The 144179-nt window shown below is 42.6% G+C and overlaps 1 pseudogene; it reads left to right on the top strand.

Moving 5' to 3' along the window:
- The first annotated feature begins 31474 nt into the window (after positions 1–31474).
- On the top strand, positions 31475–106296 carry LOC133769739 (ferritin light chain-like; annotated as a pseudogene).
- The last annotated feature ends 37883 nt before the right edge of the window (positions 106297–144179 follow it).

Below are 144179 nucleotides of genomic sequence, written 5' to 3'. Positions count from 1 at the left end.
CTGCCCCCTCAGTTTGTTATCTGCAAAATGCAAATGATAAAAATCCTACTTCACAGGCTCATGATGTGACTTCGATTGAGCTGTCTATGTAAAAATCAGTGCTCAATAAACATTGGCCATTTTTATCAACTATTACCATTGGAAATAGGGGGCTCTGAAATACCAACCCACAACACCATAACCTCTCAAAGGAGGTTTCTCTTATTGCCTTGTTCAGAGGAAGAAGGCATCTGAACCACTAAGAAACATGTTTCCAACTGTCCATAGGAAGGGGCCTATAGTAGTGCGTAGGCTGAATCCTTTGAGGGGTGATGTTTGTGGTCCAAGGGGCAGTTGTTCAAAGCTAGGCTCCTGACTTACTGTTTTTAAACTACAGTTTTCTGCCTTCCTCTGAAGCCAGATGTTGCTGTGAGTATACAGAATGAGGGAGGATAGTAGGAGGCAGATCACACAGGATCTTGCAGGCCATCTGGCAATTACTTATCTCTATCTCAAGAGCAAAAGTACACCACTGAAAGCTTTGAAGCTGAAGAGTGATGTGATGAAATTTGTGTTTTCATCATTTTGATTCCAATATGAAAAACATATTGCAGGAGACAAGCCTGGATGCCAGGTCCCTTGGACTACGGTAGTGACAATGGATGTGGAGACACATGCGTGGATGCCAGAGATACTTAGGAACTGAAATCAACAGCACTGGGTTATGGTTTGAAATGAGAAAGTGAGAGAGAAGGAGTTGTCAAGGATGACTTCCAGCTATTTGGGTTGAGTAACAAACTGGAAGGGTTATGGTGTGTCATACACTGTAGGGGAGAAACTTTTGTTTAGCTTTGTCTTGTATGGAGATGGATTGCAAGCTATGTTCTGAATGTGTTGAATTTTAGATGTCTTTAGACATGCCCAGGTGAAGATGGAATGCAGGAAGTTAGTCATAATCAGCCTGAAACAATAGACATTGGCAGAGATAATGTAAAATTTCTCATGTGGACCATGGATTGGTGGTTATCTCACAGTATCCATTCTCCTCTTATTCTACTGTGTGCAGATCACAAGAAAAGGCCACAGATTCTGACCTTCCCATCCAGAGGGTTTGCCACTGCTTTGGATTGAATGTGTCCCTGAGGAGTTCACATATTGGAAACTTAAATCCTAACTTCTTATCTTAATAGTATTTGGAGATGGAACTTTTGCAGGTAATTAGAAATAAATGAGGTCATGAGAGCAGGGTCCCCGTGAGGGTATTGGTGGTTCCATAAGAAGAGGAAGAGAGAGACTCGAGCTACCATATTTTCTGTCTTGCCGTGTGATCCCTCTGCCACGTTCTAATGCAGATGCTCTTGGACAGACCAGCCTCCAGAACCTAGACACACAAAGTTTGAATGCACCATGGTCCTTTGTCTTTGCTTGAGCCCTGGTTTTCTATTTTGTTCTTGTGGTTACAAGCCTGGCAATAAATTGTTAGCTTCTCTGGTCTGGAAATTCCTGTTTCATCCAAATCATAGCAGTTGTGGGGATTACTGGAAAGGTCTAGAGTTGGTCAAAACAAGCTCTGGGCTTATGGTTGAATTGCACATCCCTCTGCTGACAGCAGCTTGGTCTAAACACATATCCTGCCCTGGAGTACCCACTACATTTTTTAGTTTCAAGCCAGTTGTACTCACTTCTTCTCATTCTTTTTGCATTGACCTACTAATTTTAATATATGGAGGCACTGCAAAAGAATTGTGGAAAGTGGAATTAAAAGAAAAGCTTATGTAGTGCAAAATGTTTGACTTTTGATAGGTAAAGTAGTAAGCAGTGAAAACACAGTCCCCACTTGCCCTTCCCTCTCTTCTATTGCTGAAACTGCCATGGCTGTTGGCACCGTCAGTGACCACCACCATGGCAGAGGGTGCCTGTGAGTGGAGCCAGCCCAGAGGCAATACAGCTGAGGGACAGTCAGAGCAAGTATGAGCCCTGATGCTGTCATTCCAGCTCCCACATCCAGCCCTGCCTGAGGCCCACTGATCCCTGGAATCTTGGATATGTTAACCAAACTTTCCTTCCTTATATCCCACAGGGCAAACAACAGAGAAAGCAGTGTTGTGAAATGAAGCATAGGAAAAAGCAGCGGTAGTTCCAGCAAGAGGAAGATTTTTACATCAGATAGTTAGAGGGGGCTTCATGGAGAAGTTAGTTAATTTAATGCTCACAACAACCTTAAGGGTTGGCACTAGACCATCTTTACCACGCACATGACCAGCACAAGCTAAGTAGCCCACCATTCTGCTGCAGAGACAGCTGGCGTGCAGGTGTCATGTAAATGAGCAGACTGACACATATGAATTCTTTTTTGAAATTTTTACTTATTCATTCTCATTTTGTTTGAAAGAGAGAGCAAAATCTTTCCAAGCCGGTTCACTTGCTATATGCCTGCAACAGCCAGGAGTTAGAACTCCATCTGGGTTCTCCCACATAGGTAGCAGGGACACAACTGCTTGAGCCACCACTTGCTGCCTCCCAGCATGCAGATTGGCAGAAAGCTAGATCAGGAATGGAGTGAGGACTCAGACCCACGCACTCAGATATGGGATGTGGGCATCCCAGGCAACATCTTAACCTCCGCACTCAATGATGTGTATGACTCTTGTAACATAAAGGCTCATGGAACAGATAATACAGCAGTTTGATTTTTTTTTAGGGGTTTGACAAGATATTTGGGTGTTGCTGTTGGCAGTAGTTGTTGCAAACTGAAGCTATCCTCGCAGCTTCTCCTCATAGCACATCTAACCAGGCTTCTCCTCTGTGCTCACATCCCCTTCCTCTTTCTTGTCTGGAGGTCATTACCCTTCTGACTTGATGTTTCAACACAGGAATATTCCACCATCTTCAAAACCCCTTGTGTTAGTAACCAATTGGGTTCCAAAATCTATAAGGCAAGAAAGTTTCACTGCTTTATTTTCTAGTCTTGTGAAATACAGTTCACTCCCTCGTAGCTAGCATCAATCAAAACAGAAGTCACAGCCTTTTGTGATCTCAGAATGACTGCCTATTACTTGTACTAGGTGATAGTTGTTAGAAGCAAACCAGTAGGTCCAACCACATTCAAGGATAAGAGATTAGACAAAGGTGTGAATTGCAGTAGGTGGGAATCATTGTGAGCCTACCACACTGTGGAAAGCATCTAGCTATGTTCATGACTCATAGTAGGCACTCAGCGAATGGCAACAGCAATTACTGTTGCTTTTATTGCTGCTGTTATCATTTGACAATGATGATGATGACGACGACAAAAAGAAAGATGGCCAAACACATTCCAAGCCAGTAGATCTTTTTGAACCCAGGCAGATTATCTGGTTTGGACAAGTTACACAACCTCTCTCTCTTAGTTCTTCATTGCTTAAATAGAGATAACAAGGAGCTTTATCTGCTAGGGTTTTTGTGCAGAATAAATGACATGAGACAAATACTTTAGCTCAGAAGCTATGTGGTGGTAAATATGCAGTATACATTAGTGAACACTGAGGTCATTATTATTATAACTCCTCTGCCTTGCCTTGGGCTACTCAATTGGTCAACTACTGCCACAACCATCCGGCAAAATGAATACCTACAAAATCTGAGTGGCAGAAAACAATTACCATTTATTTCTTGCTCATGAGATTGGGTCAGCAAAGAGTTCTGCTCCATTTGTTTCTCCTCTTCCTATTGGAAACTGTGGTTGGCAAGAGCATATTTGTTGTTGCTTCCTGTTTGCTTCCCATGGCAATGGAGGAAGCCTTAGAGGGCAAGTCCTACCAGGAAGTCTCACTGCAGGTCCACTTTTGTGTAGTATCTGTGAATATCCCAAAACCAACTCACATGGCCAAAGCCAAAACCAGTGGGAAAAGAGTACACCTAACTTTTGCTTGGAGAATCAGAAAAATTGCATGAATGTAGGAAGTACAATAATAGATGAGAGAGATAAAAAAAAATTTGGGTCATTCAATCTTCTGTAGCTGCCCATCTCACTTTTAAAAAAGAAAATTTATTTATTTAAAAGACAAAGCAACAGACCCAGAGGAAGATCCCATTCACTACCCAAATGTCTACCACATCCACAGCTATGCCTGGCCAAAGCCAGGAGCCTGAAGCTCCAGCCAGATCTCCCAGATCAGTGGCATGGACCTAAGTACTTGAGCCATCACTTGCAGCTTCTCAGGGTGTATATTAGCAGGAAGCTGGACAGGAAGCAGAATGGGGACTAGAAACTGGTAACTCCAACATGGGATGTGGGTATCCCAAATACACCTCAATCACTGTGTCAAATATCTGTTCCACCTAAGCCCTGCTTGTGTATTTGGAAAAGAATGAGTGAAATAATAACAATATCTAAATCATAGAAGCAGAAAATACAGAGATGAGCCAAAGAAAATGAACATATACCAAGCATCTATTATGCTAAACATTAATTTTAACATCATAACCTTGGTCATTTTGTAATTTGGGAATCTGAGATACAGAGTTTTGCTCTTGGATTGCCTGAATCCAGATGGCTTCTCTCCATACCACCCAGTGCTGGATGATGCTTGCTCTTGTGTGAACTACAGGAAAGAAGACTTGAGGCTAGAACTGGACTAGATTCCCGCTCCATCGGGAAGGTCTTTCTTTCTAGATGGCCACAGTTGGAAGAATTGGAAGAAAGAATAAAGATTATTACAGGCCATTCCTCTCATCAGATAAGAAAACTGAATTTCAGGGAAGGCACCAAACCAGTGGGTGGTAAAGCCAGCCTTGGAAAGTTAACTCTGGAGCCTCAGGGCTTTTTCCAGCTCCTCCAACTATTCCTTGGCTTACTTTGATCCTTTCTAAATGCAAGTTTTTCTAGGAAGAGAACTTGCATGAGACCTTTATACTTAATGGGATTGATGGTGGGAAGCAGAGTCTGTAAGTTCTAAGTGCCTGAGGAATGAAAAAAAAAAAAAAATGGCCATAGGAAGGAAACTGCTGTTCCCCCCAGGGTCTGCTGAACCTGGCTGCTCTCGATGGTGCACCCTTCCTCAGAGTTCAGGGACAGATGTGACCACATCTGTGGTCTGAATGGACTGTGGAAGGGAGACTCTAGAGCTGTGTTGTAAACCCTCTCCTCACGGACAAAGTTTAAAGGCTTGTCCAGGTCACATCACTAATTAAGGGCAAAGGAAAGATTAGAACCACTCTCTCTGATCTTGAGGGGCTATGCCATGTCTCTATACCCATTCAGCCAGTATTCAGACCACACCCTCTCAAGTGCCCACGAGGGTCAGTCTCTTGTTCGTTGATCGTGTAGACCATGTTTATCTCCCACTGAGCCTTACAAAGAGCCACATGTGTTCCTAACTAGGAAACAGGCTAAAGGAACCTACCCAAGACTCAACCCTGCGTTTCATTTATTTCTGTCTCAGTTTAATTCCACTGCAGGAAATATTTGGCTGAGACACGACTACTCTGATAGCTACATTATTAACAGGATCAGGGAGAGTTTCGCTCCATTCTTCCTTTTGATTCTACTTTGACTTCTAGAACAATATCATTTTTCCTGTCTCATTTGTAATGTGATAGCAAAACAAGTGATAAGCTTTAATTGTCTCTGGAAGAAAAGCTTTTAAAAAATGTATTCTGTAATATGCAACATATTTAGAGCTTCCGATAAGCAATTTCTCTGAGGAGGAAGTTTTTCAATGAAAAAAAGTGACTCTAAAAGTAATTTCAGCAGCAAAGTAGATTAAATATCCACCATATTAGTCACAGAGCATTAGATGGAATTGAATTGACTGAGCAGAGGTCAAAGAGTGGCTGAAGTTTTCAGCCCACCAAAGGAGCAATAAAATCCAACCATACTTAAAATCATTAACTTTAAACCCTTTGATATGAGATCCAAAACCTCGCTGCTCATACCAGGAACTTCCAAACACCACGCCTGGTAAAAGAATAAATCCCTTCAAGAGATCTACATTTCATGAAATACTTTGAAGCAAAATAGAAAGCAATGGAAATAAACTAGAGTTTCCAGTTCCTCCAGTGTAGAAACCTTGTTTCTACAAGGTTTGCTAGGCAAACAAACTGCTCCTCCACTCCAGAAAATTCTTGCAGCCAAATGTGATGTGTTCAATACTTAGAGTTAATTTCTATAAACCTCTTGATTGTGAACTTTCTCCTTTGCCTTCACTCAAGCTCAGCCACAGCCCCAATCCTCATTGTCACTGCCCAGGAGGCACTGAGTTCCTACCTGAGGGGCACTGGCTTCAGGATGCCATTGTTTTGTTTTATCACTTTTTTTTAACATCATGCTGAGCTACATATCACCTGGAAAGACAACATAAGAGAGAGAAATCTAGGAGAGACAGAGCTCTTGCAGTGAGGGCAGAAGCCTTGGGGAGACAGTCCCTGAATTTAGAAGTGGACCTGCAGAGACGACTCACAGATTGAAGCAATGAGTGGCACAAGCAAGTGAAACTGGAAAAAGGGTCTCACGTGATAGGGCTGATTTCGAAATAAGTGGTGGTAAGGGACAAATGATACAGGCACTTTTCACAACAATGAACTAACGTTACCTATTCTTCCTCCACGTGAACTAGTTTGCTCAACACCGCTGTATCTAGTGTATTCTATATCTGTCCGTTAACAAAATCAATGTTTGAATGTCCGTTAAAGGCTGCAATCAGTGTATCTGTAAATGAGATGTTCTCTTTAACGGTGCTCAGGAAAAAGAATGAAATAACAATTTTAATTATAGTTGTATTATGACTCAACTATGTATGTGTGTTTCTTAGAAAACAAAATACTCTATGGAATTTCCTATGTGCTCAGGCTAATAGATATTTGGAAGAATAACAGAAAATGTTACATTCCATGAAAACAATGGAGTGCAAAACCTATGAGGCGAGACTGTAGCATTGGGAAGGATCCTCCGCACCTTGAGTTGCTGAGCAGGCAGTAAAAGCTCAGCTTTTGCCAGCATGAGGACACGTGGAGTCTAAGCATGAAGGAGATGGATCGGGGACAGATACAAACCTGTGTGGGTTCAGCGGCTCTAGGATAGACTGCTGCCAGCAGGCCCACAGGTCGGGCAGAGGTACATACAACTGCGAAGCTGCTCTGGATTTAGGAGGTCCTAATACTGTAATGAAAAGCATTTGCAGTGGGAAAGGGTTAACTCCATCAAGGTCAAGAACCTGAACAAGGCTGTGTATGTGCATTTACTCATGCATGCTAGATGTACAGGGACACTTCAAAAATGTTATAAAAAGATGGAATTAAAAGATGTTTATCTTAATGCAAAAACTTGAAATCCATGCATGGTTTTTTCATAATACACATTTTCCATGAACTTTTTAAAATACCCTTCAAATGCATGGACTTCAAATATTTTGCACCAAAGTAAATTTCTATCAATACAATTTACCACAAACTTTTGAGTCCCCCCCCCCCCACTGTCTCCCTGTCTGTCTCTCTCTCTCTCTCTCACACACACACACACACACACGGAGAGACAGAGAATCTCCAAAGTTACCTCTAAAACATTAGACATCTTGGGAAGGCGCACAGAGTTAATAAACCCCTCATTCTCTGTGTGAGCTTAGAAAATCAGCTGAAGGGTAATTGTTGTGGCACAGCAGTGTAAGCCATCACCTGTGACATCAGCATCCCATATGGGCGCCAGTGTGAGTCTTGGCGGCTCCACTTGCTATCCAGCTCCCGCTGGTGCAGTTGGGAAAGCAGAAGAGGATTGCACAAGTCTCTGGGTCCCTGTACACACGTGGGAGACCCAGATGGAGTTCCGGGCTCCTGGCTTCCATCCGGACCAGCCCTGGCCATTGCAGCCCTCCGGAAAATGAACCAACCATTAGAAGATTCTCTCTCTTTCTCTCCCTCCCTCCCACTCCCTCTCTCTCTCTCTCCCCTTCTCTCTGTGTGTGTGTGTGTGTCCCTCTCTCTCTGTAACTCTGCCTTATTTATTCAAATAAATAAATAAATCTTTAAAAGGGGGGGAGGAAGAGAGGCTTAACTTATCCTGCCTTGCTTTACACGTCTGCTAGATGGGAGTCGTATTAGCAACTCTAATCTTGTGGGGTCATTTTTTTTAACTTTTATTTAATGAATAAAAATTTCCAAAGTACAGCTTATGGATTACAATGGCTTCCCCCTCCCATAACTTCCCTCTCACCCACAACCCTCCCCTTTCCCACTCCCTCTCCCCTTCCATTCACATCAAGATTCATTTTCAATTCTCTTTATATACAGAAGATCAGTTTAGCATATATTAAGTAAAGATTTCAACAATTTGCACCCACATAGCAACACAAAGTGTAAAATACTGTTTGAGTACTAGTTATAGCATTAAATCACAATGTACAGCACATTAAGGACAGAGATCCTACATGAGGAGTGAGTGCACAGTGACTCCTGTTGTTGACTTAACAAATTGACACTCTTGTTTATGGCATCAGTAATCACACTAGGCTCTTGTCATGAGTTGCCAAGGCTATGGAAGCCTTTTGAGTTCACCGACTCTGATCATATTTAGACAAGATCGTAGTCAAAAGTGGAAGTTCTTTCCTCCCTTCAGAGAAAGGTACCTCCTTCTTTGATGATCCATTCTTTCCACTGGGATCTCACTTGCAGAGATCTTTCATTTAGGTCATTTTTTTTTTGACAGAGTGTCTTGGCTTTCCATGCCTGAAATACTCTCATGGGCTTTTCAGCAGGATCCACATGCCTTAAGAGCTGATTCTGAGGCCAGAGTGCTGTTTAGGAGATCTGCCATTCTATGAGTCTGCTGTGTATCTCGCTTCCCATGTTGGATGGTTCTCTCCCTTTTTTATTCTATCCGTTAGTATTTGCAGCCACCAGTCTTGTTTATGTGATCCCTTTGGCTCTTAGTCCTATCATTATGATCAATTGTGAACAGAAATTGATCACTTGGACTAGTGAGATGGCATTGGTACATGCCACCTTGATGGAATTGAATTGGAATCCCCTGGTATGTTTCTAACTCTACCGTTTGGGGCAGGTCAGCTTGAGCATGTCCCAAATTGTACATCTCTTCTTATGGGGTCATTTTAAAGATTTCCTGAATTAATACATGTAGGCATGAGGACAATAGTAGCATATACTGAGTACTTAAGTATTTGTATGTGTCTATCCAAACTTTTGATGACATAAATTATATCTTATGTAAATTATCCACAATGGCAAATACTCAAATGTTCTATCAATAATATCAATACTTCTAAGGTTCTTCTTTGATGAAGCATGTAAAAGTGTTTTTTTAAGTATTTTATATTTTTAGAACTAGAAAGTCTTTCATTGCCCAAGGTGTTATACATGTAGTTTTCTAAAGAACAAAAGATTTTTTGTGAGCAAAAGTCATGGAAATAGATATAATAACACTTTCATGAGAGCTAAGGTTTAACTGATGGATAACAAAGGAAAACTGAGTTACCCACCCCAATTTAGAAATTCTCTCTCAAGGGATAGGCTTTTGGCCCAGTGGTTCGGATGCGAATTGAGACGCCAAGTCCTGGGAGCGGGGTTGTGATGTAGCAGATTAGGCTGCAACCTGTGACAGCGGCAGCCCATATGAGACCCAGGTCAGGTTCCAGCTCTTGGCTGAGGCTTTGCTGAGTCCTGGCCTTTTGGAGAGTAAACCAGCAGATGGGAGATTCTCTCTCTCTCTCTCTCTCTCTCTTCCTCCCTCCCTCTGCGTGTGTGTCTGTCTGTCTCTGTCTCTGTGTATGTGTGTATCTGTCTGTCTGTCTGTCCCTGTCTCTCTCGCTCTCTCTGTCTCACTCTCACAGTAACTCTGCTTTTCAAACAGATAAATAATTCTTTAAAAAATAAAAAAGACGCCAGGCCCTACAACAGGGTATCTGGGTTTGATGTTTGACTCCGGCTTCTGATTCCAGCATTCAGCTGCTACACATCCTGGGAGGCAGCAGGGATGGCTCAAGTTGTTGGGGCTCTTCCAGCCTTGTGGGAGGCCAAGACTGAGTCCCCGAACCCCAGGCTCCCCTCAGGATGCAGTCACTCGGAAGTCAGTCAATGATAGGCAAGGATCTTTAAAGCACCCATTTCACAGCTTTACACAGAAGATGATGGACAACTAGGAACAACCGTCAATGTAAGAAACTGGTTTTTGGCACGAACATCACAAAATACAAATAGCATTGCTCTGTCTAAAATAGATGCTTTTATTAAAATCAACTTTGTTTTTATACAACATAAATTCTAATCTTGTGAAAGGGAAAACACACATGATGAAAACACACCCACAGCATTCCTTGGGGGATTTAGAACAATGTTTAATAAATATTATGTGTGGCTGCTGTAACAAGACAGCAGCAGCATTTGGTTTCATACAACACAGAGTTTCCCACAAAGCCGTTTGTACCCCATAAACACAACACCAGAGTTAAAAGTTGACATGGCTTCAAATAAAATTACCTCTGCTACAAATTCCAAACCGTGTCCACGGAGTGACTCATGACTTCCCTGCTTGTTTGGCTGGTATCACTGGAGAACATCTCACTTGATGTTGTATGTGCTTTTACATGTTTCTCCAATTTGATATTATCTGTGACAGTCAGCTCCTCGCAAGCAACTTCCCAAATATTTTATAACAAGTCCAGGCTGGTCTTTAATGACTCTCTTACCAGGGCTGGGGCCAAACAGGTTTTTGTGAGCCCCTGTCTGCTTTTTGCGTCATAGGGTGGTCAAAAGCTGTGGGGAGGAGAGATTCCACGTGCTTGCGGGTTGGTTCACCCATGAGTGGAGCTGGTCGTTTTGGTGGGACAGTGGCTGGAAAGAGCTGAGAGTACTCCAGAGAGATCTTTTGGGGTTGACTTGGTGGCTGCCGAAGGCTCTCAACTGGTTTCATCCTGAAACTTGGGTAGACGAATCTGCTCCCTAACACCAGCATGAACATGGGCATAGGACTCCTCTCCTGACCCTGGTGTCATCCTGCATCTTGAAGAACAGATTCTAAACCTGCAAATACTACTGGATGTGGTAGACTGGATTACAGCCAGGGTGACAGCGATAACTCCCAGGAACTAAGCACGGACCAACCAACAATTTGATCCCACCTCTCTCCTTTACTGTGACCTTAAGCAAGTTTCTTACTAAATTTGCTTGTGCTTCACTTTTCCCATCAGTAAAATGGGCATGGTAATAATTTCTCCCTCAGTTGCTTTGAGGATGAAATGTTTCATGTAAATTGCTTGCTTTCTCCAAGTTTCTTACTATCTGTGATGGTTCCCAGTACATAGTGAGGAGTTCCTAGGGGTAGCAGACATTCGCATCTTTCTCACTCCCCAGCAGAGAGCCAGGTAAGAAGTGAGGATCCAAATGCACACCCATACTGTAGTCATTCCAAAAGACTGAATACAAAAGTTATCCACTATTATTTTTTCATAAACAAAATAGAAACCATGAGAACTATCTCATATGGTTTGTCGATTATACATCAGAGCCTTCTGCACCTCTGTCTTTTTATGTATGATCCATTTTATGCCCAATATGAGAATGCTATACTTTAATGGAAGAATTTTTTAATCATGCTCCTGTTTTACATGTGAGTATGTATGTGACAGACCACTTCATCCATGAAAACATTGAAGCTAAGACAAGTTAAGGGTGCCCCCTACTTGGAAAGGCTGTCCTCTGGCCTATTTGGGTAATGACCTTATCTTACCTTATTTTGTTTAAGTTGAAAACAACAGCAAAAATATGCACACACCTCAGGCAGGACACGTTTTATTCAGTTGACCATGGCACCACCAGGAGTTATCATGTTCCTCTGACACTTGCCAGCCATGGAGGCACTGGGGTCTCAGATTGACCGGGTAGAGATTAACGTGACAAAGCTTTCCAACTTCCTGACCCCCTGTGTGTAACTCCATCTTCACTCCAGCTCACTGACTTGGTTTTGTGTGGATCTGGAGTAGTCTGTTTTTCTTCTCCAGGAAAATCGGGACTGGTAAGCTTTATTTGAAAGAGGAATGAGCTTCACAAACAAAATAGCTCAAAACTAGTGTTTGTCTTCAATGGATCTTCTGGTAGACTCCAGTGACTAAGTGCTTGACTCTAGTTTTCTCTTCAAATGTGCTTTTCTTGTCTCCTGTCTTGCTTTCTTCATTCGTTTTCTTCCCTGAGGGACAAAAAAAGGCATGCTTCATTTTTTAGATCTTTATTTAAACTGAATCAGTGAGATGGAGTGAGGATGGAGTTACATAAAGGGAGTTAGGATATCAGAAAGCATTGTCACATCAATCTCTACACCCTGAAGTTGAAAGAATATGATCATCTAGTGAAGTCTCAGCAACTATGCTCTTGTTCATAGTTAACAACCACTAGAACTCAGATGAGCTTCAAATGCAATTCGTGTTGTTTTCTCATGCCTGAACTTCTCACCATTAAGCTGATTACAGTTTTATAGTAAATTATAGTTTGTTACAAAACAAGAACTTTTTCTATCATGCAGAAAGAGTACGATTTCATATTTTCTGCATTTAAGATACATCACCTCCATTTTTTAGGAGAAATTGTGTTCCTCTGTCTCCCCCACCTACAAGAGGAGACCTGGCCAACTCACAGGGCAGATTCGCCGCCGAGAGTGACCTCCTGAGCGAGAAGAGAAATCCATTTCCATGCTCATTCCTGCCTTCAGCCTGTCTGCCGAGAAAGCCTGCAAGGAGGAAAACATGCTAATGACATAAGTGATTTAATTTTGATAATATAATAGCTGACTATTAGATATCAGCCCAGATTCAGGCAGAATTTTCTCTGCTTTGTGATGTCTGAATTGTTCACCAGTGGGCTGCTCTGTGCAGACTTTTTTTAAAACTTGTGAAAGTATTTATAAATACTGCCAAAGATAAAATATAATTAAGAAATCTTAAAAGTGGAAAGTACACAAAAATGTGTATGATTTGGGTTGTGAGAGACCAACGACTTGATTTCTTTTTCTTCTGACACACATTCATCTTACAAATGTTTTCTGCCAATCACTTAGAGATGGGTTTGGAGTGCCTTGTAGACAAATGATCCCAGCTACTGTGATACAGCTGGGGAGAGATATTTCAAATGTTGGCATGATTCATTAGAAAAAATACCAAATATTGCCATCATGTGTAGTGCTCTTCTTGCTACAAAAGTTAGCATCTTTAAGATAAGTGAAATCTTGCATCAAATATATATTGGTGTTTTCTACTGTAGAAGCCTCCTAAACACAGCAATCTTTCAGGACAAAGACAAAAAGATCTGCTGCCTCAATTGCCAATACATGAACCTCAAATCTGTGCACTGGAATTCCTTCTCATGAGTTTTATGAAAATGTAGAAATATTCAAAAGTTACCAATACACACTAATCAGTTTGCCATCATGAACAGAAATCCACAGAAGCAAGGCATGTTATCCTCTAATTAAGACACAGAATTCTGTGTGGTTTAATTTTTGGTGACATCAATCACCGAAGTACAACTATGAAATTGATTCATACCCATTCTCATTTTGGCTTCCAATTCTCATCCCTACAATTCACTTCTGGGGAAAAATCATGGTCATTTCTAATTGTACCCACAGTTACTTAATTACTAGAGTAATTGGTCACTTGTGTGCTCACAATAAGAGGCAAATGCTTGATTTCCACTGCCAACTGCAGGTGTTAATATTTTTTAGCAGAATTCCCACCTGAAATCAGAAATGGGCATGAAAATTACAGGTGTATAAACCAAGTAGCCTAAATTTGGGCTGCATCAGTTTCTCATTCTAATAAAAGTAACTATTAATTAAGAGAAAACAAGTAATGAGTATTGTGTCCGTGACCTTAAGAAAGCCCTAAGAGGGAAATGAAAGGCAATTTCACTGGGACTGTAGGGACAGCAGAGAAAAGAAGAAAGGAGGCTAAGGAAAGAGGAAAGGAAAGAGAGATGGGGAGGGGAGGGGAAAAACGACAGTACTGGAGAAAAATAACACCACCTTATCAAAATGTTCATGCTACTTATCAGAGCAAGCCCCACTTCTATCATTTGAATCAGAAAGGCAAGAGTGAGGCTCAAGAGAGCAATTTCTTTTCCCAGATAACAGACAAGGGAGAATGCTTAACACCCCAGCACATGTTTGTCCTTAAAAATCACTACCTCCCTGCCTGAAGCTTCTCCCCCCTAAAGATGTCATGGGGCCCAGGGAACCACTTACTGCTCGGTGCCATGCTTGCCCAAGAAGCACAAAGTGTTGGTGAAGTATAAACACAGAGCGCTTTTTCTTTGACCCACTCTGCAGTGTGATGGGGTAGTGTTGTTAGTTTATGGGAGGGAAAATAGCACAGGCTTTCTGAAAAAAAGTGGAATTGGATTAAGGCCTTTGTGCGCGCCTCAATGCTGAGGGGAATTAGCAAGAGTTGTAGGCACTTAAAGAGGCCTCATGCTGAAGCTTATCCCAGATTTTGCACAATAAACATTTGAATATCAACAGTGTTTTGCAACTTGCAGCACTAATGTATAAACTTCTCTCTTTTGAAACCCCCAAATCCTTCCAAATGTCTGCAACACCCTCTACATAAACATATAGGAGCTGGAACAGAGAACACCTAGGCAATGATAGAAGTCTGCCTAAAAAAGATCTTTCTCCTTTTCTATCTTCAGGCTCTAGAATGTTGTATAATGGCTAACGGGTTTAGGGACTTTAGATGCACTATTTAATTTTAATCATTCAACTTTCTTTCAGGCTTTGCATTCTGATATGGGGGAGGGGGAGAAATCCCAGGAGTGGACAAGGACATGTGGTTGAGTTTAGAACTGTTTTGACCAAGATTTTTGTTGCTGTTTTTTTTTTTTTTAAAACACCAGCATCTTAAAACAATTTTTATTTTGGAAAGAATACTTATGAAGATATCCAAAAGAAATCCACCTTTGGGAGAAAGAAACTATTTTGTGTATTGAAGCCTGTTGACTACCTAATTGGGAATCCTTATAGGCAAGCCAGTTCCCACCCCGAAAACTAATCTGATACCCAATCATCCCAACTGAAGACACTGGGCTCATTTTGCAGCAAGAATGTCTGACATTAAAGTTATTTGATGTTCCTGACAGTAAGAAAGTTCTATTTTTTTCTTTAAGAATCCCAAACTACCCAAAGTGATCCCAAGTATTGTAGAACATTGTGAGGAAAAAAAAAAACAAAACATGAATTCTTCTCTTCCAAAACGGATCATGCAACAAATATGATATTTTATTTTCTGAGAACCATATCTACTTTTGGTTGCTGGCAGAGCAGAATTCTTCCTTTTAGTCCTTTGTGTAATCTCGCAATGGTGTTGCCTCACAAAGGTCCAATACTCTTAATTTTATAGTAAAGCAAACACTTGGGATGCAAGCACATTTTTCATCAAAATCTGCATTTGCAATATATGGAACTTAATGAATAAATGGATCCCTTCTTCCTTTCTAGCATGTATTATCTAGAGGGGATTCTGAACAAGTCTGCCCGGCAGTAATCTATTCCAGCCAATTGAAGAGTTTGCAGAAAAATATATCTGCGGTGACCCAACAGAGTAGTAAAACACGTGTTCAAAATTATTTTTTGTAACTGTGCTTATTTCGTGCCTGAAAAGACGGTGGTAAAAAATCTCATTGCATTGGGGCTGGCTGGGCTGGGGGTGGGGATGAAGACATAAGTGTTCTGTCCAGCGCTGAAGCATGCTGAAGCAGTTTGCCTATTGAATTTGATACAATGATGTGTAGATGAATAAAGTTATCTCCAGTTCTGAATAGGATGGTGTCAGTGGGAGGGTAAGAAGGGGGGAACTTGGAATCTGAAAAGAATTCTTTTTTTTCTTTTTCTTAAAAAAAAGAGAGAGAGAGAGAGAAAACTTGAAGGTCAGGGTCCAGCTGCCCGGCAAGAGTAGAACACAACAAAAATGCTGGACAGGCCTAAATAAAGCCCACTATGGATACCCAGACATACATATTGCAAAAGTTGCTTGCTTCAAGTAACTGAAGTATTAACATATATTTCTATAGGCAAGGAGCTATTTTTTTTTCCCTTTAGGCTGCCCTAGACTCTGATGAAAACATAGGAACCTCAAGAGCATCTGTAAAAATTACAGCTTTAATGAAACAGATGAAACAGGCCATCAAAGGTAGGAGAAAAGAAGAAATTCTAATGATTATGGCTTAATTCTAATAGATTATAATTATTATGATTGGTATGAACCAGTTTCTGACTGACATTCCATTTTCCCCCATTTAAGCTTTCATTTATAAAAGGGGGGGGGGGTGGGCAGGGAAAAAAACTAACAGCCACTAATTATTCTGCAGGATTTGCTTCTTGACTCAATACAAGGCCTTTAATCAAATAGAGTAAAGAGATAAAACCTTTCCATGCAAATCATCATCATCACACAGACACACACTCTTCCTCATCCCTTCTTTCTACATGGATTTGGAAACTTAACGTGATTTCTCATCACTCTGGGTCTGTGATATACAGAGATGATCTGAAGAATTTGCGGGTGGTCAGAGGGATTATGACTACAAGGTTGGGAAGTTTATGACGAATCAACTTGATCTCATAAATGTGCTATTCAGTGTCACTGCTCTCGGTTGCTTTTACTTTTTCATTCAAATATGCTGTTATTTTCCCTGAGCAATAATGGCTGTTAAACCCTTATTTTGGTCAGATGATGCTCTCTGTACTCTGGTAAGTTTTTTGGAAGAAAGAAAGAATGAGAGAAAGAGAGATGGGAGTAGGATAAGGGAGGTACAGCCTACAGGATCTGAAATTAATGGCCCTTCCTGTCATAGCACAGCTGTCCCTCCCCTCCCGCAGGAAGATTTGCCTACAGAAAACAATCTCAAAAATCAAAATTTTAGATGGTTCACAGCTATGCATATGCCTTCATTTTGACTTTCATTTTAAGGTATTTTAGAAAGATTTTCTCTCTTATCAGATTGCCACTAAGGCCATTCCATGCTCTGTGAGAGTTTAGCACTGTAGTGAATCAGTCTTCAATGATGACGCTAAATTACAAGAAGCAAAATGAATAAAAATCTTATTTCTGTCTGTATTTTGCCCCCACGATTTTAAAAAAGCAAAGGAGAAATAAGAATTTATGACTAAATATAAGCATATATTTTGAGAAGTTATTTTCATGGAAATTAAATTTCATTCAATAGCTACAAAATGGTCAAATGTTTCTTACTACCTGAAAAGTGTTTAACTTAGAGAAACCATAAAAACACTGATATCAGTAGGTGATAGCCTGAACTGCCTCACTAGCTTACACAGCAACATTGCACACTTCCACATTTTATCAACGTCTCTTATCCTACAGGCTTTCTCTCATCCTGCAATGAAAAAGGCCAGGAATGTCCGATAGATTTGACTGGGATAAGTTCTAAGGGGGCACAGCTTTTTAATCGACAGTTACTCTGTACTTCCTCCAAAAAGAATTGGGTGCGCTTCTGCATCAAGCATGTTACCATTAGGCTGTTGACACCCTATTGTGTGGTCGAGAGAGGTAGAGTAACCCAGGAGATTATTCAGAATGTGAGATTGAAAACGTTTCTGAAAGATGTCTTTACAGAAATTATAGCTTCTCTCGTGTGGTCTATGCAAGCCGCAGTGCTCGGCGCTGGCATCGCCGTTGTTAAGGCAGGATTGGTGACATGCTGTGTTTAATGCGACTCTTACCAACAACTTGCAGAGATTAGGAGCCCGGCAGGATGATGTCAATGGAGCTTTAAGGGCTCTGCTTTCTGAAGTTGTTCGGAGTTAATAATTAATGGATATCTTTCTTTGATGGCTCTTTTATATTTGGATGCAGCTGCCTGAAACTCAACCACAAAGGAAACTTGATTTTGTTGTCATTAATTTTGACTTTGCTTAACAAATGTTTTTGTGTGCCTTAGCGTCATCAGCTTCCTAATTTGGCCTCGGTTTAATGTGGAGATGAAATCCTTGATTAGCAAAACTGTTTTACTTCTCAGGGGTCGGTGACAGCATTTTTCATGGAGTTAGTACATTCTAAGCAGCTTTCGGATCTTTTAGATGGGCTGACTCCAAGTAACAGTTCCGTGTGACGCTGATTTTGAGAAAACGTGTCACAGAGGACTTCCTAGCCTCGTGTTGCATAATTTATTCTGAGTTCCTTTAGCACATGACTATTTATTCTCATACTTTCTTCTATGCTATAGTTTTTTAAGGCTAGAGGAAGAATTATGTAATTGCCTAATAACAAATGGTAAATGGCTTCTCTGTACATTAATCCTGCCATATAATAAGCAACAATTTGACCAATTGGAATAGGAAAGATATTGGGAAGAAACTAAACTTTGAGGAGTCTGCAGCCTTGACGGTATTCACACAAACTGTTGCCATAGGATACATGTAGTTTACCAAGGTTTTTATTTGTAGTATGGTCGTAGAAATAAAATAACAAACAATGTTTGCATTTTCTGTGTTTGATATATTTTGGTAGAACCATATCTAAAGTCATTCCAAATGTCTTTTTATGCCAAAACAATTCCTGTTGACTCATTTCCAACTTCTAATTATATGAATAATCATTTCTGAATCCCGTAGTTCTCCTCAATAGCATCTATTTTAATAACTGCAATTGATCCTTCCATCAGTTAATACACTGTCTTGCTTCAGCAAATAACTCAACATCTGCCAGTTGCATTTGCTGTCACTGAGTAAATGGTTTTATTTAGAAGAAATCATGTAAATTAGAGAGAAGGACAGACTACACCATCTTCCTTTTTGCATTGTCAGAAGAGTCTCTTTCCCTTAAGAACTGTTTTTATACCTGAAGAAAATTGTCATTTGCCTTACTAGTATTCTCTAATAAGTTTAGGGAATAAGATTTGATTCTAGAAAAATAATGCAAGAATAAATTCTATTTGTCTCAGGATATTTTTTTAATATTCCAACTATTGATATCTAATTAAGTAACTGGGATATGTGAGATCTTTAACACTTCCTAGGACTGGTGCTTAATTTTGCGATAGTATATTATATCACACGCTGATACCTAAGAAATTAGTAGAAGCTTTCTGTCCTGAAATCTGTTTGCTAAGAAAAGGGGCCTGTGTGTTTTCAACACTATTTCTCTTAGCATGTTGTGGGTTTTTTTTTTTTCTTTTTCTGTAAGTATTTCTAAATCTTATAGCCTTATCCTCAGCTTTTTCTAATAGCTACAGATGGCATCCTTTAAAAAAAATAAAAAAGAACTTTCCACATCATTCTAGCTTCTCAGTGTTATCAGTGAACTCCTGTAATTGATCAGAGCATCTCTCACTTGTTTCTATCTGACAGATGTCAGACGCAAAAGCTCCAGACCTGGGAGGGCTTAAAACACATGCTCGTGTCCTTACCTGTTTCCACTGGACAGGTCGGGAAAAGAAAACTACTACCTCTTCCTGGCTAAGTGATCAGTACTTGGGTCGGGCTCCACAATGCCTTAGAATGATGTTTTAAAAAGATCGAGGGACCATTTACATTAAAACTTCCAAACCAAAATGCTAAAAGGTAGCAAGGTAATGAGCTCAAACAGGACAGATAAAAGTCTGGAATTCCTTTAATCTAGGCAGTCAATATTATTTTTTTAAAACAAGAAAAAACCTCTTCCATTTTTAAAAAAGAAAGAAGTTATAGATGTGTTTTATGAAGAATGTTGTTTCTCCCAATTCCACAATTATAAATCAGCGTTAACTTGGTCAATATGGAAATGACAAAGAGTGACACTTGTTGCAAACATTTTCTTTTGACAACATCTCACAATTACACGTTAAAATAAACTTTTGCCCTCATAGAAGAAATTATGAGATTAATACTGCAGAAGTGATCATGACCCTGTTTATGATTGATTTCATGTTTCCAATATTCAACACTTTAGCGCTCTGTTTATTTAAAACAAAAAGGAACAACAACACTGGTGCACAAGGAGTGATTTTTATCGTCCCTCACTCAATTCTGTTGAGGTTCTTTTAACTAAAAATGGAAATGTCTTCTCTCTGCTTTTGTGAAGATACCTAATTTACTTCATTGTCAGTTCCCAAATGGTCGTACATTTTTGAAGGCCAGAGGAAAAATTACTTAAAATAAATGTTTGCATTCAGGATTATCCGGGAAAGAAGGTTTAAATTTAACAACGTATACATCTTCTAAAAGAGATCCTGCAGCTCTTTGAGAAACAGAAAGCTAGTGCACTATGTGAGAGTTATGTTTTTTAATCTTGAGGAAGCTTACCACGACATTGAAAACCGTTCTTTCTTTGGGTTAACTTCACCGAAAATAGACGAGCATCTTTAAAACATATTACCTCTCTATTGACCAGATCAAAATTCAAATCTGTACCTCATTATCTTTAATCATAAATACACTTTCAATGGCACAGCACCTACACTGAGAATATGTACCTCACAGAAAAAGAAAGGCTGGGGCATATTCACTCCATTAGCTTTAAAGTATGACAAGATTAAATATTGTTTTTCTTAAGTTGATTTTATGTGTTCCTGCTGTTTTAATGGAGTCCTTCACTTTCTGCTTTGGTTATATTACCTTCTGGTCAAAAGATGGCCATTGGCTAGAATATTAGAAAATGGGGAAAAACTGCATTATTGTTCCTGAGTAATAGATATTGTTTTTAGAATGTTTGTCCTTGAGTTTAAAATAAAAGATATGCTAATAAGTGCCCTGTTCAAGACTTTCCTCTTCTACACTAAGAAGCTTGTTTTCATTTGACGAAAACTACTAATGCTAAAACAAAAATTGTTTTGAAGTCATTTATGAGGGATACGCACCTACCTCTTGAGTTAAAATCAGTGACCCATTAAGGCTTCCTAGCTTTTTTCCAATCTGTGAGCACACTGGGTATTTAAGTGTGAATAAGAGTGAAGGTGGGGGGTAGGTTTAGCTAAATAAAAGATTGCTTGATATCTGGGGTTCTTTGAAGAGTTTTATAGGCTTAGAGTTCACAGTTTGAATGAAGGACATTTTTTTAACTTTTATATATGGATATTTGTTAACCTGCATTTCAACTATTGAATAATTAATTAATTATACTAATTACCTTGGTGGAAAAAAATTTATACAGTGAGCAAGCTAAACTTCAGTCATAAATTGGAGCTTACAGACTTGATCTTGAAATAATTAAAGTTGTCTTGGGGTATCAAGAATTCTTATTTTTCAAGATAGAATGTTCACTTCAGGTGGAAAATATTAAGATATTCTGGAATATTATGTTGGTCTTTATTAAGCAAGGTATGCACTTGTTAAACCATCAAAATATTATATGGAAAAAAAATCTAGCTATTTACCTGTTATAAATAAAGTTCTGCTTCAAGCATTTATAAATATCAAAGGAAATTAAAAAGTATGTGTACATTAAATAATTTCTTCTGAGGAATACTAATTTTGTATGTCAAGAAATTAAAATTAAGAAACAAGGAAAATGATGGCAAAAATGCAAATTTATCTTTAGAAATTTTGCCTTTTAAACAAGTGTTTTAACATGATCATGAACCAAAGGTTCTGTAAATGGAAGAAAGAAAATTCATCTTTCTTTGTTGGATGTTTGCTATCTATTTTTTATTTACCTGAAAATGCTTAAGTCTTCCAAAGCACCAACAAATAAACTGAATTGAATCTTGCAGACTTCCACGAACACATTTACTAACGAAAATAAATAGAGGCAAACAGAGTACACATGTGCCAATATTGACACAAACCCATGAGACAGAAAATTCACCCTCATTCTGCTCAGAATTTTTCCCCTCTTAGCAAAAACTCTCTGCTATAGTGTTATTTTTAAAGAATAAACAAGATTAAGATCCCAAACTCTTCTCTGGTATATTTGTGAACCATGATATTCACTTAGAATTTTAACAAAACTATGCCTTTGAAAAGTGTCTTTAAATCTTTATTCAATGATCTGGAGAACAGAAGTAAGTCTGATGGACAAAACTGACTAAATCAGTGAGTTCTTGCTCAAAATGTTGGTTTAATTTGAATTCAGTAGACCCAGATATTCTCAAATGATGTTGCTAGATTTTGTCATTTATTACGGAATACAGAAACCGGAAGAGTAATATTTCATTATATTTTTTCAAGAACAAATTTTAAAATTGTAAATGATTTAAAAACAAAAATTGAAAAATGAAAATCAAATCTACAATCACTGTTTTCTTTGTACTTCTTGATGTTGCCCTGTAAAATGACTGTTATATTAAATATATCAAAGCGAAACCCTTTCTTATATATTACAAATTATGTTTCCAAAATGTAAAATGTTTCCCTCCCGTTCTTACTGTACTTGGAATATATATGGCAGTTGAATTTTATTATGTAGAACTACAATTTTGAAGGATCCTTTTTCTATAAATTATAATCAGTGAAAAAATATACTATTGTTTTTAAAATCTCCAATTTCAATAGTCCTTGCCAAACTTTTGACCTCTGCCTGAGCTTGCCTTTGTTGTATCATGGTCCACAATCACAGAAAAATATTCAGATGTTCCTGGGATTAATATTCTCTAAACATTATAATATACTCTTTTAAAATAAATGTAAAGAGAAAGTAAAGTTCTAGTACATTAAAATAAATAAGTAATGTTATTGTTAAGCTCTAATAATAATAATTTCTTTTAATATTATTAAAAGAGATCTTAAATGTCTAAGCATTGCTTTGATACAAATAATTTTGGTAAAATTTAAGTGATTCCAAGAACTTAGGCTTCTTAAAATAAAAAGCACAATATTACAAATTCTATTTCACTTAAGTACACATCTTAAAGAGAGAGTATTGCTTAGACATAAATAAATATTAGTGTGAAATTTATCAGTAGCTGATATTATGAGAAATCATTGAAAAATGGAAATGACAGGGGACAAAGACAAAATCTCTTTCTCTTCCTGAATTTAGAGTTACCGTTCATATTGAAATATTAAAATAGTACAGCAGTCATTTCAATTTTAGTTAAAAACCTTTTTAAATGCCATTTTAACTGTTTTCAAAAATGAAGCTTCTTCAGCCTCAAACTGTGAAAAATGTTTGCTTGTTCCCTGTGTTCAAACACAGATGGAGATGGGCTGCTTCGTGTTTGAAGACCGAAGGCACAGACATAATGTAATTTATGGAAGTACATGTATATTCAGTCTTATTACTTATTTGAGAAGATCAATCATTAAAGAAATGTAACTTGATATTTAAATCAGAATCTACTATGTTAAAATTTAACACTATTTTCCCTTTTTTGATGGTCTGTGCTACATGGTTACTCACTTATAAATCTTCCAAAATCTTAACTAACTGTAATCAACACCTATGATAAGTGAAAATATTGATTAAGATTTTATTTGTAGTGACTGAAATAAAAGGGGGAAAATTATTTTATTTTATTTAATTTTTTCCTATATATAAATATAGCACACAAAAGATCGAAATCATTATATGATCCTTTAACCAAACCCAACATTTGAAGAAGAGCTGTCAGAGATATGAATTCATCCATGAATTTTCCATATTTGTCAAAAAATAGCATAATAAATTTAAATGATAAATTAATATCTTATTTAGCTTTTCAGAGTCCAGTTAATTAAAATTTTAACACCAATTGTCTTCATTTTAAATTTTTCTCATGTTGCGAAGTCTTCATTCTTGAATATAATACAGAATTAGAGCCTTCTAGAAATACAAAAAGAAATTAAATCTAAAGGGAGCCTTCTGAGACAACAAAGGACAAACATTTCTTAGGTTGTAATGTAGTTATTTTTTAAAAAATTTACTAACATGTTTTTAAATCTCATGATATTAGGGCTGCGTGTATATGTGTGTTGGCAACAGGAACAGTTAAAATCTTCAGCTTTTAAGCAGTGAAAATGGTTTTCTTGTCAACAAAGTAAGGAAGCCCAGATGGAGCAACAGTTTCTAGACGTTTTGCTGATGTGGAGTTAAATGACCTTAGTGTTGTTATGCACCTTCCTCGGGAGCACGTGGTGAATAGATTCACAAAGTAAAACTTTGAATGGAAAACAGATCATTACTTGAGCTGAAGACTTTTCTGATTAATTTAGTTTACTGCCTATTAAAGAGCAGAAATGTTGGCAGCTTCCAAAGTAGTGAATTGAGGAGTATCATTATTGTGATGAGAACACCCTACCATGATAGGACAATGGAATCATCATGTTGAATGAAGTCATGCTTAAGTCTGAAAATAATAAGCTAAAGCCATCAGTAAATATTCTTAATAGGAATCTTAAAAACATTTCATTATTACCTAATTTAATGAAAAGATCTTCAACAGCTAGCTATAGGCCCACATTCATAGTCAAGAATAACTTCTCAGAAAAACCATAAGAAATAGTGTACAAGGTCTTGATTTCAACCATGGCTGTTTTTATTTCCCAAATGAAAAAGTCTTCTTACTAACTTCACAAACACTGGTTTCATGTACAGTTCTATAACTGCACAGCATCATTGGCTGTATATTACTGGTATGACGTTGCTTAAACCAACACGTTAATTCAGTACTAATTTGTAAATATTTATAGTGGCTTTATGCTATATTAAGTTCAGTTTTATAGGTCCTTCAGATATAAGGACTCTCTCTATGGAACTCTCAACATGTGTGCCCCAGGAGCAGTGCATAACATTGGGGAGAATTTTTACAGGCAAACATAGTTCCCCATCTTGTCCACCTATGTGCAGTGTCATTTTGCTGGGGGATAATAGACCCTACCCCACAAGGTGTTTTCAGAACCAGAGGTAATGCAATCAAGTGCCCAGCACAAAGCCAGGCACACAGGAAGCAGTGCAGAGATGAAGGGAGTGTTCAGCACTAGTACTAAATAAAAAGTCTCTCTCTAATAGCTCTACTGTATCACTACAGCTCAAAGGAAGTTCACTCCCTGATGTCCATCTTCAAAGGGACTTCGCCTATCATCCACACATGTTATCAGTACAATATGCATTACCATCTAGGATTATACACGGCATTAGTTAGAAAGTGATGCAGGGTAAATGGATTTCAGATGAAATACATGAAAAAGCCATGGAAGATGACTCTGTAGTCGAAAATGCATAGAAGCACCAACCAAAGCCTGTGTCTCAACACAACCTAAGGCTGAATTTACACATATTGGCTTCAAGAAGGAATTACACAAATTGACTGAATCACACAAAGTCACACTTGAAATTTTCCCTAAACAGGAGAACTAAACAGTTTCTTTATTTGTTTAATGTAACCTCGATTTGCTCCTTCTTGCTCTCTCGAATGAAATGGGAAAAAGGTCTCTGCTGGACACAAAGGGAAATGGCGTTGAGCCCCACAACCCGCTCGGTGCCCTTTCTGATGCATTTCTCTGAGTGGCCGTGCAGGGAGAAGGGATGGAGCTATGTGTATGATCTCATGAGCTTGGTGCAACTGGGGGCAGCTCCTCCAGGCAGCTAAATTAAAAACCTCCCTGCAATTTGGATCTTAATCACCCCTTCCCAGGCTGTAATTGGTGATGGTCACTTAACTCTTTCTGTCCTTCTAGATTCAAATGTGCAGGGCCCCTTTACATACATGTGTTTATTTGATCCCGCCAAGAGAACTCAAATAGCACTGGTGACAAAGCCTTCTCTGGCTGTGCATCAGGACTGGGAAATTTCCCCTGCATCAGCCTGGTGTGACCTCATTCCTTCCCTTTTTGAATGAGAGAAGAGCAGGGACACATCTAGAATTAAAGTGTCATCAATTATTGTCCATTTTAAATGTTATAATAAGACCTCTATTGGTAAAATAGCAATGGATTATATTGTCTGTATTGAACCTATAACTGGTTGAGTTTACAAGATGTTTTGAAAAGGGAAGGTCTCTATAAAAAATTTTAGAAATGACGCCAAGTTAGAGAAACATCTAATGTTTTAAAAAATCTCTACATGTTGGCCGGCGCCACAACTCAATAGGCTAATCCTCCACCTTGCGGCGCCGGCACACCGGGTTCTAGTCCCGGTAGGGACGCCGGATTCTGTCCCGGTTACCCCTCTTCCAGGCCAGCTCTCTGCTGTGGCCAGGGAGTGCAGTGGAGGACGGCCCAAGTGCTTGGACCCTGCACCCACATGCGAGACCAGGAGAAGCACCTGGCTCCTGCCTTCGGACCAGTGCGGTGCACTGGCCGCAGTGCACCAGCCGCAGCGGCCATTGGAGGTTGAACCAATGGAAAAAGGAAGACCTTTCTCTCTGTCTCTCTCTCTCACTGTCCACTCTGCCTGTCAAAAAACTAAATAAATAAATAAATAAATAATCTCTACATGTTGGTTTATCGGAGGTCACTTTAAACATATCCAGGCAGGTCTATTTATATAACTAGGAGTGTTTGTGGCATCCTGTTTTCTTTTTCGTATTTCTTTTTCATGGAAGGATAAGTTATTAGGAGTTACAGAAGAACTAAGGTGGTTATAGAAGACACTCAAATCTGGTAGTCTGGAAGATCCTTGTAGGGGCAGCATGGAGGATTAACTCTATTTAATGAACACCTACTGAGCTGTGGCAAGCCCAGGAGAGGCCTGGTGGGTGTGGCTCCTTCCCTGCTGTAGGAATGCAGGAGCTCACTGCTCCATGGCAAAGATATGAGACAAAGGGGCATGTCACTCAAATGCCAAATGAAGCATACAGTGACAAAACCAGGTACACGTGGTACAGATTAGAGATGCAGCAAGAGCCAGGAGGAAGGCCAAGTGCACATTCCACACAGTGAGACTGTAGGAGGAGGCAGCCTCTCACATAGCTGTACTGTAGCTCATGCAAGCGAGGTTTACAGTATCATCTCCACAAGGCCTCCCACAACGTCCAGAGTGAATCATGGGGGCGTGTTGGTGGCAATTTGAAGGCTTATCTCTTTCTTGAACCCGATACCAGTGAGAAATCATCTGGATGTGAAGGAGGAGGAACTGTACGTGCTGATGGAATGCAGAACCCATTTCTCCACCCAGGGAGAACAATTCTCTGCCAGTTCAGGCCCATGTGCACTCAACAAGTTGAACGTCCAGCCCTGGCACTCTGCTTCTTGCAGAGAGGAATGAGAAAGCAATTTCCCAATTCATCCTAAAGACATTCCTCAATGGCGCTCAAGAGACAAGCCAAGCCACCTGGAGGGGCAGCTCTGAGCCGGCACCCAGCCCTGTACTGTGGATTGGCAGCCACTGCGGTCCGGATGGCTAGGAGCTAACGACCATGATTATCTTGAACAATGACTGACTTTGTACAACAACACTGAGACACTCTGCCTGTCTGTTGGGTCTGCTGTGTAAATTTAATTCATGACACTCTTCACTTCTTTCCCTGGCTTTACAGACAGAACTGTGAAAGCCTGACATTCGCAAATTCACGTCAGGTCCTAAAGAAAACCAGGCTGTGAGGTCCCTTAATTTACTGACTATTTGAGCTGAACAAAACATAAGGGACCCTTATGTTTCTCATTTCCTCAGGAGAAAGAACTGAGGCATCAGGAAAAGTGACTTGCCCAAATTAGCACCTTGTGACTGGCCACAGTGGGACCAGAACCCACACAGCTGGCCTCCAAGCTAGGGGCTCTTTGCACAACACGAAGAGAACTTGTTGCCACCAGGACTATTGCTAAGAATCCGCTCATTTAGCCCACTCAGAACCAGACACTCTCAAGAGATATGAGAGTAAACCTGTTATAATTCCATCCTCAAACAATGTATAACCTGGTAGAGTGACAGAAATAACTGGAAGTGACAGTGGAGTGTCTAGTCGCATGTAGCACTGGCTGGGATCTCAATAGGCAAAGATAAGGACTGTGTCTAGTATTATTTCTCATTTCCCAGTTTGGGTTCCTTCCCACGCCAGAGACTATGCCAGGAGATCTTCAATTGTTCCATGCCAGGCACCAGGACTTCCCCAGAGAGGCAGCCCATGGTGAACATGCATTCGCAGCATCTTCCTGGAGACACAGACCCAATCACAGACACAACCTGTCCTTCCTTCCAGGAAGAGAGCACAGCCTTGAATCCACACGGAGATCACTGCTTCTAAAAAATGGAGAAACGCTGCAGCCTCGTGTGTGGTGTTCCACCACGAAGCAAGCTGTGAAGACTGCCAAGAGCAAAGGGTGCAGTGGTATGCTCCATGCAGCAGCTTCTCCACCTGGGTCTCTACTCTGCAGAGCTGTAGAAAATGGGAGACAGTAGCTGCACAGAAGACACGATGCACACAGACAGCAAGAGCCTGGAACCCAAAGGCTCCCTGCTCTCCATCCCACTGGGTAACACACACTCGAGATTATTGACGCCAAGTACTCTCCTTCAGGAATTTTAAATGTCTTCCCACTGTGCAGCAAATCATATACCATCCAGAGTCCTGATGCGAGCAGCATGAGTTTCCCCAGGCTTTGCAGGAGACATATGGAAATGGTATTACTTCCTTCACAAGATGCCAGCCCAAACGGATGGACCATTTCTTCCTTAGAAGGGTAGGTGCTCCTTATCTGAAAGGTTTGTTTTATGACAATGCTCTGTCAGGATCTGTTTTATGACAATGCTCTGTCAGGATCAGGGGGCAAGTCAATAACTTGGTTACATAGCTCCCCGGTGAGGAAGGTGACGTGGGCATTAGCCTGGAAACTGCCCAGATGGCAAACTTCACGTCCAGATTGGCACACACCAGGACGCATACATCCTGGGACAGACCAGGGTCAAGGATCCATGCGGTCTACAATGAAAGACTTTGTTCCTCACAGGTGGGATGTACTGGAGGTGAAGAGGGGGAAGAGGTGGGGCCGTAGGGATGTCGGCAAGGGGACAGTCAGAAGCAAAGAAGGGACTCTAGCGTGCCGGAACAAACATGTTAGAAGTCGATGCTCAGTGCCAGAGTTGGGAGATGGAAATGGTCTTTCAGTGGGTGAGCCGGAAGTGTATCCCAAGGGAACCCTGGAGGCTGAGGCAGCTGTCGGCAGCCACACACCTGTGGCTTGGCACCTGAGTGATGTTGCCATCTGGTTTTTCGAGAACATGGAGAAGGCTTGGCAGGAGTTACCGTGTGACTGTAGCACCTTAGGGTGCAGTCTTGAGGAGGGTAGAGATGGTCACCATCTTGTTCATTGCTACTGCCCCAGAAAGTACAGCTTCCAGGCACTCAGCAAACATCTGACAAATGTCAGTGAATTGGCCCTTCCAACGCCTTCCTCCACCCAGGAGACGTCGAGCCCAGGATCAGGGCATCTTTTTCACTCTTCACATCCTGGATGCCAACCACACTTCCCTCACTCCCATATGGAGACAGGAAATGGAAAACGAGATAATAATTGGATATGGTTACATGAAACTTTCTGGATTGAACATCTTCATTCACTTATTTACTTAAGCACTATGAGGTAGGTACTGTTATTTCCATTTTACAGAGGAGGAAACTAAGTCAAAATGGAGCTAATGTGCTTCCAAGAACCAACAGTGAAAAGCTAACAGATTCAGGAGTAGAAACCCAGTGGTCAGCTACAGGAAACCTGTACATTCTTTTCTTAAATCCAAATGGGTTTTCAGCACAGGAGAAACTCAAGCCCTCTAGAGAAACCTTCCGCCAGGAATTCAGTGACCATTATGTTTTCCCTAAACTGGTGGACAATAAACAACAGTTCACAGCTGACACCGTGGCTCAATAGGCTAATCCTCCGCTTGCGGCGCCGACACACCGGGTTCTAGTCCCGGTCGGGGCTCCGGATTCTGTCCCGGTTGCTCTTCTTCTAGTCCAGCTCCCTGCTGTGGCCCGGGAGTGCAGTGGAGGATGGCCCAAGTGCTTGGGCCCTGCACCCACATGCGAGACCAGGAGGAAGAACCTGGCTCTTGGCTTCGGATCAGCACGGTGCACCGATCGCAGCACACTGGCCACAGCGGCCATTGTGGGGTAAACCAACCTTTTCTCTGTCTCTCTCTCTCACTGTCCACTCTGCCTGTCAAAAAAAAAAAAAAAGTTCACTCAGACTCCTTTACAGCACACTTTCAATTTCTTCAAAGTTGGTGTTGTGGCGTAGCAGGTTAAACCACCATCTGCTATGCCAGCATCCCATATAGGCAAAGGTTCAAGTTCCAGCAGCTCCACTGTGAATCCAGCTCTCTGCTGACACACCTGGAAATGCAGTAGAGGAAGGCCCAAGTTCTTGTTTCCCTACACCCACATGGGAGACCCGGAAGAAGCTTTTGGCTTCAGACTGGTCTAGCTCTGGCCATTGCAGTCATTTGGGGAGATAACCAGCAGATGGAAGACCTCTCTCTCTCTCTCTCTCTCTCTCTCTCTCTGTCCCATTCTTTCTATAACTCTTTCTTTCCAATAAATAAAATAAATTTTTAAAGAAAAAGTTATCAAAAGGTCAACAAGAACAGGACAAACTGAAGGTGATATCCCAGCAGCAATATTCCCAAGGCTGGAAGACAAGATTGAAAGGTGATGGATGGAAACCAAATCCCAGTGAGAACAAAGAGCACAGTACTAGCAGGAATTTGGGCTATCACCCAAGTCTGGAAACGTTAGTGCAAGAGAGGTGCTAAAACAAGTAGAAATGAATGAAAAGAAATCAGATTCCCAAACCCCTCCCTTTTCTGCTCACCAGGTTGAACTGCTCCTCCTCCTCCCTGGACCAAAGATGAGGGCTTCAACATTTGAAGAGGGGACACATCATAGGGTTCAGATACTTCACTGCTGTGGAACCCTCAACACCCACCCCACCCATCCCTTGTGTCTCCAGAACTCCGTCACGTGAACCTACCAGAAAGAGATTAAACACATTTTCCCATAGGAAATATTTCTTCCTTCTTACAAAACGAAAGATTAAAATGTCCTGAGATTTTGAATCCATCAACAAACTGGCCTGATCACTTCAAGTGACATGCAATATTCAATTCCAGGCCCCAGCCAGCTCTGAGGATCCCTTGCTCTTAACACAGAGCAACGTGGCACTGGGAAAGACTTTAGCATGACAGAGATGAGAGCACAACACCAGAAAAGGCAACTTAGAAAGACAAAAACTTCCAATAAACTGTCCTTCACACCTCTCAGGAATGAGAAAGCAATTCAGCAATGTTCAAAGAGAGGATATTACACTTTAAAGGAATTTATAAAGCAAACTAAAAACCAAAACAAAAATCTATTAGAAATTAAAAAGTAAAACAGTAGGTTGAAAAGTCTTCAGTATAAGCATTAGAATTTAAACAAACGTTCTTAAAGATTTAAAGCAAAGACAAACTAGAAAAAGATCATGAATGTATAAAAATAATGTACGATCTTCACTATCAGAAAACGAAGAGTTTCAGGATGAGCAAATAGAAATTAGAAGGGAAGAAATCAATGAAATAACTCAAGGGGTTTTTACAACTGAAGATAATGCAGTCCAGATAGGAAGGGCTCATTAATAGACAAGTGCAAGGAATGAAAGCAGAGGCATCCTCAGTCAGGGTCTTGAAGTTTCAGAATGACGATGACAGAGGTAAGATCCTGCCATCTACAGACGGCACATGATGGGTTACACACTAGGAATCACGTCTGGAAGTCTGGATCTAATAAAATAATTCCTTCAATATTGGAGAGGGGTCCAGCATTATGGTGCAGTGACTTAAGCCACAGCTTGCAGCCCCAGCATTCTATATTGGACTGTCAATTCAAGTCCCAGCTGTTCAAGTTCCAAACCAACTTCCTACTAATGTGCCTGGGAAGGCAGCCTAAACTGGCCCAAGTACATAGGTTCTTGCCTCCTACATGGGAGACCAGGATGGAGTTCCTGACTCCTGGATTCAGCTTGGCCCTGCCCTGACTGCTTTGTGGTCATTTGAGTGTAAACCAGTAGGTCAAAGATTGTGTGTGTGTGTGTATGTGTTTGTGGGTCTGTGTGTGCCTTCCTCTCTGTTTGTGTCACTTTGCCTTTCAAATAAATAAATCTTTAGAAAATTTCTGAAGACCATGAATATTAAGGATCTTCAAAATGTTCACAAAAATGTGGATTATGAATTATGCACTTCACCATCTTTTGCACCAAAATAAATTTAATCTTTTAATTGTAATTTTCCATAAACTTTTTGAAGTCCTTTTGTAAATGTAAGAATGAATATAGAGGCCAGTGTTGTGTCTGGGTAAAGCTGTCACCCGCGTTGCCAGCATCCTATGTGGATGCAGATTCATGTCTCAGCTGCTCCTCTTCTGATCCACCACCCTGCTAATGACCTGGGAAAAGTTGTGTAAGATGATCAAAGTGCTTGAGTCCCTGCTATCCACATGGGAGACCTGGAGAAAGCTACAGGCTCCCGGCTTCAGCCTGGCTCAGCCTTGGTCGTTGTGGCCATCTGGGGAGTGAACCAATAGATGGAAGATTCTCCCTCTCTCTTTCTCTTTCTCTTTCTCTCTTTCTCTCTTCCTCTCTGCAGCTCTGACTTTCAAATAAATAAAAAAAAGAAATCTTTTTAAAAAAAAAAAAAAAGGAATGTAAACATTGTCAGATTTGCCAGGTCTCAGGATTGCCCCTGCTCCATCAAAAGGAGGAGGTAAGGCAAGAAAGAGGAAGATGTAGGAAAAAGAAAACAAGATCCTAGATGGGAGAGAAGCAGAGAGGCTCTCAAGCTACAATACAGGGAGATTTCAGGATGGCAGTTGAGCCTCTAATAGAGATAGAGTTAGACCAGATGAAGGCAGATCCAGGAGCAAAGACACAACAGTGAAATAACAGGCACAACTGATCATCTGCATTGCCTCGGTGATCTAAATGCAAAATATTGACCTAACCAAGACTTTAAAATAACTGGATTGAATGAAGATTAGCAAAAAATTGAAAAAAATCAAGAAGTAGATATACTAAACATGCCACTTAGGATATGGAGAGATTATCACAAGTAAATGAAGAGCTAGGAAAGTGGCTTCTCTAATGATGTGGTTGAGGGGAAGGGGAGCAAGTATCTACAACATGTTTACAATGATTTGACTCTTAACCAGTGTGCATATAAAACTTGGACTTTTTTTGAATGGCCTTGTTTTACCCAAATCAATTGCTTCATACAGTGATACTAACAAATCATCTGCACTGTTAAATGAAAACACACAATGTTGGAATTGGTAGACAATAGGATCAGAAAGGGAGCAATAAAGTTGGGTTTGAATGATCACAGAACAAATTCCCATTAGACCTAAGGAAGGATTCCCTAATCATGGAAATGATGCATGGCAATGAAAAATGAATGGAAAATTTCCAGAAAGTGGAAGGAAGTTCACCAATCTCAGCTGGCTTGTCCACATCAAATCATCTCATGTGCTTTTCATGTTCTTAATCTATTCCAACAGGTGGTACTTAGCCTGTAAGAAGATTTCATAACTAAAATAATCCCTTGAACACCAAGGAAGCTCAAAGGATAGTAAACAAAACAAGATTCCCAAAACAAGTGTTTTCTTCATTAGGGACATCTTAAAATACGTTGAACCAAGTGCAAAAGATCTCTTCTTTTGTACATAAATTAGTACTTCTGTTATAGCACAGTCTTCTAGCATCTTTCCAGATAACTCAGGGTTAACTTCCCCAGCAAGTAACATGCAACCCTGCCACACTGCACAGCATGTCTTATGGCATGGCCTTCCACACTCCACACCTTGAGAAAGAATCTGCATTTCCTATCCAGCAATTCACACCAATGACATTTCCTTAGGCTCTGCCTGTTTCTTGTCACCACCCAAAGTATGTGGGGAATTATGAAATTAGAAATAAATTAGAAACTGCTGGTTAGTGTAGTTCCCTCTGCACTTGCTATACTCATACCTCATTCCTCTACTGAAAAGCAATGTCATTAAACTAGGATAATGAGGGAGATATCATCATAGAACAACCAATGTATTACTAACAAATTACTAGCGACACAGACCTCTGTACACTGAGGCCACACAGGTCAGTTCCTCTACTATGATGTCACACAGAAGTCAAATGCTGGAAAGCACCCCTTCAATACATTCAATGCATTTTACTCTTTTAATAGGTGAAGATGTCTTGACAAGTCTTACTGCCAACTGTTCTTGGTAGAGAGGAAGAATTTTCTAGAACCAGGTTGATTCCCCCAATTTGGTTGATTTCCTTTTTATCCTTCCTTTTTATACCTTCAAGTTGCATTTTTCATGTGTCCAGTATTTCTGATTTTATTCTTTTTCTTCTAGCCATTTTGCTCTTAGTGGCTCCATCTAAGCATAGAATAGACTGAAGACCCTACTTCACTTCTGAGAGTTCCACTGCTTGTTGACCTCTGCCTCCTGCTTTTATGCATTGATTAACTATTCATGTTTATGTAAACGCCCAGTTTCACATGTTTCCTTATAGAATGTGGTCTCGGAAGACACAGCTCACCATCTGAGCCTGTTGTCATCACTTTCTGTCTTAAATTTCTGAACTTTGGGTCATACATTTCTATAGCTCCACATATGTCCTCAGTGATTAAAAAGAAAATGGACATTTTGGCCAAGGACAGAGACAGTGTCCAGACATTGAAGACTTCTATTCGAGCAGCACCTAGATGCATTAATCAGCTCTTTTGTTTTAAGAACGTACTCCATTAACATTCTAGCCAACCAGGAAAACCATGTAAATTTGAGATGACAAAGGGGTAGGTCACCTAATTGGTTCCCAAGCCAATGCTCTATCCAACTGTGCTCCTCTCTTCCTTGAACATCCTATCTCTGAGAGGCCCCTTTTCCTGTTTCATTTTCTCAGATTGTTGCATTTCGTGACTAATCTTTTGGCTCTTTTCCCTCTTGTTCTATTGTCAGACTATAACAAAGCATTCTCTTTCCTAACATGAGACCACTTTGGATTTTTATCCTAACAACTCATTTCTCATGATGTGACACTCGAATGCCCTGAACTTGAGCTATCCTGAGGTCTGGCATTGCCCGGGCTTAAATTGCTCAGTCTTGACCATATGTCTAACATGGGCAGATCAACATAGGGCAGCAAGCACAGCCTGAAGTTGAAAACTAGCTGCACCATTTCTGGGTTTTATGAACCTGGCAACTTTTTTATTCCTTCTGTGCTTTAGGCACATTATTGGAGTCTTACTCCCAGCAAGTTCATCATCATCATCTCTGGCATTTTCGAGGTATCTGATCTTTTTCAAGTAATGGCAACAGTGGCACCAAAGGGAGTTTGGAAAGCTTCTCTAACCTTTACCTTGAAACCAATTGTTTTCTCAATTCCATTCAAGAAAATGCTCAGAATTCATAAAATCTATAGGCTTACTAAGCAAACGTGTTACTAAGTCAAGTTCTTCCTTGCCAATCATATTCTGCTCCAAAATCCCTCTTTTAAAGGGACCACCATTGGCAATAAATAAGAAGAACTTTGAAATCAGAGCTCTGGATTTAAATCATGTCTCTGCACTCTGATCTTCATATTTTGTGGTCAAACTACTCATTACAAATGAGACAGAGAATGAATGATCTGGGATTCACATAGAATTTTTTTAACATTTTTGTTTTATTTTTTATTTGTATGTATCTCATAAATATAATATTAAGAACATAGTAATTCTTCCCACTGTACCCACCCTCCCACCCACTCTCTCCCCTTATCTTTCTCCTCTCCCTCCTGCGTAGTCTGAGAAAAATAGAAAGGAAGGAAAGACAGAAAGAAAGGAGAAAGAAAATAAAAGAAAAGAAAGAAAAAAGATAAAATTGTTCCTCAATAGTCTAGAACAAGGTCTGTTCTATTTTATTGCTTCTTGGAAGTGAAGTGATTTCACTCCTCCCCCTTCCCCTTTTCCCTTCCTTCCTCCGCCTTTTTTTTTTTTTAGAAACTTGTTTTTAAAGAAGAACTCAAGGCTAATACATCTTTTGCAAGCTCTTAGGCATAACTATAATTCATGAGACATAATGATATCCGCCATTTAATACACTAGAAGGAAGTGATTCTTGAGAACAAGCTTTACTATTAAGTTCATGATACAACTCTTCGGGGACAGAGGTCCTGCTTGGGTCCATACACTCATGTATGACATCAGTGATCACCCAAGGCTCTTGACATGAGCTGCCTCAGCTATGGAAGCCTTTTGGATCCACTAGCTCGACAAGGCCATAAGCAAAGTGAAAGTTCTCTCCTCCCTTCAGAAAAAAGTGCCTTCTTCTTTGGTGGCTGCTTCTTTCCACTAGGGTCTCACCCACAGGGGTCTTTTATGTAGGACATTTTTTGCTAGAGTGTCTTGGCTCTCCATGCCTGAAATGCTCCCCCTGGGCTTTTTAGTCAGGCCAGAATGCCTTAAGGGCTGATTCTGAGGTCAGAGTGTTACTTAAAGCAATTGTCATTCTATGAGTCTGCTGTAGGGACTGCTTCCCACGTTGGTGCCTTCACTCCTTTTTAATTCTGTCTATTATTGTGTCCAAACAGTCCTATTTATATGATAACTTTAACACTTGATCCTATCTATATGGTCATTTTACCACTTAATCCTATCCATTTGATCTTTATGACACTTAACCTGCTATTTTTACCTGCCAACTTAAGGGAATTTTGGGACCTATGGCAAGTTGTTAAGCTATACCTTAGAAGTAAGTCTGTAGGAATGTTCACATACAGTTTTAAGTGAAGTAACAAGGTACATTTTGTTGTCCAAGGCAAGAAAATCACTAGAAAATTTTAACTGTTCATATTAAAATCATGAGATATTTCTGCCCTAATGGGCAGGGCAGATAAATGCTAGGAAGTTATTAGATTAGGGTCCAGAATAGAGTTCCAGTGCTTAGGAAAATAGACAATAATTCAGAGTTCTGACACCAGAATCAGGAAAGCAATGTTCTTTTGGGACCATTGAGTTTTTGAGGGAACCAATAGCAGTGTATATAAAATAAAAGAAGTTGTTATCCTTATGATGTCAAACAGCTGTTTGTCATTTCCCCTAAAAAACTGCAAGGGTTTGAGTTAAACATAAGGAAAGAATTCCTGACAGCAAGGTCTGTTAAACAATGGAAGAAGTTAGCAACAACAATTGTGGAATAGATTTCCCAGGGCTCTTCGGACATTGTGTTCCATTTGTCTAGGAGGTTTTGATATAACCTTGCCTATTGGAGACCTCCTGGAGTCTTTTCCAGTTCTCTGGGTCTTAATTAGTTCAGCATGATTTTGCGTTAATAGCATTACAATCCTGGTCACAACTGATTAAAAGACAAAATCAATTTCCCACTCAAATCCCCCAAACAAGAAGGTGTTTTTGCTCCTCTGTGCACAAGAAATGAGATGTTCTGCACATTTCCATTCATATGTTTTTAATTTCTTTGGAGTAGTTTTAAAACTGAGATTACCATAAACCAAAGTTTAGCCCAGAAATACATTGAATTATAAACTGGTGGAAACACTGAATAGAGATATATAATGGAAACATTAACAGAGCTTCAGCAGTGATGGCAATAGTATGTCACCACAATGCAAGGAAAATCATGTTAAAGTAACTGCTATTGCAGATAAGGGGGTTCTGCTCTTAATAATGGATTTTTCATGCATTACTTCTATGCTTTTAACATTTTTCCTATCATGAACAGTGACCTTGGAATAATGCTAAGAACCATATTTTATATTTAACCTAAATACCAATTTAAAGACTTAAAGAGATAATACAAAGGGCTTGATTCCATGCTGCTGAAGATTGCACAAGGTCATAGAATGCTTCCACAAACTTATACCTAATGGGAGTAAATCTTTCTTTTGGAAAAATTTTTTTATGGGAGTAAATCTTTCTTTATTGAAAATATGCAACACATAACTACTTTTTTCCAACAAAGTCAGGAATACTTTATGGAAATAGAATAAAATTGGAACAGTATTAATAGGCAGATAAGATGGAGGTCCCAAAGGGGAGTGGGAGGAGAATTAGCCTCCCCCAGTAACCCCCATGGTCCCCCAAATCACCCTCGAAAGGTTTAAAGCAAGAATCTGTGTTTGCAATCATAGCCTCCAGTGATTTCTCAGTGTCCCTCTTCCTCTAGATTGGCTGTCCCAAGGCTCTCCATTGGAATTCTAAAATTCACATGTGTGTCACAGAACAGAAACATAAGATCGATGGATATCTATCTTGGCCTTGGGGGAAACAGGAAGAAAATGAATTTTAGGTTTGTTGTCCTGTACCACTTGCCAAAAAAGACTTGCCTGCTCTTCTACCTGGCTCTGCTCCATCCCGAGGACCAGCATGCTTGCTTCTCCTCCAGTTCCTTGGTCTGTCCTGCCTTGATCTGCTTACATCACTGCAAGACTCTGTCTTCTCTCAGAATCAGGATGGCAAAAAGTTGGCCTGATAAGTGCACTGACCTATGGTTTACAGAAAAGAGCTAAGCAAGTGAAGACCACGAGCTATGAACAAGGTTGCCTAGTGCCAAATGCTGCCAGAGCCATCTCCTCCCTTGGAGGGCTTCAGGGTGTATTTAATTGCTCTGTGTCTCCATTTACTACAAAACCAATCTACAAAATGGAGACAGTAGCAATATCTACTTCATAGGGTTACTGGAGGGTTAAATGTGCTAATAGGCATAAAATGTAGACTGAGACTGGCACATAGTAAACACATGGTAAGAGTTAGCTGATTATCTAACATTGAGAGGGTGACCTTGGTTTCTCCATGACCGGGGACTACTTTGTCAGAATTTCAGCCCAGGGCATGTTTGAGACAATGGGTCCTAGAGTGAAGTGACCCATTTCTCTTGCCCATGAAAAGTGCCTGGAGATGTGTATATAATGTATAATTACACGTGTACACCAGTCAGAGTTGAGAAGAGACATTTTACTCAACAAGATCCTCCAGCCAAACAATTCCTTAAGAGTAAGTTGAGAGGCCGGCGCCGTGGCTCAATAGGCTAATGCTCCGCCTGTGGCACCGGTACCCCGGGTTCTAGTCCCGGTCGGGGCGCCAGATTCTGTTCCGGTTGCTCCTCTTCTAGTCCAGCTCTATGCTGTGGCCCTGGAGTGAAGTGGAGGATGGCCCAGGTTCTTGGGCCCTGCACCCGCTTGGGAGACCAGGAGAAGCACCTGGCTTCTGGCTTCAGATCAGCGTGGTGCGCCAGCCGCAGTGGCCATTGGGGAGTGAACCAACGGAAGAGGAAGACCTTTCTCTCTGTCTCTCTTTCTCTCACTGTCCACTCTGCCTGTAAAAAAAAAAAAAAAGAGTAAGTTGAGTTCCAGCCTCCATCGGTTGTCTGACGGCATTGCTTTGGGCAAGCCAGCTGAGCCCAAAACAAACCTTGTTTTCCTTTTTTTTTTTTTACAATAGAAACACTACTGATCTCACAGGGCTTCAAGAGGCTCAAAGGAGAGGTTATCCATGGCAAAGTGTATGTTAGAAGAAATCACAAAGAATGGTATCATTCATACATATCACTCTTTTTTTTTTTCTTTTATAGCCAGTTCCTCATTTCTCTAATTTGTGTTTCAAAACAAACTGTACTTTACAAAAACTTAGTCTTCCTTTCCTGGTCCATTCATCTTTAAATTTACCTCTAGGAAATCCATCTCCTGTTTCAAAAGCTGCACTTGGAAAGCTCCCTCTTGTCTGCTCTGCAACCAGTGATTGCTGACCCCCCTTTACTCTCCCAGGTGAGATCAAATCTCCATGCTGCATTATTGATTTTTCTTCCCTGAAAACACCATATCTGAAGAAATCAGTAGAGGCTGGCATTCTGGCACAATGGGCAAAATCATCACTTGTGATGCCAGCATCCCTTAGAGTCCCGGCTGCTCTACTTTTTTTTTTTGGACAGGCAGAGTTAGACAGAGAGAGAGACAGAGAGAAAGGTCTTCCTTTTCCATTGGTTCACCTCCAATGACCACTGCAACGGGCTCACTGCGCTGATCCAAAGCCAGGAGCCAGGTGCTTCTCCTGGTCTCCCATGTGGGTGCAGGGCCCATCCTCCATTGCCTTCCCGGGCCACAGCAGAGAGCTGGACTGGAAGAGGAGTGACTGGGACAGAATCCGGCGCCCCAACTGGAACTATAACCCCGGGTGCCGGTGCCACAGGCAGAGGATTAGCCTATTGAGCCGCAGCGCCGGCCTTCAGCTTTCTATTTTCTAACAAGAAACTAGTTTCTCCACCTAAGTGATAAAAGGAAAACATCTTAAAAATTTCCAAAATCTAAAAGTCTAGGTTTTCTTTGCTTTTAAAAAAAAAAAAAAGATTTTTTTTTTTTTACTTCTTTGAAAAGCAGAGTTACAAAGCGGCAAAGGCAGAGAGAGAGAGAGAGAAAGTCTTCCATCCACTGGTTCACTCTCCAGTTGGCTGCAACAGCCAGAGCTACACCATCTCTGCTGATCGAAAGCCAGGAGCCAGGAACTTCTTCCAGGTCTCCCACATGGGTGCAGGGGCTCAAGCACTTGGGCCATCTTCTACTGCTTTCCCAGGCCGTAGCTGAGAGCTGGATCAGAAGTGGAGTAGCTGGGACTCCAACTGGCACCTATATGGGATGCTGGCACTGCAGGCAGCGGCTTTACCCACTGTGCCACAGCACCAGCCCTGTAGGTTTTGTTTTCTTGAGTTTGCTTTGGTCCCTTCTTTTCTCTGGTTAGATTGTAATACAGAAAGAATACCAGGAGCACATCCCACATTGGAGGATGCTCAGTTCTGTTCTGGCTCTGGCTCCTCACTCCAGCTTCCTGCCAATGCAGACCCCAGGAGGCAGCAGGAATAGGTGCCTGCTACCCACATTCCTCACTCCAGCTTCCTGCCAATGCAGACCCCAGGAGGCAGCAGGAATAGGTGCCTGCTACCCACACTGGCAACCTGGATTTCATTCCCATTCCTGGCTCTGGTCCCTGCCCAGCACTGGCCATTGCAGACAGCTGGAGAGTGAACCAAAACATAGACTCTTTCTCTCTTTCTCCTTCTCTCTCTCTCTCTCTCTTTCTCTCCTCCCTCCCTCCCTCTTAAGTAAAATGCTAAAACAGAAAAAGAGAATCTTGTGAACAAGTGAGGGGGGCCCCAAGGAAAAGAGACCCATAGCCATCTTGATATGACCCAGTACCCAGGAAGACTCTAAACTCATCATTCCCTCCAGATGCCCTGGACTGTGACCATCCATGATCAAACGGGATAACCTAATTTGCCCTGTAAGTTGGGGTCAAGATATCCCAAGGGCACTATATCAGGTACTTGGGTAACACAAGGGAGAAAGGATCAGGAAATGAATATGGGGAGGAAGGTGACCACGTGAAAAGGAAGAAGAGGAAAAAGACAAATGCACAACTCAGCAGTTACGTTAATTGAGCAGTTACTGTGGGCTAGACATATTCTCATTTAAGCCTCCCAATGATCCAGGCAGCCAAAGCTTGTTATCCCACTTGCAGGTGGAAGATGGAGGCCCCAGAGCCATGCTGCACACCTTGCTCTCAGCATGTCCTGCCCCTTCTGCACAGCCATCACATTCTCACCTCCAGTGCTGCCTCCTGTTGGGGCTCCCAGGCTCTCCCAAACTGGACTGCTGGCTGTTCCCAAACTTCCCTACTCAGTTTCACAGAAAAGACCTTGAAAAAGTCTTACAGATGGCTCATGATGTCTGTCGTGCATACATTTTAACAGTTTAAACTTTAAAAACAACCTTATTTCCCTTTAAGTTCCTGGCAGAGTGTGTGGTAAAGAAAACATCTCATTTGACCCTTTGTACTTACAACACAGAAATTCAATAAAACTCTATTACTCTGGTTCACAATGTTGAGATTATATTTGTATTCTCCATGCATGGCCCACGCTTTCCCAACTTGGAGTTTTCTCAGCCTCCTCTCCTTCCTCACAATCGGCTGATGCTTCCGGGCTCCAACACCTGCCCCTCTACAAAGCAGCTCTCCCTTGGACACCACACGTCTAGCCTCCAGGCCTAGCTGGGACCCTCTGTGCCTAACCAGGATGCATCAACACAGTCAGGTGCTGCCTATCTGCTGAGCTGGCATCAGAAAGCTGGCGCCTGATCCTCCCGTCTTTATCCCTGTCCTTTCCCTCCATTCTCCCACCCCTTAGCTCCTCTACCCCGCATCAATCCTTTTATTTTTGTTTCCAAGACTTAGACCACTGTGCCCATTTCTCATTTTCCTTGTCATTTCCAATATCCTAGGATACACTAGCACATACTGAACTATAGAAGACTGTAGGGTGGTTAATTCCACCCACATCATCCTTTCTCTCCAGTTCTCTCTTTACTTCCTCAATTTCTTTCCTTTGGACAATATTGACATTTTGCTTACAGCAAACAAACTCAGGGTATCCCAGAACTCTACACCAACATAGATTCACATAAAAACCAAACACAATGTAAATGGAAAAAAGAAGTGCTTACAGTTCTCATTACTTCTGCTGTCTGATCGTATTTCTATTCTAGACGTGTGTTCTCCCTGTCATTCTCCTGGCTCAATTAGGTCACTGCAATTACAAGGTGAAGATTATGGATATGAAGTCTAGTGCCCAGGAGCTCAAATGAGATGAGGATGCTGAACAGTGGGTTCCAATATGTGCAGGAATAACAGGGTGGTTAGATCAGATGTAGATATGGTTCCAGTAATTTCTCTTCTTACTTGTTGCCTAGTACTTGTATATCACACAGTTCAGAAACCACTTTGGTGGTTAATCAACCAACAAAGCCATCAGACCTAGGTATTACTTTTTACATAATTGCTTCCCTCTTTTTCGTCCTGTGCTCCTCAGCATCAGAGTGTGCTTTGACTACAAGGAAGGGGTCAAGGGGTGAAGAGACTGCAGTGTTAATGTAGGTGTCATATAAATGCATTAGCTCTGTGGACCAAATAAGGGAAAATATTTTGATGAGAAAATGGCATTTAGAAGCGTTAGTGCATTTAAAACATTTTCCCAGTGTGGTTACATTAGCAGCCCTAAACAATCAAGGGCCAGGAGGCGTTGCTGCAGGGATTGTGAGCTTCAAAAGTTACCCTGTTCTGACACCTATTAATAACCACCTTTGGAGAAGTACAAAGCACAGTGAATTGAGGACTGGTCGACTTTGCATCTGCAAATATTCCATAACTGTGATTCACACCCCAAAAATCTATATGGTATGATCCATGTTTAACTCTCTGCTGAACAAGAGGCTTTTGGCATTAAGAAATCTATTGCTAATTCTAGGTGCTGATGCCACTTGGGATCTTCCTGACATTTCTTCCTCAAACAGCAGATTGATTGCAGGCACACAATCATCCATCAGCGAAAGAATTCAGTACGTTCAAGTTTGCTCCAGGTTTGAAAGAATTTTTGCTCCCTGGACTAAAGAAAACTCCAGTATATGGGGGAAAGAAACTTACTCATCTCTCCACACTTCTGACTCAACTGCCTCCCAGAGCGGGCTCTGAAAGTGCCTCTTGGAGGCTGTCCTGCTGGCTGCTTAGATTGTGCATTTGTTGGGGAGGAGGAGGAAGACCCCTGCAGGGTAGAGAACTGGAGGGTGTACTGATACGGGGGACTGTGCCACCACATGTCAAATGTGGCCTTGTGGCGGCGCCGTGGCTCACTAGGCTAATCCTCCGCCTGTGGAGCCGGCACCCCGGGTTCTAGTCCCGGTTGGGGCCCCAGATTCTGTCTCTATTGCTCCTCTTCCAGTCCAGCTCTCTGCTGTGGCCCGGGAAGGCAGTGGAGGATGGCCCGAGTGCTTGGGCCCTGCACCCCATGGGAGACCAGGAGGAAGCACCTGGCTCCTGGCTTCAGATCGGCGCAGTGCGCTGGCTGTAGCGGCCATTTGGGGGGTGAACCAACAGAAGGAAGACCTTTCTCTCTCTGTCTCTCTCTCTCTCACTGTCTAACTCTGCCTGCCAAAAAAAAAAAAAAAAATGCAGCCTTGTTTGACAGAGTGAAACGTCCAGTGTTCTGCTATGTGGTGAGAAGCATCAGTAATCACTCCTCTTGTTCCCACTGGTTCTCACCAATCAGGGCCCCCTTGAAATCTGCCCCTGATGCCAAACCTCAACAACGGGAAAACATCTTTCTTTGTCCTGAAGACAGAGAAGTCCACAAGATGAGCACCACAAAAAAAAAAAAAAAAAAAAAAAAAAAAAAAAAAAAAACCACTAAACATTTTCTGTGATCCTTGCTTCAGTCAGTTCCTAAAAAGTCAACCTTGAGCTCTCCTAGCTCCAAGCGTCTTCCTTCAATGCACAGGGCTTCTGATTCTAACAAGGGGCTCTTGTGCTCACCTCCCTCCGGACTGCTGCTGTAAAATTCAGACCCAAAGTGAGACCCCTCTGGCCAACCAGTAGGGGACCTGATAAGCGCATTGGTATTTTAAGTCTTTTGGAAAGATGTAAGCAGATCATGGGGAAAGAAAAGTCTGAAGATAAGCTCATCTCTGGAGTCAACATCCACCCTCAGACACAAGCTCAGTTTGGCAAACCGAAGCCAGTTGTTGAGGGACTCTCACAGCAGGATGCTGATCCTGGGATGGGTGTGTATCAGCAGGACCCAGGCAATGCTGGGGTTATTATGATTTTTCAGAGCTTGACAAGAGTTCCTTCTCTTTACATATAAGCAAACTGAGGTATAAAATCGTGAAAGCATGGAAGTTCAGGATGGAAAGGATTTTAGAACCGGTGTTGAGCAATCCTCTGCCTCTTCAGACGTCGGATCCCCACTGCTACGTCAGCTACAGAAGCAGACTCTCCAGCATCACAGCCACTACCAGAGCATTAATGAGCTCATAGCCACTGTGCTCAGCCCTCCTCAAATGTCCTTCCTCTTTATCTTCCCTGCAACTCTGTGGCTTGGGTATTTTAGCCCATTTTAGACGTGAAGGAACTGAGAAATAAAATAAAATGAGATATGAAATCAAGAGGAGCTGGTATTTGTTGAATTTTGGGTTCTTAGTCACAGTATTCTTTTATTTCCACAATTGCTCACTTACTAGCCACTTGAATACCATTAATGGTGGGGAGCTCAGCACCACCCAACAATTTTTTTCTGTTTTAATACAGTTTCCTTATTGCCTCCATAAAAGAAGATGAAATTTTGCCCTTTGATGAACATTCTGCCTGGGATTGTTACTCAGCTCCAACTTCCTGGAGACACAAACCCTGGGAAATAACAAATAATTGGGTTCCTGTCACCCACACAGAAGACCTGGATTGAGTTCTGTCCTGTCTTCAACCCCAGGCTGGGGCCATTTGGAGAGTAAACCAGCAAATGGAATCTCTCTCTCTCTCTCTCTCTCTCTCTCTCTCTCTCTCTCTCTCTCATCTATATTTCTCTCTATCTTGCTACTTTCTCAAATACATAGATATATTTTTGAAAAGTCCTTTCTGCTACGATCCTGCAGAACAGGTCTAATCTTTCATATGGAAACCTGAAACCATCTACAGACAGTAATTGTGTCTCTTTTTCTAAGTTTTTCCTTTAAGCCATGCCCCATTTTTTTTCTTTTGTCCTTAGTAATTTTTGTGAGTGTTGATATGAGATTCTATGCTGTACCAGAGCAGGAACCATTTCTAACTAAGCTCATAACCTCAGGACCTAGCATTATGACTGGCACAAAGTTTTCTATAAATGCTAAAGGGTATAGCACATGGTGAACAAATTTCCCCTAGTAGGTATGCAACAAACATTAAACATCTTGAGACTTTATGTTTTAAATTTTGGCATCTTCTCGCAGTCCTCCACAGAGTGTGAAGTAAAAATGAAGTGCAATCGCCCAAATGAAATGCAATCTCCATGTGTGATTCAGCTTTCAAGTTGAGCAAGATTAGCACATTCTACCTGGGAAGTGCTTTATTACTCTTCATGCCATGTAGGATGGCATCGGGATTTTTGATAGCCTGCTCACCTTGCAGACTCATGCCAAGATTATAGAGAACACACCTCCCAGTCCTTTCTTTATGAGCTGCTAATGACCACATCTGCCAGAGTAGTAGTTTTCAGACCAGGGAACGGGATTGCACCCACAGGAAAGCTCATGCTAAGCCCAAATCTGCCCTGCTGGGAAGCTTTGGGATCCTGGGATCTCTCGTGGAAAGGTGTCATTATGCTTTCTGGCTATGTATTATTCCTGAATTTGGGAAGCCAGACACCTATGAGCTTAGCTCCACCAGAGCAGAAAGGCTTTCAGGATGAGTGTCCTCCTCTAGATTCCCATCAGCAGATGCTCCACATCCCCACACTAGCACCAGTCACAACTCTTGGAAACAGACTTTGAGGAGTTTCACACCCAGGAGCTGATTTCCATTTCTTCAAGTTTTAATCATTTGGCCTTCTGACTTGTTCCTTGGCTCGGGTCCCTGGGATGGCCATTTCTGTAGTACATGGGTTCCATGAGGGTCATACTAGGTCAAATGAGCAAGGATATGCTGCAAGAACAAACCAACCCCTGAAGTCAGAAAGTAACACATGCAGGTTTATTTCACCCACATGCAAACATCTAGCATTCACTTGCAGACTGATTTCATCTTACAGTGCTACCGATTCAACATGTGACTAGCACAGTCAACAAGACAGGGCAAGGGAGAGGGCAGAGGGAATACACATTTGCTCTTCAGTGCTTCCTCCCAGGAGTTACGTGTGTCCCTTCCCAAAGCACTGGTGCTCAGAACTTAGAAAAGGGCTTCCGCCGAGCATTGTACTTCTTATGTCTCTTGGACAAGGAAATAGACACAGGACTTCATAAGCACAGAGTACTGTCTTTGCTGATTTGTTGTCTTGCAGTTCCTCTTTCTTCTTTCTCTCTGTGGCTAAATTCCTCCCCAGAACAAGCACAATGATGAAGACTCTATTTTCCTGGTGTTTCACGCCTGCTACAGTTTTAGCTTCAACTCTTCTGGAATTTCTCACTGACAAGCTGAGAAGATCCCATATATAAACCAGGACTCCTCTTACAAATAACAGAAAATGCACCAAGATTAAAGCAGGAAAAGGAATTTACTACCTTGTAGAACAAGGAAGTTCAGATACACACCTCAGGTAGGTGTTAAGGGTACCAGAGTCCCTTTATCATAGCATAAAAGCATTTACCAGGGCAGGGGGAATAGTGACTCAAATTCCTATATAGCACAATTCAAAGTACTAAATACATCTCATTGTTTCTGATTAACTTGCCCAGTTGGGTCTGTGTTCCAATTATTATCTCTAGAAAGATCTAGTACTCTGACTGGACAGAATTGGTTACGAATGTATTTCCTGAAGCTCAGTGTGGAAGAACATGAATGCCAACTAGAGACAAGGCAGATCCTCAAATGAAAACCTGAGTTGTTCCAGAAAGTAAGGTAAGTGGGTGCTAGGAGACCACAGATCCAAACTGCCTATGAACTCTACTTATTTTTGTGTCAAGCAGCCCCAATAGCAGAGTTTCATCCCTGCCTGGCCTGAATTTCACTTGCCATAGCCTTTGCAGCTAACTTCTTTCTCCTCCAGACCCTAGAAGTGGATCTGCTGACCAGGACATACCCTTATCCCTTCAGATCAACAGACCAGCCTGTTCTTGCCATTCCCATCAACAGGAACTGGATGAGGCCTGATCTATATCCTCTCTATGATGATGAACTGGAAAGAACTTTGGGTCCTGCCACTGGAGACCACCTTAAAGAAGAGCCACACTCTTCTACACAACACTCTTTACAAGACAATCCATCCTTGAGCCCCAGATTTCATGACCATGTAATTTGCATTTCTCCATCATATTTCACAAGGCTCTTGTGAGAGGTGGTGTTGATTGTCTTTCTGAAGTCCATACACACTTCATCTCCCTGTATCCTAAAGGGAAATTAAGTTATTAATCTGGAGAGATGTATTCTCACTGAATCCATCCTGGCCTCGAAAACTACCACTTCCTTTTGTCAAGGGCTCACAGCCCAACCTCTTAACAATGCATTTTAGAATTTCACTCACGGTTGACATCAAGCCCCCAGGTCTGTAGTTTGCAAAATCCCCTTTCCCCCTTTTCAAAAGCTGGGGCTGTGCGTGTCAGCCTCCTGTCTCTCAGCACCTCCTCCTCTTCATGAGAGGCAGTTAATGGAGGATTTGCCTAATGTCTGTTAATGAGACAGTTCAGAGTCAGGATTAGAAGTCAGCAGACCGTGAGGGTTCAGCCTTTTGCATCTCCTTTTCTGCCATGGCGATTTCCCTACCAACTTCTTTTTCCCTAAGATGAGTTCTCTACCAGGAAAGATTCCTGACTGAAATGGGCCACCTTCTCCACTCACCCATTATGGAACTGGAACAGATGGGAAGGGGAGCTGGGCTCTGGGACTTCTGGGCAGGTGCAACACAAGGCCAGCACTCCTGGCAAGGGCAGTCCATGCCATCTTTGCTATCTGGGATCAGTCCCCCCAGTCTGTTTCGGAATTAGTGTGATGAAGCAGTTTTACTCCGAGGTCCTCTGAACCCTCATCCAGAAGAATCATAGGCTTAGGGTCACTTGTGTGCAAATGACACATTGGAAATTCTCTGTGATCCTCAGTCCAAGCACCCACATTTGTCTGAAACCCAGCCCCCTCTGCGCTGCTTTAATTGAGCCTTCCTCTAGACTGTCTTTTCTTTTTCTCATATGAATATCTTCTTCATCTTTAAGTATCAGTTCAATCCCCCTTCACATTTTAAAATCCCAACTAAGTTAGCATAAGCTAATTAGAAAATCCACATGATAGCACGTTTAAGAGTTCAATTACACAAAAATCAGAGTAATGTTGGGCAAAGTAGATTTCCAAATTGGTGTAAAGTGTACTTAATGTTGATAGCTCCATAATTTCCAGAAGAGTTCAGTGACGTTATTGGGCTTTGTTTGAAGTCTTCTCTTAGATTTAAAAGGAAAGAGAGAGTTAAAATCAATATATTACATAGCTCTGAAGTAGGAGTAAGTGAATCACCGTCAGCCTTAATTTATTCCATGAACAGAAGAGGATAATATTCACCTCTTTGGGTGATATTTTATATCAGGAGTAGACGCTGTGCTAATTTTTGAAGGCTAAGTTCAATATTTCAACAAAGCAGAAAGCTTGTTTTTCACTCCTGGCTCACAAAATAATTTAATACAGAAGTGACACATAACAGATGCAGGGGCCCTTTTATCTCAACCTGTAGAGTTAGTGTTGCCTTCATTGTGTGCCAAAGTGTGTGTCTTATGAGAAAACAAATACTTTAATAACCAACCACAACAACAAAGAAAGATAACAGACCACATTTATGCTCCTCTTTTAAAAAAAATGATTTATTTCATTGAAAGGCAGAACAACGGAGCGAGAGAGGGATAGAGAAAAAAAGACCTTCCATCCTCTGGTTCACTGCTCAAATGACCACAAAAGCTGGGGCCAGGCTAGGCAGAAGCCAGGAGCCAGAAACCCCATCTGGGTCTCCCAGGTGCGTGGCAGAGGCCCATGTACTTGGCCCATTCTCTGCAGCCTTCAAAAGCATATTAACAGGGAGCTGGGTTGAAAGCAGGGTTGTAGGACCTCTACCTGGCATTCCAACATGGGAGGCTGGCATCTCAAGCAGAGACCTGGCCCACTGTGCCATAACACCCATCTCTGCCCCTTTTAAGGTGAAAGGGGCCAGCAAGTACAGTTTGTTGAGAGAAGAGGACCCAAGATTAGATGGTGACAAACCACCCTGAGCCACCTCCCAATGCTGTACTCAGGAAGCTCACCAACCTCTCTCAGTCTGTCTTCCTTCTGTGGGGTCATAGCACTCACTGACATAACACTCACTGTGCCTGCAGTTGTGTTCTGTCACAAGGCACCTTAAACCTCAGGGGCTCGTGCACGGTGATTTACTTCACACTCATGGTGTAGAGGGACTGTGGTTCAGCTGAGCTCAGATGGCCTTGGCTGGGCTCAGCTGGACTGTGGTGGCCTTGGCTGGGCTCAGTTGGACAGGGTGGAGGTTTTCTCCCCATGTTCATTCCAGGACGCAGGTGGCAGTAGTGACTGCTACCTGGGGCACAGCCTTTCTGTGAATGAAATCAGGAACTCAACTGGGATGAGCCACTGTATCTCAGGGACACAATGACACTTCCACCCACACTGCTTTGATAAAGCCAGAGACTTGACCATGCCTAGCCTCAACAGAATGGAAAAGTTTGCTATATGTAGAGTGAGCATGAAGAGCATGGTAGGGGGCAATTGTGAGCTAGTGGCTCATTCCACCACACTCCACATGTCTATAATAAGGAGGATCAAAGAACTTAAGCACCAACCACCCCACAGGCACCCAAAATGATGCTAGTTATTATTGGCCATCTAATTATGGGATTAAGGGATCTTAAAATTACCAACATTGCTCAACCCTGATCTGCTGAGCCCTCAGGGACCGGCACTGTAATCACCAGATCCTCAGTCAAAAAGGGGGTGATTCCTTGCCAAAGAAGTGTTTTGGCCACTGAAGCCACACATCTCAGTACTCTGGATCTGGCTGAGATACAGGCTGAGGAAGGTGCCTGGAATTGCCATAGCTTGGTTGTAATTGGAATCACCTTACTTCTCCTTTCCCCCTCTTACAGGGATACAAACAGGCAGTTGCCCTTTCCGTGGTCAGCTGACAAAACTGTTATAAGTTTATGTTGCTAAACAAGGCTGATTGTTGGGATATTCAAAGTGTCTGGCAGAGAGCTTCTACCAAGGGAGACTTCTCAACTTTTAGAATTTGCTTTTGTATGTGTGTGAGCTGCTGCTTTTCAGTTCGTTTTCTAAATCTCTATACAGTTTCCTGCTTGGGAACAAAGGATCAGTTTTGCAAATAGATCTTCAAGATTAAAAAATAAACATATAAATATTCTGAGCAGTCAAAAGCAAACCTGAGACCTTGTACAATTCTGATTCATTTCTCCCCCAAGTACACTTCTTAATTTCTGTGCCTTTCCCTCCTCAACTGTGAAGAGAGCTGATGTAGAAAATCTTTGCAATCTCATCAAGATAAAAAAAATTCTATGACCCTAACCTAATTCCTACTCAAATTAGAAAAAGCTCCAGGAGGGATTCAGTCCAGATGTTGAGGTGATGTCAGTCACCAGGACTCTCTTGGTTTAAAGGGACACCCACGGGCACCATCATGGCAATGACTCCATCCCAAAGGTTTTCCTTAGCCATCCTTGCTTTTTCCTCTTGCCTACCATTTGATCTTTACCTCCAGCACACTCCTCAAACCTGCCCAAGTCTCCCCATCCCCAATGTCATCAGCTGGGAGAGCTCCTCACTGGCCTCCCTGATTCCACGCCCAGTCATATCTGTTCTGCACTCAGTGGACAGAAGGCTGTCTGTGAGATAAATATCGCTTTTGCGCCTCAGAGTGTTCGTCCTTTCCCAGAACATGGTCCCAAACCCAGCCATGGTCTACCAGGCCAACAGTGCCTGACCTCTCAGCCCTGCCCCACTCACTTCACTGTTCTCCAGCTGTAGAAATATCCTCTGGGTCCCTGGCCAAGCTGCATTCATTCCCCTCAGGTGCTTTATTTCTCCATTCTCTCTACCAGGACATCCCCCCAAGTTGCCGTTTGTCAGCTCCCATGTCACCTCCTGCGAGAATCCCACCCCTACACCCAGTCTCAACAACATTCCATTTTTAGAGCTCTTATCACTGCAAAATAGCCTTGTTCATTTATTTGCTTTTTACTGCATTAGTTCCATCTAGTCCCTGCTGTGTCCTCAGTAACTAGAATTACACCTGGAAGATGATCAGTGCCCAACAAACCATGGATTAGTAAATGATGACATAGGCAGAGTGAGTTGGCATATACCAGACCTCCCCAGCTCCAAGACAGAGTGAGTTCATAACCCTGTAGCTCTTCGAGTGGCCAGGACCATGTTCTCCCTGTAAAAACTGGTGACAGCAGGTATCTCAACCTCCAACCTCCTGAGGTGACTGAAGACACCAGAAAATTCTGAAAGAGGTCCAGGTGGACTTCAAAAACCATTTGATGCTGGAATGACTTTCTCAGTCCAAGAAAGGGAAGGACCTTGACACCCACAGGATACAAGCAGAGAGCATGGAGAGAAACCATGAGGAACGTATGGGCACTAACCAGCTTAGCCTTCAGCCACTGGGCTGTCTCTCAGCCTTGGGTTATCTGTGACATGGGACTGATAATAATGAGTGTCAACTGGTGGGCATGGGGAAAGAAGAAAAGCAAATGCGTGTGCTCGGGAAACACCCGTCTTCTTATTTCCTTTCATGGAACCACATTAAGATTCTTTGTGCATCAGAAAAACTCCTAATTAAAATGGGTTAAATAACAGGAGCTTGCTTTTCTCCCATGACATGAGATCAGAGCAGATGGTCCTAGGGCTCAGCAGCCCCAAGTGCTCATATGAGAGATGCTTTCTGCCTTTTCCATGTAGGGACAAAATCAGCCAATGGCTTCAGGCTGCAGCTCTGCCACCATGAGTGGGGAAGGAGGAAGGAAAGGGACTTCTGTACTCTGCCCCCTACCCTGCTCTCTCTCAAGATTGTGGACATTTTATTTTTTAATTAATTAATTTATTTGAGAGACAGAGGGGGCTGGCACCATGGCTCACTTGGCTAATCCTCCGCCTGCGGCGCCAACATCCCATATGAGCACCAGGTTCTAGTCCCAGTTGCTCCTCTTCCATTCTAGCTCTCTGCTGTGGCCCCAGAGGGCAATGGAGGATGGCCCAAGAGCTTGGGCGCCTGCACCCGCATGAGAGATCTGGAGGAATCACCTGGCTCTTGGCTTCGGATCTGCACAGCTCCAGCCATGGTGGCCATTTGGGGAGTGAACCAACAGAAGGAAGACCTCTCTCTGTCTCTCTCTCTCACTGTCTATAACTCTACCTGTCAAATAAATAATTTAAAGAGAGAGAGAGAGAGAGAGAGAGAGAGAGAGAGAGAGAGAAACACAGTTACAGAAAGAGGCAGAGACAGAGAGAGAGGTCTTCTATCCACTGGTTCACTTCCCCAGTGGCCACAATGGCCAGAGCAGGGCTGATCTGAAGCCAGGAGTCTGGAGCTTTTTCTGGGTCTCTCAGGCAGGTGTAGAGGCCCAAGGACATGGACCATCTTCTATTGATTTACAGATGCAACAGCAAGGAGCTAGATTGGAAGTGGAGTGACCAGGACCCAAATCGGCGTCTATAAGGGATGCCAATGCCACAGGCAGGGTCTTAGCCTTCTATCCATAGCACAGGTTCCAACATTTTCTTCTCCTCCTTCAATATCCACCTTCCACACTCTCCCATATCTCTGCGCCTTGGACACCTTGGACCAAGGCCAACTCCCTGAGCCTCTGATTTCTGCTTGCACTTGGCTCCCCTCCCTGCTGGGTCACCTGCAGTGGGAAAGGTCGTGGCTCCTGTGCTGCCAGGTGGCCTCTCCCATAGCTAGAGAGAGTCTCTCTGGCTTCCAACATCAGTAGCCATTCCCCGCTCACCCTTTCAGCCCCAGAGTGGTAACAACCCCTGCAGATCCCAGCCCAACAGTGGATTCCCTTAACCATCTCTTGTAGGCTTTTCTTCACCCTATTCAGACCTTTGTAAATAGTCACTTTATTAAATTCTCCTTAATTACCCTGCCTGAGTGAGCCATCTGTTTCCTGCTGGGACCCTAGCTGATACCAGAAGCAAAATCTTTCTCAGCAGCTCCACCATCCCTCCTCCTGCCTACTGCTCCATTGCAGAGAAAAAGAAAGAAAAAAGAAGAGCAGTTTTTCCTCCAGCTCTCACTCTCTAGCATTGGCACATGTAAGGGAGGGATATTGGTTGGCAGCCAACAGGCTGTGCCTCAGTGGTCCTACCAATCTCAATCCAAAGAATCCATGGTGTCTATAGGCATTGTTGGGGAAGAAGGCCAGGCAAGGGATGCCACTTCTGGTTTTCTGGCAGCAAACACATGGTTCCAGGTTTGCAGCAGTTGCTGTGGTTATTGGGCTATAGCAGCAGTGAGTGGTCAAAGCCTGCTCCAGAGGGGTCCAAGGATGACAACAAGAGGTTGCCAGCTACCTGCAGGCTCTTGGAAACCCACTCACAGTGCAGGCAATAACAAGAGGAGCCTTTAGCTGAGACATTCAGATATCCATTATCAAGCCCTTCTTTTCAAACTGACTCTCAAAAGGGAACTATGTAGTTCCTGTTGTCCTTTTGCCTAGGATCTTTCCTTTAGTTCCCATGCAAAGAGCATGAAATTCTTTGGCCAGTAGTGACAGATGTATTGCTTGCCTTTCCATAAATAACATATGATTAACTCTTACCAGCAACAGCCAACAAAGACATCTGAGATTCTGAAGACCTGGGAGGGACATTGGTTGGCAGGATGTGGTCATGATGCCTTTTTGCTTTGCGTCACCCACAGTGTGACAACCCTTTCAAATGGCCAGCATTGCAAGTCGCCCTGTCATCTGCCTTAACAAGTTGTTGGATTGTTATTTGGTTTGGTTTTTGTTTTGGGGAGAAATATTCCTGACTATCAGCCATAAGGGAATGAAGGGAGGAAACTCTTTATACAAAGTGAGACTGTATTTTGCCACTGAACATACATATTCTATCCAGCCACTTTGTATGTATATTTGATTTTCTTGGTTTGCTTCTCTTTGTTCACACACATCTTGTAACAACAATCAAGGTCACTAAATATACACAATATATTATAAATATTTATCTTATTTCTTGAATGTATCTCCTTTTCGCAGGCAGGCACAGGTACTTTTCATTGGCATAAAACAATCGCCTATATTTAAGGGGCACAATGTGATGTTTTAATACATGTATACATTGCTCAATGATCAAATCAGGGTAATTAGCCCATGCCTCACCTCAAACACTTATCATCTGTTTGTGTTAAAAATGTTTGAAATCCAGGCCAGCACTGCAGCTCACTAGACTAATCCTCTGCCTGCGGTGCCAGCACTCCAGGTTCTAGTCCCGGTTGGGGTGCCAGTTCTGTCCCAGTTGCTCCTCTTCCAATCCAGCTCTATACTATGGCCTGGGAAGGCAGTGGAGGATAGCCCAAGTGCTTGGGCCCTGCACCTTCATTGGAGACCAGGAGGAAGTACCTGGCTCCTGGCTTCAGATCGGTGCAGCGTTCTGGCCGTGGAGGCCATTTGGGGGTTTAACCAATGGGAGGAAGACCTTTCACCTCTCTGTCTCTTTCTCTCTCACTGTCTAACTCTGCTTGTCAAAAAAAAAAAAGTTTCAAATCCACTCCTACCTATTTTGAAATAGATGAGAATACCCTCAAAAGCTGGTAAGAAAATAGAATTAAAATGTTTACTTCAGTACAAAATATTAAAATGCATGCATAGTTTTTGCATAATATGTATTTTTATGAGCATTTTTAAGACCCCTTGTGTGCATGGATCTCAAGTCCTTGGAGCAAAGTAAACTTATCTTCTAATTCCATTTTCCACAGATTTTTGCAGCACCCGCAGACAGTAGGCTATGTTAACTCGAGCCACTCTCCTGGAGCACGGGTGTTTCCTGCTGTACCTCCAATACCTAGAGTGGTATCTGGCAGGTGGTAGATGCTCAATGAAAATTTGTTGAGTATAGGATTGGATGGGTGAATGAATGAATGGCTAAAGATAACCTCAGACACTGACTGCTGTGTATTGGTCAGATAATAGCTGGCTCATCTTCCCTCTCCACCCTTTGCCAAAAAATACTCCAGTGAGTAAGTCAAGGGTCAGTCTTTGGGGTATCCTCTGCAGACTCACACTGAGGTCCCTTGATTCCCAAGGTGAAGACACCTTGCCTGCTTCTTCTCAGTTTTATCAATTCCCCGATAGCTGACACATGAGCCAGGGGAATACACAACCAAGACAGGCCAAGGCAGATCTCAGGATGATCTCGGTGTGTCATCCTGGGTTGGCACTGGGTGTTGTTGCTATTGGCCAGTTTCTCTGAGCATCATTGCCATATCTGAGAAATCTCCAAGGCAGGAAAGTGATCCTATTTTCTCCAGAGTGGAAGAAATGTGTCAAACAGTAAGACAAACAGTTAAAGCAGTAAGAGTTGCCCAGCAGGAGTGCGGAGAGCTGCCACAATGAGGGAAAGCCTCTGTCTCTTCCAGCACTGCTCCCAGGCAGCCATGGAGGGATTCACAGAGCACCTGCAGCCTCAGATTTGCCTGCTGGGCTCTCAAACGCAGACCACCACTTTGGTGGACACACCACATGGCATCATCCTCAGTTCAAAGGGGTCATAGCAAAATGTTCTCCTTGGAAGCATCCCTCATGTGTACAACCCCATTTACCCTTCCTGGCCAGCTCCATAGTCAAGGAGGCCAGCACTCCTTGGATTCTTGACTCCTTTACACTATTAAAAAATATTAAAACATCTAAAGTAGTTTGCTAATACAACATTATCTGTCAGTATTTACAGTATCAGAAATTAAAATTCAGGGTCTGGCACTGTGGCGCAGTAGGTTAATGCCCTGGCCTTGACGCACCAGCATCCCATGTGGATGCCAGTTCTAGTCTCGGCTGCTCCACTTCCGATCCAGCTCTCTGCTACGGCATGGGAAAGCAGTAGAAGATGACTCAAGTCCTTGGGCCCCTGCATCAGTGGGAGACACAGAAGAAGCTCCTGGCTCCAGGCTTCGGATTGGCACAGCTCCAGCGGTTGCGGCCAGTTGGGGTGTGAACCATTGGATGGAAGACTTCTCTCTCTCTTTCTCTCTCTCTCTCTCTCTCTCTCTCTCTCTCTCTCTCTCTCTGCCTCTGCCTCTTGTAACTGTGCCTTTCAAATAAATAAATAAATTTTTAAAAAATTCTGAATTTAAAATTCAGAAGTGCTTAAAATATCTATTTATTTTAAAATAACAAAATGTATGTGTTAACATAAATAACATCATTTTAAAGGAAAATAATATTGTCCAAGAAAAAATGTGAAAAAGAGAATTATTTTGCATTTTTACAAATTCATTTTAAGTTTGACTTAATACAAAACAACCGTTTCCTCACATTAGCTTCTGAATTTTCTCTGATGTGATATTACACAGCTTAGACTCTCTGGACAGTTCTGTTGTACACTCACAAGAAAATGAGAATGAAGGGGTTGGCGCTGTGGTGCAGCAGATGAACCTGCCTTCTGTAGTGCCGCATCGCACATGGGCCCCTGTTGGAGTCCCAGCTGCTCCACTTCTGATATAGCTCCATGCTAATGTGCTGGAGAAAGCAACAGAAGATGGTCCAAGTCCCTGAGCCCCTGCATAGGGACCAGCACAGCACCATTTGAAAGCTGATGAGCCAAGCCACTGGACATTACTCTTGGTCCCCTTAACCTATGGCTCAGGCCAATCCTCATATCCGTGGCCCAGTGCCAATGTCACCCATTCTATGCACACAAATCCAAACTCATTTCCATGACAACTAAGGAATGTGGAAAAGTAGTCCAGGATACAAAAAAAGTGAACAATTATGAGATCTCATTTTACACTTATCAAATTACCCCTTTTAAAAATTTATTTCTTGGGGCTGGTACTGGGGCTCACTTAGTTAATCCTCCGCCTGTGGCGCCAGCATCCCATGTGGGCGCCGGGTTCTAGTCCCGGTTGCTCCTCTTCTGGTCCAGCTCTCTGCTGTGGCCTGGGAGGGCAGTGGAGGATGGCCCAAGTGTTTGGGATCCTGCACCTGCATGGGAGACCAGGAGGAAGCACCTGGCTCCTTGCTTCAGATCAGTGCAGCGTCCGTCGCAGCAGCCATTTGGGGAGTTAACCAACGGAAGGAAGACCTTACGTTCTGTCTCTCTCTCTCACTGTCTATAACTCTACCTGTCAAAAATAAATAAATAAATAAATAAATTTATTTCAATAAAATGAAATAGTGTCTCCATCCTCAGAAAAGGAAAGAAAGTACACAGACAAAAAGACTGGGTCAAGCTTGCGTTAACTTTAAACAAGCAAATGGGGGTCAAATCCTGAGTACAGGCCCGGAATATGGAGGATTTTTCACCAAACACAGTGGTTATTACAACCCTGCAGCTGTTACTGAGATACTATGTGCATTTTTTTCAGTGTGGGAAAATTAAAAAAAAAAAAAACATCAAAATTGTGAAGCACAAATAATCACTACAAAATTGCATGTGCTGTGTGGGTCTGTTTTGTTTCCAGTATGTTAAATTGGTTATGTTTGGAGAATAGTAGCTTTATGGTTTTTATTTGATGAATGTGTTACTACATTTTCTAGAATCAAAGCCCATTGATTTTTAAGGAGGAAAAACGCTCTATAGATAAATCACTGGACTCCGCAAAGTGTCTGAAGCCATCCTTCCTCGCAGGCTCCCTCCCCATAAATCCCTAACAGCAATGTCCCCTGGAGCTTTGCAGCAGCCTTACCAGCTAGGGCAGAAGTGAGGAAAGAGCTGGTCAGACTTGACGACCCCACCCACGGGGTAGACTCGGAAGTCACTATGTTGACTTTTGACAAAAACCCTTCTCCTCTCCGCTGGAGTGTCAGTTACGATGGCAGAGGCAGAAGGAAGCAGCAGCTAAGTGGAAAACCCAGAAGAAACTCAGGCGCCCTGCAAATCCTCCACACTGCATGGCCATGGGCTGTGATTTGGGGTGGTTTGGTAAAATTCTTGGGAAAAATCTTTGGAGTTTCTACTAAAGCTAAATACATATCCATATATTAGATGTTAAGATTTTAGGTACCAGTCCCTGAGAAATGTGTACATACACTCACCAAAATACATCACCTAGAATGTTCTGCCAGCAGTATTAGTCGTAGCCAAACCTGACACTTCCACAAACACACTCAAAGGAACACTGTAATAGAGTGATAATAAGTGGTCTCCAACAACATGAAAAAAATCATAAATGAGGCCAGACAGGAAAGTGCGCACAGTGCAATAGTCCATTTAAATGGAAACAAAAACACGCAAAATACAATCTGCCCAAGCATAATTATGTGATTAATAGTTGACAGAGTGTAACACTGGAAGAGAAATAAGAAAACTACACTGCTCACAATGTTCTGTTCTTTTTTTAAGATTTATTTATTTATTTGAAAGTCAAAATTACTAAGAAAGAGAGAGAGAGCGATCTTCCATCTGCTGGTTCACTCCCCAGATGCCAGGTCTGGGCCAGGCCAACGCCAGTAGCCAGGAGCTTCATCCAGTTCTCCTACATGTGTAGCAGGAGCCCAAGCACTTGGATCATCCTCTGCTGCTTTCCCAAGCCATTAGCAGGAAACTGGATCAGAAGTGAGGCAGCTGGACATTCATACGGGATGCTGGCATTGCAGGTGATAGTTTGACCAGCTATGCCACAATGCCGGCCCCAATGTTCTGATTCTTTATGCAGGTGTTACTCATATATGCTCAATTTGTGAAAATCCACTAAGCAGAAAACTCACAGGCACTTTTCCACACACGTTATATATCAATAAGAAGCTGTTGTGTTGTATCATTGACAAGGCTTTCATTTCTACTCAAGATGGAGCAATGGGAATCGTATTTTTCTGCTTACCTTAAACAATTTTAAAAAACGGAACTGAGGGGCTGACCCTGTGGTATAGCTGGTAAAACCATTGTCTGAAGTGCCGGCATCCCGTATGGGTACCAGTTTGAGTCCCAGCTGCTCCACTTCTGATCCAGCTCCTCGCTAATGCACCTGGGAATGCAGCAGAAGATGGCCCAAGTACTTAAGGCTCTGCACCTGTGTGGGAAACCAGGAAGAATCTCCTGGCTCCAGATAGACATTTGGGGAGTGAACTAGCAGAAAAAAAGGAGAGAAAGAAGGAAAGAAGGGAGGGAGAGAGGGAGAGAGGGAGGGAGGGAGGGAGGAAGGAAGACAGAACTGAAAATATGAAGCAGGGGTGTCAAACATCAAACAACAGCCAGCACAGGAATGCCCTGCCGTGAGAGAAGTGTGATCCCTGCCACGGCTCCAGCTTTACTTCCTGGAGGCATCCTCCAGGCTGCAGGACAAGGAAGGGGGACCAGACACAGTGCACGGGCCTCACCAAGCCAAGGAGACATCAGCCTACAGAAAGGCCCTGGAGAAAACCGACACAGTGCTACAGAGGTTCCCAGCTCCCGACTTTTGTCCCTCTTTCTCCCTCTCCCTGTCACTCTGCCTTTAAAATAAATTTAAGAACTAGGAAACAAATTCCCTCAACGAAACATTTGTTTAAAAAAGAATAAATTACAAACAAAACTAGAAGACATTCAATGTAATCAAGATGAAATAAAAATAAATCAGAATTTGTATGATGCCAGTAAAGTAAGACCTGTAGCTTTAGATACTAATATTAGAAAAGAAAGTAAATCATTTATCTATGTCTCAATTTTAAGAAACAAGAAAAGAAATATCAACTTCAATTCAAAAGAATGGAGAGATGAAATAATGAAAATAAGGCCAGACAACCTCAAGGCCAGATAGAAACAGAAAAGCAGTTGTTTGATAAGTCCATTTGCTTGAATAAAGCAGCTCTAACCATACCAGACAGGAAAAAACAGAGAAGACGCAAATTGCTCCTCAGCAATGAAGGACTGGAGCGCACAGATCCCACAGATGCTGAGAGGTTAGCAGAGAACTTTACAAACAACGTCATGCCAGAATTTCCCACAATTCAGATGACATGGGCAAATTCCTCAAAAGACTCCAACTGCCAAAACTCACTGAGAAGAGTTAAATAGTGGCAATGGCCCTATATCTATTTTTTTAAAGGTTCACTTATTAATTTGAAAGTCAGAGTTACAAAGAGAGGAAGAGACAGAGAGAATAATCTTCCATTCACCAGTCCGTTCCCCAAATGGCTGCAACAGCCAGCACTGGGCAAGTCTGAAGCCAGGAGCCAGGAGCTAGGAGTTTCCTCCAGTTCTCCCACGTAGGTGCAGGGGCCCAACGGCTTGGGCCTTCCTTCTGCTGCTGCTTTCCCCAGACCATTAGCAGGGAGTTAGATTGGAAGTGGAGCAGCTGGGACTTGAACCAACACCCATATGGCATACCAGACTTCAGATGGCTCCTTTATCTGCAAAGCCACAACACTGGCCCCTATATCTATTTTTAAGATTAAGTTTGTGGCTGCTGATCCTCCCCACAATGAAAGCCCAGGATCAGACAGCGTCACTGGGGAAATCTGCCAAGCATGTGAGGAATAAATGAAAATGTTGTTACTTGCATGTCCTGGGGAACACACAGCATGCCTGGAAACCACCCCCACAGAGGTGAGGGAGCTAAGGACAGAGAGGTTAGGCATCCCAGACATTTGCTTCCTTGAGGTCCAGGGTAGGGAACATATGCCTCAAAGGAGGAAAGAAAAGGAGTACAAAGAGAATTTAAAAGTAAACAGGCAAGAGATTGGAAACAAACCAAAGCAGAACCCTTTCCCACAAGGAGATGTCTTGGAATCCTCCAGTCAAATGTGTGGTTTCAACCAGAGGATATCTAAGCAAGACAGCCAAACAGAAATGGATGCTGAGGAAGCATTTATTTTTACTTTTTAATTTAATTTATTTATTTTATTTATTTGAAATGCATACAGATCGAGAAAGAGAGAGAGAGACAGAGACTTTTCAACTATTGGTCCACTCTCCAAATGTTCACAATGGCCAAGGCTGGGCCAGGACAAAACTAGGAGCAGGGAATCAATCCACATGTGGTAGTGACCCAACCTGCTGTCTCCCAGGATTTGCATTATTATTGTCTACTGGAAATTTTCTAAGAAAGTAGATTTTAAGTGCTCATAGCAAAATAAATGTTTTAAGTCCAAGAAAGAAAGGTAATCATGTGAAACGATGAATCTGTTTATTGGCTCGACTATAGTAATTATTTAACTATATGTGTACCAAAGCATGGGTTAAATATATACAATGAGAGGAAAAGGAAGATGGTGGAATAGAGAGGAATCTTACTGCTCTAGTTTAGAGGAAGATAGTTTTTAAAAAGTGGAAAGAGTGCAGTCTTGGGGAAGAGTTAGAGAGAAAATGACAGAGGAAACACCATGCAAACTAGAGGGACACTGTGGACCTATGTGGAGGGTGTAGATGCACATAACTCAGGACCCCAACAGCTGAGAACCTCAGCACCAGCTTTGGAGTGAGGTGAGACCAAACTGTAGCAGCCCAAGCCACTGGTGGTATAGCTGCAGGAAGAGCCTGGTGTGAGTCTGGCTTGGAGACAGTGTACCTGTCAGGGACAGTGTACTTGCCAACCTAGAGGGGGATAAAAAGGGAGAGGCACGTTTCTCACTCCCTGACCACCTGGCACTGGCATCCTACAACTGAGAGGATGGGTGCCATTTTGAATATAAGTAACAGCTGTACCAGCTCGTGTCCATATGACCAGCAACCAGGAAAGAGGAGACACCCGAGTCTGGCTGGGAGAATTGACAGAGGGCTGCATGCTTGTGACTGTGAGCCTTGTGTGCTGGGACTGTGAAAACACTGGCTGTGAGGGAGGGTGTGAGGTGCTGCTGGGACCTTGGGCAATCACTGTGGGCAGCTCCAGATATTTGGGGCTGCCTGATTCCCAGTTGAGGATCACTTCTGCATGACCCGAGCTCACTCCGAGGACTGCATAGATCCTTTTGTGGTTCTTGTGAGAGCTCAGATGAATATTGTACCCACTAGGGCTATTGCCTAGCCATTGGTCTCCTCTGAGGAGAGGAGTAAGTGTGAGAATATGCCAACAGAGAAAACAAACCTCCCCTCTGATTTAAAAGAAAAAGAGAGAGGAGATTTACCACACCCAATTTGGGTGTCACCTTGAGCATTCCCTCATCCTGGAACACTGAACAGAGCTTCCTGACCAAAACCAGCACATGTCTCTGGGTATTCACTGAAAGAACAGATACTCCAACAAGCCACAGAGGTATAGTTCAAAGAAAAAAGCCATCACAGGGGAAAATTTTTTTTAAAAGTATTACCACAAATGCCTACTAATAAATGCAGCAATTCAAGAAATAAGAATAAGGAAGACAATATGACACCCCCAAAAGAACACAACACTTCAATATTAGATAAGGAGATTAATGAACTGCCAGAAATGCAATTCAAAAAATTGATCCTAGGATTACTTAAAAGTAATCAGAAGCAAATTCACAGACTAAAGAAATCCATACATGACATGAATAAAAATTTTTCCCACAAAATTGAGATTTTAAAGAGAAATCAAAACAAAAAATTGGAAATGAAGATTCAATAGAACAAATTAAAAATACTGTGGAAAGCTTTAAAAACAGACTTGGTGAGGATGAAGAAAGAATGTCAAAGTTAGAAGACAGATTTCTGTTAATTTTACAATCAGACCAAAAAAAAAAAAAAGAAGAAGCCGAAATTAGAAAACTAAAAACCAGTACTGTAGATTCATGGAGCCATGAAAACATAGAAAATCTAAACAAGCCAATAACCAAGGAGGAAACTGAATCAGTAATATAAGACCCTCCCAGCAAAGAAAAGCCCAGGGCCAGATTGCTTCACCACTGAATTCTACCAGAATATTTAAAAAAGAACTAACTGCAATTCTTCTCAAGCTATTCAAATGATTGAAAGGAAGAGAATCCTCCCAAACTCCTTCTATGAAGCCAGCATCACCTTCATTCCTAAACTTGAAAAAGAAACAACAGAGAAAGAGAAGACCAATTTCTCTGATGAACATGGATGGAAAAATCCTCAACAAAATACTAGCCAATCGAATGCAACAAAACATCAGAAAGATCATTGACATGGACCAAATGGGATTTATCCCACGTATGCAGGGATGGTTCCACATTCACAAATCAATTTGATACACCACATTAACAAATTGAAAAATAAAAACCATATGATTATCTCAATATATGCAAAGAAAGCATTTGATAAAATACAACACGCTTTCATGATGAAAACTTTAAGCACATTGGGCATACACGAACCATCCTGAACACAGTCAAGGCAATTTATGATAAACATAAATGTTGAAAAGTTGGAAGCATTCCCTCTGAGATCTGGAACCACACAATGATGCCCACTCTCACTATTGCTAGTCAATGTAGTCCTGGAAGTTTTAGCCAGAGCCATTAGGCAAGAAAAAGAAACTAAAGTGATAAAATTTTGAAAGAAGGAAGTCAAACTATCCCTATTTGCAGATGATATGAATATATATATTTCAAAAGACTTCACTAAGAGACTATTGGAACTCATAGAAGAGTTTGGTAAAGTGACAGGATATAAAATCAACACTCAAAAATCAATAGCCTTTGTATACACATACAATGCCATGGCTGAGAAAGAACTTCTAAGATCAATTCCATTCATAATAGCCACAAAGTAATCAAATACCTTTGAATAAATTTAACCAAGGTTTTCAAAGATCTCTATGATGAAAATTATAAAACATTAAAGAAAGAAATAGAAGACACAAAAATGGAAAAAGCTTCCATGTTCATGGATTGAAAAAATCAATATCATCAAAATGTCCAGATTACCAAAAATAATTTACAGATTCAATTTGACACTGATCAAAACACCAAGGAAATTCTTCTCAGATATAGAAAAAATGATGCTGAAATTTATATAAAAAGACAGGAGACCCCAAATAGCTAACACAATCTTATACAAAAAAACAAAGCCAGATCACCACAATACCACATTTCAAGACATTTTACAGAGCAGTTATAATCAAAACATCCTGGTACTGATCCAAACAGAGATGAGTAGACCAATGGAACAGAATAGAAATGCCAAAAATCAACCCACACATCTACAACCAACTTATCTTTGAGAAGGGAGCTAAAATAAATCACTGGAGTAAGGACAGTCTCTTCAACAAGTGGTGCTGGGAAAATTGTATCACCACATGCAGAAGTATGAAATAAGATTTCTACCTTACACCTTACACAAAAATCCACTCAAGATGGATCAAAGACCTCAGTCCATGACATGATACCATTGAATTACCAGAGAACAAGACGCTGGCAGAGGCAAAGAGTTCTTGGAAAAGACTCCAGAGGCACAGGCAATCAGAGCCAAAATTGACAAATGGGATTACATCAAATTGAGAAGCTTCTGCACTGCTAAAGAAGCACTCATCAAAGTGAAGAGGCAACCAACAGAATGGAAGAAATTATTTGCAAACTATGCAACTGATTAAAAGATTAATAACCAGAATATATAAAGAGATCAAGAAACGCAACAAAACAAACAACCCAGTTAATAAATGGGCAAAAAACTTAAACAGGCACTTTTCAAAAGAGGAAATCTAAATGGTCAACAGATATATGAAAAATGCTAAGAATCACTAGCCATCATGGAAATGCAAATCAAAACCACAATGAAATTTCACCTCACCCCTGTTAGAATGGCTTTCATACAGAATCCAACAAATAACAAATGCTGGTGATGATGTGGGGGAAAAGGTACCCTAATCCACTGTTGGTGGGAATGTAAACTGGGCCAGCCACTGTAGAAGAGAGCACAAAGATAACTCATAAATCTGCATATAGACCTACCATATAGCCCAGCCATCTCAATCCTGGGAATTTATCCAAGGGAAATGAAATTGGTATATGAAAGAATGATCTATACCCCCATGTTTATTGCAGCTCAATTCACAACAGCTAAGATATGAAATCAACCCAAATGTCCATCAACTGAAGACTGAATAAAGAAATTATGGGATATATACACCATGGAATACTACATGGCAGTAAAAAGAAAATGAAATCCTGTCATTTGCAACAAAATGGATGAAATTGGAAAACATCATACTTAGTGAAATAAGGCAGTTCTAAAAGGACAAATACCATATGTTCTCCCTGATCTGTGATAACTAATAGAGCACCTAAAAGACAATCTATAGAAGTGAAATTGACACTTTGAGATGCAATAAGTTTGAACAGCTCTTGCCTCCACTGTTGAGCAACAGATTTTTTTTCATACAATTTGTTGAACTCTTTACTTAGTATAGAGTTAATCATATGTGTATAAAGTTCATTGAAAATAGATCTTATTATAAATAAGAATGGGAAGGGAGGGAAGAAGGAAAGGAAAGGAAAGGAAAGGAAAGGAAAGGAAAGGAAAGGAAAGGAAAGGAAAGGAAGAAAGAGAGAGAGAGAGAGAAAGAAAGAAAGACTATAACCATATAATCTCTGTGTATAATGAAAATAGTGTAAATGTGAGTTGTAAGAAAATTAGTTTTGTAACGTAATATGTGATATGCTGTAAAACTTCATTCAGGCTAAGTTGAATATTGAGCCATACAGTAAATAATAAATAAAATTTATTCATTATCTAAAAAAAATAAGAATGGGAATAAGAGAGGAAGGAGGAAGAAGGGTGGGAATGTGGATGAGAGGACAGGTACAGTCGGTAGAATCACTATATTCCTAAAGGCTTATTTATGAAATGCATGAAGTTTGTGTTCCTTAAATAAAAGGTTTTGGGGCGGGGGGTGGAAGAAGGCCATTCTCCACTCCAGTAACTGCCCAATCTTTAAATAAATGTGTGTATATATATATATGTATATATGTAATGAAATATACTTGTAAACACAATGAAAATGCGTATTATATATATTTTAAAGATTTATTTATTTATTTGAAAGTCAGAACTACACAGAGAGAGAAGGAGATGCAGAGAAAGAGAGAGAGAGAGAGTCTTCCATCCACTGGTTCACTCCCCAGTTGGCTACAATGGCTGGAGCTGCACCAATCCAGTGCCAGGAGCCAGGAGTTTCCTCCAAGAGTGCAGGGGTCCAAGGACTTGGGCCATCTTCTACTTCTTTCCCAGGCCATAGCAGAGAGCTGGATTGGAAATAGAGCAGCCAGGACTCGAACCGGTGCCCATATGGGATGTCAGCACTGCAGGCAGAGGCTTGACCCACTAAGCCATAGTGCCAGCCCCCATATTATATTTTTAAAAATGGTTGTTACAGGTCATAAGGTTTTACAGGTCATAAGGAGAGATTAGTTACTGAACATGAGGGAAATTTTTGGTAAGATGGAAATATTCTAAATTATGATAGCCATGGCTATTGCATGATTGCATGCATTGACCAAAGCCCATCAAACTGTCTCAAAATTGGTGATTTTATTATGTGTAAATTATATTTTGGCAAAATTAATTTAAAAGTCTTCAAAGAGCAAATTTACTTGAGGAGGTCCTCAAAAAGTTCATGGAAGATGTGTGCTGTGTAAAAGCTATGCAAATTTCAATATTTTGCACCCAAATAAGCTCATTTTTAATTTCATATCCCATGAACTTTTTGAAGTCCCTGTCAGGTAGCTGATATACACATAAACTCCACCCATGCCTATATACAGATTGCTTGAATTAAGCTTCTACATACATGGCAAAATAAAGTGTCATATTCGAAAAAGATACCAGCAATTCTAATGGGTGTTGATGCTTTGGGTCTCAGTGAAGCAGAAGCAGGAGGAGAAGCAGCAGCAGTGAGAGAAATAAAAACAATGATGAGTTTTTGAGAAAATTTTAACCTGCTTGTCTGCTTCCTCCTTCAGTACAGTATAACACAGAACGATTTTGCACACAGAAGAATATGATACCTAGTACACATCTTCCTGTATACCAAGCATGCGTGAAATGAGTTTCTCTGACACGCCACCCCAAAGCCCTTATTAACTGTAACTCCTGATGTAAACCATAGTGGAAAAATGTTCCATTTCTTAAAGGACAGAATGAGATGATGGTTGAGAAAATGCTAACTCCCTGCACACATTCAAGTGTATTTTATCAGATGGGTTGCATTTAACAATGTTTGATAAGAGATTTTCCATCTGTTTGTATAACTGTCTCCTAGAGAAAACGCAAAGCCTTGGAGACTGCAGCATCATCGTGTTGTGGCATGTATTTGCTATTTTTCTTACAAACAGGACAGGATTCAAGGTGAAGGATACAATACCAAAGATTTGCTCCATGAGCAGTTTTAATGACAAAAGAACCTTGACTTTAGCTGATTATATTACTTCAACTAAAACTGACCTTCACAATATGAAAATTTCATTTTCACAAATAAATGGCTGGACTGATGTCTTTTATTAGACTCACAAACAGTGATTAGCATAGATGCTTTCAAGGCCACAATCTGTCTTTTAATTCAACTACAGATAAGAGAACGGAAGTCATGGGAGGCACTAAAAGCTTAAGTAATCTTTGTTTCTTAAGAACGCAGAACTATTTACTTAGGGATCACATTCTGCCACTTTCCAGCATTATCAACAGTTATCATATTTATCCTGTTAACAGGATGGATTTATTGTTTGTGTATAATAATTCGGGCCCCGGCTGCACTGATGTGTTTTATGGCATGTAGTCAACGCCGATATATTGCTGCTCTATAGCCGCTCCATAAACTGCAGATGCCATCATTGAAATGAATGAGCCCAAGTATCTGCTGAGCTGTTTTTAATTATATGTTTATCTTTCCTCATTCCTTTGACTCACATTTTATTTATACCACATGTGGTTACATGTGGTGTAGAAGCAATTTTAGGAGGTTTTGGAAAACCCTAAGCAATCATCTTATTTGACTCCACAAAGCCACATCACTTACATTGACAGCAATTATGTCTCTATATATCACAACATTCATGCAATTTCTGGTCCTCTCCAACCACACCATTCCCCCGGGAAATACTCCTACAGACAGAGGACTTTGAAAGAAAGCTTATTCGTTGGACTTGAAATTTTTAATTATTCTCATAATTGTATTTGTAGTGATAACCGTGACATGTGTAAACCCAATTATTTCATTATTGCATGTCATCCTACACTAAAAAGAAAATCACAAATATTTACCAAAACTTGTAAATCATCATAGGAGATAGTTACCTGCAGATCCAATTCAAACAGCTGTTTTGATTAATAGGCTGGATCTGTTCATGCATTACCTTTGCTGTGTCTTGAAAGGGCTTTGCCAGCTAGTGCAGACAGGAATTCGCCCACTCCTCAAAGCCAAGGGTACTCGTGAGCCAGATGTGGTCACCTGTGTGGACATGGCCTCCTGCTCACACTTTCCAGCCCCACCGCTTGCTGGCTCTAGCGAGCTGTGACCAATTGCTGTCCTTTGTTTCCTGGACTTGCCCTTCAGCTACCCCTGAAATGACATCCTCACCCTCAGCACCCTCCTGCCAACTGGGGCTCTCCCTCTTATCCGGGTTTTCCTCTCCTCTACTCTGAAAGCCAGGGTTCTAGGTAGAGACTGCCACCCATTCCCCTCCCTGTCCACAAAAACAAGGCTCAGCTATGCCTTGTGCTGCAACTGCAGCCTCTTGCACAATGAGACCTCCATACCCACCCTGAATTTGAAGCCACCCTTTAGACATTTTGATTGCTATGCCCATACCCTATATGTATAGTTTCTAAGTTTCCTGCTTCTCTCCAAGTGCCTTGCTCCCAGGCCCACCCAATTACAACCATGGTTTTATGATATCAAACTGATCTGAATTTTCATTTCTGTATATAAATGAGCAGATTTCTGCATATAAATGAGTACTGTTTATGTATGCTTTTCCCACTACTTGTTATGCTGGTCAGTATCATGAATAAAATATCACTCGGATGACTTCCTTAAAGGAAGGAGGCCTGTGCCCTAGCTCTGTAACTCAGCTTTATCTGTCCAGTCGGAGTATCTGATAAAGAGAGAGAAGTTTGGGTCTGGGCATTTTATCACCAGGATAGGGCTCTTGAAAACATACACCAAGTTGTCTAGAGATAGCACAGTTTAGAAAAGAGTATTGAGACGTTCCTAATAATTACCATTACAAACCCACTTACACACTTGCCACTTTGGACAAGTGAAGGGTCAAGGGCTTACCAAACAATTGTACACAGTTCATCTAGGCAGCTGGGTGCAGGCAGGCTCATGTGCATACTTTAGTCTCCATCAGATTGGCTGTTAGTTATACTCAAGCGTTGGCTCAAGACCTTTCTGCTATAGATAACTTGCTACAAACCGGACACACACACCCAGCATAACAGGTGGGGAGGTGGACTTCTCCTTGGATGTAGTCCATCACCAAACAGAAGCCACACATGCCTCTGATAAACATGTCTTGACCCTTAAAAAAGCATTCTCAAAAGTCCAATACTTTGTTTCAAAGGCCCACAGAATGCATTCATTTTGCTTTGTTTTCTTTTTCAAGAATTCAATTTGTGAGGCTGGCGCTGTGGCGCAGCGGGTTAAGTTGCTGCCTGCAGTGCCAGAATCCCATATGGGTGCCTATTTGAGTCCCAGCTGCTCCACTTATGATCCAGCTCCCTGCTAATGTGCCTGGGAATGCAGTGTAAGATAGCCCAAGTACATGGTCCCCTCAACCAAGTGAAAGACCTGGCTCGTGGCTTCTTCCTGGCCCAGCCCTAGCCGTCACAATCATCTGGGGAACGAACCAGCAGATGAAAGATTTCTCTCTTTGCCTATATGCACCCATTTCCTCTCTTTAATTCTCTGTCTTTCAAAAAAATAACTCTTCAAAAAGAATTCAATTTGTGCCTCAATCCGAATTTATCTTTCTGGTGGGGAAGTTCTCTCATTCTCATGTACACGTAGCTGTCTTTTGCTGTCAAAAGCATTTCTAAGAGCTTATTTTGATCTCAGAAAAGGTTGAAACATTTAAGCTTTGAGGTTCACTCGTTCATTCATTTGTTCATTGAATGATTGTTTCTGCACACACTTTGCCAGGTGCTGTGCCATGTACTGGAGAGATTGCAGAGGAAAAAGCAGATAAAATATCGTCTTCGTGGAGTTTATATCCTGGTGTTTTGACTGGCAATAAAACAACAAAAAAAGTTAATACTAACAAATGCCAAGCTATAAAAAGCTACCATAAAGAAATACAAAGAGGGAACTGGCTAGAGACAGAATTATAGCTAGGACAGTCAGGGAGGGACTGTTGGGGAGCTAGTAATTGGACAGAGATCTACAGACCTGAGAATAGAGGCTCATATAAATATTGAGGACAAGCATCTTCTAACAAAGGAAGTACATAGGAGGTCCAAAGGCCCTGGGGCAGAGGGGAACAGCCTTGATCTGTTCAATGAGCAGCAAGAGGCCAGAGTACTGGGAGCTGAGGAAGCAAGGGAGACACAGGTTCACAGTCTCCAACATGGTAATTTCCTATCATATTAAATATTTTCCCCATAGCGTGCTGAGTAAATGCTGCTTTAAATCAAGACTTCTTTTTTTTATTCTGACCCCCAACCTGACTCAGAAATCACCTTTGTTTGAATTAATTATTTAATCACTTTCATCACACATGACTTCAAGAACTGCCTCGTGTTTAATTCAAGACAGTTGGCTTTCTCTTTGAAGACAGATTAAAAACGGAGTGGCAAAATAGAGAGGTGGTGTCTTAAGTTTAGAGCCGCTTCAGAGAGGAGCAGGGAGGGGTGTGCCCAGGCTTTCCTTTGATGCACAAGAGCTGCCTCGATGCTGGCGGTGACAAGCTCCAAATTCACCAGAGTGACAACGTTCACTTCACAGAACCCGGAGTCTGAGCCAGCAGAACAAACAAGCAAGCCCGGGTGTGCGAGCCACACCTGCACAACTCCCGTCATAATGAGACTTGGGTTCTGCAGACAAGAGAACAGGCAGGCAGGGGTCAAGCTGACTTAGAAAGAGGGCAAAACCCCATCACGCAGTCCGAGGGATGAACTCCTGCCTGCTACACTGTCGCTTTATCTGATTTTTTTTATTAGACAGCTGTGATCTCCCTTCAAACCCCGTCACCGCTGTTCACAGCAATGCGACTGATATGATTAGGGAACATGGCATCTTGTGTAATCAGGCCCAATCACCATGTGAGGGTTAGGGAACATGACACACGCTGGGTCGAGAGATGCTGAGGGCAGGCACACAGGCTGGCTCCTTGCTCTGCCCAGCTGAGCCCCTGGAACCTCCCTGCTCCTACTCAACCCTGTGAGCTTCAGGAAAGGACCTGTGCTCGGCAAAGCATTCCTCTCATAAGACGTTGTGAGTTTGTGAAAGCTTCCTCTTGTTGATTAGATGGAAAATTTGCACGCTCTTTGACAGAGGCATTCTGGGTAAGCAATTGTTACAAATAATTGAAGAATTTATCTTGAAGTTTTCAAATAATTCATCCTTGGAATTGTTTTAAAAAAATGTAAAACAGGTTTTACTTGACTTTCAAAAATTATATCACAAACCTCCATTTTTTAAAAGAAGTATAGCATTACTTAAGCGTATCTTGAGGTCAAGGGAACCTCATTGCTTATTGGATGGAATGACTTCATGACGTCCTCAGGATGTTTTAAGCTTTAGATCTGGACTCTCCTTACATGATGGCCTGTGCAGGAAAAACCTGGCGTAGGACCCTGGCTCTACCGCTCTCTGGCCCTCTGATCTTGGGCAAGTGGCTTAACCTCTGAATTTCTGTTTCTTCATTTGTAAGAATGCGCTGAGTTAAATAAGACACTGGGAGGCATCGCAAGCATTTGTTCCAGACAAGATTTTTGATGGTAAATAAGAGAAAGATATTGGCTGATTGACATGGAAAGTGAACATTCAGGAAAATATCAGGGAATATTTTTAAATATCAGGGATTGAGGAAAACATGGAAAGTTGGGCAAAGAACCCCAGCCTGTAAATGGCCAGTTAGTCCCGCTAGAAGATCTCACTTGCCACACCAGCCTCAGACCGTTGACCCCAACGTGTAGCACAACTATGACATCAACCCTAACAATCTGCACTTGTGAGTCTGCCTTCACATGACTCCCTATGCACTGGACAGACCCCTGGCTGACAGAGAAAGGGGAAGGGGACTGGATCCTTTCAGAGTTCCTAGTGGAAACCAGGGCCAAACTGACACCACGAGACATCCCCAAAGAAGGGTGAGGTCAGATGCAGGGCAGACAGCTCATCAGGTACAGGATCAGATGAAGGGATGTGCGCTGGACATCCTTCAAAGAGCCTGGCATGCAGCAGGTGCTCAGGAAGGCTCTCCCGGCCAGCCCCCAGCCTTTATCTTGGCCTGCTGATTACCAGGGAGTCCTAGCTCTGCCATCCACTCTGCTACTGTGATGTTGTACTTACTGAGCAAGTACACCTGAGGACCAAACGCAGAAGAGCTGTGTGTACACCAGCACTATCAGTGTCCCTGAACACCTGGGTGAGGGGACCTGCAAAGGAAGCCCTCTCTTCATGTTAGTCTATCTTGTATTCTGCCCACCTGGAGGCAACTGACACGATATCCATTGCCAAGTTATTCAGGTGATTCTCAGCTCGGTTCTCTCCGTTCTCAGCCCTACTTGAGGCATGGTGATTCTTATTCAAACCTCTCCTTATCTTTACCGGTCTCGGCCACTCTTTTGGCTGCCAGGATTTTACATGGTGGGCATGCCTTCTCTCTCACTCACCTATGAAGCCACCAAGCACTCTGTCATGTACCTCCTGATTAAACCTACCCATCAATACCATCTACTACCTCTATTGCCATACTCCAGAGTTTCCCTTTGGCTTCATTTCCTCCAGCTTGAATCCACGTATAGAGACCCTAATATTCCTACATTACTCATCTTAATTTTTATTTATTTATTTGAGAAGAAGAAAAACACACACATGCACACAAAGAGAGAGAGAGAGAGAAAGAAAGAGAGAGGAGAGAGAGAGAACATATACTGATTCACCTCTTAAATGCCTATAATGGCCAGGACTGGGCTAGGCCAAAGCCAGGGGCCAGAAACTCCATCCAGGTCTCCATGTGGAAAGTAAGGATCCAGTTTTTTTTTTTTTTTCATTTTATTTTTAATTAGCTTTTAGCAGATTCAATATAATACATAGATATAATTCTCAGAATATAATGATATTGCCTCCCTTCCTCCCTCCCTCTTCCTCTCTCCTTCTCAGCCCCCTCCCTCTTTTTTCTTTTTGCTTGATTTTTGAGATAGCATCTTTTAAATTTACATTTCAATAAAAATACTTAATGATTCATCAAATAAGAACCCTAACAAGTCACACACACACACACAAAAGTATAGACAAAGGAGTATAGACAAAGGCTATAAAAAATAACTGGATGGAAAAATAACCATGCCATCCATGTACAGAAATTTCAAAGTAATCACAGATCATTAAAACTATAATAGCATAGGGGTGGGATCTGTTGGGTAGTGAGTAAAGCCACTGTCTGTGGCACCGGCATCCCATATGGGCACCAGTTCAAGTCCTGGCTACTGTACTTCCTATTCAGCTCCCTGCTAGTGTGCCTGGGAAAGCATCACATGGCCTGGTGCTTGAGCCTCTGCACCCACGTGGGAGACCTGGAAGAAGATGCTGACTCCTGGCTTCAGGTGGGCCCAGGTCTGGCTGTTGCAGCCATTCAGGAAGTGAACCAGCAGCTAGAAGCTCGCTCCCTCTCTCTCTCTCTCTCTCTCGCTGTAACTCTGCTTTTCAAATAAATAAATAAATATTTAAAAAAAAAAAACTATAGTAGTGTAATAGTCTTAACCATTGATTTGACAAAGGTATAAAATAAAGTTTCACAAAACTATATTTGCAGCAATACTGATACAGATATTTCTTTCTTTATTTATTTTTAATTCTATAAGGGACATATAAGGGAAAACACATATAAGGGAAAACACGCAGTATTTGTCTTTCTGTGTAGGATTATTTCATTCAACATGGTGTCTTCCAGTTGTGCTCATTTTGCTGCAAATGGCAAAATTCCATTCTTTTTTTTTACAGCTGAATAATATTCCGTGATGTATATAGACCATGTTTTCTTTATTCATTCATCTAATTATGGACACTTTGCTTGATTCCAAATTTTGGCTATTGTGAAAAATACCTATAAACATGATCGTGCAGGAGTCTCTTTTATATAACACATGCATGTCTTTGGGGTATACACGCAGTAGTGGGATTGCTGGACCATATGGTAAGTCTATTTCTAGGTTTTTAAAGAAATCTCCATAATGTTTCTCACAGTGGCTATACTAATTTACATCCCCACCAACAATGTATAAGTGTTCCCCTTTCTCCACGTCCTCCCCAGCACCTGTTACTTTCCGTCTCTTGGAAGGACTCAATTATTGGAGCCATTACCTACTGCCTCCAAGTGAGCATACCAGCAGGAAATCTGGATTCAGGAGCCAGTTGTAGGCATATTGACTGCTAATTTCCTGACCCTCACTTTCTTTTTAGCAATTTCTGGCTTATCCGTTATGAGTCCCTATCTTGTATTGGATTAAGTCCAAATTCCTAGACTTTGCAAGCCACGTCTTCATAATTTACCCAAAATACTCTTATTCAAACTACAATTAATCAATATCAATAAATAATTACTAGTAGTAGAAATGTGAAAAAAAAAAACTTCGAAATGCTCTGATCAGGCTTCCTTTGATTAAAAAAAAAATGTTCATAGGATTGCAAAGTAACCAACCTTTCCCAAGTGCTTACTGTATGCCCAGCACATTTCCCTTTCTCAACTGTGCTCCTGCCATTTTAGTCCCCATTTTATAAATGTGTGATGAGAATTCTACTGCATTTGCTTTTTTGAACTTACTTACATCGGGGGAGTTCCTAGTATATTCAATGACAGTATGCGACTAAGGTTGGGAAGCTGTGTTCTCAGCTGAGTTGGGTTACCAGAAGGCCAGAGATAACTGTCAAGTCTGTTTTCTAAATCCCTTCTCTTGCAATTGCCTTAAAATATTAATGCTGTCTTGTTTTCAAATATAAGTAGAGCCAACATTTTTGTGTCAATTCCAAGATGGATAGCTTAAAATGCACTCTGATGATTTGGGTTGATTCAGGTCGAGGCTTAAAAGAAAAAATGTGTACACGGGTAAGTAGTTGAAGATTCAATCTGTAAACAACCCTCCATTTGCTAATGTTCTTTTGTCCTGCTAGGTTTTCTATTTTGCAACAAAATAAAGAATGTGTTGACACTGAAATATATAAATACAACTCTTAAAATTGACTTAAGTGAAAAGTGTGTTTTAGGGTAACACTTAGGGTAGGCGTCAGCAGATAATGTGGAGTATAAGTAAAAAGATACAAGCCTGTCAGGAAGATTTCTGCTGGACACTCTGCTTGCTTCTTTCAATTTTGACTGTAGCTTGGGCTTCCTCCCCATGAGTGTCTCTAGCTCTTCACAAAGAAGTGTTAACTACCTGCCTCAAACTTGTGCTAGGAAATTAACATAAGATATTTTCATTTGACCACGATCACGAGAAGCCCTCTCTAATCTCACTTGGCACATTACCCATCAGATTTATGGAAATTCCCAACGAACCTTGACCCAGAAGTGTGATAGTTGCATAAAACTGTGGGTGAGACATGGCTGTGTGTTCACAAGGTGTACCCTTGACCTTGGCTACTGGCTGAGTCCTCGCCTAGATCTGCTAGTCACCCTGGAATCCAAAAGGGAATGCCCAACAAAACCAGGCTTCCAAACAAATGCTCGACACTGGGACTGATTAGAGGGGTAAAAAGGAATTAGTAATGAAGGGAAGAAAGATAGCCAGAAACTGCAAACAGCAGGGAGCCTATTTGCAAGGAACTAGAAAATAAAGTAACAATACAGAGGGCAGTCATCTAATTAAATAATAATTTCTTTCTCTTTAATGATGTCCATGCTACTTAATGTCTTGAGTCCTTCAATCATTTGGGCCATAATTTCAAAAATTCTCAAAAAGGAACTTGTGAAACTTTGAGCAAGCCCAGAATCTGATCATGCTAAGTAATATCTCGCAGATGGAGAAAAAAATTGAGAAGTCCTTGAGCGGCAAGGTGCACCCCTATGTGGTTGGCACTTAAGGTCATGTCGCTAAGGCTTCCAAGTGAAGCACACTTTTCAAACCTTATCTTTTCCCGTAGCTATGAGTTTCAAGAGAGGAAGTGGGAAGAAAAGAAATTACAGGGGGAAAATTATGAATTTCTTTCAAAGTGAGTATTATCTGAAGAGGGCAGTGAATGGTATCTACAGTTATCAAACCCTATATGTATTTTTAAATGTAGGTATTTTTGTACTGTGGTTTAGAGCACAAAGTCAACACACCTGGTTCAAATTCCCACTCTGCCTCTGATCAACTGTCCTTAGGAACTGGTTGAAATTTGCTATGCTTTGGTTTTCTCCTTTAATTGACTTCCCTAACCTCTTGGGGTTTGCATGAAGATTAACATTAATCTAGGGCCAGCATTGTGGCACAGTGGGTTAAGCCTCCATCTACAGTGTGGAGATCTCTCCCCACTCCGTCTCTCTCTGTTTCTCTGCCTTTAAATTAAAAAATAGTAATATAAATAAATAATAAATAATTGTTTAAAAATACCTATTCCCAGTGTTATCCCATCTGCGAAGTCAGGATTTCTAGGACATGTGGTGTCTGTGCCTCTGAATCTGGGATTCCGCATCTTGGGCAATTTTTAAGAAATGCTGGCTGATCTTGTACCATCTTTTAAACATAGTATCGGGCAAATGGAAAGTGGTAGATTTTATAGGCACTGAATAGTTTTCCTTTGTCATTATCAACTCTTACCAATAATCTAAAGATGAACTTTTTTGTAGTATACAGATATATGCTTAAATAGTATTTTCTAAACACTGTTTCCCACTCATAATATTTTTAATTGCATATTTATACTTTCAAGCCACAGTAGCATTGAAACCTGTTATTACCCACCACAATCCTGGTGCCATGGGCATTTCAATATTTTCTCTATATATTGGGATTGCTTGTTACCCAATATTTATGAAGCCACCACAATTTGCCAGTCTTAGAATTTTTTTTTTAAGATTTATTGATTTATTTGAAAGGCAAAGTTAGAGAGAGGCAGAGGCAGAGAGAGAGAGGTCTTCTAGTTGCTGGTTCACTCCTCAAATGGCCTCAATGACCAGAGCTGGGCCAATCTGAAGCCAGGAGCCAGGAGCTTCTTCAGGGTCTCCCATGCAGGTACAAGATGGCATGGGCCATCTTCTACTCTTTCTACTGCTTTCCCAGGCCATAGCAGAGAGCTGGATCAGAAGTGGAGCAGTCAGGACTCAAACCTGCACCCATATGGGATGCCAGCACTGCAGGAAGTAGCTTTACCCGCTACACCACAGTGCCAGCCCCATAGACTGTTTTAAAAGGACTCCCTTTTCTGAAATATCATTAAAAGTCCATGTGAACATAAAAATTACTTATATAATTAAAGTTCACTTGAATCTAAGCATTTTACAACACATTTGCATTGAATAAAGACAATTTATGTGTTGTACAAAAGGAGAGAATAAAGACAATTTAAAGGCTGGTACTGTTGCATAGCAGGTTAAGCCACTGTCTGCAGTGCTGGCATCCACATGGGCACTGGTTCAAGTCCTGGCTGCTCCACTTCTGATCCAGCTCCCTGCTAATGTGCCTGGGAAACCAGCAGAAGATGACCCAAGAATTCCTGGCTCCTAACTTCACCCTGGCCCAGCACTGACTGTTGGGGCCATTTGGGGAGTAAACCAGTGGGTGGAGGATGTATATCTCTCTCTCTCTGTCCCTCCCTATCTGTGACTCTGACTTTCAGGTAAATAAATCTTTTTTAAAAAGGACAATTTACAGTGTCACAAAGCCAGAGTCTCTGAATCAAAAATTACAGACGTTTAAAGTAATAGATGTGGCAATTTCCAAAATGCACTTCTGTAGAGATGCTTACAGCATAAATAAATGTGCAGACACACTTCTTATGGTCTGTAATTGCATCACAATGCACATTTTTGCCCATTTAATCTTTATGACAACCTCTTTTCCTGCAAGTCACCACAAAGCTTAAGGAGAAATCCCTCACGCAACCAGCATAGTGGGTGGGTTCAGAGACTCTTGTCAGCCAAAATAGAAATCTAATCCTACAGTGAGTAAATTGAGCTGTATGAATGAGCTGTTCACCCTGCTGGGTGGAATCAGCTCCCCCAGGAAGCTAAGACCCCTTCCAGAAATAATCTCTTGCACCCCACAATGGAATCCCAGAGTGAAATGAATGCATCTTACCCAGGTTAGCAATGGAAACATCAGTCCAACGGAGTTTTGGAGTCAAGGCAGCCTCCTGTCTACTATACTGTTGAAATCCTTGGTTGGAGAAAATCGTTGTACATGTCCATTTTAAGCAGCACCCTCGTGGAAGCAAGGGAATGCCTCTTTGATTGTCCAGGGGAATACTAAATGACAACTTTGATTTGTACTTTGTGTCAGCTTTTTGGTAGCACAATTTAACACAGTGAAACAAAGGAACATGGATGGGATACCATAACCGAGTTGGAGTCAGTATCCTGGGAACGCAGGGTCTCCTTTCTGCAATAATTGCATTTGCCGGTGCCATTCCATTCAGTACAAACGCGGCTCCTAGTACTCATCTAAAAAGTGCCCTCCGGCTTCAACCTTCCCCAAGTGGTGAGTAAGGATGGCATAAATGTGGTTGGGGAATTTAAAACACACTCAAACATCATTAATTAGAAATTCCCTGATGAAATTAAATCTTTGTATTTGGGCGGAATCATTTCTTGACATTCTGAGTTATTTTGCTTTTTAAATTACCAGGTACTCAGGTCTGTATTTTTAAGAGCACCTAATTTCTGAGAACACTTACCAGATTACCAATGTTTTACCAAAAATTTAAAATTAATGGATAAATAAGATGATAGATTTTAAAGAATTGCATACTCAAGTGACTGTGGTGTATCTGGCTCCAAGGCCTGAGGCAAGACTTGCAACCAATGAATCCAATGTCATCCCTAAATACTCTTATGGAGCAAACTGGAGGAAGCCTACACAATGAGTGCCCATGGGTATTGTGGGCATTAACCATCTGAAAGCAGAGTAGGAGGTTGCTTTGCCTGGCAAATAATAAGAATGACTTTAACTGAATTTAATTATATTTTAGCTTCTGTAAATTTCAGATACTAGAGGGAGATAATAGAGACTGGAAGATTCAACATTCCATTACCAAAGAGGGCAGCAGTAACCCATTCGTTTCATAAATCCCATTCTAATTGTCCAGGAGGTCAGTAATCAGTCTAGAGCACACTTCCACCAGTGTCTCCACAGTACATTGCAGTTTGAATTGTCTCATGCATTTTAATACTTAATTATATTGACACTAGTTATTGGCACCATAGAGCCACCTATTGTTACTTATTAGCAGCTACTGTTTAATGAGTGAATACTGCATGGAAGAACTGTGCTAAGAATTTTACGAACTGTATCTCACTTAATGCTCACTGTAACCCTGAAACAGCTATCATTACTCTCCCACTGTGGATGAAGCATCTGAGGACTAACAAAGCTGGAAAATTCTGCTACATGCCTACCACATGAAAAAGCTGCAAGGTCCAACCCAAGACCCTCTGACTTCCAAGGACACACCTGTCTCTCTAACAAATCCTAAGCAAATGTAAAGCAAGGACCATGGCAAAGACTCTCACAGCACATCCTAACACAGTTGGTTCAAAACAAGTTTCATCACATTATAATTTCTCAGCTTTCAATTGAACTGAATTTTTATTTGAGTCTACAAATCAAGACTAATGCATTACAGAATATTATAAACAACTCCCTTGAATATTGTTGAATTGGGTATCCCAGGGAAATTGGTAGAGAAAGGATAACACAAAGAATTTCATCGGATTGCCCAACTAATAAACTATACCTACTGATGACAAAAGCAGTACAGGATATTGGGCATTGACAGATACAAAAGTAATTTAGGATGCACTTCACAAAAATAATATTTTTCATAAACTTAGGCCAACTTACCTTTGGCAAGCATATCTTTTCTCCAAAATTGTTCCATGAGGATTCTTAGCCTGGTAATTACAGCCTATGTTAGAGACCTTGGGATAGATCCAGGGGTATTCAAGATTTAGTTATCAACTACTCCCAGTGCAAACAGTCCCATGATAGAGTCAACAGTGCCACTGTCTGAGGGCCAGGAGACATGAGTACCAGTTCCGGGTGGGTGACCTTGAGCAAGCCATTAAGCCACTGACCCAGGTTCCTCTATATTAAGCAACCTTGAACACATAAGTGTAACAAACCCAACACCTGAAATGAGCCTGCTGCTTTAATTAGTTAGTTAGTACAACTTCTATCACAAAATCTACTTATCTCATTTATCAAAAGTCGGAGGAGGCCGGCGCCATGGCTTAACAGGCGAATCCTCTGCCTTGCGGCGCTGGCACACCAGGTTCTAGTCCCGGTTGGGGTGCCGGATTCTATCCCAGTTGCCCCTCTTCCAGGCCAGCTCTCTGCTATGGCCTTGCCCGGGAAGGCAGTGGAGGGTGGCCCAGGTGCTTGGGCCCTGCACCCCATGGAAGACCAGGAGAAGCACCTGGCTCCTAGCTTCGGATCAGCGTGATGAGCCGGCCGCAGCGGCCATTGGAGGGTGAACCAATCTGCAGAAAATCCGGGAACCACCTAAGTTATTATAGCCAACTGGATTGTCAAGTCTTTTTTTTTTTTTTTAAATTTATTTTTGACAGGCAGAATGGACAGTAGAGGGAGACAGAGAGAAAGGTCTTCCTTTGCCGTTGGTTCACCCTCCAATGGCCGCCGCGGTAGGCGCGCTGCGGCCGGCGCACCGCGCTGTTCCGATGGCAGGAGCCAGGTGCTTCTCCTGGTCTCCCATGGGGTGCAGGGCCCAAGCACTTGGGCCATCCTCCACTGCACTCCCTGGCCACAGCAGAGAGCTGTCCTGGAAGAGGGGCAACCGGGATAGGATCGGGATTGGTGCCCCGACCGGGACTAGAACCCGGTGTGCCGGTGCCGCAAGGCGGAGGATTAGCCTACTGAGCCATGGCGCCGGCTACGTCTTTTTTTTTAAAAATTCTTATGCTCTTTCCAGAGATACACATTGATTGAAAAACATTTTTTTTCTTTTGAAGAAAGGTTTTACACAAATGGGAAATTGAGGTCAGAAAACAAGTGAGGGAGCCAGCACCTTGGCTCACTTGGTTAATCCTCCATCTGTGGTGCCGGCATCCCATATGGGTGCCAGGTTCTAGTCCCAGCTGCTCCTCTTCCAGTACAGCTCTCTGCTTTGGCCCAGGAAGGCAGTGGAGGATGGCCCAAGTGCTTGGGCCCTTGCACTGCATGGGAGACCAGGAAGAAGCACCTGGCTCCTGGCTTCAGATCGGTGCAGCGCCGGCCATAGCGGCCATTTGGGGAGTGAACCAACAGAAGGAAAACCTTTCTCTCTGTCTCTCTCTCACTGTCTATAACTCTACCTGTCAAATAAAAAAAAAAAAAAAGAAAGTGAGTTGTGTGTCTTCATACCACACAGCTAGGCCCAAAGTTTCCAATCTGTTTTGATGGTTTCCAATCTGTTTCGATGGTGGGACATTCTCTGACCCAAAACCCTGAGGTGGGATGCAAAGGCCAGTGGGCTTCTCCACAAATCCTGCTGGTGAAGTCGGGTATCCATGGATGCCTAGATGCTCAGACAGAGCTAAAAGATGGTGAATTCTCAGGGTCACATCTTCTAGTTAATCAGCAGAACTAAAATGAAAGAAGTGAAACAAAAACACTCACATTAAGTCAATTAAATGGGTATTTTGCACTAAGTATATCTGTACAATTTGAAATTTTACAACCAGCATACTTTAATTTCATTGTTCAAAAGAGGATAATAAAATATGGAAGGCACTTCACAATGACATCTTGTTAGACTCAAATATTTCCATAAGTATATATTGAACCAAGTTTGGATGAAGTCCTGGGGATACAAAAGTGAAAATGACACCCGCCCTAGATAGCCCATGCCTCCTGGCTCTCAGACAATGGCACTGTCGACTCCATCATGGTGTTGTTTGTACTGGCAATTGTTGATAACTAGGTCTTGAATATTCCTGGATCCATCACCCAGGAGTAGGCTGTGGTCGCCAAGCTAAGAATCCTCATGGGACCATTTGGGAGGAGAGTTAAGCTGGCTGACAAGTTTAAAGGTGTGAAAAATATTCTTTTTGTGAAGTACACTCAAAATTGTTTTTGCATCTGTCAACAGCACTCAACAGATCAGACTAACTTTGTCATCAGTAGGTAGTTTATTAGCTGGGAAATCAGGTAATCATCAACACTACAGACTTTTTTTTCCTTTTAACTTTTTGAAAAATATAATGCATCTTATAATTTTCTGAAAAAATAATATCTAATAAAAAAACAGTCTATCAATGGCTCATCTACTTCAGAAAACATGCCAAGAGAATCATTATGCCAAAAAAAAAAATATTTTTCTCACATTAAAACAGAGTTACCTGGAGGATGGTATGCATAATTTCACTGCCAAGGAGTTGGAAAAGTGCTTCTCTGAAGTGTCAACTTCACAGTGTACAATCATTTCTTCAGTTTTTGAAAACTGAAAGTGACAAATTATTACCCATGGCAGATATTTCTGTTGCTTAGCCCTTTTCTATATCATCTTTGAGTAGGACTCACAATACAAATGGTACTCAAATATTCATATATATAATTTCTCCTTTTGAGATCAAATATCTTAAATATTATATAGTCTTTATTATGCAAAATATACAATACAAAATATCTGAATTGATATATATCAAAATGTAAATATTGATCTATTTAGTGGAATTCTATGTGATTTTTATATTCTTTTTTTTTAAGATTTTATTTATTTATTCAAGAGGTAGAGCAGCAAAAGAGGATCCAAGTGTTTGGGCCATCCATGTTGGAGAACCAGATGAAGCTCCTGGCTCCTGGCTTTGGCCTGGCCCAGCACTGGCCGCTGCAAACGTCTCACTGTCTCTCTCTCTCTCTCTCTCTCTCTCCCTCTCTCTCTATCTTTCTCACTCTCCTTCCCTCTCAGTAACTCTGACTTTCAAAACAAATAAATAAATCTTTTTAAAAAATAAAAAAGAAAGAATGTGCCCAGGTATGGCCTAATAAGGAATAATTGCATGTAAAACATTGGAAATGGACCCCATACCATGACTGCATAGCAATCAATGAAAGCAAACATTGGGATGCTATAAGGAGGAGTTGAAGATTCTAGTGAATTTTCCCATTTCTCAAACTCAGTAGAAGTGGTCTCCATAGTATAAAAGCCATTCAGGGGTCCGGCACCATGGCTCACTTGGTTAATCCTCCACCTGCGGCACCAGCATCCCATATGGACGCCAGGTTCTGGTCCCGGTTGCTCCTCTTCCAGTTCAGCTCTCTGCTTTGGCCCAGGAAGGCAGTAGAGGATGGCCCAAGTGCTTGGGCCCCTGCACCTGCATGGGAGACCAGGAAGAAGCACCTGGCTCCTGGCTTCGGATCGGCATAGCTCCGGCCATAGCAGCCATTTGGGGGGTGAACCAAGGGAAGGAAGACCTTTCTCTCTGTCTCTCTCTCTCTCACTATCTAGCTGTCAAAAAAAAAAAAAAGCCACTCAGGAAGACATGTAATAACTAAGCCCAGCATGTCTGAATGTGTTTCCTAGGCTGGGCTATAGGATTCTGACCTGTCAACAGATCATCTGACTTGAGAGAAAAAAAAATCCAGATTCACAGTATAACAAAGTCAAGAGGAGTTTAAGAGGAGAGGCAGCAGGCAAAGCCTGAGCAGTATCCTGAGCTGTGGAGGCAGTCAAGTCTCTCTATTGCATCCATGATTTCAACCACAATGACAAGACATTAGAAGGAGCCATCAGGAACCAGCACTGTGGCATAGTGGGCAATAGCACAGCATCCCATATGGGCACCATTTCAAGTCCCAGGAAAACCACAAAACATGGTCCAACTCTTTAGGCCCCTGTACCCACGTGGGAGACCCAGAAGAAGCTCCTGGCTCCTGGCTTTTGATCAGCCTGAGTTGTGGCCATTGGGGGAGTGAACCAGCAGATGGAAGTCCTCTCTGTCTCTGCCTCTCTCTGCAACTTTGCCTTTCAAATAAATAAATAAATCTTAAAAAAAAAAGGAGCCCTTGGGATCAGAGGAGGTAGGCATATGGTTAGTGTTCCCACAGCAGACTTCAGAGGAGCATCAACCTTTGTGTGTATTAATGTGCCCATCTCCAAACTGATGACCCTTCAGTTACCACATAATTAGCACGTACTATATAGCAGTATACTAAACTTGTGTACTATAGAGCAGGCACTACTCTAGGCAATAGACTTATAAGAATAAATAAAAAGGAACAAATAAGGAAAATAAATAAACAAATAAATAAAAAGAATAAGTGTCATTTTAAACAATAAAGCACAGTAAAAGGATGGACTGAAGAGGAAACACTGGAGAGTCGTCCAGGTGAGCAAAGTCCTCTCTCTCTCTCTCTCTCTCTCTCTCTATCATTCTGCCTTTCAAATATATATATATATATATATATATACATATATACAAATATATACATATGTGTATATACTTTAATATATAAAATATATTTTGTATTAAGTATATATTATATTAACTATATCAGTGAGAAAAGAAGGAGCGAGAAGAGCTGTGAGGGCAGCAGAGCAGAGGCTGGTGTATTGGAGTGATCCAGAAAAAGCTGGGGAGCTGGAGAGCATCCCCCCTTGGCAGGTTGTAGGAGAAGCAACTGCAGGAGTTGGTGTGTCGTGGCGTGTTAGCATAAAGGGTGTGCTGCTGTGTGTAAAGCATTGGAGAAGGAGCTGAGAGGTGACTTGAGCCAATCTGCATCTTCAGAATTCACCCTTCCATCAGAAGGTGGACCAGAGTGGATGCCAGAAGATGAAGTCAAAGAGCCCCAGTAATTGCTGAGTCCTGGCTTAGAACCAGGAGCTGGCCGCTGAAGTGGCAGGAAGTAGCACAATTTTGGTTGTGTTTTGTAGACAGACTCATTGAAAGGGTAAGTGGAGAGAAGTTAATAGGGAGGGAGAATCCTGGATGAGTCACATTTTTTGACTGACTCATTGAGCACAACTTATTAAAACAGGGCTGAGAAGGAGGACAGGGAGGAGGGTCACTGAGGAAGAGGCAGAAACTTGAGACTTGTATTTTAGACACATGAAGTTTGAGATCCCTATCAGATAGCCAGGAGGAGAAGTCAATTCATCTGTAGCTCAGAAAGGAAGTCAAGACTTAGAGTAAAACCCAACAATATGGTTCAGAGGTGGTGAATGTCCAGCCCACAGGCCAACTGCAGGTAGAGCTGGAAATTCAACGAAGCTATAGCAGACTAATTTTTTAAAGACTTTTTAAATTCCATTTATTTGAAAGTTAGAGAGAAGAGAGAGAGAGAGAGAGAGGTCTTCCATCAGCTGGTTCACTCTCCAAATGGCTTCAATGGCCAGAGCTGGGCCTCACCAAAGCCAGGAGCCAAGAGTTTCATCCAGTTCTCCCATGTGGGTACAGAGGCCTAACCACTCAGGCCATCTTGGGCTTCTTTCCTAGGAGCATTAGCAGGGAGCTGCATCGGAGGTAGAGCAGCTGAGACACAAACCAGCACTCTTATGGGATGCCAGTGCTACAGGCAGCGGCTTAACCTGCTAGGCCACAGTGCCAGCCCCTTTAGCAGACTAATAGACTAATTTTTAGGGGCAGAGAAAAAAAAAGTTCCTCACTCCTGTATAATACCTACTGACATGGAAGTAAATGAGATCATGTAGAGAGAGTGTCAAGTCACCCCTTGATATCCACAGAGGATCTTTGTTCCAAGGATCCTGTAGCTCCCAAAATCCATGGTTATCAAGTTCTTTATTTAAATGGCACAGTATTTGTATAGAACTTTGGCACATCATCCTATATACTTTAAATCATCTCTAGATAACCTGTAACACTTAATACAGTGTAAATGCCATGTAAATAGTTTATACTGTATTGTTAGGAAACAATGACAACAAAACAAGTCTTTGCATGTTCAGTACAGATTCGACCATCATAGGCTTAAGCACACAGTATGTGGATGAGACACAGGTACACAGGCTCAAACAAAGAATGTGGACAGAGACTGATGATTGTGAAATGGCAGGATGCTGTAGTAGGATGTGCTATGCATCACTTCAACCCCATGGATCCAGCATAATGTTCAAAAATCAAGATTTGCTTCCTAGAACTTTCTAGAATGCTTGTCAAACATTTTAGTGGCTTTTTTTTCTTAAAGACTTATTTATTTGAAAAGCAGAGAGAGAGGGAGAGGGAGGGGGGTGAGAGAGAGAGAGAGAGAAATATCTTCCATTCATGGTTCACTCCTCAAATGGCCAGGACCAGGCTAAGCCAAAATCAGAGCCTGGAACTCCATTCGGGTCTCCTATGTGGGTGGCAGGAACCCAATTAACTGGTCTCATTAGCAGGCAGTTAGACTGGAAGTAGAACAGCTGGTATTCAAACTGGCACTCATGATTTCATCACCAACTTTGGTATGGAATTCTGGTATTGCAGGCAGTGGCTTAACTTGCTTTACCAAAACTCCCGACCCCCTTCGAATACTTCTGAACCACAGCTGCTTGAATCCACAGACGCAGACCCTGTGCATGTGGAGACTGACTGTACATAAAAAGAAAGACAGCTGGGGCCAGGGCTGTGGTACAGTAGGTAAAGCCACTGCCTGCAACACCAGCATCTCATATTGGCACTAGTTTGAGTCCTGGCTGCTCCACTTTCTATCCATATTCCTGCTAATGGCCTGGAAAAGATGGGCCAAGTCCCTGGGCCCCTGTACCCACATGGGAGACCCAGTAGAAGCTCTTTTCTTCTGGCTTCAGATCAGCCCAGCTCTGGTCATTGCAGCCATTTGGGGAGTGAACCAGTGGGTGGAAGACTTCTCTCTCTGTCTCTCCCTCTGTCTCTCTGTAACTCTGCATTTCAAATAAAATGAGCAAAGGAAGGAAGGAAAGAAGGAAGGCAGGGAGGGAGGGAGGAGAAAAAAACAAAGCAAGCTAAGAACTGAACTGTGGATCACACGCTCATTTGGAGGTTAAGAGGAAAAGAGGCTCAAAAGCACACCAAGAGAGAAGGTAAGCCAAAGACACTGATTCAAGACAGAGGGCTGGATGTCTAACCCAATGGTTAAGACTTGATCCTTCTCATTAGCATGCCTGGATCCTAGCTCCTGACCGGGAAGCAGCAGCTAATGGTTCAAGTTTACATGGTAGACCTGGATTGAGTTTCTGGCTCCTGGCTCTGGCTTCAGCCTGGGTCCCAGTCAGGAGCATTGTGGATATTTGGGGAGTGAATCAGCAGATAGGAGTTCTCTCTTCTCTCCTTCTCTTTCTTTCTCTCTCTCTCTCTCTCTCAAATATGTTTTTTAGAAGGAGGGAATGATTGGTTGTACCACATGCGGCCAAGAGGTCAAGAAAGAAGGGAAGGTAAAGTTGGACATTGTCATGGGGACTTTGTCAGTGATCCTGAGAGCAGTTGATCAGCGACAGCAATGAGGAGAGAGGAAGGGGAGAGGAAAATTGATGAGACAAAGTTGTTTAAGTGTGATCCTTCACAGGTCATGAAAGTGGGGGGGAATACACCCTCGTATTTTAATCACCCTAAGCTGAACTCTTTTCAGAGACAATAGACCAGATGTCCACATTAAGTTATATATTTTCTTCTCACTTAAGCTATTCATGTGAGGCTTTTTTTAAATCTCAAATAGAAAACACTAATAGAGGACGGAGCCGCGGCTCAATAGGCTAATCCTCCACCTTGCGGCGCCTGCACACCAGGTTCTAGTCCCAGTCGGGGCTCCGGAGTCTGTCCTGGTTGCCCCTCTTCCAGGCCAGCTCTCTGCTATGGCCCAGGAGTGCAGTGGAGGATGGCCCAAGTGCTTGGGCCCTGCACCCCATGGGAGACCAGGATAAGCACCTGGCTCCTGCCTTCGGATCAGCGCGGTGCGCCAGCCACAGCGCGCCAGCCGCGGTGGCCATTGGAGGGTGAACCAATGGCAAAAGGAGGACCTTTCTCTCTCTCTCTCTCTCTCACTGTCCACTCTGCCTGTCCAAAAAAAAAAAAAAAAAAAAAACAGAAAACACTAATAAGATAATGCCATGAAATTTCAGAATTGTCATTTTATCTTTTATATTTTGCAAGGAAATATGGTTTGATTACTCCAAAAAGAATATAATAAAAACTGTCCCTTTAGGAAATTCCTCCCCCATCCACACACACCTTGCATTCCTTTTGAAATTTAATCTATCATGTTTACATGAAGGCAGTGGCTTATTAAAGGGCCCCTCTTGAAGTAGGGGTGAAATAATCTGTGTCCTATTTCTTTTGGACTACCAGTATCAACATACTTTTTTCATTGGAATATATTAGGATGAATTTCTTTGATCTTTTAAAATATGTCCCTCCCTTGAAGTTTTAATCAATTATTGACTGTTTTTAAATCATTGTATGGCTTCCATATTCATAATTGTAAGAAATGTAAATTGGTATCTTAGAGAGGCTGAGAAAATTTTTCATTCCTGCTTAAAATATTTATCATATCAGAGACTTACTTTTTCTCATAAGATGTAAAAGCAATTCTATGCTTTTAATAAAAGTATTTTTTTAAAAAGCACTTTCTTGACATATAGTATAACTCTCCATTTACAATAAGATATAATTTTTGTATATGTAGAAAATCCTTCAGCGTAAGGTTTTTAGATTGTGGATGTTCATGGTTGGTTATGGATTTAGATACCTGAAACTCTTCTCATTACAGAACATATTTATTGCAGTTTCAGTTGTTTGTTCTCCGTTTGTTCTCAAAAATTGAGGCATGAATGATGAGGGTTAAAGCATGATTCCTGGTTAGTTGTAGGTTATCCCAAATACTCGCGTCTGGTCAAAGCATTTGTTGGTTTTATCCTGGGCAATACGGCAAGAGTAGGTGTCAGTGAAATGAGCATGGACTTTGTGCTGAGCTTGGTCTGCGGGATCTAGCACATTTCACGTCAACTCTCTGAACCCTCATTTTTTTGTGTCTGGTGGAGATCCTTCTATTATCTTCTTCACAGGAGTGCTGAGAGATTAACAAATGATGTATAAATGCAAAGTCCGAGGCACACAGCAGGCACTCAGCAAGTGGACTGCACTGCTCTGATGCTCCTCTGTGAATGGAGAAGTGTCTGTGTGATTAATCCAAGGAGGGTGCTTATAATCCAGTGAAGCTGTGATTAATCCAAAGAGGAGGCTATAGAATACTGCCAGAGTTTAGAAACAGTTTCTGGAACTTTATTAACACATGAAACCTTTCGTTAAGTTTATACCAGGTAATACTAACTTTTAATTAATTAAAAACCTGGCTGTGTATTAAAATGCCTTACAATTTGATTAATGGAAATAGATTAGAAAGCAATGTTTTGTCGTACTAAAGGTGCATTCTTGCACAATCAGAGAGAGCAAATGACATGGGACACCATTTAAACAAAAATCAGCAGCTACTAATGAGGCTTGTTAGTGATGCTAATCTATGTAAATGTTATTAATTGAGAACATCTATCTTTTATCTCCAACATTTGGTAATCAGGCAATTAAAAAACAATGACATTCCCGGTGGTTGTTCTTCCTGGTTCTTTTTTTTTTTTTTTTAAGTGATCAAAGAGTTTAAAATAAGAAAAAAGAAAGTCCTTATCAAGAGGTAGGCCTTGCCTTGGGCTACTAGGCCTCATTAAAGGCAGAAAAGCTCCGTTGATCACCAATTAACCTGATTTGTAGGAACTCTGATAAAGACCTTGAACAACAGGAGTTTTCTTACTACAGCAAATGACACAGTTTGTTGACAAAAATAAAAGCAATGCATTGAAAAAACATAAAAGAGAACTATAAAGGATTCATTGGAACTGGAAAGTCACAAGAGAGAAGGTTTTGCCTCTCTGGCGGCCTAATGCCCACCCCAAGGAAGCTGATCACACCTCAAGCCAAGTAGAACCAGAACCAAAGACTTCTTTCTGGCCATCTTCCTGCTTCTCCAATCCCAGCAAGTAACTGATTTGATCAATACTGTGAGGGTCCTGGTCCCTGTAGGTACACCACCTCCCAGGAACAGGAGGATTCAAATTCAGATTTGCCTGGTGAACCAATCCTTGGAGTTTTCAAGGATTCAAATTTAAAAGCTCACATTTTAAGTCACTGTGGGCAATTTATATTGTAGATTTTAATACAGTGAAAATACAGTTAATAGTAGACATAGCACTAAAGGTAGTCATGAGAAGAGTTATTGGTATTTATCACACACATCATGTGCATTGCTAGGTATTCTGCAATGGATTACTGCTTTTGAACTTCACAATAATCTCATGATATCTGTGCCATTCCAGAGATAAATAGAACATGATAAATAGATGATGGCTAAATAGATTAGATAGATAAATATCCTACATTTGACATCTCATTCAAAAAGTTAACAATTCCTCAAAATGCATTAAAACTATTTAAGCATTCTTATTTGGTTCTGCCTTTTTTTTATGATTTTATTTAGTTATTTGAGAGGTAGAGTTATAGACAGTGAGAGGGAGAGACAGAGAAAAAGGTCTTCCCTCTGTTGATTCACTCCCCAAATGGCCACAATGGCCAGAGCTGCGCCCATCTGAAGCCAGGAGCCAGGTGCTTCTTCCTGGTCTCCCATGGGGGTGCAGGGGCCCAAGCACTTGGGCCATCCTCCACTGATTTCCCAGGCCACAGCAGCCGACACCCATATGGAATGCCTGCGCCACAGGCAGAGGATAAACCTACTGCACCCCGGCACTGGCCCCTGGCTCCTTTTCCTTTCCCTTTCCTCTCCCAAGTGGCATGCCTCATTTTTACCCTGGGAAGTGATCCCAAGTACCACACACCCCCCAACACACACACTACACACAGGCCTGGAAGAACCGCGAACCCTCCCTCCTGTGGCCCCCAAATGGTGCATTTGCTTTTGAGGATCTGCTTCACAAATAGCAGAAAAGGGACTTGTCTTTAAGATGATCAGAGTCTATTTGCATCCATCTTACATTAATTCTTGCAATACAGTTGTTGATGGTTGTTAGTTTCAAATCCGTTTGAATTTGAATGTATGGCCATTTTCAAGTATAGAGTTTTTTTTTTTAATATGATGTTTCTATGAATTAAAAGTTTAATTAATACAGTTTTGTTTCTTCCATTTGATGGTCAAGGATAGAATTTTGGACTGAAAGAGAACTGATGATAAAAGCAGCTCATTAGCAAACTGGACTACACTAGACTTGACTCCAGTTTTCTTTCTGCAATGTAATGAGTGATGTAAACTGAGGACTTCCCTAAGTCTTCCTAGGCTGACTACCCTGCATCTTTGTGACTGCATATTGAGGGATGTGGGTGTAGGTGTAGCATACAGAAAAAAGCTCCTGTTGTGCTTTCATTGGGAACTCGTTTTGCCTAAGCTGATATGTTCTGAATTCTGGATAAAATGTTTAATAGAGCATTTCTTAGTATCATCATAAGGCAGTGGTTTTTCAAATTTTCCTGTACATAAAACCTGCTGAGTGCTTGCTAAAATTTGGTAAATTTAATAGAGTCTCTTGAAGTATAAAAGGCATCTCCCTACTACACACACATGCCCCTAACCAGTGGTTCTGTTGCTAGTAGTCCATGAAGTATAAAAGCTTTGATACTGGTTCCACTTCATTGAAAATTTCTGTATTCAACTATTCAAAGTTTAGTATATGTAAAGGATGAAATCTAGTAACTACAAAAGAGGTAAAACAAACTTTTTTCTTCCCCTTTTGTCTATGAGGCAATTGCAAAGTTAACTCAAAATGAGAGACTTGCTGGTCCATTATAAATTTCATTTGGAAGTTGAAAACCCATCTCAGGAGATCTGGATTCATGTTAAAATAACAATTTGGGGGCCAGCACTGTGGCATAGCGGGTAAAGCTGCCGCCTGCAGTGCCGGCATCCTATATGGGTGCCAGTTCGATTTCCGGCTGCTCCACTTCTCATCCAGCTCTCTGCTGTGGCCTGGGAAAGCAGTAGAAGATGGCCTAAGTCCTTGGGCACCTGCACCCTCGTGGGAGACCCGGAAGAAACTCCTGGCTCCTGGTTTCAGATAGGCACAGCTCCAGCCATTGCAGCTATTTGGGGAGTGAACCAGCAGATGGAAGACCTTTCTCTCTCTCTCTCTCTCTCTCTCTCTCTCTCTCTCTCTCTCTCTCTGCCTCTCTGTAACTCTGCATTTCAAATAAATAAAATAAATCTTTTAAAAACAGCCAATTTGGTGCTTGTGTCTCTCTGTGACATATAAGAATGTAATCACATTAGCCCCAAATCTCAGGTGTTCAGTTCTGTTTCCATTTTAAGGACTTACTGAGTAATGCTAAGGAAGCATAGGCAAGAAGAAAGGAAAGACAACCGATGTATTGATTAATGATGTGGGGGAACCACCAAGTGACTTGACAGTGTGCTGAGAACACACATGACACCTCTGTGCTTTTGCGATGCTGTGCTCTGTTTAGTCACCTCAGCCAGGTATGTGAGACCTGTCCCTGGACATGTCTCAGGGACTTGGGCTGTCTCCAGTGAACAAAACCCGGTTACATATTGGTAGTGTACCAGTAGGCAGCTGAGATGTGCTGGAAGGGTTAAACATTGGCATGATGTGAAAGATGGCTGGAGTCAGGTGGGCATAATCTAGAAAGTTCTCCCTGATAGGCTGGAGCAAGCAGGGCTCGAAGAGAGAGAGTAACAAAGGTTGCATGGTGAAGATGATTCTGACAGCTGCAAGGGGAGCAGGGAGGGGAGAGATTAAAAGTGACATAAAAAGGGATTGTCTGACTAAAGGTCCTGAAACCAATAGGTAATAATTTGAATATGACCCAGAAGCTAATGGGAAGTCATTTGAGGGTCTTGAGAACGGGAGAATAGAAACAGCAGGCATAAAAGATTATCTGAGCTGCAGAAGATTGGGCCAATTGGAGGGATGAGAGGCCAAGGACTGAGGAAGGCTGGTGGAGAAGCCCGGATCGAAGGGCTGTCCTGCAGCAGATGGCTGCTTGGTGGTGACAATGAGGAAGCAAAGCTAGGCAGGTTAAGTGGCCTGTCTGGGGCCCCATTGTGAGTTTCTTTGTTTGCTTATTTATATTCTGCATGCAATTATTTATATTTTGTCTTGTTCTTAACCTAACATTTAATATAGCTTATTCGTTGTGCACATCTACTCTACCCATTGCCAAAGTGGTTCACTAAGCAAGCCATGCACCAAAGTTCAATTAATCCAAAATTTCTGGGTGCAAATCACCCACAGGCTTCAACGTTTTTGAAAAACTGCTCAAAGAATGCTGATGTGCAGCAAGGATTGAAAACCAGTTTTCCAAAGACAGCAAAGAGAACAGACACTCACACCCCTGGGATGCCTGGCACTCGTGACAATAGTAGAGGCTGAGGCCAAACAAGACAGGCATTGGCAGATTTTTCTTTTTCTGCTAAAAGAAAGTATAAACATCTGTTTTCAATGACAAGATTTTCTTCTAGAAGATACACTCAAGTCATAAAGTAGTGCATGGTGTTTCCATGAGGTTTTCACTAAAAAGACTTGTATGACTTAAACAGCCATGCAAATCAGTACACATGTGTTGTCCAATGCACAGTTCCAGGGCTGCTTGCAGTGCCGGCATCCCATATGGGCACCGGTTTGAGTCCCGGCAGCTCCACTTCTGATCTAGCTCTCTGCTATGGCCTACGAAAGCAGTAGAAGATGGCCCAAGTCCTTGGGTCCCTGGACCCACGTGGGAGACCCGGAGGAAGCTTCTGGCTCCTGGCTTTGGATCAGCGCAGCCCTGGCCATTGCAGTCAACTGGGGAGTGAACCAGCAGATGCAAGACTCTCTCTCTCTCCCTCTCCTTCTCTCTCTGTGTAACTCTGACTTTCAAGCAAATAAGTAAATCTTTAAAAAAAGAAACAAAAAAATAAATAAATGCACAGTTCCCTAGTGATGGTTCTTGAGAGACAGTTCACAACACTGATACATGATGGAAGGCATTACTTCAAGAAACTGAGCAAAATGGCCCAGCTACTGTTAAAAAAAAAAAAAAAAAGCTAGCATTCTAGATGAATATGAGATGTTTGAACAAACCTCAGGCAGATGCTGAATTGCCAACAACTCATGAAATAATTCTCGAACAAGAACTGATAGTGAAGGTAGTTTATGATCTTATTTAAGCTGAGAACCGTCTGCTTTAAACACCAGACATGAACGAAGAAAATGTTATTAATCTGTTGCTTGCATGTTAAGGATGAGGCAGTGTTGTGGATTTTTTTTTTCCAGATTCAGCAGGAGGCCAACTCTATTCAAATAAACACAATACTTTCATCTGAAAGTAGGTTTTATTCTTTCCAAGAAATGCAGATGCCTGGTTGAGACTCAGAGTTGTGCTTCTTATAACCTGGAAACTGACTAGTTAGAAATCTAGCCAGAGCCACCACCTGCTCAAATATGATTCCAAAACCTCAGCTCACCAGATTGCCTCCCCTCACCTGTCTTCCATCCCATGTTTTCCCCTTAGACATTAGGATTAGACCTGCAAGGATAAATACTGGGAAGGAAAAGATGGAAAAAACCAGAGAGAATGAGATTTGATAATGTTATGGAAGAAAAAAAGAGCAAGGCATGGAGTAGGGGTTAGAAATTATGTGAGTTTGCAGAGTACCCTAACACCCAGAAGCAAAAGAATTTTGAGAAAATGTCAGTGATCTGGGATGCCTTTTTTACACCACACCAAGCATCACCTGGGGCATCTGAGAGATGGTGTGAATTCTTCACTTTTCATCTGACTGTTTGGCATCACCTATACATCACCAGACATTCATAGATGGAATGGCCGAGAAGATGCTTAGAAAGGGAAAAGAAAATCTGAAGGACTTTATCAGAATCCAATTAACCTTATTAATAAGGCAGAAAACTTTAAATCCAAATAGGGGTCTTCAATCTGGATCAACAGAAAATACACCGCGAAGAACCTTAAACATAGAGCAGCAGTGATTTTGCCCACATGAAAGGGGGCATGAATTAAAACTGCAGCCGCAGCCCCGAGAACATGCTTTGCAATACGAGGAGATTGCTGTCATTGTATTAAGATGTCTTAATTATATGATTGATGTGCGCTTCAAAAGAAAACTCAGAAGCCATAGTGGCTCCAAGGGCATGGGTATTATCGGAGGGATAAAGCCAGCTTCCCCAGAAGAAAACCACTCGAAGAGGAAGCCTGGGAGGTTTGCATGGCAGAACTAATCAATAATGCCTTGGTTTTATCTATATTAAGTTTAATAAAATTTGATGACATCCATGATTGAAGATCACACATACAATTATGGTGACATCAAAGGTATTCTGTCACATATTCTCAGCTGGAGAAGTACAGCAAACTGGAGTCTGAGTGCCTATGGCACTGTGCACCCCTGGGAAGGATTTGCTCAGTGCCTTCTCTTCCTGTGTTTGCAAAAGGCAAGGTGAACACCCTTCCGTCTCACTTTCCCAGCATTCCCATCTCAGATTTTACAAAGCAGTGGGTACAAGAGCATGTCTCCAAAATCCACCAAATAACCAGACACCTGCATAGACTGGTTCCTTCTTTATCTTAGTCCACGAAGCCAGAGGAAGCTGGATCATTTCAAAGGAGGCTCAGCAGAAAAGGAAGGGGGCAGACTGGTGAAATTTCCACCCAGTCCTTTTCAGAAACAGGGACCTGGGCTTGGTTGTCAAATTTCACATGCAGCAATGCAGAACAAAAGAAGAAAACGAGACCTGCAATTACCTCTGCTTTCAGGGCTCAGCGCAAATCGCTCTAATCCCCTGGACTTTGTACCACTGTCATATTCTATTTTCTCTTCAACAGGTGTACAAATTGTTTGGGCTAGAGCTGAAAAATAGCACTCAGAGCCTACAGGCTGAATGGAAGCAAAGTATCTCATTTGCTTATTTGCTGTTGGTCCTCTGGTATTTTCCTCATTGCGACTTATTTTAATCAGATTGATGGCAGAAAATATTATGACTTTGCTCACAAAAGTGATTCAATTAGGTGAGCATTCCCTGATTTTATATCAGGCAAGTAAACAACTGGTGCCGGCTTCAACTGAGCTCTGACAATTCAGGTGAGAAAAATAACAAACTTCAGTATAGCCTGTTTTACACCTGTGTTCAGTGGCATTTTGTACTTGAGGATCTCTTACAAGATGGATGCCTAAGTGACGTCACACTATAGAAGTTGAGCTTTTATTTTACGTTGCTTTAAAAAAAAAGTTGTAAGTTGTAGAACAAAAAAGGCAATGAAGTCATGATAAATCATTAACAAACCAAAAACTGACTATGCTTCCCAAAGTCATCACTTTCCTAAAACTATGACTTGGATCCACTTTTATTATTAAAGCAAAACAGAAATTTCTGGACAAAAGTGAAGTAGTACATTTTTTACCAAATGCAGCATGTCCATTTCTCTGAGTATATAGATGATCCAAGACTCTGAACTAGAGCTCCTGGCTCCAAAACCATGTTTTGTCTGCTGTACAGCACTACCACTAGTTAAAGGAGTCAACATGATGTTGTGTTTTAAATTTCCTAATTTTTATAGGTTAGCCAATAACATTTTTATAGCCATTTAACACAAATTTAGAAGCAAGGGCAAGGGGGCTGTCTCCTAACTTTGCAGGAGTCTTGGGCTTTGGGTCAATTCATGTCCTCTGAGAAGCAGAAGCCAAGATGAGCCTAGCCACACAAGAGCCACAAACAGCTAAGTATATAAAGTCTGGTCTCACTTGGGTAGAACAGGCCAGATCCTGAGAAGATTGCTACTGGTCAGAATTTGGCTTCACCAAGAAGGCACCTCAATCTCTCGGTCCTGGAGAGAAGCAGTGTGTGCACACGGCATTTCCTTGCCGTGTGTGGAGGCACTGTGTTGTGAACTCACTGGAGCCTCCATCCCCAGTGAAGAGGGATATTATTAGCTCTGATTGACCAGGTCTGACGGTAAGAGAGTGAGAGTTAGTGCTACATGAATTACACAGAATGTGTATCAAGATGAAAATAAAAGCTGCAGTGTGCAGACAGAAGGGGTGAAGGGTCCATTGAAAATCAGAGAGATTAGCAACTCATCACATTATTTGTGGGTTATCAGGAGACAGAGGTAATGAAAGTGAGACCTATATCCTTGATCAATAAGAGTTTGACTGCATTTTGAGTTCATTTTCCCCTGCCGAGAGAGAGACAGCAGGCTTACTATTGATCACCGTGTTAATCCATAACCAGACTGGGCCTTAGCCTAGTGGAGCAAGCAGGAAAAATAAGATAATAAGCAGGAACTCTTGATCTTTTATTATGGTGTGCTAGATAAAGAGAGTACGGGGGTTCAAGGTGGAATACTTTATAGTTAACCCTTGCATTCCCTCTTAATTTGGAATGCATGAGATGAAGACATGCAGCCCACCTTACCCTGACTTCCATTTGACTTTATTTTGCCTGTTTCCTAACTGAAATGCATCAAGGCCCCCTTTTAAAGACTGGAGATAGATGATAACTGGGCCAATGAGCAGTCACAATGACAATAGTTCCATAAAAAAAAGGAGGAAGCGCCTTCAAACTCCACTCACGAAAGTCAAGAGAGATCAAGCACTGATTTCCTGTTTTTACATTTTGTCTCTCTATTTCAGTTACTGAATCTCAGAATCTTTATATACGTGTGTTACCAATAACATATCGCTCTATTGTTTCTTTTATTTTTTAAGATTTGTGTATTTACTTGAAAGGCAGAGTGACAGAGAAGGAGACAAAGAGGGTAGGAGGAGAAAGAGAGAGAGAGAGAGAGAGAGAGATCTTCCTCTGGTTCATTCCCTAAATGCCCACAGGAGTCACTCCCCAAATGGCCACAGCGACCCAGGCTAGGCCCAGCCAAAGGCAGGAGCCAGGAACACCATCTGTGTCTCCCACATGGGTGGCAGGAACCCAACCACTTTTCCAGACCCATTAGCAGGGAGCTAGATCGGAAGCACAGCAACCAGAACTCTAACCTGCATTCCAATATGGGATTCTGACATCGCATGCCGCAGCTTCATCTGCCTCACAACACTCTATTGCCTCAATAGGGAGTTCCATCTAGTTTGTGGTTAAGCAAGTGGGGAGACTGAAAGAAGACATTGCAAGTTCTGTTTAAGGCTGCTCTGGTTTCCCAAGATCCATCAAGTCACTCAAGCAGGTATCATCACTGATAGGATCATCTTAGAAAGAATTCCTTCAGCATTTCTAGTTACCAACCTGGTCTACATTCAACCCTTGCTATAATTTAGGCATTTCATGACCTGTTTTTATCACACACCACACACTCACACACACACCTATAACTCTCGCTCAGTGATTCAATACTTACTCATAATAACTTTTGCTTAAACTGATTCTACCGCCACTCTCACTAATCCATACAATGTCTTTGTACAAATTGGGAAAATGGGCAAACACAGTCAATAAAGCAACCAGGCAGGAATTGGGTGTCGCCTCACCCCCTTTTTCCATTGTGCTGAGTCCATAACGGTGTCCTTGATGTCTATGCAGAAGCAGTTAAAACAGATGAACTGAACCAGCCCTCTTGTACTTGACAAAGACACAGTTTGGTTTTTGCTCTGTTTCTCATTTAGATGGATCCAGCGCTTATCTGATTTTTCCATCTGGTTCTTCATCCCTCCACCCAAGGTCACTATTAGTAGTAAGTAGAAGCTTATATCACCCTAGAGTTGAGTATTCAGAAACAAAAGGAGAAAAGAGGGGTATGCATATGTGCACATTATGTGAGAAAGGGGGAGAAGGAGAGAGTAAACACCACTTAACGTGTTCTAATTTGGAAGAATTCTACTTAAAGTACTTTAATTAGAAGAATTGAGAATTCCATACAAAAATGAAAAATTTAAGTATAAACTTTTTTTTTTAATGAAATGCTTTGGGATCATTTGACACTTTATCATTGGCTAGCCAGGGAAATTAAACAACTCAAACAAGTTCCTATTGTTATTTATGGGGAAACTAGAACCCAACTCAGGGCTTCTAAGGTTGGAACCAGAGATGTTTCCGTAAAAGTAAGTTGAAAAAAGACTGAAACAGCATGGGCTACTGAGGAGCTCATTTTGAGAAATCATTAATTCCAGCTTTGAATCACCATATCCAGTGCTGATAACGGATAAATGAGTCCTTCTGAAGTGAGTGAAGTTCCTGACTGCTGCCTCAGGAGGCTTGTCAGCATTCAATTACATTTTGTATGAAGAAGAGAGTGTTGAACTAGGAGGATTTCCCACTACTCTTGAATAACAAAGTCAATGCTGCAAAGATTTGCCTGAAGCTTCCAGAACACAGGCAATGAAGTCAGCAGCATCATGTGGGAATGTAGAGAATTATATCACTATGATTCTGGAGCCAGTTTGCAGTAACAGATGCCAGAATTTCCATTGGGTAAGCCAGAAACTAGTTGTGAAGCCTTATGGAATGTCTCTAGACTTTCCTCTCTTCTAATAGTACCTTCATGATCATTCCTGCTTCAATGGTCCATTGTGTCCCATGGAATACTGATTCTAGTAGCTTTGTCAGTGCCATGTGTAACCAGAAGTCCCAATTCTTGGTCATTGCAGCAAAGCCCTAAAAAGACACAGGTGGGGTAAGCATTGTGGTACAGCACATTCAGCGGCTGCTTGAGATGCCTACATCCCACACTGAAGTGCCTGGTTCAAGCCCTGGCTCCTCTTCTTCTGATCTCACTCCCTGCTAATGTGTCTGGGAAGCAGTAGATGATGGCTCACATACTTGAGTCACTGTTACTCATGTAGGAGACCTAAATTGATGTCTTGACTCCTTGCTTTGGTCTGGTCCAGCTCTGACTATTGCAAGCATTTAGGGAGTGGATCAGCAGATGGAAGAAGCTCTCCTCTCTCTCTCTCTCTCTCTCTCTCTCTCTCGTTCTCTGCCAAACAGATATGTAAATAAATAAATATTTTAAAAAGAAGACTGTTATGCTGAAAGAATTAAAAAGGAGAGAATGATCCAACATGGGAAGCGGGATACACAGCAGACTCATAGAATGGCAGATTTCCTAAATAGCACTCTGGCCTCAGAATCAGCCCTTAAGGCATTCGGATCTGGCTAAAAAGCCCATGAGAGTATTTTAGGCATGGAAAACCAAGACAAAAAAAAGCCAAGGGGGAAAAAAAAACCTAAATGAAAGATCTCTGCAAGAGAGATCCCAGTAGAAAGAATGGGCCATCAAAGAAGGAGGTACCTTTCTCTGAAAGGAGGAGAGAACTTCCACTTTGACTATGACCTTGCCTAAATAAGGTCAGAGTTGGCAAACTCAAAAGGCTTCCATAGCCTTGGCAACTCATGACAAGAGCCTAGAGTGATTACTGACACCATAAGCAAGAGTCAATTGTTAAGTCAACAACAGGAGTCACTTACTCCCCATGTAGGATCTCTGTCCTTAATGTGTTGTACAATGTAAACTAATGCTATAACTAGTACTGAAACAGTACTTTACACTTTGTGTTTCTGTGTGGGTGCAAACTGTTGAAATCTTTACTTAATATATACTAAATTGATCTTCTGTATATAAAGATAATTGAAAATGAATCTTGATGTGAATGGAAGGGGAGAGGGAGCGGGAAAGGGGAGGGTTGCGGGTGGGAGGGAAGTTATGGCAGGGGGGAGCCATTGTAATCCATAAGCTGTACTTTGGAAATTTTTATTCATTAAATAAAAGTTAAAAAAAAAAAGAAGACTGCTATGAAAACAATAAAATAAAGTTTGTGATCTGTTTCAATAGGATGTTTCTATGTTGATTTAGGTTTAGTTAACTTTTATTTTTTTAAGAATGCAATAGGGTCCAACATTGTGTCTTAGTGGGTTAAGCCACAGCCTGCAGCGCTAGCATCCCAAATGAATGCCAGTTCAAGTCCCTGCTGCTCCCTGCTAATGTGTGTGGGAAAGCAGCAGAGGATGGCTTCAGTCCTTGGGCTCCTGCACACATGTGGGAGACCTAGATGAAGCTCCTGGCCCCCGGCTTTAGCCTGGCCCAACCCTGGTCATTGTGGCCATTTGTGGAGTGAACCTGCAAATGAAAGATTTCTCTCTCTGTCTCTCCTTCTCTCTCTCTGTAATTCTGCCATTCAAATCAATAAATAAGTTTTTTGTAAAAAAAAAAAAAAAGAAAGAAAAAGAAAGGAAATCAAGAATAATTGAATTGAGTAAATATTATCAGGAAAAGTTTGTGAAAGCAGAGGAAACCTTGCAATGGCTTTGAGGAAATGCTTAATAAAAACCAGGATGCAATTTCAAATGGAAAAATAATGTTTGATGTTTTCTATGCACTGAATGTTTGTGTCCCTCCAAAATTCTTGTTGAAATGTAATCCCTAATTCTGTTGTATTAAGAGTGGGGTCTTTGGGGAAGTGATGAGGTCTTGAGGGTTCTGCCCTGGTGAATAAGATTAATACCCCTGTGGGGGCACAGCCAGCGTCCTCTCCAAAAGACGCACAAGGCGCCATGTTGGGAGCAAGGGAGGAGCCTTTACCAGACATTGAGCTTGCCAGCCTCTGGCACTATGACAAATAGATTTCTATTCTTCATCAATGACCCGGGCTGTGGCACTTTGTTACAGTAGCAGGAATGGACTAAAATGAGATTTATTTAAACACCAAGAGAAAAATCTTCTTATAAAGGTATTGTTTTCTTGATTGTAAAGGAAAAATGGATTTCTTACAGAAAGTAGGACAAACATAAAAACATATGAAAAACAAAATATTTACAGAGATATTGTTGACATTTTGTTGCATAAACTCAGATTATTGTCCTATGCTCATGTATACATGCTAACTCTTCAAAAAATTGGAATCATATTATCTTAGTTTACTTTTTTCACCAAGCTTGTATGATTCTCCATATTCTTGAGCAGTCTGTGAAAAATTTGAGAAAATTATCTTTTAAAATGCAATTTTCCCTTCTATATCAAATGTAAAGTCTATTTTCCCCATTTGTAAGTGGGCTGATGTAAGTGGATAAAATTTTTTTTTTTACTTTTGTTGTAGCAGTGTTTATTACTGTGTTTATTACTCAGTCCCTCATTGTAGTTTAATTTTTTTTAAACTTTTATTTAATGAATATAAATTTCCAAAGTACAGCTCATGGGTTACAATGGCTTCCCCCTCCCAAAACTTCCCTCCCACCCACAACCCTCCCCTTTCCCGCTCCCTCTCCCCTTCCAATCACATCATGATTCATTTTCAATTCTCTTTATATACAAAAGATCAGTTTAGTATAAATTGGGTAACGATTTCAACAGTTTGCCCCCATATAGCAACACAAAGTGAGAAAAAAAATAAAAAATAAAAAATAAAAAATACTGTTGGAGTACTGGTTATAGCATTAAATAAGAGTGTACAGCACATTAAAGACAGAGATCCTACATAATATTTTTTTTAAAAATTAATTAATTTTCTATGTCATTTCCAATTTAACACTCTTATTTAATGCTATAACCAGTGGATAAAATTTTAAAAGACATAAGCGACTGCTATTGTGGTGGAATGGGTTAAGCTGCCACCTGCAATGCTGGTGTCTCATGTGGGTGCCAGTCCAAGTCCTGGCTGCTCCACCTCCAATCCAGCTCCCTGCTAATGCGCTTTGGGAAGCAGCTGAAGACTACCCAAATGTTTGGACCCCTGACAACCATGTGGGAGACTCAGATGGAGGTGCAGGCTCCTGGCTTCAGCCTGGCCCAGCCCCAGCCATTGTGGCCATTTGGAGAGTGACTCAATGAATGGAAAAATCTCTTCCTCTTTCTCTTTTTTTCTCTCCCTCTCATTTTGAAATTCTGCCTTTTAAATAAGTAAAATAATCTTTTTAAAAAGACATACAAAATCACTTCTCAATAATTAAAGCATTCTTTAAAAAGATCCACAAAATGACAGCTTCCCACTTTACTTTCATGTAATACTTACTTCCAAGTAGTTTGAGTTATAAGAAATAATTTAAAAAAAGACCTCTGTGCTGAACAGATCTTTCTTCCTGTGAGCAGAATGAATTATTGCAGCATACTTTACCTCTGCCTGTCATAAGACATTCTCTTAACCACTCCAAATACGCAGAGACACCATGCACAAAGTAAAATACTTCTGATCAATATTTTGACCTCAATTTTAAAAGCAGATTGATTAATTGATTGGGTCACATATTTGAGAAGCAGAGTTACAGAGAGAGAGAGACAGAGACAAGGAGAAACAGAGAGAGCTTCCATCCACTGGTTCACTCCCCAAATGGCCACAATGACTAGGGCTGGGCCAGGCCAAAGCCAGGAACCAGGAACTCCATCTTGGTTTCCCACATGTGTGCAGGGGCCCAATACCTTGGGCAGTCTTCTACTATTTTCCCAGGTAAACTGGCGGGTTACTGAATCAGATGTGGAGCAGCTGAAACTTGAACTGGTACCTACTTGGGATGCTGGGGTCACAGGAATTGGCTTAACCTGTCATGCCTCAACACCAACCCATGGTCTCCTTTTTGAACTAGGCTTTTTTTTTTTTTCATGATATATAACAATGTGATTTCAAGTATCAATTTTGTTGTTGTTGTTATTATTATTTTTTTTCCTATACCTGTAAAAAAAATCAAAACTCTTGGATTTAGAGGGCCAAGCCTGGTGAAGAGAGCTCTTTGTCACCAAGAATGCAGTATGCTCTGATGGAAAGGGTCTTTATCCCTCCAAAGCTAATGAATGTGAATTTTCAACTCAGCTCAAGAATCCTCAGCTGTCTCTGAGGCTCAAATCATTTGCTGCCTTAGAGTTTTGGCTGATTTCTCTTTGTGGTTCAGGGCAGGGCTGTGAGCAGGTAGAAGTGCCTGCAAGTGAGTGTCTGCTGAGCAAGACGATTCCAGCCTTGTGTTTGCTCCACTGACAGCAGTGTTAGCTGCCTGGCACTGCACTAGGCATGCCAATGCACTAACTTATTTCTCCCAGGTCTTTGGACAACAAGCTACTCAATGTAGGCAGTATTAACCTTGTTTACTTGGTGTGAAAATGAAGACAGGGATCTGGAAAAGCTAACTGAAATACATATGATCTACAGCACAGTAATGATTTACGTTCCTCTTTCTGATTAGGAGGCACGACCATCACCCAAAGTGCAGGGGCCCACTATCCAGGATGTCAGGAAAGATGGTAGAAACCTGGAAAGGAGAACCTGTGGTCCCTGTGGACCACTTTAATCTGTGTTCAGGAATTAGAAGAATTCAGTCTTCTCCCATGTAATGCTGTGGTGCTCAGGTAGTGAGTGGTATCTCTTCCCTTCATGGAAGCTGAGATTGGGCATCCTCTAACAGTTCCCCTAAACCATCCCACACAAGTAGTCATCACCAAGAGGACTGGTGGCCACCCCACCTAACGCCTGTGCCATACAACATCCCAAACACTGGGTTGTCTTTGGAGAAGGCTCCATTACACATAGCTCATGCAGAGAGGGGCCATGTGTTGTTGAATCTGAGGTTCTTTATCTCAGTGGAGAAGCTGACATGACTTCCAGAGCCTGACTTGATTATGGGGCTCCCAGTTCTCGTTTCACCTTGTCCCACACTCGAGGATGGCAACCCAAATCCCATCCGTTCTGTAGATGCATATGCCATGGTCACAAGGATGGAGTGAGCTGTTCAGATGCAATGAGGAATAGAAATGAAGTGCTCTCCAGGACAAGGACAAAACACCATTCCTTCCTTCCAAGTTCCAGACTGCAGATTGCAGTGATGTAATAATCTTCCTCCAAGTTCTCTTCTCTAAAGCAGAAAGTAGAAAGAGGGAAACAGAACACAAGCTGAAAAATTTATACTTTCAAATAGTGTTGCTTTCATTAAGAAACCAATATATGCTTTAAACTTTAGAAACAGTGAACTATTTACAATTATAATACAGCAAAAAGCTAACAAAACAACGTGTCGGCAGACCCATGGATCTGTGTATTGCTTCAACAGTGTTTGAACGGAATAGGCCTGAGGACTCTCTCACAGGCTTCGACCGCCTTCCAATCTCCTCTCCAGCTAGAACCTCCAGGGCCACTTCTTGGCCACCTCCTGCTTCTGGGACCAGCCCACAGCGGTTCTGTGGTCATCTCCTCACCGCTGACCAACCACGACCTCCCAGAATTATTCCACTGAGGTGGAAACTGGTCATTTGCATCTGTGGGCCTCCTACACCCACCTCTCTCTGGGCTTCCATTTCGATCCCGACGATGCGGCTCTGGAGGGCGTGGGCCACTTCTTCCACGAGTTGGCTGAGCAGAAGGTCGAGGCCAGCGAGTGTCTCTTGAAGACCAGCATGGAGGCAGCACCCTCTTCCAGGACGTGCAGAAGCCGTCTCGAGATGAGTGGGGTAAAACCCTCAACGCCATGGAAGCCGCCTTGGCCCTGGAGAAGAACCTGAACCAGGCCCTCTTGGATCTTCATGCCTTGGGTTCTGCCAACACAGACCTGGAGATCCACTTCCTGGACGAGAAGGTGAAACTCCTTAAGAAGATGGGTGACAACCTGACCACCATCAGCCTAGGCTGTGCTGGGCTCTTTGAAAGGCTCACCCTCAAGCACAACTAGGACCTCCAGAGTCCAGCGGCCTTGGGGGCTCTCTGCATCTCCTGGTATCCCCAAAACCACCATATACTAAAAAAGGATTTTTTTAAAAATTTATGTATTAGTTTGAAAGGCAGAGGTACAGTGAGGCAGAGGCAGAGAGAGAGAGAGAGAGAAAGGTCTTCCAACTGCTGGTTCATTCCCCAAATGGCCACAGTGGCCAGAGCTGTGCTGATCTGAAGCCAGGAACCAGGAGCGTCTTCCAGATCTCCCTTGAAGGTGCAGGGGCCCAAGCACTTGGGCCATCTTTTACTGCTTTCCCAGGCCATAGCAGAGAGCTGGATCAAAAGAGGAGCAGCCGGGACTCGAACCAGCGTGCATATGGAATGCTGGCACTGCAGGAGGCAGCTTTACCCTCTACACCACAGTACCAGCCCCTAGAAGAGGATTTTTAAAACATATATGCCTACATATAAACACAGAGAGAATGGAAGATGATATTAAAGCAGAAAAACATTTGGGGCTGGGAAATAAGTGAAAGACTGGCAAATGGATTAGCAGGTCCCAGAAAAATAAACAGCAGCCAAGCATGGGGGAACTTGTGAGCCAATATGCATTACATGGAAGAATTTCAAGAGTTTTAAGCAGGGTGGAACCACAGGTTTCTCTGAAACACAATGAAGGTGGAGGAACTGGGACATTAAAATTAGAAAAATTGGTTGAAAAGTTTTCTTAAAAATAAATCAAATTTCTAGATGTCTGCCCCAGCTCACATGGTCAAAAATGTCCCAACTTCACCCTAGAGAGACAGGACCAGCTGCCACTTTGGTTATGCAGCTCTTAGGAAGAGAAAACAAAACTCAGAGGAGAGTAGGAACAATGTCTGAGGGCCCGCGCAAGGAAATGATGTCACTTCTTTTCCTACTACATCACTTCTGTGTACATATCTAGCTGTGAAAGACGACTGGGGGATGAAGTTTCCAGCTAGGTCGTCATATGCTTACCACAGAAGCTCTGGAGGTCCTAGTCCTGCTTGAGGGTGAGCCTTTCAAAGAGCTTCTTGCTCTTTACCATAGAAGAGGGAGCGTGGGGGCAGTGCTGTAGTGCAGCAGGTAAAATCTTCACTCGTGATGCTGGCATCCCTTATGGGTGCTGGTTCAAGTCCCAGTTGCTCCACTTCTGATCCAGCTCCCTGCTAATGAAAAGCAACAGAAAATGGCCCAAGTATTTGGGCCCCTGCCACCCACGTGGGAGACCTGGATGAAGCTTGGGTGGGGGGGTGGGTGTTGGATGGGAAAAGGATACAAGTTAGCTGTATTTGGAGGCAAGAAGTCAATGTCTAAGTCCATAAATTCCAAGAATATTGCTCCAGAAAGGCCAAATGGGACAGATGCTCAATGGATAAGCAGTCTATAACAGAGACTCCTGGGAGTGTGGAAGACAAGAGGGAAAGTCAAGTGCACTCATCCCCAGCTGATACCGCAATGCAAAGGAGTAGCAGGAAAGGAAGGAAGCCCACGAGACTGTGCATTGGTCCCAAAGCAGTATATGTTGAGTACTGGAAATCTCTTAAACACATCACCAGGATTTCTTATTCTAAAATTGTCCACTAGAAAATTTTTGTTTTTGTTATGTATCATGCACTTTGAATGGGGTCTAAAGTGAAAGGTTAGTGGGGAAATGTTGAACTCAATAATTAGTGATAATATAGGATTGGCATCATGGCACAGTGGGTTAAGCCACCACCTGCAATGCTAGCCCATAAAGATACTAGTTTGAGTCCCAGCTGTACCATTTCTGGTGCAGCTCCCTGCTAATGTACCTGGGAAACCAGCAGAAGATGGCTCCAATGCTTGGACCCCTGCACCCATATGGGAGATCCAGAAGGAGTTCCAGACTCCTGGCTTTGGCCTGGCCCAACCCTGGCCGTTGTGGCCATTTGCTGAATGAACCAGCAGATGGAAGATCTTTCTTTCTCTCTCTCCCTTCCTCCTTCCCTCCTTCTAACTCAGCTTTCAAATAAATAAATAAAAACATCTTAAAAATAATTAGCAATGAAAATTCATTTCTAGTCATTTAACAAGAGATTCATAAAAGAGCAGGAGAAGGAATACTGAAACACTACAGTACACTCACTGGCTACTTCTGGCAGCAGCTGGCTGTGTGAGATTGGTAAATCACTCAGCCTCTCTGGGCTTCCATTTCTCTGCCCTTATAAAAACAAAAGCTAGAGTTAAACGTATTAAGTTATTTTGCCATAAGGTATCAGAACCTTAATGATAATACATTTTATAATTTTCACTTGAGCCAGAAATACTACCCTGAAGACTGAGCCCTGCATGGTTGAAACACAAAACTCAAAGGAGAAGAAATGTTTCATTTGTGCTATCATCAAAATAATCTTCCTAGAGATCACATTATAAATGATTCCCTCCTGCAAGAGAGCAATGCTGGCATAGATGCAGATGGATGGATGTAGCTAATGTAAAATTTTCAGCATCATTTCACTTAAATACAAAATTCAAATTCAACAAACATTTATCGTGCCAGGAGCTGTTCCATGGGAAGAATGTAAAACAGTGACCCAGTCCTAAGAAAGCTGACAATGCAATGAAGGCATTATTTCACAGTAGGTTTTCTTTTTTTTTTTTTTTTCTTTTTAATTTTTGACAGGCAGAGTGGACAGTGAGAGAGAGACAGAGAGAAAGGTCTTCCTTTTGCCGTTGGTTCACCCTCCAATGGCCGCCGCAGTAGCGCGCTGCGGCCGGCACACTGCGCTGATTCGATGGCAGGAGCCAGGTGCCTATCCTGGTCTCCCATGGGGTGCAGGGCCCAAGCACTTGGGCCATCCTCCGCTGCACTCCCTGGCCACAGCAGAGAGCTGGCCTGGAAGAGGGGCAACCGGGACAGGATCGGTGCCCCGACCGGGACTAGAACCTGGTGTGCTGGCGCCGCAAGGCAGAGGATTAGCCTAGTGAGCTGCGGCGCCAGCTACACAGTAGGTTTTCAACATGAAATAATTTCTACCTAAAATAATAGAACAAAATATGAAGACCAAGAAATGCTCAAATTAAATTACAAAAACTTCCAAGCCTTCTCCAAATTGAGGTTCACTTTCAGAAGTGACTCACAAAATCTTTTTAATATTTTTGCATATACCATAAGTAAATATTGAACCATTTGTTTGTGTTTACTATGTTTACTATGTGTTTATATATAGTATTACTATATATATATAATTAATAACACATTAATTTTAGTATTTACATCAGCTTTTTATACATATAATAATTCTTAAATGAAATTTTCAAAATTGACAGAGAAATACAATTGGCATCAGAACAGCAACATGTTATAAAGCATAATTACTTAATTTTTTAAATTAACTCAATGTAATTAACTAATACATCAATAATTAAGTAATATGTAATTAAGTAAGTTATAGTCTCTGCCACTTAGTCATTTAATCATAAAAAGGAAGCATATTTTTATAAATAAATAGAATAAACATGAAATCTATTAATTAGCTGTGTGGTTGGAGCTAAGAATAAAATTATCTATTTCCACAATCTGTGTAATCAGAACACAGGTTTTATGAGGAAGTACATAATTATTATATTAGTATGGAGCAGGTGCTGTGGTTCAGTGCCTTGGTTTAAATGCTGGCTCTGCCCCCTTACCAGCTCTGATGTGCAACTTCACCTCCCTAAGTTTATTTATCCATCAGTAAAATGAGTATAATGGAGCCTACTACAGTAGGTTGTTATCAGAATTAAATAAAACAATGCATGGATAGATCTTGCTATAACCCTTGACACTGGGAAAATCCTAGGCACAATTTTATCTAGCCTGTGTGAAAAATTGATGATTTGATATTAAATGAGAATTCTGTGATATCTTCCCTACAGTCAACCTAGTGCATCTCTGATTGCTAGGAGAAACACAGTAATGGAAGCAGGAGTATTAGAATCATGATAAAAGTTCTAAAGAACTCCTCCTCCAACAAATTGTGCATTCTCTTTGAAGGATGTCAAGATCCTGCTGCTAAAAAGTTCTCAATTCCTTTTGCAAACTACTACAGCAAATTAGCTCTGATGGCTGTGGGCTCACACTTCCAAAGGGGAAGCCCTGTGCATGGGTCTTTTGAAAGCTAATGTCAAGTGAAAAAAATCTGTTGGAAGGACATGAGGAACGCAAAGTATCCTTGTGATGGCTGGAATACAAGATTTGGAACCAGGTGGGAAAAGCAGCCATTCTTGAGGGTGGACATGGGCCAATAAGGCCCAACCACAGTACAAGAATCAACTGGTCAAAGCCAGCATCTTGGGCAAAGTGTGAGCCTTTCCTCCAACTGTTTGCTAGGCATTGGACAGGTACCCACACCTGTCTGTACAGAGGAGAGAAAAGAAGATTTCCCCCTGGACCACTACCAGGAGGGGACACTGTGTGATGGGTGCCTTGAGAAATATGAATGGCTTCTGGACAGACTCAGATCATGGGTTTGTCACAGTCAAGTGCAAGAAGAATCCACGGAACTCCAAGGAGCTTAAATATAATTCCACTAACATAACCAGGGGATACAGGAGAAGCAGCTCTCACTGGGAGATGTTTAGTAATCACAATACTTTGAAGGATTCACATGTGAGGAGGTGATCTAAACATAGAAGATAATTATAAACTACAGTGTTGCAATTTTGGGGTGTGGTATTATTTACTAATACCATGTCTATTAATTTGTAAAACACAACCCACCCCACAAATGTGACAAATATCAGCATCAGTAAATCCCTATCAGAAAAGTAGATACATATTCAGATACAACTGGTTGGAAACAAGACATTCTTTTCCCCCACCTATTGTTTTCCTATCTGTCAACTCCCTTCCCTTTAGACAATGTGTTGTTCTAAACACAGCAAAGGTAAAATTTTAAGAAAGTCATTCAAAAGAGCACATATCCTTTGCTATGCTAAATACACACACACACACACACGTCTCATATTATAAAGCTGTTCATAAACCTTCCAGGTTTAATTGGCCATGTTGAGATATTGCAAAGAAATATTTCCCGAGAATGGGAAATGCTTTTTAATAAGCCTGAATCTGGAGCAGCAATCAGATAGGAATTCAGGGAATGTTCTGATATTAGTATTAGGAGGGCGTCTTTGCTTGTGTCTGTTAAATTTACAGTGCTTAATTTTTCAACACCAAGACTCAAATCTCCAGTAGATGTTTTATTCACTTAGTTTCCTTTGTCTGCAGAATGAGGCTCTCACTGAAATATTTCCAAGGAGGTCCCAGACGAGATCTTTATAGACAGAGAGGTAATTGCTTAAATGGAATGAGTTGGCTCTAAATCTTTGTACATGCAGAAAGTCAAATAATATTCCAGTGATATGGGAGTTAACAGATCTGGAGTTAGAAGGTAAAAGCCATGGAACAATACATATACTGAAGAGTGAAAAAGGAAACCATGCAAGTTTAGGTAGACACCAAACGAAACTATATTTTTTTCAAAGGCTCAAAATTCTGTATTTTGCTAAACGTTAAAGAGTATGAATTACACTACAGTTCTTAGAATACATAGAGAAGGGGTCAGGTGTTTGGCACAGTAGTCAAGACACTGCCTGGGATGCCCATATCCCATATTGGGGTGCCTGGGTTCAAGCCTTGGCTCTGCTTCCAAGTCCAGGTTCCTGTTAATGAGGACCCTAAGAGGCAAGCAGGTGACGGCTCAAGCATTCACGGGTTACTGTGGCCCACATGGGAGGATCCACATTGAGTTCCAGGCTCCTGACTTCAGCCTAGCCCAGCCCCAGCTTTTGCAAGCATTTAGGGGAAATGAAACAGAGGATGGAAGATCGCTCTTTGTCTATCTCTGTCTCTCCCTCTTTCTGCCTTTCAAATAAATAAAAACAAATAAAATCACTTTTAAAGAGAAAAACAGACCTTATGATTCTTCTTAACAATATGATTTGACAGGCACAATGTTTTAATTGTAATAAAGCATAATTTATCCCCTTTATGTTTAGTTTTGTCTTCTTCTTTAGTGCCTCTGTGCTGTGTCTGAAACATCTTTGCTTACCCTGTGCTCTCTTTTCAATCATAAAGACATAATACTTGCTTTCCTTTTAGTTCTGTGATCCATCTGGGGTAACTTCTTGTGTATGGTATAACATGAATGCCACATTTTTCACTTTGATATCCTATTGCCTCAGAATAATTTATGGGGAAAAATTATCTTTTTTCACTGAATTGTTTTGCATGCTTTTTGAAAATTAACTGATCATGTATTTGTGGGTCTATTCTTGACCTCTCTTTGTTCCAGAGGTTTATTTGCCAGACTGTACACCATACAACCTTATTCAATTATTGTAATTTTATAGTGAGCCTTGAAATCAGGTAGTGAGAATCTTCCACTTATACTCTTCTGAAAAATAGTGTCTGCCTACTCTAGCCTCTGCCTTTTCATATATGTAGAGTCAGCCGGCCAATTTCTATTTTTAGAACTTATTTTATGGAATGGCTCTGTGGCACAGTAGGTCAATCCTCTGCCTGCAGCACCAGCATCCTATATGGGCACCAGTTCTAGTCCCGGCTACTCCTCTTCTGGTCCAGCTCTCTGCTGTGATCTGCAAAAGCAGTAGAAGATGGCTCAAGTGCATGGGCCTCTGCACCCATGTGGGAGACCCAGAAGAAGCTCCTGGCTCCTGACTACGAATCAGCTCATCTCCAGCCATTGAGGTCATTTAGGGAGTGAACCATTGGATGGGAGACCTTTCTCTCCATGTCTCTCTCTCACTGTCTGTAACTCTACCTGTCAAATAAATATATAAAATCTTCTTAAAAATATTTTATTTATTTGAAAGGCAGAGTGACACAGGGAGAGAGAGAGAGAGAGAGAGAGAGAGAGAGAGAGAGAGAGAGCTCTTCTATCCATTGCTGCACTCCCCAAACAGCTGCAATGGTCAGAGCTAAGCCAGGAGCCAGGAACTCCATCTGATTCTCTCACATGGGTGGCAGCAGTGCCAGGACTTGGGTCATCTCCCACTGCTTTCCTAGGTGCATTAGCATGGAGCTGGACTGGAAGCAGAGCAGCCAGGACTTGAACAAGTGTCCTGATATGGGATGCCATTGTGACAGAGAGTGGCTTATCCCATTGTGCCAATGCAAGCCCCTGTCGATTTCTTTTTTAAAAAATCCGGGACAGAGCTACCATATCAATTCTGAACATGCTCTAGCTCTGAACTTTTCCATGAAGGAGAAATAAAATGAATCTGTTTTAAGTTGCTTTCATTCTGGGGCCCTTTCACTGAAAAACCAAACCTAATCCCAGTTGATACCAACTTTGATTAACTCAGATGGGCCATTTGCCAAGCCCTGGCCCAATTGCTATGGCCAGAGAAGTATGAGGAGGCAGGACTCTGGAGTCACAGGAAGTGATGGTAGAGAAGAGCAGGTGTCCCCAGAAAGTCAGGGCACTAGAGCTGGAAGGATTGGAGAGGATGTACAGTTGGCTGAACTGCTAATGCTAACCCTTGCCAACACAGCCCCAAAACTAAACAAACTGGAAGTTATACATGTCTCAATGTGTCTTGTGTTTGATATTCTGTGTTTTTAAAATCACTCTCCACTTAAAACAAGCTTGGAGCTATAGAGTTGATTACAGATTCTGAAACAGGAACAACCACACCTAGAGTGAAACCTGTGAAAGGACACACCCACCCAGGGATCCTGGAAATCCCAGAGCCTGTTCTGCTGGAGAATGCTGCCAGCAGCTCAGCTACCTGAGAAGCCAGAAGCCCATCTCGCCCACTTGAACCACGGCACCTGTCATATGACGAAGCTTCTGAAGAGTCCTGGTTCATCTGCTTGTTTGCTTGCTCGGTTCTATTTGATTTGCACTTGTTCAAAGAGCAAGGTTAAACAAAAATAGAAAAGGACACATCTCAGATTGGAGGATGAAGATTGGGAAGTCACAATTGGAAACTTCATTTTAAAGACAGATGCTGATGGGACGGCCTGTGCCAAATGTTTTCTGAAACCCCAGGTAAAGTTCTGCAATGTGGAGGTGGCAGAACTACAAAGCCCAAAGCCAAACCCAGCCCAGCCTTCCTGTTAGTGCCTGATGACACCGCATGAGCACTGCAATTGGAATGTGATGTTGAGAGATGACTCAAGTGATCCAGTTGGCAGACAATCTAAATTCCTTGGAAGTGCCTTCCAGCCTGGGTTGAACTCCCTGCTCAGAGCGGGTTGGCTGATCTTCACAGTGTGCAGCTATGGGATGAGAAAAAGCGTCAGCTCGCCTTGCAAGCTACACGGCAGCTTCAGAAGCTGCTTGGCCACACTGCAGATGGATGGATGCTTGGCTCCGCTGTTCTGAGGATTACTCCCTGCTCTTCATCCTTGGCCCATGTCTGAGTCCATCAAATCACAGTGCAACTGATGCCTTTCCAAATATCCAAGCCAGAAAGGACCTTGGAGATCACTGAAACTCCATCCCCTGGTTTTCAGATGAGCAAACTCATGTACTGGGCCCTCTATGTGGGGTGACTTCCTTGCCCTTGAACAAGAAATCTTGTTTTGTGTTTGTCTTGCTTCCTGCCCATGCCTCTTTTTCCTTCTAAAATCATTTATCCTAACGCCCTCCCTATGTTTCAACCTATCAAATGTATTGAATCTCAAAACAAATGAAATTAGAAGATCATGGAAGGATTTCAAATACTAGTGTGTGAAAGATATGATATTTCATTTGCTTTAAAGCAATTAATCTGAAATATTATCGTCAATCCTTGGCATCATTTTAACTAAGAACTTGTCTGTCTATAGCGCAATGCCAGAGAGCACACAAGCAGGATTAAACGGACAAGAACCACAGCCTCAGACTTAACAACAGCAGACAGGTTGCTTTGGGGCATTAGCAATGAGTGGCCCTGGTAAGAATCACCCATGTTTTCCAAACCCGTAGCTCTCAGATGCAGGTCAATGCCTGAGTACTATGAGAGCCATCAGGGCTCCCTGGGCCTGCAGACCTGCTCAGGGCCCACTGGGGAGATGAAACAGCTGCATCCTCTTTTGCTTATTCTCTGCTCCCGTCTCCAAGGTACCATGTCACACGGTGTCCTTAGGCTCGGAATCAACCTCATGATTCTAGCAAGAAAATAGGCCTTTACAAGTGACATGTTGCATCTCATCTTTCTTTCCTTCTTGATTTATTTTCTTTGCCCTAGTTTGCTTCATTTACAATACAATTTGCATTTTTGTCAATCACTGAAAATATCTTATGGAATAAGGTATGATTTATGTTATATATCATGCTATATCAATTCGTGTCATTAATGGGTGTGCATGTAAATTTGCGCGTCACAGAGAGTAAGCTTTGACATCACAGCAACCTGCTTTGAATCTCTGTTCTCCACTCAGCACCTGTGTGAGCCAGGACATGCTAATCTACCTCTCTGAGACTGTTTCTTATCTGTGAATTAGGAATGAAAATACATGAGTTTCTGCCCCAGGAAAAGCTGTCATCACTGAAGACAGTGGCTGAAATATCTTGGTATGGCCTGAGACGAGGCATCACACATGCATCATTTACAATACCTCTTTGTGAAACAGGCCACAGGAATTGTATACAGGGATGATTCTGCCCTCTAAACAGGATTGAGCATTTGCTGCCAAATCAACAATACTGAATCCAACGATGTCAACACTCCACTATTTCCCCTTGCAAAAGTGCAAGCTGTTGCCGTCCCTCAAGTGCCATATTGATACAAGAAGAGAGAGAAATAAGAAACACAGAAGAAGGAGGAGCCAGGGGGACCCCCTGGATTAATCCTCAAGTCTGTACATAACATTTACCAACCCAACAGGAGCAGCAAGCTCCCCACTTGGATGCTCATTGGCCAGTTTCAATTTCAGCATCACCTGGGAACTGGTGAAAAGTGTGAATCTTGTTTTTTTTGTTTTGTTTTGTTTTGTTTTTTTTATTGTGTAGCCCGAGAGTCTGTGATTTCACAAGCTCTCCAGGTGATTCTCAAGCACACTAAAATTTGAGAAGCACTGCTGGAGAATCATAACGCTGGAAGATACTTTTAGCCGTCCTCAGCTAGTGACGGTAGAACAAGCCAATGCCACACAGATCAGATCCAGCCCCCAGGTGTACCTGGTGGGAACTGCGAAATGATTTTTTTTTTTTTGACAGTCAGAGTGGACAGTGAGAGAGAGAAACAGAGAGAAAGGTCTTCCTTTCCGTTGGTTCACCCTCCAATGGCCCCCGTGGCTGGCGCACCGCGCTGATCCAAAGGTAGAAGCTAGGTGCTTCTCCTGGTCTCCCATGGGGTACAGGGCCCAAGCACCTGAGCCATCCTCCACTGCACTCCCGGGCCACAGCAGAGAGCTCGCCTGGAAGAGGGGCAACCAGGACAGAATCCAGCGCCCCAACTGGGACTAGAACCCGGTGTGCTGGCGCCACAAGGCAGAGGATTAGCCTATTGAGCCACGGCGCAGGCCGCAAAATGATTTTTTTAATGACCTTCTGCAGTCTTAAAAATTTATATTTCCAGGTTATCTTGCAAAACCAAAAACTGTGGCAAAACTGAATCTACATTTCCACAGAATTGTATTTAACAAGTCAAGGAGTGGAACAGGCCCATCCTCTCCAGTTTGCCAGAGTCCGCTCCAGTGCCAGTTCTGTTATTACCTCTATTACCCATCTCTAGTCCCTGTTAGGTCCCTGTGAGCATTTGGCTTGTCCTCTCCTAATCTCAGTCAACCCCTTAATGCCATTCAGAAAGAAAACTTCAAGTCAGAGAATTTAAGCAATTTCAGTTAGCAAGCTAGGAATCGAATAATGTATTCTATAAATGATAGCTCACATTACAATATCATTTGCTAAAAAGAAAAATAATTTGGACCGGAATGCTGCTAGTGTGTGAGACTTCTGTACTGTCGTTCTACACCTTTTTCCCTTGCCACTGTCCCTGCTGCTCATTCCCATGCACCCCCTTCAGAATGTTATTTGGAGAAGAGAGGAGAAGAAAGACAGTGTGAATCACTGAGCTTCACGAGGGACAATCAAAAAACAAACAATTTTGCTCTCACGGTGACTGGATCTCATCTTGGATTATGTAGTCAAGGCATCTCATTTCTAACAAATGCCAGAAATTACACTTGGAAGTGGTATGTTTGTGTCTCTGAAAGAAGACACTTGGTGAGTACATGTGACATGGATATTTAAAGTTTTCCAAGTGATTTTCCAGGTGATTCTGTTCTATGCAACAGGATTGGGAAACAGAGATTTGAGCACCCTGATGTAATACAATTGTCCTCTCTCTGCCACCCCTGGAAGGTGACATGACAATTTTCTTTACTGTTTGTAGACTGAAGGTGCTTCCTTATACTTGGCTGAAATCCACCACTTGCAAGACCTCTCTTCCACCTACTTCTCTAGAAAGCCTTTTGAGGATATTTTACAAACCTCCACCCAGTCTCTCAATTGTTCTCAAAATGATTTAGTTTCTGAATGGAGATCCATCTGGCCACCACACTCAGGAGATATAGTGAGACTGAACTTTTCACAGGAAGAGCTAGGAACTTTGGATCGTTTCTCTTATTCACAACAAGCCAGCAAAGTGGATTTCACTGTCTTTTTTTTTTTTTTAACTTTTATTACACTATCTATTTTTTAACTGGAAAAAGCAGACCTGGGACTGGGGAAGTCGTGGATATAAAAGCAATGCTGGCCTGCAACCATTTGGTACCTGAACCTGTGGACAGCATTTTTTAAGTGAGTGCTTCCAGGCTTACAACACTCTATTTCCAGGTCAAACATTACCAAGCAAATCTTGACATAATTTGTTTTAGAACCAGCCAAGATCTTACTGAACATAAGATTGACCTTGCAATAGTCTGGCAAAGGTGCACACTTGACCCATCACATGCATCCACCTAGAAGGAAGAGGTGCTAGCCCCTAAACTCGAGACAAGGGCCTTGACAGAAGTGAGAGAACAGCTGATGATTTACTCCTAAGAAATCCTCAACAGGGGTGGGAAACAAACACTAAATGTGAGTTCTGACTGTTAAAGTGTGGGCTATCTATGGACATGCAAAAAAAAAGGGGGGGAGAGAGTGCCAGGGTTCAGTTGGTTTGCTTTGTGTTGGGGGTTTATATAATATATGTATTTTGGGGTTTTAACTGGCATAATTTTACACCTTTATGGAATACAATGTAGTATTTCAATACATGTATCTAATGTGTATGGGATACAACATGATGCTTCAATATATGAATGCAGCGTATGGGACACGATGTGTTGTTTCAACACTTGCATACCATGTGTGTGGGATGCAATGTGGCGTTTCAATACATGCATGCTATATGTGTGGAATACAAGGTGGTATTTGAAGACATGTATGCAATTTGTGCAGGATACAATGCGGTATTTCAATATACATGTATACAGTGTGTGTGGTTAGGGGTTTTGTTTTTTTAGTCCCTGTTCTCCCTGCTTTCTCCATTTTCCAATTCAAAATAATGGTAAATAAATAAGGGTTTCATTTTTTAAGGAACTGTCACCTGTAATTCCAGCGAAAACTCCCCAACAATAAAAAAAAATAATAGGAACTACAAAGTGTTCCAGAGTGTTAGTCTTCCTTTTGCATCTTCTCATAAATCAAGAAATCTTTGCAGGTCTCGTGTGCTTGGGTTTTGTGTCTCTGTCAATAGGTAACAAGGTGATTTCAGAAACTACAGATTCCTTCTTGTATTTTATCTCATGATACTGCATTTAGGGGACAATAACGTAATTTTAAATGCATTTATAGGGCAGGACTTGTATCTATTTCAGAGAACTGAGTCAAATGTATTAAACTTAGGCTACATTGTAAACACTGTTTCAAATTCTACAGGCTAGCCTTTTATATAACACCCAAAAGAAAATGAAATGTGAAGTCCAATTTATATTTTTATTTTTAAACAGTTATTACAAATTGATTCGTCTTTAATTGAAAGTTACATGGTTTGATTATACAATCTCAATAACATAAACAAAGGCAGTTTGCAATCACTTGATTTATTTCATGTTTCTCCACTTTGCCAATATTAAATTAATTCATATTCTAATAAAAATAATTCCTAATGTTGAGAAAATACAGATAAGTAGAGAGAAGCTTTATTAAGATCATTAGTATTAAAACTAAATCCTTTTTTTCTCATTAAAGAAGACACAGTCAATTTAATTAATGCACATTAATCCCTAGTTGACATTAAATTCATCTAAAAATCTACACTTATACGGATTATTAACACCAAGGCATAGAAAATGTTTAAAATGATTAATCCATAGAAGAAACACATTTCTAGAGATTCAAGTGATTATATTTTAAAATGGTCTATAGATGAACTAATCATTGAAGGCCATTTCTTCAGTTTATTAGACACTTCACATTTGAAAAAAAGGAAACAGAAAAGTCTCTCTGTTTCTAAGGAAAAAAATAGAAAATGTCACTAGAATATTGACTTAGAATTGATATATTCCTCTAAATTGACATAAAATCACAATAGGAAAGTTAAACATAAAATTATCTTTATGTTTACATTATTTAAATCTTTATTTTGGAAGATGGCTCTATCACTGTGAACGTTTCTGGGTTTGTTTTTTGTTTTTTTTTTCCTTTTACTTCTTCCATAGAATGGAAATTATTATGGAGCAATGAATAGTTCACCCCCTACATTTTATAAATCATTGTAGAATGTAAAGCTGTCTTATTTTAAAATGTCTTTAAGTATTAAGTTATTTTAATTGGACTTTGAGAATATATTGACCTCTAATTGTAAGTATGTGCCTGGTGGAATATTTTTATTTTGTCTTTATCAATCTGTTTTCAGGTTATAGGTCACTTTACAAAGAATGTTATCACATATTTAACAATAATTTTAAAACCACATTCTCATCACAAGTCCATGTATATCAGCCTTATAAAAAATTAACTTCAATTCATGAACCTCTCTTATTTAGGAGCTCAGACTTTCCACCAGGGCAAGACAAGCAAGACAAAATAACTGTCTTTCTAATAAACACTGACTTACAGAACTTACCTTTCACATTAAATAACAGCAACAAGAAATAGACTTGTATTTTGTCCAGCTTTTCAATTTAATGATAAGCTCCAGAGCTAATTAATTTAATAGACTACAAGATGCCAATTTTCTTTATTTACCTTTTTTGTCTTGATAAACATTAGTGTGCTTGAATGGACACCTCTATTTTCCTTGGAGTTTTAAAGCTTCCTTTCATGTGCATGAAAAATGGCTAAATATGTCAGGGTTTATCAAACAGAGCCTTGCTTTTTTGGCTGGTCCCTTTCTCCTTATCTGGCAAACACATTACCCTCTCCATCAAAATGCGGCAGAGCAAACACTGCAGTGGGCCGCACACACAACCAGAGCTACCTTGAAACAGCCTCTGGACTCTTTAAACTCGGCTAGAAAGCTGATTAGGTCCCAGATCTTTGGGCATTATCTCATTTTTGATAGCTGTGCTATGAAAAGGCAATAAAGAAAAAGCTGTCTAATAGGAAAGCAAGTTAAAGTGTCTGCTTACTTAAGAGCTGTACTTAAAAGGAAGGGGGGAGAACTGTGTAAACTAGTTTAACTATTTGCTAAATCTCAAAGGAAGCAATGTTGAAAAAAAGAATTTATATATGAGTTAAAGGAGAACCATGATGTTTCCTTAAACCTCAGCATTCACATACAGGAAACAACACACACTTTGGCATATTTTCCTTTGGAGGACATTCTAGTGTCTTCATGTATTACCTTTCAGGTAACTTTGAAATGATTGTTAGCCCAAATAGAAGAAGTCAAAGATTCATTCCAGGCCCAAGAACAATTATGAAAAGACATAAGAGAAATCTATGTCTATTTCACAAAGGCTACTTCTATGCTCATCTGGAAGAGTGAATTAAGTTAAAAGTAAGACAACATCTAAATGAAGCTGAGATTGAATGTCACTAATTCACTTCATTAAATAAAGCAGTAGCATGATATTTAGAAGGAAATATTTTATTATTAATTTTTAAAACTGTTTATTTGAAAGGAAGAGAGGGAAAGACAGATAGATGACAGAGCAGCTCCCACCTGCTGGTTCACTCACCAAAGGTTCTCAATAGCCAAGGTTGTGCCAGCCAAAGCTGGGAGCCAGAAGCTCAATCCAGGTCTCAGAAATGGGTGGCAGGAGCCTAACTACCTGAGCCAACACCGACTGCAGGCTAGGCTCTGCATTCACGGGAAGCTGGAATAAGAAATAGATCTGGAACTTGAACCTAAGCACCCTATTAAGGGATGTGGGTGTCCCAAGCGACATCTTAACTGCTGTGCCCAACACTACCCCTAGGAGGAAATACTTTAAAAGGTGAGCAAAGTCCATGGTCTTGCTGAACCTCATCTAAAGCTCCGCTTCTCAGAACTTCATGTTTCGGGATTAAGTGCAGAATGAAAATAGACTGTCTTCTAACACTGGGCAAGTTGAAAAGATGTGAGAAGGATGTAGATCACTGACTTCAGGAGAAGAGGGGTGTGGTTCACAATGGCAAGGTTGGCACTGGCACTTTTCAGAAAACGCAGCTCCTGTCCAGACCAGTATATCTGAGTGAGCTGGAGGAGTGACATCAAATCGAAACTATTCAGACTGAGGTCCTGGGATGGACTGGTCACAAAACAAGTTGCATTGTGCACCCACGGAGGGTGACCTCAGAGAGTGGGGAGGGTGCTGTTAAACACTCTGGTTTCACTTCAGCTCTGGTCTCAAGTTACTATCCACCAACTGAAAAGCTCAAAAGCCAAAGGAAAGATACTACATCGTCTAGGTAATGCTGATACCATTGGTTTTGTCTCCATTTTAAGTCAACATGTAGGGGGAGAAATCAAACCCTAAGAGATTTTATTTTTTTCACTCCATTCATTTTCACATGCAGATTCTAGTTTTTAATCGATGGTCTGACATAGGATTAGGACATACGTCTTTCTGTTAAAAATAAATTTAAACCTAGAGAAACTGATAGTGCATAGTGTCTGGTACATATAAAATGCATATCATAAAAGGATGCCTTTAATGAAGGGTGTCAAGAGATCATTAACATGGTAAATATCATTTACAGAGGATGTTAAAACAGGTTATGAAGGACTGAGGTCCTGTTAGCACAAAGCAAAAGTGGGGAAGGAGCATACCGGTATACTTACCCAGTAACGTGGCAGGATGGTAAGTCACAGTTACTAGCCTTTTTAGGGGCTCTTTGTAATGTGATCTTGTGATTTTGGGCACATGTATTTCTGCAGCATTTCCACGCTCCCTGGATCTGCCTTTTAGCTTGGCTTCTTACAAATGAGGCTATTTAATGGCTCTGGGGCTTAGGAACACAAGGAATAACACATCGGTCACTTTGCCCCTTTGTGTGGTAGCTTTGCACTTCTGGTTTTAGTACAGTACAAATTTGAGGCAATCTGCAGATCTTTATAAAACAAAACCACCTCAAATTTAGAATTTAAGTTTTGGAGTCTGGCCATAATGTTCCAGGTGATCGTAACAAAATATTGTTGTTGACAATAATATGAGTAAGACATTAGTGCATGCTATGGAACATGTCTGAGATTTACTTAATGCAAGGCACAGCATGAACTCACTTAATTTTTACAGCAAACCCTGAGCCAGGAAACTGAGGCACAGAGAAATTACATAACTTGCCCAAGATCCGGACAGTTAAGAACTAGCCAAACTGCAAAGAAATTAATTGGCGTGCATGAGCTTCTATATATATATGATCAATGTGTCCCTTGAAAATACGTAGGACCACACAGAATTTATTTGACTTCCCAAGAGACAACACATGAGGTTGTTTTCTTCACTGTTACAGGAAACGCACAGCATTAGAGCAACCTGGTTGTAGATGACTTCTGAAAGTCTTGTTTCCCAAACAGACCAGAGATTTCTAAAACATTTTGAAAAATGACTACAAATCAATGCACTTTGTTTCTCAAAACTTCTGTAGTTCACATGATTACGTGTAGATTTTATTCACTACAAACAAGCTGGCCTTGCCTTCACCTTGCTTGGTCTGCCTTAACTCCCCTGGCTGCCACTGAGGGATGGGTAAACATTCTCTGCGCCAGCCTGCCCTTCCTCTTTCTCTCTGGATATTGTGTCTACACTCACTTTTGATAACGGCTGCTCTCTCAGCAGAAATCCGCATCTCCCAGAGTTTTGTAAATATTTTGGTTTTTGTCATTGAGTATCATACAAGGATAAATAGCAACATCTAGGGATAAAAAGAGTTGCTGAACATGACATTATCGGCAGAGCAGGCATGCTGTCAGGATCTCCCCCATGTAAAGACAGGAAGAGAAAGGCTTCAGTGTCAGCACAAATCAGGAACACTTGGTAAAGAGAAATAGTCGCTGGAATGGGATGTATGCGTCATATTTGGCTAATGTCTTTATCATAATTTTTATGCACACAATCAAAACAAAATATACTTTTTGTGAATCATAATATTTGAGATTCAGAAATAAACTTTTTTTTAAAACTTTTATTTAGTAAATATAAATTTTCAAAGTACAGCTTAGGATTACAATGGCTTTTTTCCCCCCATAACTTCCCAAGAAACTTTTAATAATGTCACTATTGCCTGCTATCACTTGATATATGAAAAAAAATTTTCCCCAATATTAACCAAAGAGTTGAAGGGGGCAAGGGGATCTGCTTTAGCTGTGTTGATTTGCATTGGGAAAAATTATACACACCTAACATCCTTTTTAGATGCTATGAATCCTGACTCTCCTATGTAGCATTATATACTCAAGCAATCAGCCACCTTGATGATAATGTTCTCATCCAACCAAGAAGTATCAAATAAAACTCTGATGCACAAAGAAATGCAAAGCAATGCTGAGATAGCCTTTTTGGGCTTCAGGAATCTCCAGAAGACAAATGGAAAAACACCAAGCACAATAAACCGATCTCTGCCACTGGAAATCAGCACAGGTATACAGCCCCACTTTTGCACACACATGAAAAGGCATTACCAGCCAGAATGATAACATTCCAAAAAGATGTTCAGAAAAACATGTCTCATCTTTATCATGGTGAATGATTTATCTAATCAACATACATTAGTTACTGCATTTACACGTCTTTTCTCTGTTAGTGTCAGAGGGGGAAAATGTCAAGGAGAAGGCTCTTTTCAGAAATCTTATTGGAAATAGTTATGTATTGGTCTTGCATTAGGTAATGCTAACTTTTATGTCGCAGCTTTTAGAACCCCTGGAAGTCCCTGGGTCAGTGAGATTATTTACTTGGAAACACAAATATTATGAAAGTTCATTCTGCACACTCAACAGTTTGTCACGTATGGAAAACACACACAACTTTCCTCCCCCGTAAGGATAAGTAGTGATAGTAAAAATCCAGTTTGCTGGCAGTTTGTGAACTAGATACAAAGCAACCTCAGCAAAGTGTCTGTGGAAGATAACCTGCCTTTTAGCTGCTTCCACACCCCCAAACTTGCCATTGACAGAAGGAGGGTGAAAGAGAGAGAAGTCCTCACTCTTGGGCATTGTATCCACTCCCACCCCCAGCTCAGGAAATGCTGAGAAAGCCACGGATTTAAACTGAATAATCTGATCACACTTCAGGAAACCAGGGTCAATGAAGGTTGTGTGCCCTGCAATTATTAATCACACAGACCCCACCACCTGAAAGGCACTTAAAATATTTGGGGGCTGCAGGTGGAGAGAGGTTTCTTGGCGGTAGAGGTTCATTGAAATCTGTCGCAGTATTTTTTTTTAACCTAGTCTGTGATGCAGAACCTGCTGTGCTAAATTATGAACCAAAGGCTTTGGGGTGGGAACCATCAATCAAAATACCTGGGGTAGTGTGCAGTGTGCATGCTCTTCTCAGCGGGAATAGGCTGCCCCCGAACACAGGCCCCCAGCAGGTTAAATAAATATGATACTATAGACAAACCGACAGGATCACACAGCTGCATCCGTCAGCTGTGGATAAAATACAATCTTCCTTTAATACACGCTGAGAAAGTTATTTAACACTTACAAAACCTATATCCACTTCTTGTCTTTTTTTTTTCCCCAGTCTTTTTCGAAAGTGTAACTCTTTTAAAGGGCAAAGGGAAGAAGTTGCGAGAGCCTGGGGTGAGGAGGGGGCGGATTTAACGGCACCAAAGAAACACCGAGGCACAACTCGGGGGTGTGCGAGGGAACTGGCCAGAGGGCCGGCCCGAGTCCATGCAACGCGTCTGCGAAACGTTTCGGCGGATCTGGGAGACGTGGAGACCGTGTTGAGACAACTCCTGCGGGAACACCCCGGGTGCCTGCGGGTTCGGCTCCCAACCCAGCGTCCGTCTCCGCCTGCGCGTGTCTAGAGCGGGTGAGGGAACTACTGTGTTTTGACATCCTTGGGGGAGGGGACGGAACAACTGCGCAGGAAATAAGTGGTGAAGGGGAGCTCTCAGTGAACTGCACAGCGAAATGACCGCCCGCAGAGCTGGTGGCAAAAGAGAGGTCACCGGTGCCTTAACATCGGTGGCCCGTCGGGGTCAGTCCCAGGGAAGGAGGAAGACGGCGGCGCGGAGTCAGAAGCCAGGGGGTCAGCGCCTGTGCGCGCGGTGGCTCAGAGAAGCGCCCTTCTGCGAGGCAGTGCTCTTCCGAAACAGAACACCCGTGCGCCAAGGCTGTCGGGAGCGCCGGCCTGGGCTGCGCCCTGGTTGGAGTAGCTTTTGACCTTCACCTTCCCCAAGCTCCTGGCGTCTCCGACTCGCTCACCTTGCCCTAATTTCACCCTGAGTTCCCCCGCGCGCCTCTGTGCTGCACAGGTGCGGTGGCGGAGCCCGGGATGCGCCAAGAGCTGAAAAGCCCCTGGGGCAGGTGGCGGCCTCGCTCCCAACAGGTGAACGTCCAGCCCCATCTGAAACCACGCTCTCAGCGCCGCGCAACGGCTCGGAGGACGCTGGCGGTGGCTAGAGGCTCCCCTAGCCGCTATCGAAATAACTCGCCGGGCAGCTCTGGGTGCTGACAGCCCCGTTTGCCAGCGCGCCTCTCCTGCCCCGACCCTCCCGGGCACCGACGGCAGCTCGGCACGGGTCCCGGCTGGGCGTCCGCCGTTCTCCTACGGCCTCCCCGCGAGTTTTCCGAAGATCCCCGCCAGGACAGAGGCTAGGCTGCGGCCCGGGGCCTACGATCCTGGAGTCCGCAGATTGCGACCACCAGGCTGCGTAGGCGTGGGTGCCGCCTGCGCGCAAGACCGGACAGTTGGAGAACCCCAGGGCGAGACGGGCGGTGGCGGCTGGCGGCGGGTCCCCAGCCCGAACCGCCTCCCTGTCCCCGCCCAGGCGCCCAGCCCAGCCCCACGCCCAGCTAGGAGCCGGGGGCAGGAAGCCGAGGGCAGGGAGCGCTCGAGGTGAGGGTCGGAAGTAGAGGAATCTGGCAGCCGTGCCTGCGAATTCCGCCGCTGGAATTCGCTCGCGGTTCGTCACCCTGCGCGCTCGGGGTCCTCGCCTCCTTCCACCGCCGCCCGGGTACCAGCGCCTCCCGCTGCTGTGGTGACTTGGGGAGGCGCTGGAACCCGGGTCACCTTTTCGGAGACTTTGCGCTTTCAAGAGCTCTTTATCTGAAACTGACACCGGCAAGCCCTCTCCGGGGGCCTGCTGGGCAGATGGAGTGGCAGGGCCAGGCAAGGCCTGTTGGCAAGACACGGGGACATTTGTCATGGGTGACCCGGCGCCTCGGCTTCTGAGCCCACTCCGGCGCGAGGAGGCCCGCACTAATGTAATAAAGCGAGAGCGACAAGAGGAAAGGCCTCTCTCGCCCGGGGCCGCCACATGCTCACTCCGTTTTACTGTCAGGGCTGGCGGAGGCTGTGGCTTCATTTCATATTCCATTAATATTTACAGCAGCTATTGAATTTCCCATTACAAAGTTCACCATACACACTGCTAATATGAAATTTTAATAGTATTGTGCACATTATGAGAAGTCCCACCATTAAGAGGGGCAGAGGGAGGGTCCTAGGCAGAAGTTGCCCTGGAAGTTACTCGACACTCAAAGCTGGAGCCGCCTCCCCCTCCCCCCCCCCCAGTCTTTAAATGTATTCATTTGCAACTATTACCATAAAGATGTGACAATGTTGCACATCTTATCAGCACTGGAATCAAGGGAAGGAGGGGAGGGAGGGAGTGGGTGAAAAGCCCTCTGGGATACTGAGTTCCCTGACTGATGTGGCCTCAGCTTATAGAGGATGTTTCCATCCCTCCACTGCGCTGGCGTCCTTGCCCACCAGGAGTGAGGGGCAAGCAGATACTTCCAGCTTGTGCTAGGTTCTGCCTGCAGTCAGTCCTGGGTGGAAGCTTCCAGGGCTGGTGGGACTGGCATGTGCATGGCAGTGGAAAATCACCTTCCCCCTCAGTCTTACCCTTCCATGAGCCTGAAGCCCCGGACCCCAGGAGTTACCAAAGCTGCAGTCCCCAGGGTGACCCCAAGGGAACAGAGTCCTCCTGGAGTTGTGAAAATCAGTCTCTTCTGTGTTGTCTGAGGATTAGCACCCTAAGAATGTGAGAAACCCATGCTGGGGGACCTGGATACTTTTCCATGTCATGTGCAACCCACTTCAGCAGAGGGGGACAAATGTTAACTTAGAGTGAACGTGGGAGGGAGAAGTAGGGGGAGAGAGGATTTGACCTGGACACTTGGGCCTTGTCATCCTCAGAGCCCAATTCCTAAGTCCTACCACCCGATGTCACCCATAGAGTGGCAAACCCAGCTGCTCCAGAATGGTCACATGGAGTGGTGAGGTCAGGTTCCTCCTGTTGGCCTCTGCAGGGCTTTGCTGCAGAGTATCCTGGTCAGGTCCCATCTCAGGCCACCTCTGAGGGCACCTGCAGGCACAGAGGGTCAGCCAGGGGGAGCAGCCTCTGCCCAAAACCCAGGGACCAGGGCAGGCGGTGGGTGCTGCCAGCACATAAAATGTTCTAAGCATTCCACTATAACTGGAACGACATTCAGCTTCCTGGGAGATTGGACTGGCACCCAAGCTTCTCAGGTTTTGAACTTGGCGTTGTCCCAGAGTGGGCAGACAAAGTAGGAGGAAGGGCAGCCTTAATTTGCTTGTGAGTGGGCAGAGGGTGCTGTCATTCCTCCAGTCTGCACCACCTACAGACCCACCCTCACACCATCCCCCCTGCTGCACTCCCTGGGGTGTAAATTAATGACAATACTTTGAGCACCAGTGTAGTGCCTTAACAAGCTTCTATTTCCGCAATGAGAGGCGATTTCTGAATCTTTAGGTTACTTTTCAGCTAAAGGAAAATGACAGTGCCAGAAGGTAAAAGTGGGTGACATTTCCATGGGAAGATCTGGCGTTGATCTTTTTCCCTGAGTTTTAAAAATTATTACTAGTATTATTATTCCCCCATTTTCTTTGTGGATTTTTTTCTGAAGTCCCTAGATGTGTCATGCTTTGTCACATCCTCTGTGTGTGTTTTTAGAGAACATTTGAATAAAAGGCTCGATGCCAGGTATTGGTGACACAGGGGGTGGAATTTTCAGCCGTTCCACAAAGAGTTGGCCGCCTCTATTTGCATAAGGTCAGAGTAGAGCTTCTGATAGAACTTTACCAGCATCTCTGTCTCTTAGCAACACTCTTGCACTCTTGGTCTCTGCATTAAATTGACTGGTCCCTTCCTTTTCTTCCTTTCATTGGGAGGCTTACAATAAAATGTCACCCTTCCAACCTGTGCCTGTCACCCAGTAGGTCATCTGTATCTCCCTCCACCCCCTCCCCTTCCCCTTCACTCCTCCTCCCCTTTCTCTCCAGCTCCAATTAGACGATGAGATTATTCATTTGGTGGATTCCCAAAACTGTTTCATTTTATTGTGTTAATTAATATTAATACCATTTCTCCCTTTGTTATTAATAAAAAGCCCTCATAAACAGAGGCGAGATAAGGAGCAAATTGCCAGCACCTGCCGAACAATGGGCCTGGAGAGGGGTAATAAGGAGACCGGGGATAGAGGGGGCCGGGCTGGGGTCAGCCCCTCCACCCATTTAGTGGATGCGGGGTGAGCACAGCACGGAAGCCCTTGAAGCACTTGGAATATGCCAGGCAGCCCTCTTGGCTCTGGGACTGAACCGGTGACAGGATCCAGATGCTGTTAGGTGGTGTTAATGGAGGGTCGCATTTGGACAATAGTATCCATCACTTGCCTCCTGGCTCTTCTGTCAGAGGGAGTCATTTCTGACTACTCCATCACTCAGATTTGGGATAGATTCAATTATTACCTTCACCTTGGCAACAGGATATACAAATCCATGTCCAAAAAACTTCATAATAGTAGTTATTGTTATTTTTATTACTATTATTAGTATTGCACCTCTCCTCTTGTTTGCTTTAAAAGAAGCCCTGGTATGTTCAATACATTCTTTCCTATTTTATTCTAACAGCAGCTGCCCAGTTACTCAATCCCACAGGATAATGGCTGCTTAATTAACACACATACACACACACACACACCTTTTGTCTGAATGCTTCAATGATTATTGCTGAATTTTATAATCTTAGTTGCACACATTAAATAGTCTTTGGATGTTTTCTAAAGTTTTGCAAGAAAGGGTGTTTTTTGCGATATGTTTGCAGCTGAGTGAACAGGGGAGTTGTATCAAACAGGAAGGAAGGAGATGAGGAAGGGAGGAGACCTCTATACGGTTCCTGATCATAAGGTTATTTTATTTCAAGTTAAAGATAAAGTTGAAAACCTGAGAATATCTGTCTGCAGGAATAGGAATCAGAGGTACATGGGAGGGCTGGTGCTGAGTGTCCCTTAAATTCCATCTCTGCTCTCTTCCAGGGCAGACAGCGCCAGGGCTGTTTTCTGTAACACATCCCTCATCCCCTTGAGCAGTGCCATTGGTAAGGCAAAACCTCCTGTTTCCCCTGGTATTTTCACAAAACCCCTGTTTGCTTTCTCCTCCTTCCCAGTGTGCCCACCCTGTAATTCTTACGGTGTATTGCCAGATAAATTTGCAGGTAATGGGGTCTGAGAGAAGCAACCAGGGTTAAAAGTCAACTAGCTCCGCTTTAATAATTCACCTGTCATATTTCTTCCACTGTGTCAGTTCTGCTAAAGAAGATGTACAGAGACTGACGGGCAGCCACTGGAGTTATTATTCTAAGACTCAGGAGGGAGGAAATCCGGAAAAAAAAAAAAAAAGTTGCTCTCACATCTCTACCAAAAGGACTACACAGTGCAGACCTTCCTGGGGACTCAGCCTCCTCCTCCTCCTCCTCGCATCGCTTTCAGGTACCTTTCTTAGCTGCCTGGAAAACTTCAAAGAAAGAGCAGAAAAAAAATCCATGGGGAGGTCTCTTGTTTTCGTTGATTCATTTTTATAATTCCATCTTTCCTCCTTAGCAGACTTTTCATCCTTATACTTCCACGTGGCGATTCTGTTCCCATTTCCTTGGCCACAAGACAAACCCTTCTTCCAGGTGATGGATCTGGTGTCAACTCTCTTCCAGAAGACCTCTCTTCTGTTTCCAGTTGTTTTTTGTGGCATTGCTTTTTTACTCCTTTGCATGTCCTCAATATAAATCTCTCTAGTCTCTTTCTTTCTGGAAAGGCATGAGGGAAACTGAGGAGATGTGACTTTTGTTTTTCTTTTCACTGCCACCTATTTGCTATTTTCAGGAAGAAGGAGGAAACAGGACAAGAACATGAGAAATCAAGGAAGTGTTAACCATATTTGAGTTTGATCCTGGGATATGAATTGATCTATTAGCAGTTTCCAAGGGGGGAGAATGAGCAGAAAAAGAGAAATAAAGAGACTCACCTGTTGAGACATTGCCCAAATGCAGAAATAAGCCTTACACTTGGTCCACTGTGCATTTTCCTACCACTCATGTTGTAGCCCCAGACTTTTAAGGTTCCTGATTGACACAGCACAAGCCAGGGCAGTGATTTCGTTTGCAATGTCTCTCTCCCAGTCTTTTCTAGAGCAAAATGTAAGAAGAAGGTGTTCTATCATGAGGCTTTCAACTTTTTCATCTGTTATTTACTTAATGAAAAGAATCCTATAGTTTCGCAGACCTTTTCCCTGGTGAATGGCCAATGGATAGCCATTGAAAGAACAATTCCTTTGCATGCTTTTAGTTCTGAAGAGTTTCAAACCAAAAACGACCCAACACATCAATCTGGGGGGAAGTACAGTTTCAACTTTCAGGCACAATTCTCACAAGTGACACATCATGACAGAAATAAATAGTATCTTCCATTCTGTTGTTTCTCTGACTGCAGAGCTGTACGAATTCTCTCTTTTCTGGGGGCCTCCCGTACTCACTCAGAGCTGTGGTCTTCGGATGTAACACTAGGTTGGCAGCAGCTGCTCCGCTCAGGGCCGGAAGTCAGAGCTTGTTCTGCAGGCTCCGTGACTTCAGCCAGAACCCTTTTCACCTGCGGCCACAAATTTGCATCCACATCTGATGCAAGTTGGGAGTGAGGGTTCCAGAGGGAAAGCAAAAGGTTAAGGCTTATAAAAATCAGGCACACTCGGATAGGAGAAGAACAAATAGTTTTAAAGAAACTTGTGTTAAAGTTCGAGTAGGGTTGGGAAAGTGCAGTTAGAGTGATGTTGGTCAGTCGTGTTGAGGAGGAGAGGGGGCAAAGTGCATTGGAGACCCTCACTCCAAGAAACAACCTGTTTGACACCACCACTTAAACTTGTTAGATTTTGTCTGATTCAGCCACACTCGAGAGCTTGGGGAATTTTTTAAACAAGGGGCAGAAGCCAACTGCCCTTCAGGAATGGGCAAATGGCCACGTGGTTGCACTATACCCACTGCTTCCTCCTCAGTGAGACTCAGACCAGGCTGTATGCTTTCTTTTTTTTTTTAAAGGGAAAGAAGAAAAGTGGAGATTCTGTAGTTTAAGTATTTTCCAGGGTGCACTGAGTATTTCTGACAGAAAGTGTCTAGTTTCTGGCTTTAACCGAGCTCCAGTACTTCACAGAAATAAACTTTGTAGGGATGCTAGTGACCTGGTCTTCTCTAGGGTGGGGCAGTGGGGATGGAACTGGGAGAAGCAATTTCGTTTTGGAAGACGGGGTCGCTCGCTCTGGCAGCTTGCTCCAGATCACCGCGCACCCCCTGGCCAAGCTGGCGTCCCCAGGCCGGAGCAGATCTCCCAGGCGCCACTTGCCGTTGGGGCGCTCGTCGTGTGTTCTGTTGGGGTCCCCCTACCCCGCTCTGAGTTCAGGGCCGGGCACGGCTCTGTAGGTGCGGGCACCCACGCAGACACAACTATTTCCCAGTGGTGAGAGGTGGTGAAAAGCGTTGGAAAAGCTGCCGGGGGAAGGGGCGGCCTTCCCCTCGCTGCCAAGTCGGGGCAGCTGTGCAGACACCGGCGCGCCGACGGAGCAGAAACCCCGAACGGCGCGGGTCTCTGCTGGGACTTCTCCTCCGGCTTCCGCGCCGGGAGTAAAACAAAAACAGCTGGGGGAAAAAAGGCTGGGGGAGTTTGCGGATGCCGCGACGGCACGCCTGCCCGCCAGGTCCTGGGAGGTCCGGAGCCCCGGGAGACGCACTGGCACCTCGCCTGCGCGTCGCCTAAGGCACCCAGCGGCGAGCCGGGGCGGCGTTTCCAGGCCGAGCGGGGCCTCCGGGCTGGGCGCGGCCGCGAGCTGCACTGCCCCGGCCTCCCCGGCCCGCGCCGCCGCCGCCCGGGCGCGCCGAGCTAACACCTATCATTTGAAACCATCTTCGCTCTATCTTCCAGACATCTCGGGCATTTTTTATTCCATTCGCCGCTCCTTATTGAGTTCCCCGTGTCTCTCCGCAACTTGTCATAACCTGTAATAAAATGCCCTTTCTGTCGGGAGTCGCCGTCCGGAGGGCAACGGTTCTATTTTCAACTGACAACCGAGAAAAGGAGCCGCGGCGGCCTCCCTTTTGTCTGCCTCCGAGTTTAACTCCTGCGGGGCCGGCAGGAGGATCGCGCCCCGCGCCGCTCGCCCCGGGCCGCAGGCTCGAGTCCGGGCTACGGGGGCCCCGTTGCCCCGAAAGCGGCCGCGCGGGGACCACGGCGACACCAGAGCTGGCGCCGCGCACACGTGCTGCGAAGGTGCTGGCCTCGGAGGAACGGGGCCCACCCGCACTTTTCCTATTATTATTATTATTATTATTATTATTTATTGAGGAGGGTCTACGGCGAGAGGAACAGACAGGGTGGAGAAAGAGGCGAAGGGTCCCGAGCTGGCGCTGGCCGCCATCCCGGGCGCTGGACGCCGCTCGGACATTGAAAGGTTTCAAACTCTTCCCTTCCTTACTCAAACCCACCCTGCAGTTATTTTCATAAACCTGGAAGGGACACAGGAAGATTAGCAAAGACAGTCTGTCCCCCAAGCGCGCCTTCCGGACGCACGCGGACGGCGCGCCGCCCGCACCGCAGTCGGGGCCTGCGTCCCCGCAAAGGGGCTGCGAGCCCGGGCGTCCTGCGGGACGCCCCGCGCAGGTGCGAGGGAGCCCCCCTGTTGTCCTCTGGCTCTGCTTCCTCCGGCCTGGGGGCCCACCTTAGGCTTTTAGAAAGACCCTCGCCCTCATTTCTTAAGAACTTCTTTTGTGTAAAATGGAGAGAGAGGGAGAGGCGGTAGCTGTGCCGTCGGGGGTTAGGAAGGCAGGTGAGGGAGGTCAAACCGGCCTGGTTTGCAGTTTGGAGAAAGGGAAGCGAGGCACGTGCGTGTCCCCTCGGCCAACCCTCCTTGAGGTCCCCCAAACGAGGAGGGAGTCTCTGGGATTGTTGTCATCCAGCCGCCGAAGCCGACTCAGCCAACCCCGGCCTGCCTTAGCGGCCGGTCCCCTAGCTACCCTGGGGCAACCCCAAGAAAGATGCGCCCCGTTTCCGGGGTGGGGCCGCCTCAGCGGTCCAGAGCGCGCCCCTCGCTCGCCGGCTCTGCTCCTACACACACGCTGGCTCCTTCCTTTCTGACCCGGGAAGCCAGCAAAACCTCACCAACACCGCTTGAGAAACAAGCCACATTCAGTTCTCCACGGTCTCCTGGGAGGTGCGGAAAGCTGGTGCCTAAACGGTGCTAACAGAGAGAAGGTAGTAAGAGTCGCTTGCAGAAGACCGGGTATTCTCTGCACAGAGGTCCTTTGTGTGAGGTTTTTAAAGGCGGTTCTGTCTTGTGTCTCAGCGGGATCTGGTGGGACGTGGGGAGCACAAGTTTAGCATCTGGGGAAACTTCCGCAGCGCAGACCTTTTATTCCCCAAAGAAGGAAAAAAAAAATTAAACTTAGGGAGAAGATAGAGAAGCACAGTTCTGTTTTAGCAAACATTCAGGAATGCTCTGCTTCATTGTTTACTGCAATCTCTCTCTCTCTCTCTCTCTCTCTCTCTCTCTCTCTCTCTCTCTCTCTCTCTCCCTCCCTCCCTCTCTCCCTCCCTCCGGGGTGATCTGTGGGTCTCCAGCAAGATCCTGACTCTGGGCATCTTAAAGGGACAGTGTCTCTTCCCTTGGGTGCTGATGACTTCAGGAGGGTAACTGTTTCTGTCTCTTTCATCTAGGCAAAAGCAGAGTCCTCCTCACATGAGTCCAACTTCTGTGGAAACCATGCTCATTTCAAACCCTGGTTAGGGATCCTCCAGACTTATTGGAGGACCTGACAATTGCAGTCTCCTTCTCCCCAGTTGGCTCCTAGATTCTATTCAGAATGAAGCTATTTGAGGACTTGTAAAAGCCAGTAAATTTCCTGATGCACAAAAGAAAATGGTGCTTTCTGCCCAGCGCCTATTCCCCTCGAAAGTGAATAATGCCCCAGTTACCAGCAGGCCTGACTTGATTTATCTTGGTTAATAGGATTAACGTGTCAGCCTCTCTCAAGAATTTCCAAATGCAGATCTGGAGTGTCACCGACTTGCTGGTGTCCTGTTTCCTCTCTGACGGGCACAATGACGCACCTACAAGCAGAGGGCCTTTGTCCGATGGGAGCAGGCAGATTATCTGTCTCCAGTGAAATAAGGCGTGTTGCAGCCACCTTTGCCAAGACACAAAGCCAGAACCCAGTCACTATAAAATAATTGTGTCACTGCCTCACCGGTGCACCATCCGCGTTTCATTTATCTTTTGACTATAATTGAATGGTTGAAAAGCAAAAATGTAGACAAATTCCAGCTGTATTGCGATCTGTTTCTTCCTCTCCTACCTCGCCCATCATTAGATACTTTCCCTCTCTGCACAGGAGGTCAGAGTGTATAAATATAAATTGCATTTTGCATTACTTCTAGATGAGTGAAACTGTCAAAGCAATAATATGAGCTTTCAGTCCCACATTCTACCACTTCTTTCCCATTTTTTGGCCAGGAGGTCATGTGCAAATTGAACGTGACAACCCAGAAGACATGTCCAACAGACGCGTATTGTTACCCAGCTCAGCCGCCTGGCTCATAACAACATTAAACCCACATTAGTCCCCAGCCTCCGCCAGGCAGAAGCTCCCAAACAGGGGATCCGGATTCTCAGAAAGTTCACTTCAGTGTTAATGTTTCATCTGAAAGTAGTAGGCAGCACTGACCTAAAATATGTTCCACTCAAGAGTGTCATTCTTAGAAAGATGAGGACAGTGTCTTGTAAGATAAAGAACAAAGCAGGGTGAGGATCCAAAGAACACACACACACATACACACAATAACAAACATACATGCACACACATACTCACATGAATACACACATACATATATGTAAACATGCACAGAGAGAGGAGAGGAAAATACATTTGCTCCTATGAAAGATTATGCATATTTTCCAGAATGCAATGGTATGGTTGGAAATAATTTTTCTTATTGCACCAATGAAGACCTCTTTCAGGAAGCTGCCTTGAAGTATGCATTATCTTTTTTAAAAAAAGTATTTGAGAGGTAGAGAAACAGACAGACACAAAGTTTCCATCCTCTCGATCAGTCCCTAAATGCCCACAATAGTGGAGACTGGGCTGGGGCTGAAGCTGAGAGCTGGAATGCAATCCAGGTCTCCTGTGTGAGTGACCAGAACCCGGGGTTTGCATTAGCAGAAAGCTGCAGTTGGGAGCTAGAGCCAAGAATCAAACCTAGGGACTCCAATGTGAGACGTAGGTGTCTTAACTGCTAGGCTAAATGCCTGCCCCTGACCTTGTATTCTTATTAGTAAGTTCTTGAGAGCATTGTTTAGAAAGAATCCATTGAATAACAAAGTTTTCAGATTATTATCAACATCATTAAAAGATAACCCTCATCAAACTTCGTTGTGATGAAGGGATCAGAAACTTTCATCAATTTGAAGGAATCTGAGTATCTTGGTGGACTAGTAATTGTCTATTGATGCGGCCCATCCGTGTCTTGCCCAGATTGCAGTGAACAGAGAGCTGTTGTTCCCTGACAGGGTGTTTGATGGTTTCTAGGAAATGAGTGGCTGTTTTCGTTCCTGTTCCAAATGGACAGGTGTCTACATCAGAATTGGCAACCTGGTTGGCAGACTCCAGGAGTGGCCAACAAGCAAATTGTTTATGGAGAATGAATTTCCTCCCTCCCGTGATGACTGTATACGTGTGTGTGCTGGCAGTGGGGAGGGGGCAGACATGGAGGTGCTGGAGGCAGGAAGATTGATGGGGATCCACAAAACTGAGCGGGGCTGAAGCCCTTTGGTTCCAAGCGGTGCCATTTGTAATCTCACCTTTCCTGCAGCTTGGCTGTGCTTAAGCACATTGAGCTCTAAGTGCACAAATACAAGTCCAAGAAAGCTACTTAGTCTCCCTTAGGATGTGCTGATGAATCATAACAGCCAAAATAAGTTAAGCCAAAGGTATTTTACACTTTGCTAAACCAGCAATAATTCTATACATGTTTTCTTTCTCAAAGAAAGTGTTCTCAGCCCTTCCGTGAACTGAATGTGCTTGAATAACTGAGTGTAAGGAAGTGGTAACTATAAGAAACACACCTTGGAATACACACTTCAAGGTAGGAATTGGTTCCTTTGTCTGGGCTGGATAATACCATATTTTATCACGTATTACCTAAGGGGGCACCATCAAATACATGAAAGCATTTACGTCTCTTTTCACTTGCACACATAGTGCCTACAACCCCAAGTTATCATTCATACTAATGATTTTTATTTCCTGGGTGTTGACAGTCATTGTAATACCTTAAGATCAGATGTCTTTTTATTGCCTGACCTCTATTTTAGCAAGTATTAAAGTTGTTATAAGTTTTGGCAAAGGTTAATAATAATAAACGCTCCTCTAACTGTGGAAATGAAGTGATCACTGCTGTTGACATTGATGAGATTTACGTCTAATTCTGGGCAACTTTTTCAGAACATCTATAATTAATTAAGAATATTTAGTTTTGGAAATAAAACAATTTTAAGCTTCTAGGCCCAAGTTTCAATTGTTTCTCCCCTTTATGCTAACATTTCTCTTCTTAGCTTATGCAAACCTGACATTAATTTTTTTTAAAGATTTATTTATTTATTTGAAAGGCAGAGTTACAGAGAGGCAGAGGCAAAGAGAGAGAGAGAAAGGTCTTCTCTCTGCTGTTCGTTCCCCAGATGGCTGCAACAGCCAGAACTATGCAGATCCAAAGCCAGGAGCCAAGAGCTTCTGCTGGGTGTCCCACACAGGTGCAGGGGCCCAAGGAATTGGACCATCTTCTACTGCTTTCCCAGGTCATAGCAGAGAGCTGGATCTGAAATGGAGGGCCAGGACTTGAACCGGTGCCCATACTGGATGCCTGTACTACAGGTGGTGGCTTTACCCATACGCCACAACACCAGCCTCCTGACATTAATTCTTTAAAACATTTTTGCTCTATTACTCTGCTAGATGATGCAGCAGTAAAGATTGAAGATCTGGGAGTGAGACTGATTCCTACACTGCTGTGTGATGTATATTCCATGACTCTGGGCACATCATGTAACCCTGAGGGTCTCTGCGTCTTCATCTCTGAGATGAGGATCTTATCAGTTCTTCCTTTACAAACACATCTGAGAATCTACAAAACAGCCTTTTTTCCTGTTCCAGGATCAGGGTGCCTTCACAGAGTTAAGCGCAACTATGGCTACTGCTGCTGCTGATGTAAGCTCTCAAACTGTCGATATTCTTATCTTTATCTGCTGTAGAAAACACTGACGTTAGACAAAGTACGTAAAGTACTGGGCCTGTGGCTGCAGTAGAGCTTGCCTTTCATAGATAGGAGAGGGGTTTATGGTGTGGCAATGAGAGAGGCACAGAGCTGAGAAGAATTTGCACCTACCAAGTTGAGTTCCCTTTGGTAGGACTTCCTGTGCACATCTAGAGGTGCGGTTGGAAGAGGGTGCAGGAATGAAGCCAAAGTTGAGAATGAAGCCCAGTTAGCTTCTTTTGTCCTGTGGCCACAATCCACACCTCTTTCTCATGAATTCATATTCCTTCATGTAGTGAGAAACCTCATCATATAAGAGCTCTGGTTCGAGTCCCTGCTGCTCCACTTCAAATCTAGCTTCCTGCTAATGCATCTGAGAAAGCAGCAGAGGATGGCCAAGTGCAATTTGTTGTCTCTGGAACCTTACTTTTTAAATAAATAAATAAATAAATAAATCTTTTAGAAAAATAAAAAGAGAGAAAGTGGCCAGACATAAGCCAAATTCACCTCTTCCACTGAAGAAATGCATGAAATAAAACCCAGGGCATGTGTTGCACATATCCACAGATATGCCTTGGAATCTGAGCATATTGTTTATTTCCTGATATCATGAATACACTTCAAGAAATAGTATCAAAAACCTCCTGGATTCTGAGTCTAAGGATAAACTGTGGTGCTATTTACTTTGTTTAAAGGCTTATTTATTTATATGAAAGGTAGAGTGAAAGTGATAGAGGAAGAGAGAGAGAGAGAGGGAGAGAGAGAGAGATGTTCCATCTTCTGATTCACTCCCTCAAATGACCACAGCATCCAAGGCTTGGTTAGAATTAAACCAGGAGCCAAGAACTCCACCCAGGTCTCCAGCATTGGTGGCAGAGAACCAAGTAGTTGGGCCTTCCCAGACACATTAACAGGAAGCTGGATAGCAAGTAGAGCAACTGGGATTCAAACTGCCACTCTGATATGAGATGCCAACATCTCACCATGGTGCCTGCCCCTAAGTGATACCATTTAAAGTTTCCTTATTAAAGACCCTAAAGAATTATGAATACAGCAACCCCGGCTACTACAGGAAGAGTTAGGCATTTCTCTGAAAGCTCAGGGAGGAACTGTCAGTTCTGGTTCTTTGGGATCTTTCAATGACCCTGTAATTAAATTTGGGGGGAGGGCTCTTGGGGTTCCATATATCCTGAATAAAATTTCATATTGAAAATAATATTCCACGTTTTAGGAAATTTCCTTGTATATCAAGGATCATGGATATAACCTTCCTTGGAGGGAAAAAAGAACCAAGAATTAGAAGTTTCTATTCTGAGCCCATTTATGTGCAACACAACTAGTAAGATTCTTGACCTGACTGATTCTGTATTTGAAACACGCCATTTGAGGCCAACATTGTGGCACAGTGGGTCAAATCACCAACTGCAACACCAGCATTCCATATGAGTTCTGGTTTGAGTCCTGATTGCTCTACTTCCAGTCTGGCTCCCTGATAATGTGCTTGGGACAGCAGCAGCAGATGACCCAAGCTCGTGGACTCCTGACCCAGCCCTGTTCATTGTAGTCATTTGAGGAGTGAAGCAGTGGATGGAAGATCTCCCCAACTCTCATCCAGCCACATAACTCTGCCTTTCAAAATACATTAATACATCTCATCCCCATATGTAATGCCATCCCAAAATTAATTAGATAGAAACATTTTTTTTTTCAAATAGTCCCCCATTGCATCAAATTTGGTGCATATGTGTGAGTTTGCTTTCAAAGATACTGCCCAGTGATATTTAAAACCGCTAATGTCTTCAGTTAAGCAAGAAAGCCAAATAGAATTGGGTTTGCTCCATTCTCTCAAAACATAACTGCCTGATTCTGAAAGAGCAAATTGGATTTAGAGAAAATTAAAATGTAAGCAAAGCAAAAAGTACCTCCTCTACTCGGTTGTCACTGAAGACCCACATAGCCAAGTGTTTGGCATTTGCCTATCATCTGCTTTTCAGACCGTGGGGAGCAGCCCGAGTGACAGGCACCCAGATGGACGGGTTGCATGATTAATGGGTCTACCAGACCTGGTAGTGAGGATGCAGGAAATAGTGGCAGAAATGAGCTGGTGCCCTTTATAGTCTACTGCTCCTTCCAAGGTTTGAAGAGAGAAGAATCAGGAAAAATTCCAGATCCATTCTTTGCTAGAAATTCTGAAGGTATCTTCTTTTTTTTTTTTTTTTTCCCAAGGACCACTTGCCAAGACCAGGTCTTTAATGGAAAACACATCAACTTCCTGTTTGGCCCATCACAGTTACAAGCTCTCGCTCTCTCTTGCTCTCCTTCCCCCTCTCCCCCCCCCCCCACTTTGCTTCCCTCCTTCCTTCTATTCACTCATCCTTTGTTCCTTCCTCACCCTCCTTCTTTGTGCTTCCTTGTTTTTTCTCCCCTCTCTCTCAAGCACTGTCTCAACTCATTGAGTTCAGAGTGCAGACTGGACCTCCAGAGTGAGCCCTCTGTGGAGTCTCTTGGGAACAAATGCCGGTGCTCAAGGCCTCGAAGGGCAGGAGCAGGCAGCAGGAAGACCTATCGCAAGCCCCCACCTCAGCCTCCAGTTTCCAAACAGGTGGGTCATCCTCTAGCATGGTACCTCCAGGGCATCAAGAACAGGAGACCATGATTTCATCATTAACAATGGATCCGACAGGAGGCTGCAGCTTTAGGATCACACCCAAACCTGAGAATTCTTTCTTTTGGTGCTTTTTTGATGAATATGTAAGAGTTCCAATGAGGTGGCTTTTTTTTTTTTTTTTTTTTTTTTTTTTTTTGACAGGCAGAGTGGACAGTGAGAGAGACAGAAAGGTCTTCCTTTGCTGTTGGTTCACCCTCCAATGGCCGCCACGGTAGCGCGCTGCGGCCGGCGCACCGCGCTGATCCAATGGCAGGAGCCAGGTGCTTCTCCTGGTCTCCCATGGGGTGCAGGACCCAAGCACTTGGGCCATCCTCCACTGCACTCCCGGGCCACAGCAGAGAGCTGGCCTGGAAGAGGGGCAACCGGGACAGAATCCGGTGCCCCGACCAGGACTAGAACCTGGTGTGCCGGTGCCGCAAGGCGGAGGATTAGCCTAGTGAGCCGCGGCGCTGGCTTGGGGTGGCTTTTTAAAAATTGTTTTGTTGTGAATAGGAAATAGAAGCATGCAAAAGGTAGAAAGGAGTGAAAAATACTTTTCCAGTCCTTCCTCCCAGCCCTCCCACCCAGACTCATCGATGCTCTTTTTTAAAAATGAAATAATTTTTTAGGGTTTTTGACTGTTAGAAAACCTGAATGGAAAAAAAAAAAGAAAAGAAAAGAAAACCTGAATGGAATGTAGACAGAGTTCTCATGTCTTCTCCTATCAGTTTCCCTTATTATTATGATTTTATCTTAATGTGGTACACTTGTTATAATTGATGAGTCAATATTTGTTTTTTTAAAGATTTATTTTACTTATTTGAAAGAGTTACAAAGAGAGGTAGAGCCAGAGAGAGAGAGAGTCTTTCATTCCACTGGTTCACTCCTCAAATTACTACAATGGCCAGAGCTGAGCTGATCCAAAGCCAGGAGCTTCTTCTGGGTCTCCCATGTGGGTGCAGGGGTCATAGCAAAGAGCTAGATCAGAAGAGGAGCAGCCGGGACTCGAACTGGTGCCTATATGGGATGCCAGCACTGCAGACTGGGGTTTTAACTCGCTGCGCCACAGTGCCAGTCCCAAGTCAATATTTGTACATTAATATTGAAACCCCATAGCTTATACCAGGGTTGCTTTAGGTTTTGCACATTCTGTGGGTTTTGCCAAAGGTATAAGGAGCAGCACACAGCATTGCAGCACCTAGTCATCTTGGGGCTCTCCCCATTTATGTCTCCCTCTCGCCTAACCCCTGGAACCACTTATCCTTTTACTGTCCCCACAGTCATATGGCTCTTTCATGCCTGTGTAGCCTTTCAGACTGACTTCTTTCACTTAGAAGTATGCACTTGAGGTTCTTTCATGCCTTGGTAGCTCATTTCTTTTTAAAGCTGAATGATATTCCGTTGTCTGGATGTATCACATTCTGTTTATCCATTCCCCCGGTGAAGCATAGCTTGGCTGCTCCCCTATGATGGTCACTGGGAATGAAGCTGCTGTAGACATTCCTGCAGACATACATTTTCAACTCATCTGGGTGAGTGCCAAGGACCACGATGGATGGATCTTACCCTAAGAGTATGTTGAGCTTTCTAAGAAGCTGCCGAACTGTCTTCCAACCCCATGCCCTTTTCAGTCGTTTTGGCGGATATAATAGCACAGTGGGCACTGAACAAAGGTGGAGACCCAGGCCTGCCAATGGTTTCTGGTGGACACCGAGGAAAGAGCTTCCTCCCTGGACACAGGGTAACTGTGAAGTGCAGGGACTCCATCAGGCTGCTGGCTCTTTCTTGACTTTGCAGTTTCCTTGCTCTGTGACATCAGGCGAATGACTCAACATTTCCACGCCTCCGTTTCCTTGGTAAGAGCACCCACACACACAGGCTTTGAAAGTTCCCTGAGATATTCCCCACAGGTCTGAGCACCACTCTTGGTGCAAATAGCAGCTCAATAAATGGCAGCCACTTTTATTTCATAAACCAGCATTTTCCCACCCCAAATTAGTCAGTACGTTCTTTAGGGACAAATTGTGTGACAATGCATTTAGGAGCACCAAAGATAAAGCGATTTGACACATTGTGAAATCTGAAAAAAGCATAGCAGCTAAAAGAAAAGGAAACCAAAACTGAGACAGGAACTTCATGAAGTAAGATCGCGTCCTCCAAGATCTTGGTTTAAGGAATAAAGTCTCTCCCTCTCCTAGCCCCTGGCTTCCTGCAGAGACCTGCTGGCTCAGAACCCTCTGCAGTGTGTCTTGGATTGTGAAACACCCCTCCCTGCCTGCTCCGCAGCTGCCCAGGCTAACTGGCACTTGCCTGGGAAGCAGCCTCTGGGCCTAATCAAGCCTCATGTTTCTCCTTCCTCAGACAACACCACAGGCAAAGGGGAGGGAATCCATTGAGCAATCCACAGGGTAATTTAAAAAAATTCTTTGGGCAACTCTTAGATGATGACATAATTACAATGTGCTGACGATGAAAAATAAATGCACGGTAGCCGTATCTTCTTGTGTTGGGTTCAGTTCAGAAATCAACAAACAAAAGGCAAATTCTCTCCTGCACAGTCCTGATGAATTATCTATGGCTCCTTGCAAAACCAACAGGACAGTGGGGCTGGAAACTTTCAAGTGCATCCCCCAGCTGATTTGCCTTCATAATATCAAATAACCATTTTTCCTGGCCAACTCCATGGGCAGGGCATGAGTGTCAGGAGGTCAGAGCATATGGAATTTGTTTTAACCAAGAGTAAACAATGAAACCTGATGACTTACACAGGACAAATGGCTACAAAGCAGGCCCTCGCTGATGTGACAACTAACACACTAACAAACAAAGCATGTCTTAGAAGTTTATGAGGATGCAAGTATTTTTGAATAACAGTAAAACTCAGAACCCTACCTAGAAATTACAAACAAGGCAAGTCTGGAGAGTGGGGTGATAAGGGATGGGGGTCTGCTGTACTTCCCAGAAAGGATGGGCCACAGCCAGGTTCTAGGAGGGTTTGGCCCTCCTGTGGGAAGGAGACTAGGGAGCAGGCAAGGGGTCAGAATGGACAGGGT

The sequence above is a fragment of the Lepus europaeus genome, chromosome 11, assembly GCF_033115175.1.
Source record: "Lepus europaeus isolate LE1 chromosome 11, mLepTim1.pri, whole genome shotgun sequence".
NCBI lineage: Eukaryota > Metazoa > Chordata > Mammalia > Lagomorpha > Leporidae > Lepus > Lepus europaeus.
Note: the sequence above shows the minus strand (reverse complement) of the source record. Positions and strands in the feature narration are given on the sequence as shown.